The sequence below is a fragment of the Pelobates fuscus genome, chromosome 1, assembly GCF_036172605.1.
Source record: "Pelobates fuscus isolate aPelFus1 chromosome 1, aPelFus1.pri, whole genome shotgun sequence".
Taxonomy (NCBI): Eukaryota; Metazoa; Chordata; class Amphibia; order Anura; family Pelobatidae; genus Pelobates; species Pelobates fuscus.
Genome location: NC_086317.1, coordinates 85,165,908 through 85,269,070, shown reverse-complemented (window position 1 = coordinate 85,269,070; position 103,163 = coordinate 85,165,908). Strand labels below are relative to the sequence as shown.

Below are 103,163 nucleotides of genomic sequence, written 5' to 3'. Positions count from 1 at the left end.
GATTAACCTTTGCCCCTCCCTGGGCAAAGGTAAGAAGGGAGGGGGGATACTATTTATATAAGCAATTCCAAATAAGTGTTGTTTTTTTAAAAATTAATAAAACATGCTTTATATGCCCCCCTCCCTTCTTACCTTTGCCTAGGGAGGGGAGGATATAAAGCATATTTTTTTTAAATCTTTTAATGAAACCCACTTATTCGGAATTGCTTATATAAATTGTATCTCCCCTCCCTTCTTACCTTTGCCCAGGGATGGGCAAAGGTTAATCCATTGTGAAGCCCTGGTGGTCCTCGTAGTGAATCCCTGGCGGTTCTGGTGGGGAGTGAACTCTAGCCTGCAGCTCCTGGGCTAGAGTACACTCTCGCGAGAAGACAGCGCTGTCATGGTAACCGCGGCAATGCTCCGTGCTCGCGAGAGGAGTCCCGGCAGAGCTGCAAACTAGAGCTCCCGGAAACTATGTACCTACCCGCACAACAAAAATAAAGAATTAAAAAAAAAAACACATGTGACAGAAAGCACAGCAAATGGACAGCTACTAAAATAGCTTGTCATTCATTGACTTTCAAATTCAGGTTTTAGATCAAGGTTAAATCACTTGTGCCATTACTGAATGACCCTATAGGAACCTATAGCATTTGCATTTCAGACTGATCCCATGCACAAGGGTATTTTTCTTTTAGCAATTTAGACCATTTTCAGAGCATGACACATTTTATAAATAACCTCCTCGCTAGAATACTGAGAGTGGGTAGCAATTCACATTTCCTGCTCAGATAAAATATTAAACCCTTTGCACAGGACACTTGTTTTTAATGTGGAATGCCCCGTTGAGCATTAGTGGTTTGGAGTTTTGGACCCCCTTACAAACCTGAAAAGGAAAGATAAACTTACCTGAAATTTAGTGCCGGCGAAGCTCACCTTGCTGGATTTCACACCTCCACTGTTGGCACAGCCTCCCTCACGCGGTCCTGTCAAATGCATTGATTGGACCGTTCTCCCAGCTCAGAGCACATGTGCATGCACTGAGCCAGATAGGGGAGGAAGTGAGGGCTTGGAGAGGAGATATAAAGAAAATAAATGGAGCACTTTAGGGAGGCAGGCATGGCAGGGGACTCAATTGAAAGTTGGGTTGGAGGTAAGATCAAGGCCTCCCCTTACATTCAAGCTCCCAGTGCTGCCTGCAAAGGAGATGCTGACACTGATGATAGATATATATATTTTTTCCAAGAATTTACATCAGGCAGCACAAAACAGAGTTCCAGGCTGACTAAGTCACATGTGCCAGGGGCGCAACTAGTCCCCGGCACAAAAGATAATATATCTGTAGGTGCAGAGTTTCAAGCAGAAACACTGCACATTCGCAGGTTTATTCATTAAAGTCTGAATGGCCCCCTACAGAAAGGGGCAAAACCATTTGCTGCTGTACAGAATTATTGTACTGAATCATCCAGGACTTCTGCTGGACCAAATGCCGCTGGACAGCTGAAATCTTGACTGAATGAATTTCCTCCAGGTCCGAAAGCTTCAACTTTGGTTTTAGAATAACAAAAAAAAAAATGTATTTGCCCACTGGCAGCTCTAGGAGCCAGAGGGCAAATAGTTGAAAACCACTCATTGGCGTGAGGATTAATTATGTGGTGGCTGGACAACACATGCCAACCAGCAACCGCAATAAAAAAAAATTACAAAAAATGACAAATGATGAAATAATAATCCTTTGGGAATTATAATTACCTCCCTATGCCCTATTTAGTAGACATGCTCTGATCTGCCATGGGGGGGACATGTCTACTAAATATTTAAAACTTAAAAAGACTTGGCTGTCAGAGCGCTCTCATTGGTTGGCTTACTAGTGCTGCCAGTGTGGAAATAGTACTTCAAATTATCATTCTCTTGCAAAAATCAAGTGAATGATAATTTGCGAATGTGCATCCTGCCAGATGCATTCGGTTTAACTTTAGACACCATGTATTTGTTGATGAATCTCTGATTTCTGTGCTTCATATTGTTTTGGATGTGGATATTTGTGATTTTCCAAATTCTTATGACTGACTATTACAGAATCATTCGTACAAACAAAATCATGGCCGCATTTGTCTTTAGAAAATCTGCGAATTGCCTATGGGTCAGAAATTAGTAATTTTTTCACCAGATTTGGTCCACTCGGCAAAATCCAGTGTTTAGTGAATAACCCTCATAGACTCCTACAGCCATGAAAAGCAGAAGTGACAATGGTGGTTGGAGTAACCCTGCAAACCATCACTGTACCTTCATCCATGTTCCTATTCACTTCGATGTTACGTGTTTTCAATGATCATCAGCAGCATGGGCTTCGCGTTCGCTCTCAGGAGCCCACTCAATAATGCTATGTTAAATATTTATGAATAAAGTACAAATGTGTTTGATTTTCAAGGTCACTGAGATGCATCAAGTTATAATCTTTTTCATGACAACATGGCAGTAGAGTATTGCAGAGGTCAGTATTTAATGAACACTCTGTGCATGTGACTAATATTAAGCTTTAGCTAATACAAAATATCACTCACATCCTCCTGCAAAATTATATGGAGATAGATACGGTGTGAATTCTACCGGGACAAGTGTAATTTTTATCAAAGGCTTATATCACTTTAAAATTAAAGGGGATATAAATGTATTTCTCTGATGTATTTGTTGTGAAACTAGCTAGCCATTGATCTCAGAACATAGACAAAGTGCTGATTTTTTAGTACAGAGACTTGAAAAGCTTTCTACGTAGGATTCCTATGATCTGGCCTATTTTAAAACCTTTTTCATATGATTCTGAAAATCAGCCTTTTTACATGACATTGTGCTCATAGTATGCAATAGCAAACAACTGTATCTTGTCTAAAGAAATCATCCTAACTACTAACGATTATAACACAGAAATCTGTATTTACACGTGTGAGCATTTTATTTCCAAGCCAGGCATTTAGTTCTCTCACGGAGACATGTGGAGTACTTGGTAATATAATTGGTACATAACTCCTTATAGTTGATCTGTCGCTTATGGGGGTAGTTGCATATTCTGTTAGAAATATCTGTAGGGTCCAGTGCCTGTGAGTTGCAGTCAAAGGTAGGTTTACCTACAAGAAGCTGCATATCAAGCTTGTGCAAATTCATCTTAGGGACCCCTCTGCATATTGCACTTCGTCAGCCAGGAGCCGCATCAATGATGTAGTCTCGCGCATGCACAGGAGTACACCATCGAGGTTTATGGAGGGACACCCAAGACCGTGGGGAGACTCCATAGATGACATGTTGCGATGAGTGAGACAATGCCTTCATTTGCGACAGCGGAACTCTGCCTTTTGTCAGCCTCAGGCTTGCCTGTAAGATAATGTAGTCCCTACTTTGTCGAATAGAATCTTTGGGTCCCATTGGAATTTCAATGAAATTCCAAAACAGTCAGGATTAGTATTTCATGAAGATTATTATACTGAGAAGTGACTGAATCACTTTAAATCCATAACATCCATTTAGGATTTTGTTTATCTTCTATTTCAATTATTATATTTTGTCTTTGTTCAAAACAAAATAAAATGAGAGTACACTTTTTTTGGTTGGGCCTTGGTAACAATTACATTGAATCTAGCCTTAATGAAATGATTGAATCTTTACAACAGCAGGTCTTGTCTTGGACTCGAACAGGATTTCCTGGAGTCAGCTGTAGTGTAGATGTAAACAGGTTGACATTCTGGTTTATTTAAAAACTAAATTTGTTAAAAAAAACTATATGATCGGTCCCCACCATCCCATAATCACACCCAACCTACTCGATATAACACATCCCTCACACAAACCTTACCTTATCCCAACTCTTTAGTACATAAAACTACAATGCCACCCAACGTGTCCCGACGGCAACTGGACACACTGTGGGAAAAGATATTTCACACCTAACTGTCCCCTCAGACCTGAGAGGATACCAAATGCTACAGAGCAGACTCCACCGTAGGGACACGTAAACTCCCACAACTGCACACTACCGGCCCTTAACCAGAATACTTGGGACACACGACAAACCACGGCAGCCCTGCAGGCTGACAGTCATGCTCACACATCGACACTTGTACTACTGTCTTACTCGCCAATGCCAAGGCAATCCTACCAACACAACCTAACATCTCTATGGTACAATACTATGGGTACACCACAAAGAATGCACACTTCCTTTTTACCTGATTGTAGATTACGTATATATTTTGCTGAAGAAGATGTCAACACGATGCTACTACTGAACCCGGTTGATCTTTCACACACATAATTGACGCACTTCACTGAAAGTTGAGCACTCCCTCCTTCAAGCTAACTATTGAAAATAAAAGTCTTTATATTACAAGTAAAAAAAAAAAATAAAAAAATATACTGGCAAAATGTACCAGAGGGATGGACCCAATTGCGACCAAAGATGTTGAAATTACAATTATGGAGTGTTGTTTCCCACACCCCCTTTCTCTTTTCTGTATCCTATGTCTCTTATAAAATATCAATAAAAATCTTTGTACTTAAAAAAAAAAAAAAACTATATGATGTCAACATTGTCTTTTGAAAAAGAAAAAACACAAGGCATGTTTGGCTATTATATGCTAGGTTGTCATTAAATCACTTACAGTTTATCCAACACTATTCTTTTTTTTCTGCTCATCCACTTCAGGGAATAAAGTAGACATTATACACATTTTTGGTTGAGTGCAACTCAAGGCCACCCCTGTCAGTGTAGGGTCTTCGGTAAGGTAGTATTTGGGGCTTCTTTAGTTTGCAACATCTCAGATCCCCTCCTTTCTACTTTTGCTGGTAGAGGACATATACCATAATGACACTGACACAGCATCATTGTTTGACATGTAATGGGGGTATTGGGGGTATTGCATACGTGGGGGCTGTTGCTGAATACAATTTGGCGGAGGAGAGGGGAGTGTTGAAGTAGTTATATGTCAGCATTAAAGGAACCCTTCAAATTAATCTTTTTTTTTTTTTTTTTTACATTTTACATTGTACATATACCCCCAAAGAAAAAATGGCTTCCATTTAATTATGCACATATTTCATTGGGGGTATATAGAAAAATTGATTGCAAATTCTGCAGTACTGTTGACGGCAGCCTTTGAAAGCCTTTAACTTCTAACCCCTCCCAGACTTTCTGTGACTGTCCAATCACAGGCTTCCCAATGCACCTCAATGAGAAGTTTTTGCAAGGCATTTGCTGCTTCTTGCATTTAGCTCCACTGAGCTAACAAAACCAGGAAGTAACCTTATTTATATACAGGAGGCTCTTGAAAGGTCTAGAAGGCTATTAACAGAGCAGGAGATAATACATTCTAAATTAAACAGAAATTTCAATACAGGAAGTGTGAACATTAGATTACTATACAGGAAGTGTGTAGGAAGGCTGTGTAAGTCACATGCAGGGAGGTGTGACTAGGGCTGTATAAACAAAGTGATTTAACTCCTAAATGGCAGAGATTTGAGCAGTGAGACTGCAGGGGCATGAGCTGTACTCCAAAACTGTTTCAAGAAGCTAACGTTGTTTTGGTGACTATAGTGTCCCTAAAATAATAAAACAGCAGCATGAAAAGACCCCATGTGAAACTGCAATGGTTGTCTACTTTTGCAAATTTTATGCATAATAATGTTCTTCTATTTTGCCCCAAATGTGGTATGTGTCCAATTAGTAAAAAAAAAAGTGCAATTCTGAATTCTGAAATAGGCATGTCTTAACTTTCATCATGTAAATTCCAAAACTAAATTAAGCATCTGCAAAATTTGTATAGAAAGTTATGGTTGTGTCCCTTTTCCTTGCCCATAACATACATGGAGCATGAAATTCAGCACAGGAAGAATGACGCACAATTTAGAAGTATAAAGGGAAGCAATATAGTATACCTTTAGCGAGTGTCAGAACTGAAGCAAGGATTATGCATGTACTGAGGAGACCATTGCACATGGCCACATAACCTTACACAGAGAATGTTAGCTGGAGAAGGAACATAAAGATTATAGCTATTGCTGAACAGCACTTCAAGGTCTAGGGCCCAGGAGTTAGACAGGGGCCCAAACAGCATGAAAAGTTTTGACTCCACTTGGTCACATTCAGCATCCCTATGCTAAATGAAGGGGGTATACTGGTAGATAACCTAGAGCATTGTGGGATCCAAATAATCATACCGTTTTAAAGTATGATAAAGCTTTAATCACCCCATAGAATATCTAAGATTGGGGAGGGGAAAAAAATAAATCAAGAAAACGTAATTGTTTTGAAATATCTAAGAAAATAAAAACAAAAACAAATTGCAACCAATTTCTTTTGTCATTATTTACTTGTATTTAACATTGATTCATACAATTTTACCTTCCCCGACACATTTATATTTATTACAATGTAATACGGTTAGTTAATTAATATAATTTAAATGAATTTGAGGTACAATATAAATATTCCTGACTTTGGGCCCCATGAATGACTAGAGTGTAAGAGAGGAGAGTTACCAGCAATGTATCCAATGCAGAATATTTTTATATCCTATTATACCCTGCCTGTAAATATCAGGCCTTTGCCAAAGAACCTAAATGAGAAACTATCATCTCTTTACTGTCACAATGTCCCCATTGTTCAAAACCTCGGCTTTCAGCCAATCAGGAACCAGTCTTGTATGACAAGACTTTATAAATAAGACAGCTTCTCCCTCAACCTCTTTTCAATTTGTGTAGTAACACACACCCCCATGGTATTTCTCCCAGTTACTATGTTATTATCAGCACTGCCCATTTACACAAAACAGAGGCGGGCGGGCGCAGCACGTTTTTATTCCACGTTACCAGCAGCCGGAGCGATTCAAGGTCCTGGCGCTGGTGGGCGCCAGAGCGGAGCGCCCTCGGATTTCCTTGTGTTTGCTGTACGTTCTACGGATTAATACCGAGTCGGGCGGGCTGGTCCATCAGTCCCACCTCCTCTTCTTCTTCTTCTTCACTTGTGCGCTCTGTGCGTCTCTATCTGTCTCCCGTTTCCTTCCTCCAGGCGGTCTCTCGGTTCCCTCGCCGGAATATGAGCGATTCCTCCCTGGGCACTGACACTCTCCCCGGCAGCAGGACGCAGGAGGGCAGCATGAAGGTGAAGCAGAGCGGGGGGCAGGTGGTGGCAGGGGGCAGCACGGAGGAGCAGCTGCTCAGACAGCCTCACATCACCCCGGAGGATGTTCTGGGGCTGCAGAAGATCACAGGCGGTGAGTGGTCCAGGGAGGGATGCTCTAATATTATTATTGTTGTTTTTAATGAGCAGCCAGCATGGCCCACACTGCCTGCTCCCCTCTCTATTTATCCCTGTAATACCTGCTGCTGGACACCCACACAGGGTTATTACCTGTTGAAAGGATGGGATTATCAGTACTGGTGTGGATCACTGATCCTGGGATCTGGGGCCCCTGGGCATCATTCTAATATAAGAAACATTTGTGTGTCAGCATGCCAATCAGCTGTGCCATGGACTTTCTTAATTTATAGCCCTCTGTATCCATAATTCATTCTCTCTCTCTCTCTCTCTCTCTCTCTCTCTCTCTCTCTCTCTCTCTCTCTCTCTCTCTCTCCTTTCTCAAAAAGTTTGTAATTTGCATACTGCACATTACACAATGCCAGTGCTTTACATATACATTGTTTCAACCTCAGTGACAAGCTGGTGTTAAGTTAAGCTTAGAAGGCCCTGCTTCAGGTACATAAGAAAATAGGGGCGAAGGGGGTAGTTATTAGTGGACCCAGATTCTCGGCACCCTCTATGTGTTTGGACCCTTCTTTGCCCTGGTCTAGTGGAATATGGAGTCCCTGAAAGAAAAGCTTTCTTCTGAGCTCCCTTATATTAAGTGCTCTAGTGTACGTACGGCGTAGAGGCATGCATGTGACGTTATGTGTGGAAGATCATAATTTAGTTGATTTGGTTGTGCTTGTGAATTATTGATTGGGAGTAAAAAGGCATAAGGTGTTTGCAATATGGCTGAGATTGGATGCTGTTATCACGTGATACTCATTCTACACTCTCCTCACTGGTTGATTGTAAATACATTGCAACCTTGGCTCTGGACATGAGAAAAGGTCTCCAGAACTATGGTCCTAGGTACGTGTAGGCTTAAATTTTAAATACCTTGTGTGCTAGGGATCTTGACAATGGAGCTCTTCCTTTTGTCAACCTCAGGCTCGTACAGGACTCAAAGTAGTCCCTACTTTGTCTTATATCTTTGGATTGTGTTGGAATTTCAATGTGAACGTTTGCCGTGTCATAACACTGTAATCAAATTGGTACATTTAAACAAAACTTTCTCTGTGTTAATGCCATTTTCTATGGTATCACTCTCTCTGCCCCTGTCAGCTCTCATGTGAAATAAAGTTTTTATATAAAGTTTTTACGTACACACACAGAATTATGTTTAACTGTATTTTTCCACATTTTCATTAAAAAAAATCAGATTGTCACCTGTCAACTTAACGTTTTAATTTTAGTATCCTAGTCTAGTCTCTTGGGTTTCCTATGTCGGTTGGGTAGGCCATATGCAGATTAGAAGAGGTGTTAGACTTTCTCTGTGACCTTTTTTATGGTTCTATTAGAACTACTTATACTTTAACGTTTTCATTGTTTAGTTCTCAAATGCTATATCCTTAAAAGAGCACTATAGTGCCAGGAAAACAAACTCGTTTTTCTGGAACTATAGGGTCATTAGGATCCCCCCACCCTCAGGGCCCCCCTCCTGCTGGGCTGAATGGGTTAAATTCCCTTCAGCCACTTTCTCAACTTACCTTTCTCCAGCGCCTGACTCCCTCTGTGCTAAGGAACTATCCACCCCCTGCCGACGTCAGATCCGAATGCGCATGCGCGGCAAGAGCCACACGCGCATTCAAACAGCCCATATGAAAGCATTACTCAATGCTTTCCTATGGACGTCCAGTGTCTACTCACTGTGATTTTCACATTGACAATCGTGGAAGTGCCTCTAGCGGCTTTCAGTGAGACAGGCGCTAGAGGCTAGATTAACCCTCAGTGAAACATAGCAGTTTCTCACTTAAATCTTGTGGGCAAATGGAAATTACTTGCAGAATTTGAGGTTCTTATCCTTCCTCTTTCTAAGGAAGTTATCTGTGATTATAGAACTATTATTCTTAAGCTCTTTGCCAGTTTACATTTGTGAGGTTATTTTGTATTTAATGTGATTATACACAATTTTAAAATCATTGTAGATAATTTTGAAGGAGGAATGTTCTGATTTTAATTAATAATTTCTGAGCAGTAAAGACAGATTTTAAGCACCTTTGCTATTACAGCTTTTTGTTATGGTTATGTTGTAAGGAGTTTTGGGGTACAAGCCACTCTGGCATTTATGAAACCATTTTTATGAGATGCACCCCAAATCTCAGCTCCTCTGCTTCGGTCTATAGGGTGCTTTGGGTGCCCTTATAAGAAGCAGTTAATTAAAAGCAACACATCTGTAAATAAAATATCTATCTTTCTAATGAAAAATTAGTGGATGTTTGCTAAAATGGTTTCAATGTAAAGTCTGTTGTAATGTTGTAATGTTAATAATGTGTTTGTGCATTAGCATCAATGCAGCTTGAGCAGTACATACATAGGAAGGCCTGTATTTCTTTTTTCTGCTTTACATTTGCGGAGATGTTGCAATAAATCCACACTCCATGACATTGTATTTATCTGCAGCATCTTTTATACAGCTCAACTGTAATTATTTGTGGCCTGGTTTTCCCTGTGCTTTTTATTTCTGTTACAAAGCAAAAGACATGACAAAACACGTTACTGCTATTTTCTTGGATTTCATTGAAAAGTAATTCAAATTTAACTATAGTTTACAGTTAGACACTTTTTTTTTTTTTTTTTAGAAATTATACAATTATACAATTACAAATATGTTCTATGGGTTATTAATTAAACACTGAATTTAAGCAAATTAAATCTGTATGGCAAAATGTGTGTTAAAGTAGCCAAGCAGTAAGTATGCCTGAGTTGGAAAATTAAATCTACTTTTACCTAAGTTTTGCCATTCAGGTATGAGGGGAGATTTATGCAAGGCATAATAGGTGCTATTTGTGATGCAAAGTGCTAAATTTTGAAACATTGTTTTTAGTTTCTGTGGTGATTACTTCCAGAGAATGCGTCAGGCGGGCCCTAGGCAGGTTAAAGAACGATGGGGGATGTACCTGAGCGTGTTTCGATGCGTGAAGGTGTCCACAATGAAGAGGAACTGAGGGCTGGCTCTGCGGCTCAAGGAGTGGAGAAAAGGCTGATCTCCGCTCCCAAACCTAGCTGCTGACAGGTGCCACCCCCCCCCCCCCTTCCTATGGACTGGTGAGGGTGATCCCGGTCTACTCCTTGGAGGCTACCTTGCAACGCTGAAGTCACATGGCATTACCGTTGTAAGCACACATGCACTTCGATGGAGTGCTTGCCAGAGACCTGATGTACTAAGCAAACCAGTTGTTTACCAGGAGGTAAGCTGTCCAGAGTGTCCTCCTGCGATCAGGCTTGAACAGTGTGAAAGACGAGACAGGGGGCCTCAAAGCTCTGTAGCACAGGGAGACTTGGGATACATAGAGGGAATGCCACCGAACCCAACGCTTCTTGCCTGAAGACTGCATGACTACCTTGCGCACGCATAAAATAATACCGGACCTGACACTGGAGCTTTTATAGCGGGACACTATTAGGCCCATACGGGGCATTGGCTGATATTAATGCTGGGTTGATATTGGTGCAGGGCATGGGACTCTTTCTCACTAACATAGTGCCTCACCATAGCATTACATTTAATCACCGTCCGAGCAATAGTCTGTATATTTAAGGGGCCTCCTGGGGGTTTCATACCTTGTTAAGCTGTAAAGTTGTTCTATATTCTTTTACTATACTGTCAGCCTAAACAGTTAGAATTTTCTGTTATTTTATGCAGTTGAAGTACACTCAACTGTATCTCCTAGGAGTATATCTCTATCAACTGCAATGCTTATATATATATATACTGTAATTCCTACGTATATCTGAAGTCATGTCTTAATCTAATGCCTTAATAAAAGAAAGAATTTAAAAAAATAAATAAAAAGAAAATGGAATTTACTTTAGAAAGTAATTCAACCGCTCCACCTCCTATTAAGTCATTATAAATGATAACTTTAGTCCAATCCTCAGTTTCTCACTGAGAAGTATGGAGAACATAGGGAAAATGCGCAGCACGCTCACATGATTTTCTATTTGAGAAGCATTACAGGAAAACTATCTTTTTACTTTCAGTTGTGATGCCTTCAGAAGTTCAAACCTTTACTTGTGAAGGATTTCATGAGGCCACTGGGGTGAGGGTGTGGTTTTGGAAAAATTCCATAGTCTATGAAACAGTGTCTTACATTGCCCCCCCCAAAAAGCACAGCATATATGCAACAAAATCCCCTTATTGTGATGAAGTGGGTTTGGTGCTCAATGTCTTTTTTTGCTGTTCCTTAAACTGTTTAGGCACCATAATTATTACAATGTATTTTACAGTGGTTTAACTATAGATTGCACCTTCAGCCCAACCCCCAATCACTAGACTTGATAACGCAGAAGCTCCACTCCTGAATTAGCTATATCAATTTTATCAGCATATATAAATCATTCTGCCCCACTCAAACCCATATATTTAACATTAGCTGACCCTCACAGCCAATGAATAGTGTTAAAATATGGGTGAAATTAATATTGCTATGGCAGAATAGTATTATCAAGAGTAGGAAAGCAGGAGGCTGAGCTTTCGGTTCTGTCTTTGGTCAAGCCAATCGTAAAGGATTTGACCGAAAACTAGGGGATGGCATCTGCAGTTTAATGGTTCCATAACCATTACTTCAGCGTGTAGTGGTTATGGTGCCTAAAGTGATCTTTTAAAGATTGTAAGTACCCATTTTGTATTACTTGCTGGATGTTATTGTTTATAAAATAATGCCAACTGTATTCATTGCACCCGTATGTAGAACTTTTTAATATATATATATATATATATATATATATTATTTTTTTATTTATGTAATCATAACTGTTGTTGATTATTCATAAAACACTTGACTGGCGTTTTAAGATTGTATGTGGAACACAATATCTGGCTTTTTATGGATTAAGGGATTACCTGTTGTAATCTGGTTGAGGGTTCCCATGCTATTTTAGTCTCTATAGGAGTTAAAGGATTTTTCTTTTCTATGCTGGCCTATAGCATGGATTGTTGGGGGTGTACTACTAATCAGCGGAAAACGATTCATATACAAACTTAATACATTGGTGTTTTATTATACTAGAGACACTCAATTTAGGCAACAAAAGAGACAGATTCAGATGGGGATGAAAGCCAATCTATGATGCGTGGAGGTTTGAATTGATGCAATCTGTATAGATTACTGGATGTTAATACTTTTTCCAAAGTTACATAACGTTTTAGTTAATTATTGTCTAAGGTGCATTTATTACTTGGTTATTATAGATATGAATATTATATAACTAGACCAAAAAAGAGAATACATACAGGATTATTCACTAAGGGTAATTATGTGGTGGTTGGTCAACGCTTGGTAATCAGACGCCACAATAAAATGAAAACTCTGTTTTTGGTTGGAGTAACACGTCAATAAAATAGAGCCTTTATTGTTTTAAGATTAAATGCTTACTTTACTCCAGTAAATGTTATGTCAGCATTTACTAGGTGAAAGATGCAGAGGAGGTAAGTTTAAAAAAATAAAAATAAAATAATTAAGTCTCCTGGACTTCCATGTTGTGATGACGCCATACTCAGGCACCTATTGCAGAAATACTGTACGTTAACATGTGCAGTTGGCATTTTCTCAAGCTTTGCTGTACACATACCATGCATATGACCACTAAAGGCACCCAAAGCACTTCATCTCAATGGCATGGTCTAGGCCAGTGATGGCTAACCTTGACACCATAAATAGTGTCTGGACTACATTTCCCATGATGCTCAGCTAGCTTTTAGAGTCTAAAGCTAGCTGAGCATCATGGGAAATGTAGTCCAGAAACAATTTATGGTGTCAAGGTTAGCCATCACTGGTCTAGGCACAGTGGCCATGAATTGAATTCAATCATTCCCTATGAAAAGCATTTGCTTGGATGCTTGAGGTGCTTAAAGGATCACTATAGGGTCAGGAACACAAACATGTATTCCTTACCCTATAGTGTTAACACCACCATCTAGCCCCCCTGGGCCCCTCATGCCTCCATAAATATAGTAAAAATCTTACTGTATTCAAACCTGAAGCTGTAAATCTGCATGCTGTTAGACTCAGAAAAACAAGCAGTCTGCTGACATGTGGTAGCCTGATCCAATCACAGTGCTTCCCCATAGGATTGGCTGAGACTGACAAAGAGGCAGATCAGGGGCAGAGCCAGCATGATTCAAACACAGCTCTGGCCAATCAGCATCTCCTCATAGAGATGAATTGAATCAATGAATCTCTATGAGGAAAGTTCAGTGTCTGCATGCAGAGGGAGGAGATACTGAATCACAGGATGCTGTGCACAGTACTGTACTGTGCTCTGCTGACAGCAGATCTGAGTGGATGGAGGCATCTTATGCCTCCATCAACTCCGAACTCCCTCTGGTTCACTCTGAGTGACTGCAACTGGAGGTGTTCCTAGCTTTCAATGTAAACACTTTATTTTCTCAGAAAATACAGTGTTTACATGAGAACGGCTGTGGGGAGCTATAGTTCTCACCGGAATAACCCCATTAAGCTGAAGTTGTTCAGGTGACTATAGTGTCCCTTTTACAATAAAGAGTTTTCAAAACAATTAAACAAAATTTACCTCATTGTTAACTAAAAGTTAGCTGTTTGTTGAGCTAAGCTAAAATGGAGGAAGTGACAGTTCCTCTTTAACTGTGTATGTCCTACTTAATTTAAATCAGAAGATATTTATAACCTTACACCTGCCTAATGGCAGTTGTGGCCTAGGGTGCAAATGGGTCCCTGCTATTTTCAAATAGATCTCATTGCTTCACCGAAAAAGCACTTTTGAATTTCCCACCACTAATGTAAGGATAGTGATTGGGGAGAGTAATTTAGGGACCAGTTATCATAGAGTTAAGAGTTTAGAGCAGCTCTGCCCAAAAGGTAGATCCCTAGGTGTTTTAAAACTACAGCTTCCATGATGCTTTGTCATTCTAAAAGCATTCTAAATATATGCAAAGCATCATGGGAGTTGTAGTTTTACAACATCAGTGGGGCTATCTTTTGGGCAGCCCTCGTTTAGAGTAAGGTCTAGGAGGCTCAAATATATGAGTGTAGTTCCTTGGCCTGTATCAAGGGAATTAGAGCAACAAAATTAAAGGAATTTGGTTGCTGTTTGTGAATAGCTGTTCAGCAAAGTTATATGGAGATTTGACTATTTTTTATCAGACAGCTAAACTGCAGCTGAATGGAATTTAGTGAATAGGTCCAACATGGTTCTACATGAATGGCAGTCTGCCTTAAAAATAACAATAGACAAGTTTTAAAAATAAATAAATATTGTACATAAATAATATACATGATGGAGTTAAATAAATTTTTATGTTAGATCTGGTTTTCATCTTGCAGCGTTAAGGCTGTCATTGTCTATCAGTGAGAGACCCTCGATTTACTTGTTATTGATAGCGGGGATATCAGGGCTCGAGTAAAGCAGGAACGCGTGGGAACAGCGTTACTGCAGTTTTTTTACAGCATGAACGCCGTTCCTGTTGTTCCTGCAGGCACTCAGGTGGCGGCAAAAAATTCCGCCCCAAATGCCACCCCGTGTTCCCCCTGTCTTGGGGGGTCAAAGAGGTGGCCTAATGGCCACCTGATGGACCCCCCTGGCGGGGACCTGTCTCCCGGTCAGATGCGGCGAGGGAGCTGTATTCTCTCTGCTTCCTCTCGCCGCGCGCCATTTGCTGATGCCGGTAGCCGGAATATGACATCAGACAGCCCGCGCGGCGAGAGGGAACAGAGAGGACACAGCTCCCTCGCCGTGTCTGATATTTAGACAGGCGCCTGCCCCACTGGACCCTAGGGACAGGTCCACGCCATCTCTCCAGGTAGGGAGGCTGGGTGGACATTTTTTTTATTTAAAAAAAAATAATAATTTGTGAGTATGTGTGAGTGTGTCTGAGTATGTGTGTGTGCACCTGTCAGTGTGTGTGTGCACGCGTGTGTGTGTATGTATATATATATATTTATATATTTACTGTATATAATTTGGGCGGGGAGGGGTAATCTTGGGTGAGTTCCCACACTTTATCCCCCAGGACTTGACCCCTGGGGGATATTGCTAGGTATCCGCTAATGTTTGCAACAGCAGTGAGAGACTCTCAGCAGTTGACTGACGCCATGCGGACAACGGCTGCTGATTGCCTGTGGAAGTTAAGAATAGTGTCAGCGTTTACCTTCAGCTTGATCACCGGTGAGACAGCAGTCTTGTAAAATAAAACACATCAGCAAGGATCAATGGCACTTTCTTTCAGTGATGCTTTTATTGAAGAAACAAAAGTAAATAAAATCTAGTATTGCTCTAAAGCAGTGGTAGTCAACCTTTTTTTACCTACCGCCCACTAATGCAACTTTTTGGTTGAAAAAATTTCCTTACCGCCCACCAGTTTTCGCGCAAATGCGGAATATTTTTTAGAAAGGAGGGTGTTTTACAAAAAATAAATGTACGTACATTTATCTTTTTATTTCTACTTAATGCAGGTTTTTAAGGTTTTTAACTTTATAAAGTTTAATGAGAAAACAATAAAGTAAATTGAAATTACCTTTACTAGTGATTAATGAGATCCTTGAGGTTGATGCTGCGAGACTAAATATTTGATATCTGGTTCGATTTTCGTAAGGAACAAACGAAGGTCTCTTTCAGTGATATTCAGACGACTTCTCTGTTTGCGCATAATATGATTTCTCATATTATCTCTCTATGATTTTTCTTGTGCGTCAGCTCATCTCCTCTCCCTCCTCAATTCCCCTCCCCACCTTTTTTTCCCCCTTTTTTCTATTTTTTAACCTTCCTTGTAGCAATGCCCAGTAGGAAGGCTGAGCTAGGTAGCCCACTTACTATATAGTCCACTATAACAGACAGACACACGTACAAGACACACGTACAAGACACACGTACAAGACACACGTACAGACACACATACATACACACACACGACACACACACGACACACATACATACACACACACGACACATACATACACACACGACACATACACACACACACACGACAAATACACACACGACACATACACACACACACGACACATACACACACACACGACACATACATACACACACACGACACATACATACACACACACGACACATACATACACACGACATACATACACACACACAACACATACACACACGACATACATACACACACACAACACACATACATAACACACATACAGACACACATACAGACACAAATACAGACACATAGATACACAAATACAGACACATAGATACACACACACGACACATACATACACACACACACACACACGACACATACATACACGACACATACAGACACATGACACATACAGACACACACAACACATACAGACACACACGACACACATACATACATACACACACACACACACACAACACACATACAGACACAAATACAGACACAGATACACACACACACACACGACACATGCAGACACACACGACACATACATACATACACACACACACATACACATACACAAGACACACACGACACATACAGGAACACAGACAGACACACATACACACAAGACACATACATACAGACACACACAAGACACACATACCAACAGACAGTCACACATACATACACACACACAAGACACACATATATACAGACACACACACACACACACACACACACAAGACATACATACAAAGACACACACACACACACACACATTATATTTAAGTCACCCTCCTGTTTCCTACCTTTTAGATTCAGGAGGGTGACTTTCCCTGGGGTCCAGTGGTGGCTCAGGTGGATGGGAGTCAGAGTTCCCACTCTGACTCCCTGGTCTTCCTCCCGCGCGGCTCTCAGGGTTAGCTGGGAGGAGTGATGTGCAGTCACTTCCTCCCAGCTCTGCGATGTCATCACAGGGGGCCCGGTCGCGCTGTTAAAGCGCCCAGCGCTGACCGGGCCCCCTCACAATCCACATCCATCGGGTGGCCCTGACAGCATGGGCCACCCGATGGACCCCTCCATATGCAGCCCCGGCGGTTTGCCGCGCGGGCCGGAGCCGCAATTTGTCACGGCGGTACCCAGTCGCAGGGGTACCGCCGGCTCGCACCCGCCCGCCCGTCCGCCCGGTCGTCAGGTCGTCAAAACCTGGAAATCCCTACCGCCCACCTGAAATCCTAAAACGCCCACTAGTGGGCGGTAGGGACCAGGTTGACGACCCATGCTCTAAAGCAAGCTTTTGTATTGCACAGCCATGCTACAGTGCTGTTTCCTATTAAGCATTGATAAGTGTGTAGGGATTTAGAAAAATATCCCTCTCTTTATTAGAGATTTTGCCTTTTAGCTGAAAGCAGCCAGGTGAATTGTTAGTGTAGGACTCACCAAAGAGGTTTGCCTTGACGTGGCAGGTGAGCTTACACTTTAATGGTCATTGGAGCGATACTAAAAAATCTCCAGATATTTAAATGTGCGTAGGGATTTTGGATACTGCGCAATTAACTTTATCTTTTGTTTTTTTAATTTTATGTATTGGGGCTGATGTGTACTATAGTCATTGCTGCTGCCCTGGTGTAGTGGGAGTTTAAGCGCAGGGCTTAATTTTGTATGTTTGTACCTGCCTATTTTTATTTATTGTTAAAACATTTTCTAATTGATCTTTCTTTGCCATTAACGTGCGCTGTCCTTATCCACCCCATCTGTGACATAATCCACATGGATTTTAATCCAATTAGCCTGGTCTGAGACATGTGCGTGAATGATCTCGTACAAAATCTGTAACTTACTACTGTGCTAGCCTTGTTAGTATGGTATTAAATGCATCACTTATCCCTGATGCTCACTTAAAGGAGCACTATAGTGCCAGGAAAACAAGCTAGGTTTCCTGGCACTATAGGGTCATTAGGTCCCCCCACCCGCTGGGCTGAAGGGGATAAAACCCCTCAGCCACTTACTTTTCTCCAGGGCCTGGCTCGCTCGGCGCTGGGGAACTCTCTGCCTCCAACCGACGTCAGATCCGAATGCCGCACGCGCATTCAAACAGCCCATATGAAAGCATTACTCAATGCTTAAATAAATAACCATGGGGTAGGTCAAGATGTCTTCTGCTAGCCAGAGACAGAGGCTAGGGGAGACCTCTGACCATATCCCCTAGTTAAAAAAGAGGTCACCTTGTTGTACTAGTTAAGCAGGGAATAACCCTAATTATTAGAAATAGAAAAAGAACAGGAACAATATCCAAGGCATCCACTCCAAATGGAAGTAGATGTCTAGGAATAGGTACAACCTAAATTAGATTAGTAGCATAAAATCCAAAAAATTGTAAAACCTTTATTAATCCTTAAGTCATAGAACTACCATTTCCAATTATGGGTTCTAAATAGGAACAATGGTCTACACACCAGGTATAGGGGCCTCGGGGAACCCTGCTATTAGGGAAAGGGGGGAGGGGGGGAATAATCTGAATCTCTTCTAAAAAGGAGAAAAATCTCCTAGACATCAGCCAATTGGAGGTAAACACTTACATATCAGAGACAAAACAGAAACTTCCCAAACGGTTATTATAATCACTGCTCCATAACCACCATACCCCATCTGTCCCTAATACTTTGGCACCGCACGAAGCTAGTGCCTACCTGAACCAAAGATCCTATATAAGTAACTCAAAAGAAAAGTAAAATGCTACCTAACAAGTGCAAGACTTATTTATTTTTAATTATGCACTCTTGCACTTGTTAGGTAGCGGAAGCGCCTCTAGCATCTGTCAATGAGACAGCCACTAGAGGCTGGATTAACCCTCAGTTCAGCTGCAGGGTTAAAACTAGAGGAAACTGGCACCCAGACCACTTCATTGAGCTGAAGTGGTCTGGGTGCCTATAGTGGTCCTTTAACTGATATATGTATATTGCTTGGGAAGGTTTATGATTTACAATTTTTTTTTTTTTTATTTGCCTGTGTCCGACCAATATTCCCATTTCATTTCCCGCCCCCTTAATTTGTATTATTATTATTGGTATTTATATAGTGCCAACTTATTCTGCAGTATGTTACAATTTTATGAAAGGGGGAAATTTAACAATTAATGAGACCATTAGAAAATTATACAGGAACAATAGGTAGATGAGGACTCTGCTCAAACGAGCTTACAGTCTAGACTAAAGTCTATTTATTATTGATATCTATGTATTTATTTAAAGGAACACAAATGTGTATCCCTAGTGCTATAGTATCCTAGTCACAGTTTAAGTGACCAGGCACTTCCTGTAAGGAGTTAAAAAAACAAAATAAAAGTCGTTTACTCGCCTTTTTTCCCTTCTGTTGCCGTGGTGCTCTATGCACTGCTGTCCCCAACTGCTTGGCTGAGATCATCAGTCTTGATGATCACAGTCAGTCCAATGCTTTCCCATAGGCTAGCACACATGTGCAGCAGAACGTCATGCTCCACCAATCAGACAATCTCTATGAGACCATCTGATTGAAATAGATGTTTTATACTGCAAGGCTAAAACGGCAAAGACATGGCGCCCAGACCACTTAATTGAGAAATAGTCTAGGTGCCTATAGTGTCCCTTTAATTTTTTATATTTCAGCTTGCCCATATAAATATGTGCAGAATGGTGGCTTTTAGTCCTGGTGTTACATAAAGGCATGGTGACCAGGAGGAATTCTAATAGAATGAGGCTAAAAAGAAGGTTTTAATTTGAATTATACAGAAGTGGACACCCAATGTAAGACTTGGCAATAGGTTGAGGCTCGGAAAGACTGCTTTCTCTCTGTCTCGTCTTTGTTTTTTGTTTTTTTTCCAGCAGGGTTCGATAAACTGAGATCTTCTGGAGTTGCTTTGATGTTGCCATCATATCTTGTCAAGTAGAACAATATCTCCTCCTCTACAATGTGGTGCTTAACTGGTGGTGACTCCTCTTGCTAATAAAGGATGGGAACAGATTACTTATTCAGTGCTCCAAAATGCCGATATTATATAAATGTACTTATAACTGACACAGAATTACGGATGCAGAATTAACAAACTATACACACATCAATATGTAAAAAGTAGTTATTCATATTTAAGGTATGATTTTAGAACTGATGTTGTTTTGAAGAGCATTTGGTTTTGTGGGAAGACTGCCAAGTTTGATTGTTAGTAAATTATCTGATAATGGGAATTGGTCCCAGGTGCCAAGAAGCAATTTGTAGATGGTCTTAATTGGTTTGCATCATGGCTAACAAAGTAAAATTTGCTGCCTGTGCATTGTCGTTGTTTGGTGCTCAATAATGAAGCTTGACTATATAGCTGTGCTAGCTTTTATTTATTATTTTCAACCTTATAATTTAAATAATATTTGGCGTAACCTTAGATAAACTTGCTTTGTTTCTGCTAGTTCAACAATCTTCTTATTCCAAGCAATGTTAGTGTTACATCTAGGACCACTTATGCACATGATATTATAGATATTCTAGAATATAGAACTGCTAGCAAGTATGAGGAACATAGGGATCATGGCCTGTAACCATTGTGAAGCTGTATCATAGCATTTTATTTAAATTTTTCTGCTTCACTACCAAGAAGAATTATGTCAAACCGGATGGGAAAGGTCTATAGGTCCAGCTAGACTCAGGATCTGGGTAACCACGAATATAGGCACTCACTCTAGTGTCCTGAGTAGATGATCACTTGAACAGGCACTCACCCTCTCTGGCTTCTGCTTGGTCGTACAGGTTTCTACTTTGTAACACAAGGCTGCAGTGATTTAGCTATGCTAACGGAGTCCATAGAAACCACTAAAAGTTATCAATAAACAGGTGCAAGAACACTGTTATGGGAGGAGGGATGGTATCAGTGCTACCATTAGCTTGAGATTCCAAAAGTGATAGAGGAAATGTAATATATTATATATGGGCTATCAGAGAAGGGCGAGCACTAGCACTTCTCGGTTTCCTTCCCTGCCCCTGGCAGAGTCGTCACAGTGTCTACCTTTGACCAGGGAATCAAAAGAATTGGGCATGAGTGGAGCAGACATACTCTGTATGTTTAAGACTCCCTAATGCTTTTGATCTTCTTAAACGTAATCCACTTCTAAATAGAAAGGGTTTTACATTATATGAATGACACAAGATTTGTAATACAGTGGGTTTAACGGATCAGCCACTAAATGCAGGCCCGATACAATGTACCCCAAGCATTGGTCCCCTGTGCCTGGAGAACAGGAAGCCCTGGCAAAAGTAAATATGTACACTTTGAACAACAAATCACTGCATACAAGACTATTTGGGAGAGCTCGCTCCCCTGTACCACCACAGGGGGAAACTGAAGGGTAGCATACTGTGCCATTACATTTTTTCTATTGGACTAACTTGGAAAATGATTTGAGCTCACACTCGTGTTATCTCTGCATGTAACATCTACAACATTTAAAAGTTGAAGTAACATGACATCTCTGAACAGATATTGCTCATTTTTATTCTTACCTTATTTGTCTTATTCCTCTTGCAAACATATATCCTCACCTGAGATAATTTGTGTCTATTACTTGCTGTTTTTAACAAATACAGTTATATTCCTCATAACTGATTCCAATATCGCCAATCTGATTTTATTTATTTATTTATTTTCTCCTGCCTGTAACATCCAGATAATTTTCCGGTGTATATGTGTGTGGATGTGTGTGTGTATAATATATATACCGTATATACTCGAGTATAAGCCGAGTTTTTCAGCCCATTTTTTGGGCTGAAAAACCCCAACTCGGCTTATACTCGAGTCAGAGTCTGTATTATGGCAATTTGCATTGCCATAATACAGACTGGGGGGAGAGGGGGGCTGGCAGAGCTGTACTTACCTTTCCTGCAGCTCCTGTCAGCTCTCTCCTCCTCCGCCGGTCCGTTCAGCACCTCGGTCAGCTCCCAGTGTAAATCTCGCGAGAGCCGCGGCTCTCGCGAGATTTACACTGGGAGCTGACAGAAGAGCAGAACGGACGGCGCAGAGGAGGAGAGAGCTGACAGGAGCTGCAGGAAAGGTAAGTACAGCTCTGCCAGCCCCCCTCTCCCCCCCACTGAACTGCCACTGGACCACCAGGGAAGGAGAGCCCCCCTCCCTGCCATATATCAAGCAGGGAGGGGGGACGAAAAAAAAAATAAGAAATAAAATAATAATAAAAAAAAATTAAGGACCACTGAGGGAGGAGGAGGGGAAGTCAGGACATATGGGGGGAGGGGGCGGCAAAAAATGTTTTGCCTACGGCGGCAAATATCCTTGCACCGGCCCTGCACACACTGCATTCACACACTGCATTCATGCACACACACACTGCATTCATGCACACACACACTGCATTCATGCACACACACACTGCACTCATACACACACTGCACTCATACACACACGCTGCACTCACACACATACGCACACACTGCATTCATTATACACACACTGTAAATAAATATTCAATTAATATATTTTTTTAGGATCTAATTTTATTTAGAAATTTACCAGTAGCTGCTGCATTTCCCACCCTAGTCTTATACTCGAGTCAATAAGTTTTCCCAGTTTTTTGGGATAAAATTAGGGGCCTCGGCTTATATTCGGGTCGGCTTATACTCGAGTATATACGGTACACTTTATATACATATACTTTAAACAGACCATTCCTTCCTCCTTACACCCCTAAACCTCTAATACATGTAAATCTTAACTTCACAGTTCAGCAACATATTGTTGTATTGAAAAATTTGCATACTAAATCTTCCATTGCCGGTTATCCCCTGTGTTGATGATATGCATGTTTCTCACTAAAAACAGAGTGTAAAAATAACTATTTTATGCTAAACCCGTGGCAGCACTAATTACTGGGTTAGCCAGTGCTCACGTTTTCTATGAAGACCCAGCAAATCGCAATGGTATAAGCTTGAATACCTGGTGTGCTACTTTTAGTAAACCAGGGCCCAATATAAACTCTCTCCTTGTGGTAATAACAAATGACATATGTGGTGCACAAGGAGGCCTCAAGTTTAGGGTTATTCCAAACACCATGACCACTTCAGTGATTTTAAGTTGCCATGGTGATAAGAGTGTGGATGTGCAGAATTTCTGCTTGAAACATTGCACATCCAGAGATACATTATTATTAATAATAATATTTGGGGTTATAGAAGTTGGTAAACTTTTCAGTTGTATACACCATATGTCTGTTCTACCCACCCCCTCTCTGCCTCCTTCCTTTGCCCCTCCTAGCTGTAAATACCTTCATATAACTAATCTCCGTCTCTGATCCTTGTTCCTCAGTCCACAAACCCAGAAACATGCAATACTGACTCTCTTCATTTGCTCTATGCACTCTGTGCATATTTTTACATCTGTTGTCTGTGCACACAGCGAGTGGGCAACAGACGTAATAATCTTCTCTCTTTTAGGCAGTGTCTGAAAGGGGAAGGTCACTTCCCCTCCTGCTTCCCTACTATACTTGAATCGCATTTAAAAAAAAATAATTCCCTCCCTATGGTCTCCCACCACCTCACGCATGTACTCTGAGCCAGCAAAACAGTCCAATCACAGGCTTCTATAGGAGAGTCTTGGCATTGGACCGCGCGGGGCTGCTGCTGACTCCAGACTGAGGAGGGAGATCGGAGTTTGGCGCCGGGTTTTTACTTTGATGATCTTATTGATCATCTCCGCCATAGAGGCGGGACCAGCCACAGCGAGACCAGCGAAGCAGAAAATGGGAAGTAAAACCACCTTTCCTATGCAATCTAAGGGGGCCCGGGGACTTAAATGGTTAAACAATATAGTGTTAGGAATACATGTTTGTATTCCTGACACTATAGTGTTCCTTTAAAGAGACAAAATAGGCACCCAAATCACTTCATCTAATTGAAGTGTTCTGGGTGCAGTGTCCCTGTCCCCCTTAGTCCTGCAATTTTAGAGAAACTGCATTGTTTACATTGCATTACCAAGACTGCCTCTACTGGCTGTCTACCAGAGAGCCACTAGAGAGTCTTCCTGGAGTTTCGACACTGGAGGTCCTCGCGCTCTGCATGAGGGCGTCCAGCGTTAGAGAAAACCTCATAGAAAAGCATTGAAGCAATGTTTTCCTATGGGGAAGGCATAATTCTGCATGCTCGTTAACTCCTTCCAATCGGATGACGTCGGAGGAGGTGGAGCGGGACCCAGTGCCAAGGGACCTCCGTGCTGGAATTGGGTAAGTGAATAAAGTCAGGGGCTGAGCAATACCTGTGGGTTAGGAATACATCTTGGATTCCGAAAACTAAAGTGTTCATTTAAGATAAAACTGACTTTGCTCACTGTGCAAATGCTCTTACTGCTTTAGTTTCTCTATAGTGTGAGATGTCCGCTTGATTCACTACATCCACCCTTTTCTCTGCCACAGACTACAAACCAGGAGCTTCTGCCTGCAAGTAAGAAGGGAAAGAGAGGAGTGGGCAATTGAGTTCTGGTACACATCAGGGAACTGTACCCAGAAAGCATACAGCAAGTGCACCATTAGATGCATTCACACCAAGCTCAGGGTGCTGAAACAATGCTGTCTGCATAGTTTGTACTTAGTTGGCTGGCATGCGTGATGGGCAGGCAGCCTGGCATACACTCATGCCAGGCTGACCTTCCAATTCTATGGTTATGTTTACCCCTTTGGACTATACCAGTGACAGGATTTGTGTAACTGGCCCACCTCCTTTTATTCTGCCTACTGACGTCCTACTTCATAGGACACCGATGTTGGGGGATATGAGTTTGGTTATTATTATTATGTTATTATTTATATAGTGCCAACAAATTTCATAGCACTTTACAGTGGGTAGGTGGACAAACAGACATGTAGTTGTAATCAGACAAGTTGGACACACAGGAACAGAGGGTTTGAGGGCCCTGCTCAATGGGCTTACATGCTAGAGGGAGTGGGGTAAAGTGACACAAAAGGCAAGGATAGTATTAGACTAATGACAGTTACAAGAGAGGAATCAGTCAGGAGCTATTAACAGTTTAATTGATACGCTTGAAGTGGGTTTTTAATGATTTTTTGAAGGAGTAAGGACTGGGTGAGCATCTAATGGAGGAGGGAAGAGAGTTCCACAGGAATGGTGCAGCCCTCGAGAAGTCTAGGACAGGAGGTAGGAGTACGGACAGAAGATAGACGTTAGTCTTCAGCAGATCGTAAGGGCCTAGACGGGACATACTTGTGTATTAGGGAGGATAGATAGGTGGGAGCAGCATTATGTAGAGATTTGAAAGCAAGAACCAGAATTTTAAATTGAGCCCTTTGATTGAGAGATGAAACAGAGCGATTAGCACAGGATATGTGTATTCTTATGTATGCATCCTGTGAGTTTCCTCCAGCACCACCTCCACCAGATACACGACACCTGGGTGGTATGGCTGTTTTAATATTTTCTATCGATTCTGTAATTAGCACCATCCTAATGGTCAGCACCAGGCCCAATGGGCTTGTAATCCACCTCTAGATACAGATATAACCTTTGTCTATAAACTGGTGTTAAGATACAGCCTTAGTATATGTGTCCATCATAAGCTCTGTATATGCGCTCTATAAGCTGTATATTAAGACACAGCATAAGTAAATGTGACTGGTATAATCTCTATGTAGAAATTAGTGTGACTGCACAAGCTCCGGTATACGTGACCAGTAAAATATCTGTGTGAGCTGGACGGTAGATACAGCCCAGTTCCAACACAACAAATGCACTTTTGCACAGCGCAAGTACTTTTCATCTTTCTAAAAACCATTGTAGGACACAAAATGCTGTAATTTTGCCTTTACATTGGAATTCTCCACTCACACGTTTCAGGGTTAATTTGGGATAAGTAGCTTACAACTTTAGATGGGCTTTAGGTGTTCCTGGGCCTGTCCATTGCTTCTCCCATTGATGGAATGCTAAATTTCTAAACAAAGGACATGCTACTCTTAAAGAAGAACGGTCACGGCTTCAATTCTATCATAACATACTAGTATTTGTCATGATATTTTTCCTCCAATGCTTTATATTTTATTTTGCAAAGATATGCAAATTAGTTAATATTTGCAGTGCCTTACACGTGAGGTATTTGGCACTGCTGAAGAAAATTGGGAGCACACACATGGTATTTCTGTTAATGCCCAAGTATGAATAGGCACAACAGAGGCATCATGAGGTGTCAGAGTTCTACAATACGCAAGTACAGCAGAGGTAAATACGTTTTTTGTTTTTTTTTGTTTGTTTTTTGTTACTTACCTCCTCCACTGCAGTATTCACCACAGCAAACACTGATATAGCATTTACTAAACTGAAGGAACAAGAAACTAACTCATGTGTAGTGACACTTCTTTCTTTAATAGCATACTACATACCCTTGTGATGTCCAAACACCAACAAATGAGTTGGCCTGACAATGCATAACAGGAAAAAATAAAAATCTTAAGAAATAGGCGTATCAAAAACTATAAAGTATATAACAAGACACACAAGGGAAGGGGTATAAATAAGCTCAAATTCTTCCATGAGAGGCATGGATAAAACATACAGTTATTTTCACAATACTGAGCTGACTGTGCAGCTGTGATCATTTCAAGGAACGCTCCAGGCACCAAAACAACTTCATATAAATGATGTTATGGTGTCCTGAGGCCCCAAGACGCACTGTAACCTTTAGGGGTTAAACATTTTTCGAATGGTTTAATCCCAAAGTTGCCTCAACAGCCATTCTCAGCTCCCCCTCAGCTGACTGCTCTTAGCCTATAAACGGCGGCCCTGCCCAGTGGAACTCCTCGCTTCCTTTAAGTGAAAGGTTAAAGGAACTTAACATGTATACATAAAGGGAATAAACATAGTAAAGGAGGAGACTATATTTAAAAGAAGAAAACTACCACAACAAGAGGACATAGTCTTAAATTAGAGGGGCAAAGGTTTAAAAATAATATCAGGGAGGGGGCCGGGGCTTACCAATCGTCCTGACCAGATGCCATTTCTGAAGCTCCCAAAACTGAAAATCGAATCCATACGATATCTGCTAAACCGATACCAATCCGGCTTCCACACAATCACAGCCGAGATCGGAGGAACATATAGCATCGATAGATGCCTTTTTTCCAACCACCAAAGTTAGCCCGACGGAAAACCAAAACCGGGGCCTACGACACGCTGCATGGCCTGGGGAGCTTCCTGGGAGGAATAGCAGCGCCAAGAGCAGAGCAACCCTACACCCACACGGTACAGGCTTCACCCCAGAGCATGCCAAGCATGGGTAGGCGCTCCCAGAAGACGCACACCTCGGCGGAAAGTAGGGACATAGGAACTATGTTCCAGAAGCCACCGCCACTTAGGCCTCTCGCCGAACTGGGCCCGAGGGCTCACCGCACTCTCCATCACAGCAAGATGGGCCTCTAGACCCACCCGATGACTCAGCTCCTACCACGAAAAAGGACCTAAAACTCCTCCTAGCCGAAATACATAAGCTATTTGCGACCGACTCGGCCATTCTCAAAACGGAGGTCCGAGCAGTGTCGGAGAGGGTTGGAACCAACGAAAAGGCCATAACAGAGGCACAATCTCACCTTTCCGAAGTACAGGGATCCATACAAACACTGTACACGCAACAGCACTTTCTGTCGCTCAAGCTCACCACACTAGAAGATCGCCAGAGGTGAACCCATGTTAAAATCAGGGGCATCCCCGCAGAGGTTACGGCCGAAGAGCTACCCCACTACATCAGGAGACTGCTGGCTGCAATTCTGCCACACGCAAAGGCAAAGAGGGTAGCAATTGACAGCGTTTATCGCCTCCCAAGCCCATCTCACTTAAAGTCCACAGCGATACGAGATGTCATCCTCCGCTGCACCTCACTACCTGACAAGCTGCAGATCATGGCAGCTATGAAGGGCAAAACTCCCTTCACTTTTGAAACCGCAAGCCTCACTTTTTTCCAGGACTTAACAAGGGCCACACTCCTACACCGTAAATCATACAGCACGGTGACAGCACAACTGCGAGCTGCGGGGCTGCAATACAGATGGGGACTGAATGGGTCCCTGACTACGACCCAAAGCGGGACAACACACACTCTGACATCCATGGCGGATGCACCGATCTTCCTGGAGACTTTGGGACTATCGCACGCTGATGTGCCCTCCACCTCGGCATCACAGGCGGCAATGTGGGACCCTGCGTCCATACCACCGTTCGTCCCACGATCAATGAACACGCAGGGCGCAGACAGCCCTGAATGAACACTTGTCTACACATGTGTTAATACGCTACTTAAGTTCACTTTTACTTTTACTTTCATAGTTAATATCTATATGTTCTGTTATACGTCTCTAGATGCTGCCCTATTGCTGCCCACTAATAGGACAACTAACAGAAGAACTAGCCGGCTTAATCGGCTGACGTAGAGACCACATCACATGGCGGACCAAACACCCCCCCCCCCCCCATCCGCAATCCGCTTGGTCAGGGGCTCACAATCCGCACACGCACGACAGCGAACGCATAATTCACATCTCGGGCCTCCCGGCTCAGACCTCACACAGCGTGACACTAATCTGACAGGTCACCATTACGAACCCATTGCATCTCCCAGACACACTGACCCCATATAAGATTGTAATGTTGTACCTTGACGGAGCTTGATATATGTTCCATACCGTAAACCTTCATGAAAGCCTACTTGTGAGACTCGGGCCTATGGGTCACAGGCTTGTAGAGCTATAGGCCACTAATTATACAAAGCATCAACCATTGTCACATATACACTGCATATTATCTCAATACGTTGTTAAATGATTGTACCCAATACCTGCAATGTTGTGCTATACTTATTACAAAAAGAAAAAAGGAGGCTACTTTTTACAGGAGCTCGTCCTCCCTGACTGCGTTCAGGGCCGAGCGACCTCCCATTGTCATTCTTTGTACTGTTTCGCTTAATTGCCTCACTAAAATAAAGAATAAAAAAAAAAATAATAATATCAGGAAGTATTACTTTACTGAGAGGGTAGTGGATGCATTGAATAGCCTTATAGCTGAAGTGGTACAGGATAACACAGTGAAGGAGTTTAACCCCTTAAGGACCAAACTTCTGGAATAAAAGGGAATCATGACATGTCACCCATGTCATGTGTCCTTAAGCATGCGTGGGATAAGCATAAGGCTATCCTAACTATAAGATAAGGCCAGGGACTAGTGAAAGTATTTAGATTGGGCAGACTAGATGGGCCAAATGGTTCCTATCTGCCGTCACATTCTATGTTTCTAAATTACAGAAGCCTGAAACCGACAGGGGGAGCGGAGACCGGCACTGGAGGCAATTAAACTGTTTAAAAAAAACAACAACCCAAAAAACGGTTTGACCCTTGAGGGTACAAGTGCATCCAGGGGCTTTAGGGCACCATCACAACTTCATTTAGTTGGTGCTTTCATGTGATTGACATCAAAAGTATTCCTTACTTAAAGGGACAATTTAGTCTCTTCTCTTGATTCTTTATCTGTGTCAGCTACCAATGTAGCCTACTAATGTAATGTAGGGGGAATAAATGTGGAAATAAACTAAAGCCTGACAGTAGGAAATATATTAGATGACTAATCTAATGTGGTTTCAGGAGTGGTGTATACCTTTAAATGTTAAAAATGACATGCAGCAATGTTAGAATAGCATAGTCTGTCTTAAATAGCCAAAATAAATACAGTATCAATGTGCTAAATAACAATGAGTCCAATAGTATAAGAAGTGTCTCTAAATAGATACAATTGCATCTCTGGAATTAAAAGTTTTCCACAGTCCGTGAATATTGTAAGCTATACCAGCCTCTACCAGCTATAGATGAAACTGGATAGTATCTGGCCGATTTAGCTAAATAAAAATAAAGCCTGACAGTGTTTATGATTTAGCAAAATACTTAGAGGTATGTAATCCTCATTGTCCGTAGTAGAATGATGGAACAGCCTGTGGTAAAGGATGTCCACCTCTTTACCCAGAATTTAACAGTAAAGTAATCTGTACCTAGATATTGTAGAGACATATTATGGATTGTGCAAATAATGTACTGTATAGTATTAAGAAATTATAAGGTTTCAATGTCTGGTTATGGAGAAACAACTGGAAAAATACCAGCAAAAACAAATGTCTCACCTACAATATTGTGTAACCAATATTACAAATACGTTTCTAAACTCTGTGTGTTTCAGATAAGGTCCTGTATGCAAGAAAATACTTCTGAGTGTTTATATTGATAAATGAGCAAACTGGATACATCAGTGCATATAAAATGTCTCGCCGGAACTAAATACACCCCTAACCTCAGAAAATAGCCGCCAAGAAGCCGTGTTGCGGGAGGTGTCTGTCATCTTTTCTAATTTTTTACCTTAAAGAACCTAAATAGTTTTTGGTTGATTTTTATTTTTCCATCATTGCCCAATCGTCCTTTCCTTGATAATCCTGTATATGAGGAATGACGTGGTTCTAGTAAAGACACAATGGACGCCTTGATTATATGTTTTTTTTTATTTTTGTAAAAAAATTTTATTGTATTCAACTAAGCTTAGTTAAATGTGTTAATCAAATTAAATCGTGTCGATGACAGATTAAAAATCTCAAGCCGTCGGTATTTACTATTATCATGCTGATGCAACTTTCATAAAACTATTTCCTATCATGGGCTTAAGCCCAGTTTGTGCCATTTCATCAATTGATCTTGTGTTAATGCTGCTCTGTAGATCCCGATATTGTCTCTCTTGTCAGGTGCCTAAAAATATATATTTGTGTGGTTATAAATGCTTTGTAAAGGACACAATAACATGCTTTGCTAAGGGTTAATGTATTTATAAACTATCAAGCTGTGTCATTGGTAGGAGGATTGGACAAGTGCCCCAATGTTCCACTTCTAAAGGTTCCTTGATGTTGGGTTGCACTGAAACCTACATTGTTGCCACAGTGTCGCAAACATCTACTCTAACTCTGCCCACGGATTCTAGAGAATCTGACTCCCAGGGTGAAATTCAAACCTTTACCCTCCGGACATACCATGTCTCTCTGTCATTTAGTTTTAAAGGGTTACTCCAACCCTTTTTCGTTAAATAATTTTTTTAATATAGTGAGGGGGAAAAGTATTTGATCCCCTGCTGATTTTGAACGTTTGCCCACTGACAAAGAAATGATCAGTCTAAAATTTTAATGGTAGGTGTATTTAGGTGTATTTTAACAACAACAACAACAACAACAACAAAAAATCCAGAAAAATGCATGTCAATGAGTGAATTAAGTATTTGATCCCCTATCAATCAGCAAGATTTCAGGCTCCCAGGTGTCTTTTATACAGGTAACGAGCTGAGATTAGAAGCACTCTCTTAAAGGGAGTGCTCCTAATCTCAGCCTGTTACCTTTATAAGAGGCACCTGTCCACAGAAGCAATCAATTAGATTCCAAACTCTCCACCATGGTCAAGACCAAAGAGCTGTCCAAGGATGTCAGGGACAAAATTGTAGACCTACACAAGGCTGGAATGGGCTACAAGACCCAAGGAGCTTGGTGAGAAGGTGACAACAGTTGGTGCGATTATTCACAAATGGAAGAAACACAAAATAACTGTTAGTCTCCCTCGGTCTGGTGCTCCATGCAAGATCTCACCTTGTGGAGTTTCAATGATCATGTGAACGGTGAGGAATCAGCACACAACTACACGGGAGGATCTTGTTAATGATCTCAAGGCAGTTGGGACTAGTCACCAAGAAAACAACTGGTAACACACTACGCCGTGAAGGACTGAAATCCTGCAGCGCCAGCAAGGTCCCCCTGCTCAAGAAAGCACATGTGCAGGCCAACAAAGGAGTGGCTCAAGAAGAAACACATTAAGGTCCTGGAGTGGCCTAGCCAGTCTCCAGGCTTTAATCCCATAGAAAATCTGTGGAGGGAGCTGAAGGTTCAAGTTGCCAAACATCAGCCTTGAAACCTTAATGACTTGGAGAGGATCTGCAAAGAGGAGAGGGACAAAATCCCTCCTGAGATGTGTGCAAACTTGGTGGCCAACTACAAGAAATGTCTGACCTCTGTGATTGCCAACAAGGGTTTTGCCACCAAGTACTAAGTTGAAGGGGTCAAATACTTATTTCACTCATTGACATGCAAATCAATTTACAACAATTTTTACATAAGTTTTTCTGGATTTTTTATTTTTCTTGGTTATTCTATCTCTCACTATTAAACTACATCTACCATTAAAATTATAGACTGCTCATTTCTTTGTCAGTGGGCAAACGTTCAAAGTCAGCAGGGGATCAAATACTTTTTTCCCTCACTGTATATAATGCCATATTGTGCATCAGTAACTAGATCCTCCCCCTTCGATGTCACAACCCTCTGCAAGGTCCAATTAAATGCTTCTTGATGGAAAGCATTTTTTACGGGCGGGAGTGAGCCAGTTGGGGGAGGGAGTGAGCCAGGTGAGAGAGAGAGTCGGGAACGGACCATGTAGGAAGGGAGGGAATATTGAAAAACACACACACAAAAAGCATTAGATATGACAGGGCGTCGGGAGGATTGAAATAAAGAACGGAAGGAACATTCAAGCTTCCCCTTGAATGCGCTGCCCGTAAGAGTTAAGCTTATGGCATCTGTCGCTAGGGTGTAGTGCGCACTGATGACAAACATATTTGTTGCACAGTATTGACATTAGGCACTCCAGAACACAGATGCAGTCATAGTGGTTGGAGCAACTCTCTCATTGTATTCTGAGTCAATCAATGCTGTCCAAAGTAGACCGAGCTGGAATTATCAATGTGACCGCAGACTGAGCGGTCTTCTGGTACCAGGATGAGACTGTCAGGTTCCCTGCCCCCGCGCCGCTCGCAGCGACCTTGCTTACCTCATCACAGCGAGCGGCATCATCTGGTCCCTGTCTCCAGAGCAGCTTCCTTAAATGTGTGCTGCACCCGTTCATGTGACCCGGAACACGGTGATGACCTCAGAGACCACAAGGGAGGGAAGAAACTCTTCCCACGTGTTGTGGTTAACACTAATTGGAGATTAGCCAATCAGACACACCCTGTGTGTATATAAGCTAACCTCTCCCTTGCCTCAGTGCCCTGTTGTGGTTTTTGGTTTTCCATTGAGTGTTGCACTTGTTATTTGGATTTCCTGGTTACTGATATTTGGCTTTGTCTCTCGTTATTCCGTCTCTCTCTGTTTCCCTTGACCTTGGCTCCTGTTTTGACTATGCCCTTTTTACATAACCGCACCATTCTAAGGATCAGTATTGCAATTCTCTCTACTCTGTCCTGTCTGCGTGTTAGGGTTCCCTAGTGAACGTTACAGAGACCCAGTCTACATCTATGTAAAAGGTTTACTATTGAGTACATTTATGAGGTTAATGTCAAAACCGTGCACGGACCTTCGTTCCACCAAGACCAAAGTAGTAGTCACAAAAATGTGCAGTGTGAAAGATCACTGAATTTGAAGGTTTGAGCTAGACATTTTTTATTTAATTTTAATTTATATATATCTCAAACATAAAACCATAAATATCAAAATATTGCATAATAATTTTTGTTCAAAATAATATTTTTTTGATAAACTCTACTCGCAAGTATTATATCAAGGTATAAATCGGAGGTCAATGCGGGACACGCTAGGCAACATAAACATTATAGCATGCTGTAGTTATGTTGTTCAGAGGGACCCTTAATTTGCCTGCTGCTGCGATTTGCTCTGTGTGAACCTGCAGCAGGAGGCAATTTAGGTTGCGTAGCAGTTGGTGCGATAACAGTACAATCTGACCCAACATGACTGCTCAGCCAGATAAAGTAATATTATTTATTTATTTTTAAATCGATCTTTATCATTTAAAAAATCAGTTAGTTTAATCAAATGTAATATACTTAGAAAAAAAGAGTTTGATGACTGTTATCCTTTAAATATCACCCAAGTCCATAACTGCTGCACAGATTGGTTTACTGGGCCTCATTTGGTGCAGAATTGCACCCCCAAATGCAAATTACCCCTGTCATGAAATACCGTCTGCAAAAGAGGACTACTTTATGCATGTGCTATCATGAGTCTTCTCAGCTATAATATTTTTTTTCACTGCATTTAAAAAAAACCAAAAAAAAAACAAATGTATTTCACATACAAAGAACACAAAATATCAAAAATAGAAATGATGTAACCCGATACAAATTAATGAATTACATCTTATGGGGTAAAATTGCTTTGGTTAGATAATATCACTTTGTCTACACCACTGTTAATGGCATTTTCTTTAAAAAAATATTTGAGTGCATAAAGATGTGACATATTTAATTTATTTGGTCATAAATGTCCTTCCTATCTGAGATGGCTTGCTTACTGTGATTAGTTCAGTTCCTTGTTTTGGCAGCCTGGTTTACACATGTGATACAGACAGTTGAACCGGAGCTAGGCCCTGATTAGCAGGATTCTGTACAAAGAACTACCTCCCCCTCGTGAACACCTCCTTGTGAGTTATACAACTGGATTAAATTGGGGATTACTTTGAGCAATTTGTAGTTCATTTTATCTTAATTAATTGCTTTGGCATTACAGTGCTGTGGCTTCTACGTTGGGGGATGCACACATCAATTCACTTATATGCCAAGCTAAATATTAATCTGTTTCTTTTTTTAACACATTCATTGCCAGAGCATTGTGTAGAGTGCTGCTCACCCTCGGACCAAGGCGCTAACATTGTTCTGCCTACTTCATTTAAACATACTTGCTCACAAGAATATTACAATATGCAAACAAAACATGACAACAATGTTGTGTCAAATCTTTTTAAAACTCCACGGTGAAAGAAAAAAATCAGGTAGATTTTACCCCGCAGTTCTAGCTGCATAATGCATTTTTATCTAGCTAATGCTATATTTATCTTGTAGAGCCCACGGGTGTATTGTATATTCATTATCCATGTCCAATACATGTATTATAGGAAACAGATGCATGAGTACATTTTCTGACTTTTAATTATTTGTTTCCTGTTGGAAGTTCAAAGTACTGCTGTTATGAACAACAACCTATAGTCTGGGGAATAACTGAAGCATATCCTTGCTACATACACCAAAGGATTCCTCTGTTTTGCTACAACTTAAAAACAAATTAGCTTGCTTGTTTAGCTTTCAAGTCATTTTATACAGTAGCAGTTCATATCTGTTAATGCGATTTTGAAGAGGAGCCATAGGGCTTGAAATTTAGATTTATTTTTGATTTTCATTTTTGCAGGAACTATACCACCACTCATTTTTTTGCGGGATCTCTCGGACTTTGCAGGTAAATGAACTCTGGGTAGGATTTTGAGATCTAGTGTGTTCATTGTCCACGGCCCAAGCAAAACAGTTTAACGACTGCAGTGGACAAATCAGCACGTGATCTAATAATGACCATACTGATAATAAGAAGCAGAAACATAGTTGTATATAGATGAGAATATAAACTCTGTTATCTACTGATAGTGTAATAATAGTTGTTTGAAATGCTTGGTGGAAGAGGGACATTTTTAAAGGAACAAACAATTGGCAAAAAATATATATATTTTTTTAGATTTCAACCCCAATGAAAACATACAATCATTTCTACATTTTTTTATTTTTTTAAATAGGTATATGTAAAACATCTTGCAACAGCTACAGATCTCTTATGTAGGCTTTGTGGTGCTAACAGAAGAGGTAGAAAACATCCCTGACAGTCCGGGGGGTGCTTCTATCCGTTTTCTATTGAAAGGGCATTATTACAATCTGTCACAAATGTGATGGCACCAGTGCTGTGTGTGTGTGGTGTGTCCCTTTAAGACTAGCTCATTATGATCAAAAGTTTAATTTGGGGTTGTTGAGTGACAAGCAAAGCCAGCTTGACAGATGGCATAATGGCCTGGTAGAGAAGTGTGGCAAATGCTAAGTGCGGTTTAAATAAGTACTGGCCAGGATGGCTCCCTTTGGTTTGTAGGGTTGCTGGGTACTTGTGACATCAGATCTGGGAGTCTGTGTCTTTAAACCACAAGACTGGAAGAAGCAGTATGTGTGGTGGCACAGTGCCATGTGCTGCTTTAAACTTTAACTGGATTCCAGGGTTGGGGCAATGGCAATAATAGACAAATTGGTGGAAGTAAATAAATCTAAAACAAACTGGGGAGTGACGAGCCATATGTGGCTATGCAAAATTGTAGACATTTAAAATAACAAAAAAATATTTTGACTTATTTTAACGAAAAAAAATGATTTTACTGCTCAGATGAATAGATTTTTCTATGATATTTATTGGTTCTAATGATTTACAGTTCCTTTAAAGGAACACTATAGGGTCAGGAATACATGTTTAAAAACACCATCTAGCCTCTCACTTTACCCTCTAATATAGCAAACTCTTTACTCCAGTGTACTGCAGGTAGCTCTAACCATAATCTGTCTCCTTGGCTGACATAATCAGAAGTAGTTCTCTCAGCCAATCACTTTGACTGCTTTCCCATTGGATTGGCCGAGACTGCCAAGGAGGCATAGCCAGCACAATCCAAACACATCCCTGGCAAATCCGCATCTCCTCATAGAGATGAATTAGATCAGTGAACCTCTATAAGGAAGGTTCAGTGTCTCCATGTAGAGGGTGCAGTGTTGTATGTCAGTGCTGCAACTGCCCCTAGAATCACCTCTAGCAGTCATTTAAGGAGTGGCCAGTAAAGGTTTCCCTTAGATGTAATGTAAACATTGCATTTTCTCTAAAAAGACTAAAAAGTGTTTACAGTAAAAAGCCTGAAGGGAATGATTCTACACACCAGAACAAAAATAATAAGGTGAAGTTGTTCTACTGACAATAGTGTCCCTTTAAGAAAAATGTTCTGCTCTTGGGAGTTTGTTGATTGAACCAAATTGAGTCACTTTTTAAATTAGTTTTTTTTTTTTTTTAAACTAATTTTACTGTGGTGTAAGGTTTGTACATTCTATGGTTTTCCGTTCTAGATTTGCATTAAAGCTATATCAATGTTTACTGTGTTATTTAATATTTTTCTACCTCCTTCACCTAGCCTTTTTTCTTTAGAATATTAGTTGTGTTTTTGTTTTGTTTATCTTTAGACACCTCTTATCTAGTATTCTTTCAAAGTCCCCTCTGCAAATGAGATCTGATGTGTGAAGTTGGCAAATACGGAAGGGTACATTCAGCAGAAACCCTAAATTTACAATTGGTACTGTGTAATCTCAAACTGCTATATAGTGACAAGTTCTGCTTGGACTGCTGTCTAGCTACCTGTGCTATGTATACAAGGTTAGTATCGCCAAATTAAGAGTGCATCTTGCATACAGACAGTTAAGTTGAACATACCTGTCCCTTTAAATATATTATTTCTGATTATAAGAAGATGTATCCTGTAGAATTGCATGATTATCCTTTTGTAGACCTTCCCGACTACAATCTGAGATGTCAAAATAAGGTTGTGTGCTACATTGGGCCACAAATTTGAGTCCTTAATTTATTGGGTCCTAATAGGTTCAAATAAGTATTTTGCGTAAGCCATCATGCAACGTTCTAAAATAACAAGTTTTCTATTGTACCTCTCTTTAATGCTGTGAGAACTCGTGTGTCCCATTGAGAATGGTTTGTATTGATTACTATACATCTATTGCATATAAGAATGGGTCACTCTGCCAATGCCATGTACATTGTTTGTGCCTCTGTCAAAAACGATTAAGACCCTCTGGACTACGTATCATATGATAAACCGTATTGTATTAGGCACATTATTTTCTTCAAACAGTAAACACACTAATTAGAGCATTTCAGTAGTCAGGGCTAATGGTTACTACCCGCGCACGTGGCTACCATCAACATCTGTGAAGACAGCTGAGAAACATTTCCACTATTTTACACACGTGACCGTGTTGCTTAGCATATATTCTGTGTATTTTCCATTTATATAATCACCCTTCTGCCCTGTGTGGTTATTAGCGCTGTCAGCCCACTTAAAACTCGTTAACGCCATGTATTTAGCAAGCCCTACATTGCGTCATGCCTTTTTTTCCTTTCTGGGCTGGTAAATGAGTGTATATTAAAGCTATCCCTTGTGCTATCTGCTCTTGGGGATATCTGTAAATAGCATTCAGTATTTTCTTTCCAGCTTGCTTGCGTTCTATACCATCCTGTGTGTTATTCACACCCTCAAAAGATAATTAGACTTGAACTCCAAAGCATTGAAAAGCTGACGGCATTCCCTGAAACCGGAACAAGCATATTTGCAATTCTAGGCATATACCTACATATCAGAAATCTATTTATAGTTGAAATTCATTTTTTTTTTTTAATTCTTTATTTTTGAAGCGCAATGTCAGATACAGTGTGCAGTTATGACATTTAACAGGTTACATGAGTTGATGCAGTGACATAGTGGTAAAGAGGATTTGTTGCGCCTTTTTTTTTTTTAAAGAAATACAGGTTTATCAGTGGCCAACATGCCATCTAGACAAGGTTTAGTCAATGTAAGGTAGCGTCCCTATAATATGGTTAACTAGGGTTGCGTACAATTAGTTTAAAGACAAATGAAGTTAAGGAACACAATCCAGATTGGATAACACGTTATGGCATTGGATAAACTGGCTGTGAGCCTAAAATGAAACAGATTATGCATGTTTTAACTAGACTACTTGCAGGTAGCATCTATTAATCATAGCTTTTTAGGGACTATGAGTAGATAGTGGGTCGATTAGTAGGTTATGAGAAGGTAGTTTAAGTCTTCCAGCTTATATTGTTACAAGTGGGCATTATACGCTTTTTACAATTAGCTGGGTGCGTGCTTTAGATATGAGAGACAAAACGTCACCCCTTAGATCCCTATAGCTACACATGCATAAGATTAGTGTGGTTGATGCATTATGAAAGATGAAGTTTACGGCATTGCCATCTATAAAAAGCGGATTGAAATTAGTGGGGCCATTATCAAAGAGTCCCGGTGTGTCTCTGTCTAGCCTATGCCCTCTGTGGGCTTAGCTTGTCCTCGCTGCAGTCCGGCTGCCTGCGGGTGTTGCGACTCCTGTGGGGTTGGCTGTATGTGCTGTACGGCATTCCGGGCATGGTGTGTGGCATCCAGCATGGCAGACCTGGACCCCGGTGCGTCTGGAGAGTAGAGTGGCGTGGGTTGAAGACTGATGGTCCTTGCCGTTCGGCATGCGCTGACCTGCTGTTCCTCTCTCTCTGCCGCTTGCTGCGGGCCTGGCTCTGAGATGGCGTCGTGGTCTCGTGGTGAGTCTCAGGAGTTGAGTGACTCATTAGGCTGCTAGAAGGCGTGCGTGTAGTTGGTCGCTGTAGGTGTCGGATCTGTTGGTGTGTGTGATCCGCGCTGGTTGCAGCAGGTACGAGGGGGTGGCTTTCAGGCACTCTGATCTCGGTGCTGTTGCACACAGCCTCCGCCATCTTAGGTGTAACCCCTGGGTTGCGGGTCAGGATGGCAATGCCGCTAAGCTTTAGCTGTGGTGCCGTGGTCGGGGCCCCAGGGTGTTGACCAGGATCACCCCCACCGGTCCAAAGGGGGGGGGAAACAGGACCGGTTCCTCGTGGGTCTGGGCCCCTGGCTGAGCACTGTTAGGCAGGATAGCGGGCGGCGGCCGTCCACTCCACTCACCGCCGGAGTAGGCCTCAACTTTAGTAGTGAAGATTTCTCCTCCAAGGGACTAATACTCATAGAGCCAGCCTCACCCTGGACCCAGTGCTCTCTGCACGCTGAGGGCCGCTGTTGCTGGTCAGTATAAGGATCAGAAATCGTATTTTTGTGGCTTAAAGGTTTAGATATTACAGAAGCTGCTCTGTCTTGCAACCATCCAGCTTGGTGGTCCGGCCCCCGAAATTTTTTGAGTAAAATACACCGATTTTAGTCTGATAAATGTTGATTGGGAAATGTTGATTAGAAATTCAGGTTTGTTGGCTTTCTGTAACTTCCTGTAAGTCCGGATCTATTTTTTTTTTATTTAAAAATATGTTTACTATGGAATCACCTTCCAGAAATGAAAAGTGGAGATAAGATATATAAACATAGATAGGGGGCGGAGCCTGACCGCTTAACTGAGCAGACGTGGGAGACTCGAGCTCCTGCCAAACGTGCAGAAATCAGGGCACAATCGAGGACAAAATAGCCTGAGAACTTAACAGGGAGCATCACCCACGTCGGGGGTGCTCTCCTGAATCCAGCGATTCCTCTTTAACGCCAGTCGGGGCCAGAAAAGCGGGTCACTAAGCGCTGCCTATCCGACACTGGACCCCCTAGGTGACACATCTGGTCTCCAATCCCCCCCCTTTGGACCGGTGGGGGTTATCCCGGTCCCCACGGGACATGCAGACCGAAACTGCTGATGGGATGGGTTCCCTGGCCGCATCGCCTGCAGAGTCACCGACAACCCGAAGCAAACCTAAGATGGCCGCTCAGCAAGGGCCGGAGGCAATGGGCACAAGCCCTCAACCATACACTCACCCCCTGGAAACTTTTGATTCACTATGCATTAACCTCTGGTCCATACTCCGCCACCGTGGAATGTCTCACAGCCGAGCAGCTAAAACGATCACCTTGTGGATCCGCCCTACGACCCGCCGGCGCCATTACAGGTACCCACTCCAGGCCTCCACTGTGACCACGCGGCCTGGCCGGCGCCAAAAAACGCCACAGAGGGAAGCGACATACTATCCAAGCGCACACGCTCACCCCAATACACGCTGGAGATGGGCCAACGAGCACCCCCCACAGCCACACCACTCACTTAGACGCAGAATTCCGGACCAGAGAGGCACAGGTCTACGCCCCGAAGGCAGGGCAGACCGCTGCAATGCTAAACAGAGGGGAGCTTGCCGCACAAATACAAGAGCTGGATCCCAGCCCAGAGGCTCCACCGGCAAGATTTATATCAAGGGAAACGAGACATTCCTGTAAGAGGCATAGGCTAAGGCACCCACCACATTGCTTCCCAGCCGTCAGGCCCTGCTCTGACCTGTAGGAACGGGACTCTAGCTGCTGATATGCAGGCCCAATAAACCAGGGCACCATACTCATGAATACCCTACGGAGCTGCTGTTTTCTATATTGCATAACCTGGACTAACAGTGGACACTGCTACGGCTTAGAATTTAGTTGCCATCATTTGTATGTACTTCACACACACTATGCTTCAGTGCAGGACACCAGTACACCTCACATAAAGGGCCCACACGACGCAAAGGCTAACAGGCAGCTCACATGGTTACCTAGGTAGCTGATTTTTGGGCTCAGCAGCAGTTCATATATTATATTTTATTTGTTTTTCGACATATTTGACTCTTTAAATTCACATGTTTAAGCTCAGTGTTGATATCACATGTTCCCTGTGGTTTCACGCCTAGTTAAAACTAGAGGCAGCACAATTATTTTAATGTCTAGCTGGTACAGCAAGAATAGGCGAAGTAAAACAAGGCCTAGACATGACCAAATAGCGAGTAAACAGCATAGGTCACAGAAATAACCAACTATTACACGCTAAGATCCACAGGCTGTATATGCAACCTTGTCTTTCCAAATAACTACAAAATGTACATTGTTCTTCATGCCACATAACTACTATGCAATGTTTAATGATGCGAAGGTACCTGCTGTTGTGGCAGTACATTCCCGCTTGTCCAAGCTATGTACGAATAAAATAAATAAATAAATAAATAAAAAAAACATAGATAAGAAACTTTAAACATAATGAGTAATTAAAATCCAGAATATATGAAATGCACTTTGATTTAACAGTAAAGTTAAAGTAAGATTAGGAAATAAGGAAGTAAAGGGGATAAACAAAAAGGGATGAATTGAAGTTGGAAAATGTTAGGGAAAGGAAATCAGAGATTCAGAAGTTAATGGGTTCTAAAATATGGCTACTGTGAAAAGTTAAATTAGCTAAGCCAGGGTGGTCTACTAATATGTTGTTGCCCATAAGAAGTCGTTTCAGGAGTTTATCAAATATAGGTTTCATGTCGGTGTCAAGGGGTATACATGGTATACATGGTGTCCACAGTATTCTGGTCAATTAAGTTTGCCAAAGTGCCCAACCACTACAAAGGGAAAAGAACATTTTGTCTAAAAATAAGTGCAAAGTAAATTTTGAACTGCAACCAGAGCAGGTGTCAGAGGGCCTCAGTTCCATTGGGAGAAAGGATTTTTAAGGACATTTCTTGGTAGGAAGATTATTCGGAGGAAATATGTGTTATAGAAATGTATGACTTTTTTTTAAAGTTTCTTTAATGTCAGGTCAGCACTGGGACATGTTGTTTGTGGCTGATGTCATATCTGATTAATAATATGCCAGGAGAGGAGTTGGGGAGACAGAATAACAGTGTCTTTTTCCCCATTTCTAATATCTTTATTGGGAGAGAGGCCGATAACATAAAGCAACATGTGAACGTTCTTTATTTTCATTTTAGATTTATTTTATCTAATTTTAAAATGTGTGTTTAGAAGTGATGGAAGTGGAGTCTTGCATAAAACACTTTAAAGGAATATTATAAATACATGCATACAGACAGACAGACACACACACACACACACACACATACACACATATATATGCAGGTATGTGGAATTCACATCACCCGACGTCTGGGACATGTATATACCTTTTTAGCCCTGCTGTGGGCAAGCAGTTGGACTACCAGGGGAGGACAGGTCTTTGAGAGTGTGATGTCTGCAGCTCCTTCACATTTCTGGTGTGCTCTAGGCAGTCAGAACACCGCTGCTGCCATTCCCAGCATGCACTCTGACTCGCTCAGTGCCGGACTGTGGTAGGGCGATTGATCAAGATGTACACCTGGCAGGGGTCCAAATATCACGCTTCCAGAGTTGACCACCAGGACCCCCACTAAACCCCATAAAGTGGAGTCTACAGCTGCATCACTGTATGTGTGTAGATATGTGTATATGTCAGGTCATGATACATTTGCTTTGAATCTAGGAGAGGGCTAAAAAAAATTAGAAACCAGGTCTTTTTATTTATTTAAACTAACAAAGCTTTACATTCAACATTGAAAATAACAAATCTTAAAGGGGTACTATTTAGTTACCAGAACCACTTCAGCTTAATGTAATAGTTCTGGTGTCTATAGCCTGTCTCTGCAGGCTTTTCAATGTAAAACTGTTTTTTTCAGAGAAATATTCCTGCCCTGTAACACCTCTACTGGCAGTCACTCAGACAGCCACTAGAGGTGCTTCCGAGTTCTGTGCTGCACCTACATTCAGCATCTCCACTCTGTGCATGGAGGCCCTGAATTTTCCACATAGAGATGCTTTGATTCTTTGATCACTTGGCTTTTTGTGGGCATGAACATTCCTTGTATTTTTTTTTTAGAATTAAAGACACACACACACACACCCACCACCACCACCTCCCTCTCCCAGGTCCCAGGATGAAATTTCCGTTCACCATGGTGAACTTGCTGCTTGGGCTTTGAAGGGTGTGTATGTGTATACACAATTCAGGTGTTTCAATCAGACCCATTGCAGTCAGCATATAGAAACATTTGTGGAAAAAATGGGTTGTTTTGAAGAGCTCACTGAATTCAAGTGTGGAACTGTGATAGGATGCCACCTTTGCAATAAGTTAGTTCTGGAAATGTCATCCCTGCTAAATATTCCACAGTAAACTGTAAGTGGAATTATTGAAAAGTGGAAGCATTTAGCAACTCGGCCACAAAGCTGAAGACCATGTACAGTCACAGAGGGTCACCGAATGCTGATGCGCATGGTGCGTAAGTCACCAACACTCTAATTCCATAGCTGAAGAGTTCCAAACTCTCACTGGCAATAATATCAGTAAAAAAATTGTGCAGCGGGAACTGCATGCAAGCACAATGCCAAGCAGATTGAGTGTTGTAAAGCACGCTGCCACTGGACTATGGACCAGTGGAAAGTTGTTCTATGGAGTGACAAATCACACTTTTCTGTTTGGCAATCTGATGGGCGAGTCTGGGTTTGGCGGATGCCAGGAGCCCGTTACCTGCCTGACTGCATTGTACCAACTGTAGAGTTTATTAAAAAAATTGGGCAGACTAGATGGGCCGAAAGGTTCTTATCTGCCGTCACATTCTATGTTTCTATGTTTCGAGGAGAGATAATGGTATGGGGTTATTTTTCAGGAGTTTGTTAGGCCCGTTACATCTATCGATCTATCTATCTAAATAGCAAAGCTAACGCCAAAGAGAGGTGACGTAGAAACATCATAATACACTATGAGATAAATGCTCTCGCTACCCTAACTGAAAGAGATGTGTACCTTAAATTAACCCAAAAAAACAAAACCTTAACATTTTGCATGGTAATGTACATTGTTTTGCATCACCAAAGCAAAACAAAATATATAGATTTGACTATCGACATATCTGAAATGTTCATGTGTTTTGGTAACATACTGGCTGTGTGATATCACAGATGCCTTGGCTGGTGTCCAACATTACACAATGTTGCTGTTTTGTCTCATATGGGAACTATATATGGGTGTGTGCTTATTTATGTGTACGTCTGTGTGCACATGTGACGAAAGAAGCACTTCTGTCAAAACTGACAAAAATAACAAAGCGGAAAACAAACATAAGAGGATAGGGTGCTCTCCCAGAGGGGAAAACCCTGCATGTCTAGGCTGTGTACTAAGGAAGAGTATGAGAGCTTTCCATTCTGTGATCCACCAACACTGTTTCTATGACAACAGATACTGCCAGAGTAAGTAACTGATCTGTTGCTATGGTGCCAGGAGAGGATGATTCTGTTGGAAAACATTCTGTAATTAACCTGGGCACAAACAAATGCAAATGCCTCACTTTGAAGAGTGATTTTTCCTTCTGATGTGAGTAAATGCTCACCTATTGGGATTTGCCAGCGCACCCAGTATTTATACAATGGTTCTCATCGGCCTGATGTTGCTATAGACTAAACTGAGAGGCCTTTAGGCTTGGCACAAGAGATGTAAGTTCACCACCGACCTTTTCTACTTGTGGTCTCAAAGCTCTATCCTCCTTTGCTCCTTTGTGCCTCGAAATCGGATTATGACACTTCCTGACAGCTTGGCAGATGAAAAGAAATCTTCTTATTTCTTTCCCTTTGTTTTTCATTTTCTTTTGCACATAAACCTGGGAGAACCATACTCAAATTAGCAATCTGTTCCCAATTAAACGTATTCCAAACAAAATAAAGACATGAATTAAATGATGCTCTTGTGTGATTAGAAAATGCATTGCCAGAAATTAAAAAAAGGCAAGCTGCCAAGGAGACTGCAAAATTTCATTATAAATGTGTATCAAATATGTATTTCACGGAATTGCGACATGCATATATTAATACAATGGTCCTTTTGTTCAGATTTATCGTTTAAAATGGTTAGCAGTAGGATCAGTTCCAGTAGGTGCTTAACCAATATATAGGCAACTTGAAGACTTAAAGTGGAGTAAATGGATCCACAGTTGAGTTTTTTGTTTTGTTTTTTAGACAAAAAAATACAAGCAAATATTCCTACTTAAAAGACTTATACATGTGCGTTTACACATGTACACATTCTACATTTTTAGACCTTATTGTAGATCATTGTTATGATTTCATCAAAAGCAAGACTGTTCAACCAGATACACTAATGTCTCCCCCAGTGTATTTTAATTAGCCTTTCGTCGCTCATCATAAATCAAATCAGACTGCAAAGCAAATCCGTCAGAATAATAGTGTAAATTATAGAGACACTATGTGTAACTCCTTCACTACCAACCATGTTTATTTACCTATATAGTTATCTTTAATTTGCATTGCACTGTAAAATAATGTTTCACTAAATCCTACTTACTACTAAAGCTTTAGCTAGTTCCTCTGTTCCTCACCCACATTTTCTTTCCATAATTGAATGTGGGTTCTAGGAAATCTTTGGGGTTTTTGTGCAAAATAGGCATTGTTGTTGGAGTTTTATGTGCTGAATCCCCAGATATTTGGCTGTAAAGCACCAAGAGTTAGAATTCTTGCAAATTATATATTGGCCTCAGATTTTTCGTGGGCTTGGACTAGAGCTTCAAGCTGGAGAGTAGAGACCACCCATAAGAGTTATAGTTGGGGAGTGCAAGATTAGTCCTCATGAGGAGGCCCCTGTCTGCAACCTGATGTACCCTGATTCCAGATGCCATTGTTGAGCAAGAAAGCCCTGTCTTTTTCACCTTGTAAGTGTCTCTGCCTGTTTGAAATAGTAAAGTTCTGGGGCACTGCTCAAGCACTGTGTGCCCTAGAGAAGTATCTCTAGTCCACACACTCCCCTCACAAACTGGAACTACCCAACTGTACTACAGAACCCTCAGTAGGAAATGACCCTCTTACACATTTTTGTTTTGGTTTCATAAATGATCCAAAGCACTTCTCCTGGGGTACAGTGTTCTATCCTGGCAAGGACTCTGAATCATTCAAACAAGGAGCAGATAGAGTCAAAAGAACAAAAGGAGGAACTGCAGCTGAACGAGACCAGAGAGCCCATATTGAGTCTAGATAGTAATAAAGGGAGTAAAGTCTACCGCAGGACTAGGGCCAAGTCAGAGGAGTGACCAGAGACTGGTTGAGGTGTATCAAGTTTTGCCCCAGTTATATATCCCTGATCTGCTGAAATAGAAGTCTTAAATAATTTTTTTGAAGTACAGATGCCTCATTTGTTTAACAAACGTTACAATAAATGTATAAAACAAGTCTGTAAAGGTTTTTTGTATTTCTTTTGTTGCAGTAGAAACATGGAATCTGACGGCAGATAAGAACTATTCGGCCCATCTAGTCTGCCTAATTTTCTAAATACCTTTGTCTCCTATGTCTCTCAGTAAAGAAATACATCTTGATATTGTTTTTAAACCTTTGCCCCTCTAATTTAAGACTGTCCTCTTGTGGTTTTCCTTCTTTTAAATATACTCTCCTTCTTTACTTTGTTGATTCCCTTTATGTATTATATGTTTCTATCATATCTCTCCTGTCTCATCCTTTCTCCAAGCTATACATGTTAATATCCTTTAACCTTTCCTGGTACAATTTATCCTGCAATCTATGAACCAGTTTAGTAGCCTTTCTCTGAACTTTCTCCAAAGTATCAATATCCTTCTGGAGATATAGTCTCCAGTACAGCGTATAACATTCCAAGTAAGGTCTCACCAGTGCTCTCTACAGTAGCATGGACACTTCCCTCTTTCTACTGCTAATACCTCTCCCTATACAACCAAGCATTCTGTTAGCATTTCCTGGTGCTTGATTACATTGTCTGTCTACCTTTAAGTCATTTAATTCAATAATTACTCCTAAACCCCTTTCTTTGGATGTTGAGGTTAGGGCTGTATCAAATATTCTATACTCTGCCCTTGGGTTTTTACGCCTAAGATGCATTATCTTGCACGTATCCACATTAAATGTCAGTTGCCACACCTCTGACAATCTTTCCAGTTTATCTAAATCATTTGTCTTATCCCTCCTGGAACATTAACCCTGTTACAAATGTTTGTATCATCTGCAAAAAGACGTATGTTACCATCAAGACCTTCTGCAATATCACTAATAAAAATATTGAAAAAATGGGTCTAAGTACAAATCCCTGAAGTACCCCACTGGTAACTAGACCTTGCTTTGAATATACTCCATTGACTACAACCCTCTGGTGCCTGCCCCACTGCCTAACCCATTTAACAATATTGGAATTCAAACTTAAAGATTGCAATTTATTGATGAGCCTTCTACGTGCAACCATGTCAAAAGCCTTACTGAAATCTAGGTAAGCAATGTTTACCGCACCACCCTGATCTATTATTTTAGTTACCCAATCAAAAAACTCAATAAGAATAATCTCCCTGAAGTAAATCCATGTTTTCTCTGATCTTGAAATCCATGTGATTTTTAGATGGTCAACAATCCTATCCTTTAACATGGTTTCTATTACTTTCCCTAGTAATAAAGCAAGGCTTAGTGGCCTATAGTTGCCTTACTTTTCCTTACTACCTTTCTTGTGAATTGGAACAACATTCGCTAATTTTCGATCTTCTGGGACTACTCCCGTTAACAATGATTGGTCAAATAAATCAGAAAACCATTTTGTTAGTACACCACTAAGTTCTTTTAAGAACTGTGGATGTATACCATTAGGCTCCATAGATTTATTTGTTTTTACTTTAGACAGCTGAAATAGAACCTCTTCCTCTGTAAACTCACATGTAACAAGTGACTCAGTCTCAGTCCTAATTGAGGTCCATTTCCTTTATTTTTATCTGTAAATACTGAACAAAAATATTAATCGAGGTAATCAGCTAGACCTTTATCCTCTTCTATATACCTTTCTTATTTTGCTTTTAGTCTAACTAATCCTTGTTTTACTTTTCCTTTCTCATGTATGTATCTAAAAAAGTTTTGCCCCCTTTTTTGTACTGACTGGGCTATTTTCTCTTCTGTGTGTGATTTGAATGCTCTTATGACTTGCTTAGCATGTTTCTGCCTAATCTTATAGATCTGACTATCTTCCTCACTCTGTTTTTAAAAAATAATAATTTCTAAATGCTAACTTTGAGTTTTTTTTCTATTTTTGCCACTTCTGCGGTGTATCACAGTGGTTTCTTTTGCTCTTACTTACTAGCCTAATGCAACCACCCCAGTATTCAGTAATACTCTACCTTGTACCTCTCCCAGCATTCTAACAGTGGTTCTTTCTCTGGCTTGCCTCTTCTCCCCTAATCCTTTCTGTTAGTGTTCCCCGAAGGCTCTGTGCTTGGTCTGTGCTTGGTCCCCTGGTCTTGATCTATACTGCCTCCCTTGGTAAACTCATTTTGGCTTTCAATATCATTTCTATATGTCACACAAATCTGTCCTTTCCTGATCTCTCACTGTCCCTCTTAATTCGTGTCTTTGATTGCCTCTCTGTTATTTCTATCTGGATGGCTGCTCCCTCCCTTAACTCAACCTGTCGAAAACAGATCTTCTGGTCTTTCCTCCCCCAAGTGTCTGCCTCCCTCCAAGTCAATGGCGCTACCATCAGCTCTACCTCACAGGCTCGCTGCCTAAGTGTTCTCGTAGTCAATCACCAAATCCTGCAGCTTCCATCTCAAAAACATAGCGCACGATCTTGGCGAAAATACAAGCAGATAGACTGAATCCGTTACTGACCTTCCTGGTACACGCCGACCAAGTCGAGAACACACGGAGAAATATCGACCTGATCTGGCAGCAAGTGACCTCGAAAATACCAACGCTGGTGGTCGCTATCGACGCAGAAAAGGCTTTTGATAGGGTGCGATGGCAATTTCTGTTTACGGTGCTGAAACACCTGGGATTCCCGGACGAATTCATAATAACCACGAGGGCCATGTACTACAGCGCTCAGGCACAAGTGCGGATCGCAGGAGCCCCTATGACGCCATTTCGACTGTTTAATGGAACAAGACAGGGTTGCCCACTCTCCCCCCTCCTGTTTGTGCTGGCACTGGAACCACTGCTCCAAGCTATAAGGCAACATCCGGACATACAGGGAGTGCGGGTGGGAGATAGCGCATTCACCGTTTCGGCGTACGCCGACGATATCCTCCTTACCGTTACCAACCCTCTGGATTCAATGGCCACTCTACAAGATGTCATCAGTGAGTACAGCGCGACGTCGGGTTACAAGGCCAACATGGGCAAGATGTCAGGGTACCTGTAGTCTCTACCTCAGAGGAGGTGAGAGACTTAGACGTTTATCCTCCCAGAGGGGTTGTTTCTTCCGTTCCTCGCGGTTCTCTCGGCCATTTACAAGCCGACCGCGAGGGATCCACTTCCTTATATGACGCGACGCTCAGTAGTCGACGTCATGACGCCAACCCGGGTCGACCTGTCAGTCAAGTCCCGAGCACTAATCAGGACTCGTCGGGGGCGTGATTACCCTCTAGAATCAAGGTATAAAGTAAGGCTTTCGGCATCTGCTCATTGCCCTGTCGTGGTTCTAGCCTGTCTAGTCACTCAGTGCTCTTGTATTCTAGTTGTCTCTTTGGTTCTGACCCGGCTTGTTTGTACTACCCTGTTTATCTCTGTTACCCTTTGACTCGGCTTGTCTCTCGCTTACCTGTCCTCTCGTTCCCTCGACCTCGGCTTGTTCCTAGACCATTCTCTACTTACTCCTTACGTTAAGTCCGGCCATTCTAAGGTCCGGTATACGTACCTACCACCTGTTTGTACTCTGCGTGTTGGATCCCTGTCCCGATCCTGACATTACGACAGGGCCAATGGATCCTGCAGGTACAAACACTCAGGTTGGTCCTTCTGACTCTAGGATCGACGCCATGGATCACAGAATGGACCAGATGGCTCTAGCACTACAGGCGTTACTATCTCGTTCTAGTAATCAACCAGAGGAGATGCGTAATACTTCTATCTCTCCTGTGAGTTCAGGTCTAGAGGTAGCCACTATAGGTGCTTCTTCCCGTATCACTCCACCTGTACGTTATGGTGGTTCTCCAGAGAAGTGTCGTGGTTTCTTAAACCAAATAGGTATCCATTTCGAATTACAACCCCGCTCCTATCCTACAGATAGGGCGAAGGTTGGATTTATTATCACATTACTCGTTGAGAAAGCTTTGAGATGGGCCAATCCATTGTGGGAAAATGATAATCCGTTAGTATATAATTATAATGCCTTTGTAGCTGCTTTCAGAAGAACTTTTGACCCTCCAGGTAGAAAGGTAAATGCAGCTAGATTACTGTTGCGCCTTAGACAAGAAAACCGAACACTTGTGGATTATGCACTAGAGTTCAGGTCCTTGGCGGCAGAGGTTAAGTGGAATGAACAGGCTTATATAGATGTATTTTTTTTTTTTTTTTATTCTTTATTTTTGGTATGCAGGGATGTACAACAGTGCCTGTGCCGCCACAACAGCTTTAACAGGCTCAAGTTACATAAACATATGGTAGCAGTATTGTGGCACGATAAGTATGCATACATTTTTAGTAATATAGGTTAAACAATAATGATATACTAAGTCATGGTAAAGTAAACAGCACGTTTGAGTTTTTAGGTATATCAAGTTAAGTACATGGTAATAAAACTCTATAACATTTTCAGTGTAAAAACTTTGCACATTTTTTTAGATTGTTAACGCTGGACACAGAGTTGTATTCAAACTGATTACTAGCAAAAGTAAGGAACAGGCTTAGCTTAAGACAGGCTATAATAAAAGTAATAAAAGTAGATAAGTTTGCAGGCTAGTTATTCAGGCTTATGCCACTGTGTGATAGAATAGCTAACATACTAGAATTATCTGGCTAGGTATACAAAACATATGAATAGAAGCTTGCCGGTATCCGAGTTTCACATGTTAGGAAGTCCTGCAGAGGTTTGGATGGGCTAGGTAGGTAAAATACGTCTGTCAGCTGTGGAAAAGTGTGTTGGTAAGTTCTTAAAGCGGGAACCATTATATGCCACTGCGAGAGGCTGCGCTTCCCATGCTTATATAGATGTATTTTTAAACGGGTTATCAGACATAATCCTTGACGAGGTTGCTACTAGAGAGCTTCCTGAAAATTTGGAGGATTTAATTTCTTTTATTTCTCGCATTGACGAACGTTTAAGAGAGAGGCAGAACACTCGAGAGAGAAACCGTAAACCTTCCTTTAAACTAGCTCCTTCATTTCAAAGTTCTGAATCCACAACCTCACTTTTTCCAGAACCTATGCAGATAGGCAATACTCGCCTCTCAGAAGAGGAGAGACAGTACAGGAGAAGGGAGGGGTTGTGTATGTACTGTGGAGTCAGAGGTCATTTACGCCTAAATTGTCCTAATCGCTCGGGAAACGCTCGCACCTAAGTTTCTCGAGAGGACAGGCCTTGGGTGTTTCTATTTTGTCCTCTAATCTTAATTATAAAGATCACAGGCTTCTGCTACCCGTTTCTTTAACTTGGGAGAAGGGAGTACTAGAAACTATGGCATTGATAGATTCCGGAGCTGCTGAGAGCTTTATCGACCAAGTTTTTGTTACCAAACACGCTATTCCATCCCAGTTAAGGGAGACACCCTTGGCCGTTGAGGCCATAGATGGTAGACCTTTAGTTGAGCCTGTTATTTTCCGTGAAACCATACCCGTTAACCCCTTAAGGACCAAACTTCTGGAATAAAAGGGAATCATGACATGTCACACATGTCATGTGTCCTTAAGGGGTTAAATTAACTGTTGGTATCTTACACGAGGAAGACATATCTTTATTGCTTATTTCTTCTCCTTCTGTTCCCATAGTCCTGGGGTACCCTTGGTTAAAAAAACATAACCCTATTATTGATTGGGAATTAGGGAGATAATCTCATGGGGTCAGGGTTGTCAGGACAGGTGCTTACGGACAGTGTCACCGCTTTGCGCAGTTAACACACCGATTAATTCTACCTACTCTACAGAGGTACAAATACCGCCCCTGTACCTGGATTTAAAGGCAGTATTTGACAAAAAGAATGCTGATACTTTACCTCCACACAGGTCTTTTGATTGTAAGATTAATCTACTACCTGGTACTATGCCCCCCAGGGGTAATGTATATCCTTTGTCCACTAAAGAGAACTTAGTCTTAGAGGAGTATATTCGTGAGAACCTTGAAAAAGGATTCATTAGGAGATCCTCCTCTCCTGCCGGGGCTGGGTTTTTTTTTGTTAAAAAGAAGGATGGTACACTAAGACCTTGCATTGATTATCGAGGTTTGAACAAAATAACCATTAGAAATGCCTACCCAATTCCTTTGATTACCGAGCTCTTTGATCGTCTAAAAGGCTCCAAGATTTTCACCAAGTTAGATCTCAGAGGGGCGTATAACTTGGTGAGAATTCAGCAGGGACACGAGTGGATGACGGCGTTCAATACCCGTTATGGGCACTATGAATACACGGTAATGCCTTTTGGCCTCTGTAATGCACCGGCACTATTTCAGGACCTGATCAATGAAGTTCTTAGGGAATTTCAACATGACTGCGTTATTGTATATCTGGATGATATACTTATACACTCTAGAGAGATTGAGACTCACCACAGACAAGTCAGAAGGGTATTGCGCAAGCTTCTTCAACATGGCCTGTACTGCAAATTGGAGAAATGCAGCTTTGACCAATCCCAGATAAACTTTCTTGGTTATGTGATTTCTGGGGAAGGGTTTAAGATGGACCCGGATAAGCTCCAGTCCATTTTGGATTGGCCTTTACCCAGGGGCCTCAAGGCCATTCAGAGGTTTATTGGATTCTCCAACTATTATAGGCGCTTCATTAAGGGTTACTCTTCAATTATAGCTCCTATTACCAATATGACCAGACAGGGGGCTGACACTAAGAACTGGTCTACTGAAGCCCTTCTTGCCTTCAAAACACTCAAGGAACTGTTTGCTTCTGCACCAATTTTAGTTCACCCTGATACGACTCTGCCTTTCCTACTCGAGGTAGACGCCTCAGAGACAGGTATAGGTGCTATCCTGTCCCAAAGGTTAGGTGTGGATAAGCCCTTACATCCATGTGGTTTTTTTTCCAAGAAACTATCAGGCCCTGAGAGCAGATATGACATTGGTGACAGGGAACTACTAGCAGTTATCATGGCTTTAAAGGAGTGGAGACATTTATTGGAGGGCACCTTACATCCTGTTACTATTTTGACAGACCACAAGAACCTGTCCTATATTGGGGAGGCCAAGCGCTTGTCCTCCAGGCAAGCTCGTTGGTCTTTATTCCTCATGCATTTCAATTACGTGCTCACTTATAGACCTGGTTCTAAGAATTCTAAAGCCGATGCTTTGTCTCGACAATATGAACCTTCTGCGATATCTGAGCCGGTTTTGTCTTCTATAGTACCCAGGTGCAATATTATCGCCAACACGAGTCTTAAGATTCACTCTCCGTTGCTTGGTCAGATCATGAAGTTGCAGCATCTGGCGCCTAGACAGACTCCTAGGGCAAGGCATTTCGTTCCTCCTGAACTCCAACTGGAACTCTTACAGTGTTTTCACAACAGTAAGGCGGCTGGGCATCCGGGTATTCGCAAGACATGTTCCTTGATCTCTAAAGATTTCTGGTGGCCTTCTTTACGGAAGGATATTAGGGATTTCATCGGAGCATGTGAGGTCTGTATGAAGACTAAGCAACCTCATACGCTTCCATGTGGGTTGTTACATCCCTTGAACATTCCAGAGAGACCATGGTCCTGTTTGGCTATGGACTTCATTGTAGATTTGCCTGTTTCTAAAAAACAGACTGTGATCCTCACGGTGGTTGATAGGTTTACTAAGATGGCTCATTTCGTGCCCTTAACTAAACTCCCGACTTCTCCTGAATTGGCGGAGATATTCGCGAGAGAGATTTTTCGCTTACATGGGATACCTTCCGAAATTGTTTCCGATAGAGGTTCCCAATTTGTTTCACGTTTTTGGAGATCCTTCTGTTCTCAACTAGGCATCAAATTGAATTTTTCTTCTGCCTATCACCCTCAGTCTAACGGAGCTGCTGAACGTACCAATCAAAAGATTGAACAATATTTGCGTTGTTTTGTTTCTGAACACCAGGACGATTGGGTCGGTTTGATTCCTTGGGCGGAGTTTGCACACAATAATCTCGTTTGTGATTCTACTCGTTCCAGTCCCTTCTTCATGAATTATGGCTTTCATCCTTCCATTCTTCCCTCGGTTTCTCCTTCCCAAGGGGTACCGTCGGTTGATGTTCATGTTGCCAATTTGAGGAAGTTGTGGGATCAGACTCGACAAATTCTCCTACATAATTCCATGTTGTTCAAGAAACACGCTGATAAGCACAGAAGGGCGGCTCCGGTTTTTGTTCCAGGTGATAGGGTATGGTTGAGTACTAGAAACATTCGTTTGAAGGTTCCTTCTATGAAATTCGCTCCTCGTTACATTGGCCCTTACAGGGTTCTGACTCGAATTAACCCAGTTGCGTATCGCCTAGCTCTCCCAGCTGCCTTACGCATTCCTAACTCCTTTCATGTTTCTTTACTGAAACCGCTAGTCTGTAACAGATTTTCCTCCACTATATCCTCGCCTCGCCCTGTTCAGGTTGAGGGTCAGGAGGAGTATGAAATCAACTCCATCATCGATTCTCGAATCTCCCGGGGGAAGTTACAATATCTTATTGACTGGAAGGGATATGGTCCTGAGGAGAGGACTTGGGTACCTCAGGAGGATGTACACGCTCCTCGCCTCCGCAGGGCTTTTCACTCCCGTTTTCCATCTCGTCCCGGTTCCTTCCGCCCGGTGGGCGTTTCTGAGAGGGGGGGTACTGTCAGGGTACCTGTAGTCTCTACCTCAGAGGAGGTGAGAGACTTAGACGTTTATCCTCCCAGAGGGGTTGTTTCTTCCGTTCCTCGCGGTTCTCTCGCCATTTACAAGCCGACCGCGAGGGATCCACTTCCTTATATGACGCGACGCTCAGTAGTCGACGTCATGACGCCAACCCGGGTCGACCTGTCAGTCAAGTCCCGAGCACTAATCAGGACTCGTCGGGGGCGTGATTACCCTCTAGAATCAAGGTATAAAGTAAGGCTTTCGGCATCTGCTCATTGCCCTGTCGTGGTTCTAGCCTGTCTAGTCACTCAGTGCTCTTGTATTCTAGTTGTCTCTTTGGTTCTGACCCGGCTTGTTTGTACTACCCTGTTTATCTCTGTTACCCTTTGACTCGGCTTGTCTCTCGCTTACCTGTCCTCTCGTTCCCTCGACCTCGGCTTGTTCCTAGACCATTCTCTACTTACTCCTTACGTTAAGTCCGGCCATTCTAAGGTCCGGTATACGTACCTACCACCTGTTTGTACTCTGCGTGTTGGATCCCCCATATAAAGGGAGCTGCGCAAACAGGGATGACTTTCTACGAGAAGCTGTGCCGAGAAGGATCCGTCCCTAAGGGTATGATAACACTCTTGTATGCCCACCTTAGCACGGAGAACAAAGAATGGGGCCGTCTGGCCTACGCCGACCAGTGGGAGGCAGACCTGGGAGAGGCTCTGGAGGGAGTGGAATGGCAGGACATATGGGAGGCTAATAAGAACTCCTCCGTCTGCGTCACTCTCCAAGAACAAACATGGAAGACTATGTTCCGTTGGTATACCACCCCTGTCAAACTATATAAGATGCACAAAATGGATACCGATGATTGCTGGAGGGGATGTGGTAACCGAGGTACATATCTCCACATGTGGTGGGATTGTCCGAAACTACGTAGCTTCTGGAAGGCAGTAGAAGACCTATTGACACAGACCTTTAACAAACCCTTACTACTGGATCCATGGGTATACTTACTGAACAGACCCCTTGACGGATGGACCAAATGGGAGCTGACATTGGTACATAAACTAACCCTCGGGGCTAGACGTACTATTGCTACAGCTTGGCTCTCTCTGGAAGGCCCGGAGTTCTCAGGCGTGATATCACGGATCCGAGACTGCCGATTGATGGACGACCTGACGGCACGGGTGAAGGGTACGACAGAAAAGTTCCTAAAACTTTGGGAGCCCTGGGATAATAGCGTAGCAGGATTGGTGTAAATGGAACATGTCCACCAGGAAAATGGGGTATCAAGGGCCCGTGGGCTTTTCTTTTGCCGGTCCCGCGATGTCCCGGGTTGATCGCCACGCTCTCGTTGCGTCCTGGTTCCAGCGCCTCACCTCTTCTTCTCTTCTCTTTCTCTGCACTTTTTACTCCTTTCTCTTCCACAATTACCCCTGATTTCTCGGCAACGGGTTTCGGGGGTAGGTTTTTTCTATTTATCGAAGGTATTATTCTCCTTGGTTCCTCACTTTGCCTGTCTAACCGACATCTCTCCAGGTACGATCGGTGCGATAAGGGAAGGCGGAGATATTGTATTCTCCGGATACCTTTTTCCTGACAGGACCCTTATGGGACAAAGGGTAATTGCCCGAGTCTTATACACCACCTCAAACTAGAGTTAGTTGACCGTGTCGACCTGTATGGGGAAGCTCGGGGTGGTTTAGCTATTGCTATTAGGCGACCTCTTTTATCACCACTGTTGGTCACTGCTAACCGGACACGTTACCTTGTGTTCCTGGTCCTCTAATCGAATAGAAATCGGAAGACAATAGCCAAAACGTATAGCATAATACCAAATCCCCGAGGGGGATCAGGCGCCACCGAAATTAGGGACAAGTGTGTCTGGGGGACAGTTGTCGATTAGGATTGTTTTCCTCAGATCGACCTCTTCCACTGAGGCTTCTAAGCAGGACACACAATAGTACCGTTCCTGTTATGACACCCTCGGGCAAAAGTGAGGAATTTTAATACTGTTGCTGTATAAACAATATAAAACCCGCGATGGGGGGCAAGTTACCAAGGTGGCTTGTACTATATGCTGTTGTTACATTGTTGCATTTACAAAACTGTTCGTGTGTATTTCGGCTTCTGCGCAAGCCTTCAAGTTATATGATTCTTGCCTTAACCATCGTGTGCAAAAATAAAGAATTAAAAAAAAAAAAAAAAAAAACATAGCGCACATCCTCCCCTATTTAACTCTGGATGCAGCTAAGGTGCTGGTCCATGCCACTATTCACTCTCATCTTGACTTCTGCAATCTGCTTCTTAGTAGTCTAACGTGCTCCCAACTTCCCCCGTTACAGTCTATAATATGAAATGCGATCGTGAGGCTCATCATCCTGTCTGCCCATATCACTAATGCCTCCCCAGTCTGTCAGTCCCAACATTGGCTTTCCATAAGATACAGTGCTTGCTTACAAATCTCTACATAACACTGCTCCTGCCTACTTTTCCTCCCTAATACACCAATATGTCCCGTCTAGGCCCCTACACTCCCACAGGGTGGGGGGGGGGGGGGGGGGGGGGGAGCAGAGATCTAAACCTTTGTATTCCTTATACTATAGTGTTCCTTTAGTTAATATCTAAAATTGATCAATCCTATTGAGTAATATCCACTAAACCCAAGCTGTTGTTTGTTTTTTTAATTACCACTTTAAGGATGGGCAGATAGTGTAAATATAGCCCATTGGCATTGATTTTAATAAAACCGGTTATACATTTTCCATAACTGTCTCTCATGATAGATAAAGGGCTAATTTATATGCATGTTGTAGTCACTGTTAAGTTAAAATGTCTAAAATGTCTGCTCGTAAAGTTGTCAAGTGCCGACTGTCTCCATGCTACAGAACTTAACTTTTAACGACTGGCAATTAGTGGCTGCAATAAGGTTTAACATCTACCACATAGATTAATAGGAAACTCTAGTGCTGTATAACAACTGGTTCTCATGTTGGATTGTAAAAAGTAGCACCAGATTGGAAGAAATTGGTAGTTCTCTCTAGTTTATACCTATTTTAGCTGGGTGTAAAGTGCATGTTAGCAACTGGAAACCCCCAGTACATCTTATAAGAAAATAAACATTTATTCACATAAAGCTGTTCTTTAAGCATGGTGCGTGTTTGTCATGAATTCAGTGTAAATTCAAAGTGAATTCTAGTTTAGCATTTCAGCTTTTTTTTTTATAACCGTAAAATTTTAAATTCACTTGTAATTTTTCTTTGTGTGTGTAATCCTGTATAGTAATTTGTACTTGAAATTGAAATTCAAAAGCTAAAATAGCCAAACTGTACCTGTAGCAAAGTTGTTTAATTTTCAGCTTAAAGGACCACTATAGGCACCCAGACCACTTCAGCTTAATGAAGTGGTCTGGGTGCCAGGTCTAGCAAGGTTTAACCCTTTTTGCTGTAAACATAGCAGTTTCAGAGAAACTGCTATGTTTACCTATGGGTTAATCCAGCCTCTAGTAGCTGTCTCCTTGACAGCCGCTAGAGGCGCTTCCACGCTTCTCACTGTGATTTTCACAGTGAGAAGACGCCAGCGTCCATAGGAAAGCATTGAGAATGCTTTCCTATGGACTGGCTGAATGCGCGAGCGGCTCTTGCCACTCATGCGCATTCAGCCAGGGACGTCAGAAGAAGGAGGACAGTCCCAGCGCCGAGGGTGCCCGGTGCTGGAAAAAAGGTAAGATTTTAACCCCTTCCTCCCCCTTCAGCGCCACGGTACTGGGACTCTGAGGGTGGGGGCACCCTCAGGGCACTATAGTGCCAGGAAAACGAGTTTGTTTTCCTGGCACTATAGTGGTCCTTTAACAATTTTCAACAAATTCCATACAATTCTCTGTTTAGTCAATAAACTTTTAAAGGTAACTGGCTCAGAGGATCGCAGGTGATGTAAATACACTTTATGAACTTTTTGACAGTTGAGTTCCTATGGCAAGTAATTGGAAAAGTTGCCATTTTGTCCACATTCCAAAATAGTATACGCTAAAGTGGATGCAAGTGAGCGCTGATGTTAAAGGGTTCCTGTCGTGCTGCTTTGTCTCTAATTCATCTTCGTTCCTCAGACTAGCTATACATTGTGCTAAGACAATTTATGAGTTTTGTCCGTTTGAGAGAGAGCATGTCTACAGCAGCATCGATATGGGGGGCTGTGCTATTAATTGTGTAGTGGAATGAGACTTTGCAAAGAGGGGCTAAGCTGGAGAGGAAATCGCAGCCCACAAAGACATTCAGTGTATCTCTATGAGGAGGTGCTGCTTGGCCAGGGCTGTGCTTGGCTTGTGCTGACTTTGCCCCTGATCTGCCTCCTGGACATTCTCTGCCAATCACTTCTGATGATGTCAGCCAAGCAGGCAGATCAGGGGAAGAGCCAGCAGCAACAGACTGGAAAAAAGGTAAGATTTTGCTATATTTAGGTGGGCCAGGGGGATCCCCCTTCTGTTGCAAATGGTATGCCATCATGCGGGTAATTTACATAACTTTGTGCAGTCAGGTTAAATACATGTATTACAAAACATATTACATACCTATTTAAAAAAAACTGTAAAGGGTGGGCTATATCTACTTATTTCTTATATAAAATAGGTTATTGTCTGTTTGGCAGACTTGAGAGGACAAAAACACTCATGCCAAGTTTTTCCTGTGTGACTCATGTTGTTTATAATTACAGAGGTATGAACTTATAATAATTGGTGTACTGTACATTGACTAGTATTTTAGGTCTGATTCATTACAATAACGCAAAAGACAATGGGATTTTGTAGAAGGCTTTAAGTAACAGGTTATTTTCAAACAATGTTTTCAAAGTGGCAATAACACAAACACAGTACCATACAAACAAACAAACTTCCAAAGTCACGCTTATTCATAGGTTATATGCAGCTTTTAGAGTTTGTTTCCAGTGCTTTACATAGGATCAGTTTGGGCAGCGCCCCACTTATTTTTATGTGGTGGAAAAATGTATTTTCAGTAGTTTAGAAGCACCAAGATTCTGTTTCTAGAGGTGAGAGTGCTAAGCCAATAAGAAAATGTTGTGTCTTTAACCCCTTAAGGACAGACAATGAAAATATTCCGTCATGATTCCCTTTTATTCCAGAAGTTGTGTCATTAAGGGGTTAATTCTGTATGAGGTTTTAGTTCTGCAGGGCCCATCCATCTTCATTGGTAGCGGTTTGAGAAGCTTACTTGAGAACATCTAGGTGTGTCAAAAATAGGGATGGTTTGAAATCTGCCCTGTTTCAGCAGGTTTTGCACTTGCCTAGTGTCCTTTAAGTGGGAATTTCAGAAGTTTCCACTGAGTTGCCCATGAGGGGAGGCATGCTATTGGCCTCTCTTTTGAGGGGCCATCATTGGCTCATAACACCAGGGGGTGGGTTTACAGTGCCCACAGAAGAGAGAAGCAAGAAGCCATCTTGGAAGTAACAGAGAGAGCATAGCAGCAGGACCTCCTGGCCCCTGCCAAATGTAAGTGTATGATATTTTTTATCTACCAAAAAGCCCTTGTGACTGCCTGAGGGCTAATTTTTTGAAACACATAGAACACCCTGAGCCAATTGTGATCAAAACAAAACATAAACAAAACCTTGAATTTGCGCTATGTCTGTTCAGGCGTAATTCACCTTTTTCATATTATGTGCACCCACACTTAACATATATAATTTGTTCAGGAGAAACAGGGCTTTCATGTCACATCAAATATTTGTATATTAAACATAATTTAATATCAATAAAATATTTTTAAAAATAAGAAATGTAACTGTGAATGTCACAATACTGTTAGCTGTTACTGCAATAAAATACACATATTTGTCTTCAGCGATGTCTCACATGTAAAACAGTACCCCCAATGTACAGGTTTTATAGTGTTTTGTAAAGTTACAGGGTCAAATATAGCATGTTACATTTTTCAGTTTGTACACGTTGAAATTCGCCAGATTGGTTACGTTGCCTTTAAGACCAAATGGTAGCCTACAAATGAAAATTAACACCATGATGGCATACCATTTGCAAAAGTAGACTACTAGTGATTTCGCGAACATAAAATTTTCGGTTCGTGAACGGCGAACGCGAACTTCCGCAAATGTTCGCGAACCGGGCGAAACGCCATAGACTTCAATAGGCAGGCGAATTTTAAAACACACAGGGACTCTTTCTGGCCATAATAGTGATGGAAAAGTTGTTTCAAGAGGACTAACACCTGGACTGTGGCATGCCGGAGGGGGATCCATGGCAAAACTCCCATGGAAAATTACATAGTTGATGCAGAGTCTGGTTTTAATCCATAAAGGCCATAAATCACCTAACATTCCTAAATTGTTTGGAATAACGTGCTTTAAAACATCAGGTATGATGTTGTATCGATCAGGTAGTGTAAGGGTTAAGCCCGCTTCACAGTGACAGACCAAACTCCCCGTTTAACGAACCGCAAACAACCGCAAGCAGTCCATTTGCACAACCGCAAACTCCCCATTTGCACAAGGTTGGATACCAAGCTAGCCATGTCCCGTTCCTTGTCCTCACTGATGTAATTGAAGGTCTCTCTTCCTCCACCCAGCCACGTACAACACCAAGGGTCCCCGAAAGGTGACAACAAGCCCCCTGGGACGCCAGCTGTGTTTGGTCTTCCACCTCCTCAAAGCCACCTTCCTCCTCTGACTCCTCTTCTTCAGACTCCTCTCTCTGCGTTGCCTCTCTCTGCATTATTATAAGGTGTGTTAAGTAGTACTATTCCTATCAGTTTAATCCCTGTTACGTCCCCTGTCAGGGGACGTGTATATAAGGCATCGATTTTAGGAACCGGGAGATGGAAAAAGATGCTTGGTCGGTCCTCCTACTTCAAATTTGGGGCACTGCGCGTGCAATCTAATGTGCCACCAGATAGGAGTGGTGTGTTAAGTAGTACTATTCTTATCAGTTTAATCCCTGTTACGTCCCCTGTCAGGGGACGTGTATATAAGGCATCGATTTTAGGAACCGGGAGATGGAAAAAGATGCTTGGTCGGTCCTCCTACTTCAAAATTGGGGCACTGCGCATGCAATCTAATGTGCCACCAGATAGGAGTGGTGTGTTAAGTAGTACTATTCTTATCAGTTTAATCCTAATGTCACGACTACTAGTGTGGTCCAGCACGCAGAAACTATGTAAACATATACATAGGCAAGAAAAGGAAAATAAAAGGACAGAGCGTAAACCGGACCTTAGAATGGCCGGACTAATACGCTATAGACAGAGAATGGTCAAAGGGAAAGCCGAGGTCAAGGAAGCCAGAAAATACACAATACCGTTTACACAAGCCAAGTCAGGGAAACCAGAATTCAGAATAACCAGGGAAAAGCCAAGATCAGAATACCAGGAAATCAGATTCACAATGATAAAGCACTCTCAGGAAAAAAGGAACAGGAAACAGGAAACCACAACAGGGTACTGGGGTGAGCTAGGGATTTAAATATCACGCGGCGGGCCAGCAGCCGCGACACCCTATTACATCCCCCTCATCAGGCCTTTTTTAGTCGAATGTATCGCCCACTGTAAGTCCCTTCGGGATCCATCCCTCATTCATCTTAATAAAGGTGAGGTAATCTAGACTTTTTTGACCTAGGCGACTTCTCTTCTCAGTGACAATACCTCCTGCTGCACTGTAGAAGTTGAAGCGGGGCAGGCCAGAAGTTCTATCGCAAATTGGGATAGCTCAGGCCACAGGTCAAGCCTGCACACCCAGTAGTCAAGGGGTTCATCGCTCCTCAGAGTGTCGATATCTGCAGTTAAGGCGAGGTAGTCTACTACCTGTTGTTCGAGTCATTCCCTGAGGGTGGACCCCGAAGGGCTGTGGCGATCCATAGGACTTAAAAAGCTCTGCATGTCCTCCATCAACAACACGTCTGTGAAGCATCCTGTCCTTGCCGGCGTGGTCGTGGGAGGAGGAGGATTACTTTCACCTCTTCCCCTGTTAGATTCCCGTTGTGCTGTCACCCTTATACGCTGTGTAAAGCATACTTTTTAATTGATTTTGGAACTGCTGTATCCTTTCCGACCTGCCGTAATTCGGTAACATTTCAGGCACTTTCTGCTTATACCGGGGGTCTAGTAGCGACTGTCCGGTGTGCTGGTCCGGTGTGACTCTCTGCTTTCAGGCAAGTCAACCCCAAGACGGCATGACACTGCCGTATCCGGGATGGGGAACAGTACCTGGGGAGCTGGGGGGGTGCCGTTGATGTGGAGCAAGATGCAGCAGCAGAAGAGGACTCAGCCGAGGAGGTTATGGAAGAGGATGGAGTAGGAGGAGTAGAGGAGGTGGCAGCAGGCCTGCCTGCAAGTCGTGGCGGTGTCACCAACTCCTCTGAAGAGCCACACATTCCATGCTTGGCAGCCGTCAGCAGGTTTACCCAATGCGCAGTGTAGGTGATATACCTGCCCTGACAATGCTTTGCAGACCAGGTATCAGTGGTCAGATGGACCCTTGCCCCAACACTGTGTGCCATTACTTCCTTTTGCACAATCGAGTTTGGGGATTGCCCTTTGTACAAAGAAATTTCGGCCAGGTACCTTCCACTGCGGTGTCCCAATAGCAACAAATTTTTTGAACGCCTCAGACTCCACCAGCTTGTATGGTAAAAGCTGGCGGGCTAAGAGTTCAGTCAAGCCAGCTGTCAGATGCCGGGCAAGGGGGTGACTTTGTGACATTGGCTTCTTACGCTCAAACATGTCCTTGACAGACACCTGACTGTGGGCAGATGAGCAGGAACTGCTCAAGGCGAGAGATGGAGCGCCGGATGGTTGAGAGGGGGCAAGGAGGACAGCAGTGGTTAACGTGGCTGAAGATGCTGGACCAGGAGGAGGATGGCGGCTTTGAGTTTGTGTGCTGCTTGTACTCATGTGTTGATCCCATAGGCGTTTGTGATGTGCGATCATGTGTCTTCGCAAAGCAGTTGTACCTAGGTGGGTGTTGGAGTTCCCACGACTCAGTTTCTTTTGGCACAGGTTGCAAATGGCATCGCTGTTGTCAGAGGCAGACACACAAAAAAAATGCCACACTGCTGAGCTCTGCAATGACGGCATTCTGGTGGTGGCAGCAGCATGCGTTAATTGGCGTGCTGTCTGGCTGACCCCGGGTGCTGATGCATGCTGTCTGACTGTGCCACTAGCTCCTTGCGATGACCTCCCCCTGCTTCCAACTCGTCTCCTCCTCCTCCTCTCTGTCTCCCCATCTGAACTTTCCCCCTATTCTTCTTCTCTTCTAGCGGGCACCCACGTGACATCCACGGACGCATCGTCATCATCAACCGCTTTACTTGTATCTGACAACTCAGCAAAGGAAGCAGCAGCGGGTACAACATCATCATCATCATCATCACACCGTACGTGTGTAATGCTGCCTCACTGAGACATATCCCTGTTATCTATATCCTCTGGCAATAGTGGTTGCGCATCACTCATTTCTTCCAACTGATGTGTAAATAACTCCTCTGACAGATCAAGTGAAGCGGCTGTGGTGCTAGTGTTGGTGGTGGCAGCAGGCGGGTGAGTGGTATCTTGAGAGGTGCCCGAAGCTAAGCTGGAGGAGGATGGTGCGTCAAGGTTCCGAGCGGAAGCTGTAGAAGATTGGGTGTCCTGTGTTAGCCAGTCAACTATGTCCTCAGAACTTTTCAAGTTCAGGGTACGTGGCCTCTGAACACTGGGCATTATTCTAGGGCCAAAGGGAATCACAGCACCACGACCACGACGGCCCCTGCGGGGTGGCCTGCCTCTGCCTGTCATTTTTATTTTGATTAGTGGTACTATGCGTGCAAGCTACTGTGACAACAGATATGAGTGGCACTGTGCAGTGGCTAACTGCTATTCAATCTATTACAGTCAAAATTGTATTTTTTTTTAAATATACACTACTGTTAAGCCAGATATGAGTTGCACTGGTGTGACACTGTGCCCTGGCAGGCCATGAAAGGCACACGCGTGAAGGAAACTGACTGCTATTATATTACAGTCCAAAAAGGTGTTTTTTTGTTAAATGCAAGCTATTGTGACACCAGATATGAGTGGTGGCACTGGGCAAGTGGGCACAGTATACGCTGTGAACCTGACACACACGCTGGCAGACAACTAACTGCTATTCAATCTATTACAGTCAAAAATTTTATTTTATTTTTTTAAATGTACACTACTGTTACACCAGAAATGAGTTGCACTGGTGTGACACTGTGCCCTGGCAGGCCCTGAAACGCACACTCGTGAAGGAAACTGACTGCTATTATATTACAGTCCAAAAAGTTTTTTTTTTGTTAAATGCAAGCTATTGTGACACCAGATATGAGTGGTGGCACAGGGCAAGTGGGAACAGTATACGCTGTGAGCCTGACACACACGCTGGCAGACAACTAACTGCTATTCAATCTATTACAGTCAAAATTTTAATTTTTTTTAAAATGTACACTACTGTTACACCAGAAATTAGTTGCACTGGTGTGACACTGTGCCCTGGCAGGCCCTGAAACGCACACTCGTGAAGGAAACTGACTGCTATTATATTACAGTCCAAAAAGTTTTTTTTTTGTTAAATGCAAGCTATTGTGACACCAGATATGAGTGGTGGCACAGGGCAAGTGGGAACAGTATACGCTGTGAGCCTGACACACACGCTGGCAGACAACTAACTGCTATTCAATCTATTACAGTCAAAATTTTAATTTTTTTTAAAATGTACACTACTGTTACACCAGAAATTAGTTGCACTGGTGTGACACTGTGCCCTGGCAGGCCCTGAAACGCACACTCGTGAAGGAAACTGACTGCTATTATATTACAGTCCAAAAAGTTTTGTTTTTTTTAAATGCAAGCTATTGGGACACCAGTGAGTGAGTGGTGGCACTGGGCAGGCCCTGAAACGCACACGCGTGAAGGAAACTGACTGCTATTATATTACAGTCAAAAAAGTTTTGTTTTTTTTAAATGCAAGCTATTGTGACACCAGTGAGTGAGTGGTGGCACTGGGCAAGTGGGCACAGTATATGCTGTGAGCCTGACACACAGGCTGGCAGGCAGGCAACTGCAATTACATTACACAGAAAAAATAAAAAAGCAGACTGATGTTCTAGCCCCAAAAAGGGCTTTTTGGGGTGCTGTACTTACAGCAGAGATAAGATGAGTCCTTAAGGACTGTAGTTGACACTGAATACACTAGCCTAGCTATCAATTTCCCTATCAAATCAGCAGCAGCTACACTGTCCCTCCTCTCACTAAGAATGCAGCTTCACAATGAATGTAAAATGGATGCTGTCCAGGAGGTGGGAGGGTCTGGGAGGGAGGGTCTGCTGCTGATTGACTGGAATGTGTCTGCTGACTGTGAGGTACAGGGTCAAAGTTTACTCAATGATGACGAATAGGGGGCGGACCGAACAGCGCATATGTTCGCCGTCCGTGGCAAACGCGAACAAGCAATGTTCGCCAGGAACTATTCGCCAGCAAACAGTTCGGGACATCACTATAGACTACCCAAGGTGTTACAAATAGGGTATGTCCAGTCTTTTTTAGTAGCCACTTAGTCACAAACACGGGCCAAGTTAGTCATATTTGTGTGTGAAAAATGCAAAAAAACTAAATTGAATGCTAATTTTGGCCAGTGTTTGTGACTAAGTGGCTACTAAAAAGTACAGGACATACCCCATTTGCAATACCTTGGGTTGTCTACTTTTGCAAATGGTATGCCATCATGGGGGTAATTCTTATTCCTGTGCTACCATACGGTCTCAAAGGCAACATAACCAAACTGGCAAATTTCGATGTGAAAAAAAGTAAATTCAAGCCTTATATTTGACTCAGTAACTTTTGAAAACACCCTAAAACCTGTACATGGGGGTACTGTTATACTCGATTGACTTTGCTGAACACAAATATTAGTGTTTTAAAATAGTAAAACGTATCACAACAATTATATCGTCAGTGAACATACAGTTTTTGTGTGAAAATGCAAAAAACTGCATTTTTACTGATTATATCATCGTGATATGTTTTACTGTTTTTAAAGGGACACTATAGTCACCTGAACAATTTTAGCTTAATTAAGCAGTTTTGGTGTATAGAACATGCCCCTGCAGCCTCACTGCTCAATCCTCTGCCATTTAGGAGTTAAATCCCTTTGTTTATGAAGCCTAGTCACACCTCCCTGCATGTGACTTGCACAGCCTTCCATAAACACTTCCTGTAAAGAGAGCCCTATTTAGGCTTTCTTTATTGCAAGTTCTGTTTAATTAAGATTTTCTTATCCCCTGCTTTGTTAATAGCTTACTAGACCCTGCAAGAGCCTCCTGTATGTGTTTAAAGTTCAATTTAGAGATTGAGATACAATTATTTAAGGTACATTACATCTGTTTGAAAGTTAAACTAGTTTTTTTTTTTTCATGCAGGCTCTGTTAATCATAGCCAGGGGAGGTGTGACTAGGGCTGCATAAACAGAAACAAAGTGATTTAACTCCTAAATGACAGTGAATTGAGCAGTGAAATTGCAGGGGAATGATCTATACACTAAAACTGCTTTATTTAGCTAAAGTAATTTAGGGGACTATAGTGTTCCTTTAAACAGTAATATTTGTGTTCAGCGAAGTCTCCCAAGTAAAACAGCACCCTCCATGTGCAGGTTTTATGGTAATAATATGGACAGGGGTTAATCTGTCCAAATTGAGTGGAGAGTTTGGGGAATGAACGTGGAGTACTCTTGAAAATTATATTAAAGGGAGCTTCTAACTCACATAAATCTCTACTGGTATAAAAAGGCCCCCATCAAGGCTTTAAAAATTATGTATAGAAGAATACTAGATCCTAAACTTACCAGGAAATATAAAGTGAGAAAAAAGCCACAAGAAACATGTAAAAATTGGTAAACATGTCAAATATATATACAGGAGGAGCGCTGCCCAAATTGGGGAAAGGTAGGGCACTGTTCACTAAACAGTGAACTGAGAAAATACAGATTATACAGTAAGGATAAAATGCAATTCCAATAATTGTAAATAAACAGATAATGAATCATATATATATGTATTATACATCTAAAAACAGTTAAATGCTGAAAGTTTGTAACCAAATGAATAGTACTTTCTTATAGCAAAATTGTATCAGCTCTCAAAGTAGCAGACTCCTGTTACTAATAATAATTTGAGGCTCGTATTTTTCTAACCTATATAGTACAATATGAAAATAGGTACAAAAGTCTTCTTCTTCTTCAATCCCGGTCCTCACCCTAAAGGCCTGATCGAGTTACAGTGGATGACCACAGCTGACCGTAAGGACCGAGCAGGGTGCCAAGCAGAGTACCCCAGCATGAAGTTGGACATCTCACTCACCTTTTGTCCAGCCTCCCACCAAACGACCCACGATCCGGCGACACTAAGCCTCCCACCACGGCTGACCACGGCCCTCGGAGGACCAAGCACACCACAAAGCAGTTGCAGTCCCGGAGACACCAGCGTGCAACCCATAGAACAGCAGCGCTGGATAGTGTTCAGATGCCTGCTCTGGAGGACACTTACTCCCGCTACACAGAACGAGCAGAGCAGGTGTCAGTCAGCAGTGGGACTCCCCCTCCGAGAGCTGTCTCAGGACCACCATGATGGCGGCTCCCCGCTGGGGCAGTACGGACAGCCCAGATTGGCCTGGGTGATAACAGCGACGACAATATTAAAGTGACTGACGATAATATTAGTGCGAATGCTGATAGTACTAAAGCGACTGATGTTAGTATTAAAGCGACTGGTGAGAGTATTCAAGCGACAACTGCTAATTTTTTAAAGTGACTAACAGAAACTTAGCCTGAACACCATTTACAATTCATATGTACTAACATGTCTATACAGCTACCATAGTATGCATGCATAACTTGCAACATCTATAGAACTAGTATAGACACTGACCAAGCCTCATTACTGTAGTAACCTACTGCGTAAAGCCGAATTTAAGCTGAATATAACAAAAAATTGTGCCTGTTAATCTCTGGTCCCGCATGTTTAGCGAGCAAAATGCCTGAGGATTGCCTTCGGGGGCACCTCTTGCCTACTTGTAATATCTATGTGCACTACAAAAATAAAATAAAATTAAAAAAAACACTTACAGGCTCTCGGGAATGATAGGCATATCTGTGTACATGCAGGGATCCCAACTCCAAAGAATACAGGATTGAAATTTCTTAAATTGAGAAAACTTTGAGAAAACTATCGCTGGGTAGAAAGTGGGGAATCAGTCCTTACAATGTAGATGAAGATTGGCGATCACTGCGTTTGTTTCACCGGAGAACCGGGAAACAGCTCCTGCGTTCCAGTGCTAGTCTTCTCCACGAGAGTCTCTGTTCTGTGTAAACTGCCTTACGCGTTTCATGACTAAAAATGTCACTTCTTCAGAGGTGATGATGTGAAAGGTTTCAATGGGATTTTAATATAGTCCATAATAGCGTAACAATTATTGGAACGCTATGTTAATCAACTTATTCAAGACATCAGTATAATTGACATAAAAACCTTCTAAGAGTGCTTAAAACAGGAATAGTACATTAAAACTGAGCGATACAAAATGTAAAATAAAAGTAAGAATAAACAGTGACGTAAAAACAGAATAGGTATTGCAAGTGATGTACTGGATATGTATATACATATATCATTCTGTTAGTGGATAGCAAGAGAATTGATGCTGACTTGCATATGGGAGCGAGATCACAATTGTGAACATATCGCCAGTATGCAACAGTACCAATAATATAAAACAAATATTGTAATATAAACGGAGACCTGGATATATATACAGATAAAGCTATGTAAACAACTTAGAATGACATCAAATCTGATTCAATGTAAAACTATTTTGGGCATATCACTGATACACGAATACTCGACATATTGGAACAAACATGGTGTTTGGTATTAAGCCAATACTTAATCATATATATATATATATAGATAAGATCCTTAAGTTAGAAATAAAAATTGAAATAAAGTTCTCTTTTCACTTCTGCAGAAATAGCCAAGTGAAACGTTGCTATTTCAATAAAACGATCTCAGAGGCCATCAGATTGGCACAGTGTTGTTTCTATAGGAAAGCATTGGATTGGGTAAGATTATCAAGTTTGATGATCTCAGCCAAGGAGGAGGTGGAGTTAGCTGTGGAGAGCATGGGTTGAAAGGGAAATAAAATATCTCTTTAACCCTTTGGGAAGTGAGGGGCCCTCTTGTGTGTCTCTTTCTCTCCTCGAGGGGACCATAGAGGATCTTCTATTTCCTCTACACGGCCGGTCTGACTTGAAGCTGCTCGAGCACACAGGGGCACACCTAGAGCATTTCACACCAGTAGCTGGTCCAGTATTTTTTAACGTTTTCAAGAATATTTACTGCATAAATTTGTAAACTAAATGTTAGAAAGAGTCCCCTCAATGCCCCATTAGAGACTACAATGAAATCTAATGGGTCCTGGAAAGGGGTCTCTCTGGTCCCCATTCACTCTATTCTGGCACTTGTCACCTTAATTACTGTGGACGCCCATGCTTATGGCTATGATTGACAGGAAACCAAGATAAAGGCACACAATTGCAGGGTACGGGGTGTGAATTTCTCCTTTTAATTTTATTTTTCACACCTCACAGATTTAGATTTGTTGAATATAAGGGATATGTAGATCTAATATTTAAAAAAAAAACAAAAAAAAAAACACATTGGAAGTTACAGTTCCCATTTAAAATGGATTTACATAGAACTTTGACATCTAAGTCTCAAAGCAAAGGTACTGTCAAGAGACTTTTGTGTCCCAAATTGATAGCTTGACATTTTATTCTTCACAATCATTCTCTGCTGCAGATAAAAAGCTGCAAAATGTACAGGTTATTGACCAGAGGTAAGTGCGTTTTTGGTTTTCTTACTCCCACTGTGTTATTCAAACCAGTAAATCAATGTTACTGGGGTGAAGGAACAAGGACCTGTCACTTCCGAGAGGTGAATATTCCGCTTTAAATTGATAATCTGGGAATTTAGCAGTTTTATTTTTCTGTCTATGCATCAAAAAAGTCTATATAATAAATTAATTAATTGAAATTCTACATTGCAACAGCTGATATGTCTTCCTGCAACTTCTGTAGCAATAGCGTTAACTTGGGGGCATTTGAGACGAGTTAATTGAAAATTTTGGAAACGGTACCCGGGGAGGAGCATAGCACACATGCCTTTATGAAGATGTGGCCTCTTGTAAGCCAGTTCTATTTCAGGAATGTAGGTTTACTGAAGCTGCAAAGCTGCTTACCATCCGCATGCTACCAGTCAGTCTGCATTTACAAATAACCTGATGGGGGAGAAAAAAGCCTTTAGATACGTTAGGATCCTGGCTAACCAGCTGTAGCTAGCACACATCTCCTGGTGCTTGATCATTTCCCCAATGCTAGTAACCTAGAATGTGCTGCTTGTGTAAAAAAAACAAAAAACCTCAATATCACCATTGAGTTAGACTCGTTCATGTGTTGAAACTGCTAATGTGTCTTGTCTAGGAAATAGTCTTTGCACAACATAGAAAATCTATTAACTTGTGCATAAACAGCCTTTTCAGTTATCTGTTTTTAGTATTTGAGCAGAAGCGAGTTTTGATTATTCCTTTTATTGTCTGCAGTAGTTGTAAAACGAAACACAATCTCTGCTGACAAGTATCTTGGTGTTTGTATGTAGAGCTAATAACAATTCATAAGCAATTCAAGACTGGGTGGCTTATCTCTTGCTAAGCCGGTTTAGGTTCTCTATTTTGCCTAATTAAAAAGTAAAATTCTCTTATTTATTGCTCTTGGCTGTTGTTGTGTTTTAGAGCCTGCTGACCCAGTTTATTCATTACATTTCAATAAAATTTCTATATTCTCCCCAAGTTTTAGTGTGTGTGTGTGTGTGTGTGTATGTGTGTTTAATGAATATTAAATTGAATATATTATATTCAATTTAATATTGTGTCCGTGTGTGTGTCTGTGTGCGTATGTATGTATATACCCATCCAACGATGTGGCAGCACTCACGGTCTTTAAAGTCCAATTTTTTAGTATGAAGAAATATATTTTATTCAATTTTTAATTTTGTGTGTGTGTATATATATATATATATATATATATATATATATGTGTGTGTGTGTGTGTGTCTGCATATTAACGTGTATGTGTATATATATATGTGTGTGTGTGTGTATATACACACAATATATCTATTAACTTCTGCATATTAACGTGTGTGTGTGTGTGTGTGTATTTATAATATACATTCAAAAAACTATTTCAAAGCTCACAGAATGTAATAGTTTTTTTGTTATTATATATTATTTGACTATAATAAGATCAGGCTGAAGGAGAAACAATGTCTGCCATGGAGGCTAAGACTGGAAGTGTGTTTTTCCACATATTTTTGTCATTAATAGCATGTAATTCAAACAAAAATATAATAAATGAGTAAGCATCATAAATGCACAGTTGAGTAAAGAACAGTATTTTTTTTACATGAATAAAACAAAACAAAACCCAAAATGGTACAGTCGATAACAATAGCTTTTATCTGCATAAAGGAAAAAAAAAAAAAAAGGAACAAAGTGTATGTGCAACAGCTATAATGTCAGGGTACCTGTGGTCTCTACCTCCGAAAGAGGTAGAGACTTAGCTGTTCCTCCATCCAGACGGTCTGATGGCTCCCTTCCCCGCGGTCTATCCGGTCATGCTAGGCCGGCCGCGAGGGAGTGACTGCCTTTTACAGCATCTAGGCAGGAAGTAGTCATCAGGACACTCCCCCGGAACGACCTGTCAGTCAATTGCTGCAGGACCAATCAAGACGCCTCGGAGGCGTGGTTACTGCTCTGAACAGGGTATTTAACAGAGCTTCTTTCATTAGCTCATTGCCCTGTCGTGGTTCTAGCTTGTTCTAGTCACTCAGTGCTTGTGTATTCTATTATTCCCTTTTGGTTTTGACCCGGCTTGTTTACCTTACTCTGCTTATCTCTGTTACCCTTGATTCGGCTTGTCTCTCGCTTACCTGTCTTCTGTTACCCTCGACCTCGGCTTGTCTTTGACCATTCTATACTGTGCTACTTACGTTAGTCCGGCCATTCTAAGGTCCGGTATACGCATCTGGCTACTGTTTGTACTCTGCGTGTTGGATCCCTGTCCCGATCCTGACATTACGACAGGGCCAATGGATCCTGCGAGTACAAACAGTCAGCTTGCCTCTCCTGATCCTAGGTTTGAAGCCATGGATCACAGAATGGATCAGATGGCGCTTGCGCTACAGGCTCTATTATCTCGTGCCAATAACCCACCAGAGGAGATACGTAATACCCCTGTTTCTCCTGCCGGTTCAGGTCTAGAGGTAGCCACAGTGGGTGCTTCTTCTCGCATTACCCCCCCAGTACGCTATGGTGGGGCTCCTGAGAAGTGTCGTGGTTTCTTAAACCAAATTAGTATCCATTTTGAATTGCAACCTCGCTCTTATCCTACAGATAGGGCAAAGGTAGGATTTATTATCACCCTACTTATTGAGAAAGCTCTGAGATGGGCCAACCCATTATGGGAGAACGATAACCCATTAGCTTATAACTATAACGCCTTTGTAGCTGCTTTCAGAAGAACATTTGACCCTCCAGGTAGAAAGGTTAATGCAGCCAGACTACTGTTGCGTCTGAGACAGGAGAACCGAACACTGGTGGATTATGCACTAGAGTTCAGGTCTCTGGCGTCAGAGGTCAAGTGGAATGAGCAGGCGTATATGGATGTATTTTTGAATGGCTTATCTGAAGTAATCCTTGATGAGGTTGCTACCAGAGAACTCCCTGAGAATTTAGAGGATTTAATTTTGTTCATCTCTCGTATAGATGAACGTTTAAGAGAGAGACAGAACACTCGAGAGAAGAACCGGAGACCTTCTTTTAGGTTAGCCCCCGCTTTTCCAAGTCCTGACTCCACGGTATCTTTGCTTCCTGAACCTATGCAGATAGGGTATACCCGCCTCTCTGAGGAGGAAAGACAGTACAGGAGAAGAGAGGGTTTGTGTATGTATTGTGGAGCTAAGGGTCATTTACTCTCAAACTGTTCTAACCGCCCGGGAAACGCTTGCACCTAAGTCTCTCTAGAGGACAGGCCTTGGGTGTTTCTATTTTGTCCTCTACTCCTAAGTATAAAGATCACAGGCTTCTGCTACCAGTTTCCTTAACTTGCGGGAGGGAAGTAGTAAGGGCTATGGCTTTGATAGATTCCGGTGCTGCTGAGAATTTTATCGACCAAGCCTTTGCCAGTAAAAACAATTTCCCATCCCAGCTAAGGGAGACACCCTTGGCCGTTGAGGCCATAGATGGTAGACCACTACTAGACCCTGTTATCTTTCGTGAAACCATACCCATTGAGTTAAATGTTGGCATCCTACACGTGGAGATTTTATCTCTTCTGCTCATTTCGTCTCCTTCCGTTCCCATAGTTCTGGGGTACTCATGGTTGAAAGAACATAACCCTATTATTGATTGGGAGTTAGGGGAGATACTCTCGTGGGGCCAGGGCTGCCAGGATCGGTGTTTGTGCAAGGTTTCTCCATTAGCTAATATTAACATACAGGAGAATCCTACTCAGTCCACAGAAAGACAAATACCAGACCGTTACCTAGACTTAAGGGCAGTGTTTGACAAGAAGAATGCCGATTCTTTGCCGCCACACAGGTCATTTGACTGTAAAATTAAGCTTCTACCCGGGACTATGCCTCCGAGGGGCCATGTATATCCTTTGTCTGTTCAGGAGAACTCGGTTCTAGAGGAGTATATTCAGGAGAATTTAGAAAAGGGATTCATCAGGAGGTCTTCTTCTCCGGCCGGGGCGGGGTTCTTTTTCATTAAAAAGAAAGATGGCACGCTGAGACCTTGTATCGATTACCGAGGCTTAAATAAAATAACTGTCAGAAATGCCTATCCCATCCCACTGATTACCGAGTTATTTGATCGTCTTAAGGGCTCCAAAATCTTCACCAAGTTAGATCTCAGAGGGGCTTACAATTTGGTGAGAATCCAGCAAGGTCACGAGTGGATGACGGCATTCAATACCCGGTATGGCCATTACGAGTACACTGTTATGCCATTTGGTCTATGCAATGCTCCTGCAGTATTTCAAGAGTTGATTAATGAGGTACTTAGGGAGTTTCAGCATTATTGTTTACCTGGACGACATACTAATACACTCTAAGGAGATTGAGACTCACCATAGACAGGTCAGAAAGGTGTTACACAAACTTCTGCAACATGGTCTATACTGCAAATTGGAGAAGTGCAGTTTTGATCAGTCTCAGGTAGACTTTCTTGGGTACGTGATTTCTGGGGAAGGTTTTAAAATGGATCCTGGTAAACTCCAATCTATTTTAGACTGGCCTTTGCCCAAAGGACTCAAGGCTATCCAAAGGTTTATTGTTTTTTCCAACTACTATAGACGCTTCATTAAGGGTTACTCCTCTATCATTGCGCCTATTACCAATATGACGAAACAAGGGGCTGATACTAAGTTCTGGTCTGAGGAAGCTCTTGGTGCTTTTAAGACTCTCAAGGAACTTTTTGCCTCAGCTCCCATTCTAGTTCATCCTGATACGACTCTGCCTTTCCTGCTAGAGGTCGATGCTTCTGAGACAGGAGTTGGGGCTGTTCTGTCTCAAAGGTTAGGGGTGGATAAACCGTTACACCCTTGTGGTTTCTTCTCTAAAAGATTTTCTGGGCCTGAGAGCAGATATGACATCGGGGAGAGGGAACTGTTAGCGGTCATTAAGGCTTTAAAGGAGTGGAGACATTTACTGGAAGGGACACTACACCCTGTTACTATCCTAACGGATCATAAGAACTTGTCTTATATTGGGGAGGCTAAGCGCTTGTCCGCCAGGCAGGCTCACTGGGCTTTGTTCCTCACTCACTTTAATTATGTAGTTACGTATAGACCTGGTTCTAAGAACTCTAAAGCCGATGCTTTGTCTCGTCAATATGAACCATCCACTATAACTGAACCACTTCTGTCCTCCATAGTTCCTAAGGGGAATATCATCGCGAACACAAATCTCAGGATTCACTCTCCATTGCTTTCTGAGATCATGAAGTTTCAGCATTTGGCACCCAAACAGACTCCTGGGGATCGACACTTCGTTCCTGCCGCTCTCCAACTGGAGGTGCTACGCTGTCTCCATAACAGCAAGGTGGCTGGGCATCCTGGTATCCGCAAGACTTATGCGCTGGTCTCTAAAGATTTTTGGTGGCCTGACTTACGCAAGGATATTAAAGAATTCATCGGGGCATGTGAAGTTTGTACCAAGACCAAGCTACCTCATTCGCTTCCATGCGGATTTCTGCACCCTTTAGAGGTTCCTGAAAAGCCTTGGTCCTGTCTGGCAATGGACTTCATAGTTGATTTGCCTATCTCTAAAAAGCAGACTGTCATCCTCACTGTGGTAGACAGATTTACTAAAATGGCTCACTTCATTCCCTTACCTAAACTCCCATCTTCGCCCGAATTAGCGGAGATATTCGCCAGGGAGATTTTCCGGTTGCATGGGATACCTTCCCAAATTGTCTCTGACAGAGGCTCCCAATTTGTTTCCCGTTTTTGGAGATCATTCTGCTCCCAACTAGGCATCAAATTGAATTTCTCCTCTGCCTATCATCCTCAGTCCAATGGAGCTGCTGAACGCACTAACCAAAAAGTTGAACAATATCTACGTTGTTTCGTTTCAGAACACCAGGACGATTGGGTCGGTTTGATTCCTTGGGCGGAGTTTGCACACAACAATCTCGTTTGCGATTCTACTCATTCAAGCCCCTTCTTCATGAATTATGGTTTTCATCCGTCTATTCTTCCTTCGGATTCTCCTTCCCAGGGGGTGCCGTCGGTTGATGTTCATGTTGCCAATTTGAGGAAGTTGTGGGATCAAACTCGACAAATCCTTGTGCACAACTCTATGTTGGTTAAGAAACACGCTGATAAACGTAGAAGGGCGGCTCCGGTCTTTGTTCCAGGTGATAGGGTATGGCTGAGCACGAGGAACATCCGTTTAAAAGTGCCATCCATGAAGTTCGCTCCTCGTTATATTGGACCCTACAGGGTGCTGACCCGTATCAATCCAGTTGCGTATCGTTTAGCTCTTCCTAATAACTTACGCATCCCGAACTCGTTTCACGTTTCATTGCTGAAACCACTCATATGTAACAGATTTTCCTCCACAATAGCTCCTCCTCGCTCCGTTCAGGTGGAGGGTCAGGAGGAGTATGAGGTTAACTCTATTATTGATTCTCGAATGTCCCGGGGGAGAGTACAATATCTGGTTGATTGGAAGGGATATGGTCCTGAGGAGAGGAGTTGGGTACCTCAGGAGGATGTTCATGCTCCCCGTCTCCGCAGGGCGTATCACTCTCGCTTCCCATCTCGTCCCGGTTCATTCCGCCCGGTGGGCGTATCTGAGAGGGGGGGTACTGTCAGGGTACCTGTGGTCTCTACCTCCGAAGTAGTCATCAGGACACTCCCCCGGAACGACCTGTCAGTCAATTGCTGCAGGACCAATCAAGACGCCTCGGAGGCGTGGTTACTGCTCTGAACAGGGTATTTAACAGAGCTTCTTTCATTAGCTCATTGCCCTGTCGTGGTTCTAGCTTGTTCTAGTCACTCAGTGCTTGTGTATTCTATTATTCCCTTTTGGTTTTGACCCGGCTTGTTTACCTTACTCTGCTTATCTCTGTTACCCTTGATTCGGCTTGTCTCTCGCTTACCTGTCTTCTGTTACCCTCGACCTCGGCTTGTCTTTGACCATTCTATACTGTGCTACTTACGTTAGTCCGGCCATTCTAAGGTCCGGTATACGTATCTGGCTACTGTTTGTACTCTGCGTGTTGGATCCCTGTCCCGATCCTGACATATAATAACAAATGTTACAATATATATTATAATAGAGATCACATTGTGTACACATGGTATATACAGGGCATACACTGCTAGCCAGGACTCAGCAGGTGAATTGCTACTTGCCAGGGATAAATTGTCAGTCTACAAAAGCCAATGGTAAACTAAATTTATCTGTAAAATCGATCTTGCTTTAAATGCAGTGTTTTGTTTAAAATGTTCCTAAATCAAAGAAAACGAAGAATGTACTCTAAAACTAAATGTGTCACGATCACAAGGCTCACTGGAAATCAACCAGTTGATAAATATTTTTTTCTGTAACTTTAATGACAATTATTTACTTGTGCTTCACTGGGTCATACCAACATTTTGATGTGAAAAGACAAAGATATCTATTTACTTTCCTCAAGTCAAATGCTGATATTGCCAACTATGGAATCCTGTTTTATCAAGGATTTCCCCCACTCCACAGAGTAGGAGAGGAGGACTGTTGTCTTGTTCTCAGTGAAAGGTTTGTGATGACATTATACTCAGTATTCAAGGTTATCAACCCAGGTGTGATACCTCTGTGTTTGTTGGCTGTTGTATGGACTGGGATTCACTACACCTCTATAATATTCATGGACTGTTTAACCCCTTAAGGACACATGACGTGTGTGACATGTCATGATTCCCTTTTATTCCAGAAGTTTGTGCCTTAAGGGGTTAAACATGTCGGGAGTTTGCTCATTTTCTTGGTCTGAGGAGAACCTTCCAACTCCACAAAGCTGAGCCCTTTAAATCAAGCAGACTAGCCTTTTTGAGGTGTTAAAGGACCTTTCTCTGTAGTTATCATATTTCATGGCAATATCAGTATTACCAGTTTGTTTTTGTGTTTCATTAAATAAATCCTAATAATGACTCGGGTTCTTATTTCTCTCTATAAACTACAAATAAAAGTTTAATGCTGTTGGTGAACTGAAATTGGTTTCAAAGTAAATCTGTTCATTACTTGGACCATTAGTTTTTCCAACTAAAAAATTAGATTTTCCCTATTTATTATTGATTTATAACACCACTTTTCAATTTTAGTTCAGAGTATTTTTGGTTGTCTGATTTTTAGTCTTATTTTCATTAAGTGTGAATGACTAGACACGCTAAAATGCCAAAAATATATTGAGTTTTTGTGGAATGTAGGCATGGCATTAATTTAGACTGGGTATGATATAGGAGTAGTTAAATTGTTGGCCAAGTTATTACAGAACGGTAAAGCTTCTGAATTGCTCTTCAGTGGTCTACACTGGGCTCTTTACTACCACCCAGGGGCGTACCTAGAGCATTTGGCACCCGGGGCGGGTCCTATTTTTGGCACCCCCCCTCAAATTTAAATATAAAAACAACCAATTTTTTTTTTTTTTATGTATTTAGCATGTATTTAGCACTTTTTATGTATTTAGCACGTATTTAGCACTACATACTATGTATGTATTTAGCACTAAGCAGTGTTTGTGTGTTTGAATGTATGCATGTTTTTGTATGGAGTATATGTGAGTGAATGTAGCGGTGTGTTTGTATGTAGTGTTGGCGTTTGAATGCAAGCATGCATTTGTGTGTTGTGTGGTATTTGAATGCAGTGGTATGGTTATATATAATGGTGGGGTGTGTATGTAGTGTTGACGTTGAAATGCATGAGTGTATTTGTGTGTAGTGTTGGCGAGATTTTTAGATGTCTGCACATATACACATACACGGACATACACACATGCAGATACATATACACACAAACACAGTCACACACAGATACACATTGACACACATGCAGACATCGTGGCGACTCTAGGAACAATATATATGGGGGGGGGGGGCACATAAGATACCACAGTCAAAACAGGAGGGGGAGCAGTAAAACTTCTCACTAGGGGATGGGGTAATATGCTGCCATTGGCTGTCTGATGCCAGCATGCTGTGTTCTGCATGCTGGCATCTGACTACACATTTGCATATTATTCACATTAGCCACCCAGATTTCTTGTTGTGGGCTGGCTGACACCTCTTAATTTCAATCTTTGCTTAGCAGATAACTCCTATTTGCTATCCTTTGTGGGATTGCCATATTTAAGGACACCAAATAAGGTGCTATCTGCTAAACAGCACCCTCATTTAGTATCTTTAAATATGGAAATCTCACATACGGACACTAATTCAGGGAATGATCTACTAAACAGCTAAAGGATAAAAAAAAATGCCCTTTTCTTATTTTCAGTTGTTTAGCAGATAAATCCCTTATTTGTTATCCTTATGTGGGATTGCAATATTTAAGGACAGGAAATAAGGGAGCTATCTACTAAACACATACGCAGAGATACACACAATCACACATAATCACAGATTTACACAAACACAATCACTGACCCACAATCACATACACACACACAAATATTACATACATACACACATTTAATCATTAAGAGGTCCACCCTGCCTCCCTACCTTGCTCTAGAAGGGCTGGAGTGGATCCTCAGTCCCTGGTGGTCAGTGGTTGCTGCTGGGATCTCTGTGCTCTTTCTGCACAGTTCCATCGCACGCCCTGTAATGATGCCGAGGCAGCGATGGCATCATATCCTGGCTGCCGGCTCACTGCAGGGCGAAGACCGTCAGACACAGTCACTCACACACAGTTACAGGCAGACAGTCAAACACGCAGGCAATCACACAGGCAGACAGTCACACATACACACACAGATTCACAGACAGTCACACCCACAATCACAGGCAGACAGTCACACATACACACAACACAGTCACAGGCAGTCACTCACACACATACACACACAGTCACAGACAGTCACTCACACACACACGCACACACACACACAGTCACAGACAGTCACTCACACACACGCACACAATCACAGGCAGACAGTCAGTCACACAGACAATCACAGTCAGACAGTCACACACACAGTGGCACACACACACACACACAGTCACAGACAGTCACACACACAATCAGAGGCAGACAATCACACAGGCAGACAGTCACACATACACACAACATAATCACAGACAGTCACACACACACAATCAAAGACGGTCACAATTAGGGATTGATTTTTTAGAGCCGATACCGATACCGATAAGCTGTGAACTTTCATGCCGATAGCCGATAACTTGCCGATATTCTGTACATTTACCATTTTGAAAAAATAAACTCTTTCTAACGGTAAATGCACAAAATATACATGCCACATGTAGTGGATGAAGTGTATTTAGACAGGGGAGCTGTGTGTGTAGTGGATGCAGTGTGTATTTGTGTAGTGTGTATATATAGTGTATGCAGAGTGTATAGTGAATGCAGTGAGTGTTTGTGTAGTGTGTGTGTATATATGTATATATATATATATATATATAGTGAATGCAGAGTGTGTATAGTGAATGCAGAGTGTGTGTTTGTGTAGTGTGTATGTATGTAATGCAGTGTGTGTGTGTTTGTGTAGTGTGTATGTATGTCATGCAGTGAGTGTGTGTGTGTGTGTGTGTGTGTTTGTGTAGTGATGTAATTTGTGTAAAATGGAGGGGGGGATTTTTTATGTTTATTATAATTTTTTTAAATATTTAAATTGCATTGTTTTTGTTTCTTTTAGTTCCCCCCCACCTGCTTCTTACCAGGGAGGGGGGATATAGTATTCCCTGGTGGTCTGGTGGCTTGTTAAGTACTGTGGGGCGGCTGGCAGCAAGCGCTGACTTACCCTCCCAGCAGCTCCTCCAGCTCCCCAGTGTAAATCTCGCGTCCCTTAGTGCCGCGCGGAGCGTTGCCATGGTAACCCGTGGCAACGCTCTGCAGCCGCGGGTCTCGCGAGATTTAGACATGGAGCTGCAGGAGCTGCTGGGAGGGTAAGTCAGCGCTTGCTGCCGGCCCCCCCAGGATCGCCGGGCTTGTAATGAGCCTGGCGGTCCTAGGAGGTATTATCGGCAATATCGGTAGCTTTATTGGCCGATACCGATATTGCCGAAAATAACGAATATCGCCCGATTATATCGGTAAAACCGATAATCGGTCGATCCCTAGTCACAATCATAGTTACACACTCACACACAGTCAAAGACAGTCACAATCACACTTACACACTCACACACAGTAAAAGACAGTCACAATCACAATGACACACTCACACACAGTCAAAGACAGTCACAATCACAGTTACACACTCACACACAGTCAAAGACAGTCACAATCACAGTTACACACAGCACACACAGTCAAAGACAGTCACAATCACAGTTACACACAGCACACACAGTCAAAGACAGTCACAATCACAGTTACACACAGCACACACAGTCAAAGACAGTCACAATCACAGTTACACACTCACACACAGTCAAAGACAGTCACAATCACAGTTACACACAGCACACACAGTCAAAGACAGTCACAATCACAGTTACACACAGCACACACAGTCAAAGACAGTCACAATCACAGTTACACACTCACACACAGTCAGACAGTCACAATCACAGTTACACACAGCACACACAGTCAGACAGTCACAATCACAGTTACACACAGCACACACAGTCAAAGACAGTCACAATCACAGTTACACACAGCACACACTCTCTCACTTACAGTAAGATTGGGCTGGAGGAGGAGTGGATTCAGTCCCTCCTGTGCTGTAGTTGGGGAAGCAGGGACTCCTTCCTGCTTCCCCTCTCTCTGTGTGCAGCAGTATGAGGCTGCATTTAGCTCCGCCCCCGCATCCGGCTTGGCTCCGCCCCCACGGCCGTTTTAGCTCCGCCCCCAAATCTCCGTGCAGGTTTCCTGCTTCCAGCCCCTGCGTGTGAGCTGTGTCGGCTGCCCGGCGCCCCTGCTGCTATGGCACCCGGTGCAGCCACACAGCTCACAGAATAGCAAGCCTGGTCAGCCCTGGTGGCACCCCCCTGCCTGATGGCACCCGGGGCGGACCGCCCCCCCCTTAGTACGCCACTGCTACCACCTTACTGGAAGGTTTTAATGGCACAGACATGTATGGATACAGATTGACTGCCGGCTAACTGTTTGGGGTTGAGTCTTGGAGGAAAGCCTCAGAATTAGTGTACCTTTATGAGCTTCAGCTATCATTATTCCTGAAAACCTCTGCAAATGTGCCCTGATGGATAGTAATCAAATTATCATACCATATTTTCTTCTGGCATGGATAATAAGTGTTTGAATGATGGGTCTCACAAAGACAATATTTATACCAAGACAAGTGCTAGGCCTAGATTGATTTTCTCAACCCTCTGGGTGGTATCTTGTGTAGTCCTCATTTTCTGATTGTCTAACATAGGCCTGGAAGTCTGAGGGTTCTGCATAGTATCTTAGCTATTCCTAGAACTGCACTCTTCTGGACAGAAAGCCACTCTCCCAACTTGGGGGTTACGGCCCTGAGTGCTCAATTTATAACTGTGACTTCTACTGCCTTTCCTTTCCACATCCTTTCTAGCTCCTTTTTCAGTTCCTTACTATTGATGTTATGGTCATTGCGTATTGCCACATTCTCCACCCCCATACTCTACCATAACTTGTATACCTCAACAATGTCTGACTGGTTGACCAGTACTTGCTTGTCTGTCTGTCTGTCTGGAATTGTAAATCCCACCGGATCTTAGCTCTGTCCTTCTCAACACCCTTTGTGGTATCTCCCATCTTGAATAGGCAGGTCCAGCCCATATTATGTGCAGATATTTCCAGCAACTTGGTTGTGCCTCTCAGTGTGTGCTGGCCCTTCTAACAGGTAGCACCTGGCAACTATGTGTTGTATTGTCTCTGGAATATATGTGTATTCTTTAAATACCTGTTATCTATTGTTCACTGAAGATGTTCAGGTGTTGTATTCATGTTTTTAACCTTGTGGGTAAAGATTTGGACTAAGCACTATTAACTGTTCACGCTATCAATATTTATTGTGCAGATGAAAGTCGCCTGTATGCCTGCACAGTGTGCTCAAGTGCTTATGGTGCTTGGAATGTTTTTTGAATGAAATTAACTTTGTAAACTGCATTTATATGTAGTTATGTTTTAACATGTAAATGAATAATTGTAAATATTTTTTTTACTCTTTCTTTAATTTTGTATTTTGCAGACTACCTATGCACACCTGAAGAAAATATCTACAAGATAGATTTTACCAGGTTTAAAATCCGCGACATGGAATCCGGAACTGTGCTGTTTGAAATCACAAAACCTCCCGCATCTGGTGAGTAGAATTATCGACAACTGACTGAATCATAACGTAACTTTGAAGAAAGTCCTATAAATAGGACGATAACAAGAAAACTTACAGAAACAATAGGTTGAAGAGGACCCTGCTCAAGCGAGCTTACAGTCTATAGGAGGTGGGGTATAAGACACGTTAGGACAGGAAATATCAATCAAATAGGGTGGGAGTGAAGCAGAGCTGGAGGAGAGAGTAAAGCATTGCCCTATAGGAGAGAGCAAGAGACAGGTATGTAAGGTAGAGGTTACTCTGGGAGGCCTTAAGCTTTCCTGAAGAGATGGGTTTTAAGGCCCTTCAGAAATGATTGAAGACTAGGAGAGAGTCTGATGACGGTAGGCAGGCTATTCCATAGGAGAGGAGCCGCCCGCGAGAGGTCCTGCAAGCACGAGTTGGCCGTACGGGTGCGAGCAGCGGTCAGGAGGTGGTCATGGGCAGAGCGGAGGGAACGAGGAGGGGCATACCTATGGATCAGTGAAGAGATATAAGAGGGGCTGGAATTGTTCATTGCTTTAAATGTATGGGTTAGCACTTTGAATTGACTCCTATAGGATACAGGGAGAAAATGTAAGGACTGGCAGAGGGGTGAGGTGTGAGAGGGCCGACTAGAGAGGAAAATCAGTCTAGCTGCAGCATTCATTACAGACAGTAGCGGGGCAATGCCGCTTTTGGGGAGACCAATCTGGAGAGGGTTACAGTAATCCATGTGGGAAATTACTAGAGCATGGACAAGCTCCTTGGTAGCATCTTGCGTAAGAAAGGGGCGGATGCGGGCTCTGTTTTTACGTTGGAATCTACAGGATTTGGCAACTAACTGGATGTGAGGCTCAAAGGTGAGGCCAGAGTCAAGTATGACGTCAAGACAGCATGCTTGCAAGGATGGATTTATGTGCATATCACTGACTTGAAGGGAGAGCGAGAGAGGAGGATCAGTATTAGGGGGAGGAAAGACAAGGAGTTCAGTTTTAGAGAGATTAAGGTTCAGAAAGCGTGAGGACATCCAGTCAGAGATGGAAAAAAGGCAAGCAATGACACGTTGCAGGACGGCAGGGGAGAGGTCCAGGAAGGAGAGGTATATCTGAGTGTCATCAGCGTACAGGTGGTAGTGGAATCCAAAAGAGGCAATAAGTTTGCCAAGAGAGGCAGTATAAAGAGAAAATAGAAGGGGACCAAGGACAGAGCCTTGGGGAACTCCAACCGAGACAGGACGAGGGGAGGTATCCTTGGAAAAGGATACACTGAATGAGCGTTGGGAGAGATAGGAGGAAAACCAAGAGAGGACAGAGTCACAGAGACCGAGCGATTGAAGAGTTTGAAGGAGGAGAGCATGATCAACAGTGTCAAAGGCAGTAGAGAGGTCAAGGAGAATTAATATGGAGTAGTGACCTTTGGATTTAGCTGCGATATAGTCATTAGTAACTTTGATAAGAGCAGTCTCAGTAGAGTGGAGAGGGCGGAAGCCAGACTGAAGAGGGTCAAGGAGAGAGTTGGAATTGAGGTAGTGAGACACACGGGTAAAGACAAGTCTTTCCAAAAGCTTTGATGAGAGAGGGAGCAGGGATATGGGACGATAGTTAGAGGGGGAGGATGGGTCAAGAGATATTTTTTTTTTAAGATGGGTACTACAGTGGCATGTTTAAGGTCAGCAGGAACAGTGCCAGAAGAGAGAGCAGTTAAAGATATGTGTTAAGGTAGGCACAAGACAAGAGGAGAGAGATCTGTTGCGGTGAGATGGGACAGGATCGAGCGGGCAAGTGGTGGGGTGAGAGGAAGCGCAGCCACCTCTTGTTCAGTAGCCGGGGAGAAAGTCTGTAGGGTAGGGAAGGCATGATTTACGTGTGCTTGAGAAAGAGAACAGCAAGGAGGGGAGAATTGTTTCCTTAGCTGTTCAATCTTGTCCGTAAAGTAGCATGCAAAGCTATCGGCTGTAATGTCAGTTTGGGTGGTGTGGCCACAGCAGGGCGGAGAAGAGAGTTAAAGGTATCAAAGAGACGTCTCGGATTGCGGGAGCATGAACTAATGAGAGAGGAAAAGTATGACTGTTTGGCGAGGGCAAGGGCTGCGCTGTATGAATGCAATATGAATCTATAATGGAGGAAGTCTGTGTTCGTGATCATTGTAAATACCTTTTTGGGTTATTTCTGGCCAGAGCGGGAATAACATGATATTTACCCTCCTTTGCTCCTCAGCCACCAAACCGTTTTGAAAGGTTTGGTGCCTTCCTGCATAGGGATGTTACAAGGGGGGGATATCACCTGAATATCACCATGTTACAAGGGGGAATTTCCTCTTCTAACCAATCCACATACAAGCTTGACAAAGACCACAGTCGTGTTTACGTTGCTTTTGATTTCACTGAAGACACATTAATAAAAGGACATTTGTTTTTTATTGTTTGCAAATACATTACGTTTTGTAGATTCTATATTGATGAATGATTTTATATTTTTTTTTTTCATTGGTATCTTCTTTAAAACGGTTTGTACCATAACCCCAAACTACTTCTATGTTAATGTAATTGTCATATTGTGTATCATATTCCCTTAAACTGTCAACTCAGAACAGATGTGTACCAATTGGTGACATGCACATGCGGTAGACTGAAAATATGTCCTTTAAACTACTATTAAATAACGTTACCGATGGAAGCTTTCATTGTATGTTCCTGTAGCGCCACCTACTGGGGCACAATAGAAGTGCACAGAAAATACAATCTCATACATTTTATTTTTTTAAATAATAGCACTGGCTGGGAACTGATGAAAGGCATTTATGTGAAAATGTTATATTTTACGGGGCTTTTTTTTTTTAATTCTTTATTTTTCTGTGCATTTAGGTTGCACATACATGCTTGTGGTACCCCAAGGGCAGTCCACTCGCTTATACCAGTAACATTTGTGACAATGGGGTATTTAGAGGCTTTTGCACGTTTTTATATTTAAAGTGAAAACAAGTTAAAACATAGGTAGTATTGAATCTTAAGTAAGACAAGTACATTAAGCATAACAATGCTGCAACTGCTAAAATATATGTTTATCGTTTTGATCAGGCTTGTCTATGCAGTGAATAATGTGTTATCAGGGTAGATATGCACATATGAGTATAATGTTGGGTTGCAAGCTATTGCCGAGCTGTGAACAAGTGTAGTGGGTGTTAAAGGCGCTATGCCTCTCGTTAGTGTCGGCTGTCGCCTAGTGTATAGATGTGGCCTCAGGCATTAGGCTGCGAGGTATAAGGTGTAAGGTGGTAGCACGTCTAAATAAACAAATTATACTGGAGTGTCCGCCAATGCCCCTTACGGTAATACCAGTTCCAGTCCTGGATCAGCCGACCCCACACATGGGCCACTTGGGATAGACAGTCTCTGCGACTGGGGAGGGCAAGGGTCCCTCTCTGGCTTGATCGTTTTCGGCATTAAGCTGTGCCGTGGCTTGGTAGGTTGCTGTAGACCATGATTGCAGAGTATAGGCTTGCTGGTCTAAGGTGCTGTATTCAGGTGTTTTGCTGGGGCTTTGTGGCTGCCTGGCTGTCCCGTTCTCATTTGTATGTGCGTTGTTGCATGCACCCAGTTTGCTCCGGACCTTCACCCGCCGCCGTTGTTGACGGTACTTTTTGGGCCGCTTGTCCACCCCGAAGGCCCGCAGTGGAACTCCGTAGTGGCATCGGCGGGTCTCCGGACGGATCCATGAGGACACCATCTGAGCCGCTCGAAGGTAAAACACTCCCCTGTCACATAGTATCGCGTAGAGACTTGAGCAAAGTCGGTCCAGGGCTTCCAGGTGTTGCGAGTGTGGGTAGCTGTCTGCGTGCTCCTTCTTTGGCCCGCGCTGGGTGGACATTTTAGGCATGCTCTGACACACTCGTGTCTCAGTAGGCTGTTTAGCTGCGTTTCTCTGCCTCAAACTTTGTCCGCTTATCTGGCAGGGACCGGGATGACCCCCACCGGTCCAGGGGGGGGGGGGGAGGGGTAGGAGATCTTGGTTGATTTTGGGGGTTCCGGCGTCGAGGAGAGCGTCCGCCTCTCCCCGGCACTTACTCCCACAGGCCGCAAGTCGTGTGTCGGGCCTTAGGCACCGACAGGCTCCAGAAAGGGTTCCTCCGATTCTGTGGTGCACCCCCGTCTCGGGTGGCGCACCCTGATGAGTTTTGGAGCCGTGTGGCCGCCTGTAATGGCTTTATTTCTGTCCGCCCGGCGGGAGCTCTTTCCCCACACGTCTGTGCTGCTTGGCAGTCAGACTCCGCCCCATTTTACGGGGCTTTTACACAAAAAAATACATTGATCCCATGCAGTAATGTAGGAGGCTAATTTACCTCATCCCAATGCACCGGGAGGTGAGATTGATGCTGTAAGTGCTTCTTTTCATTTCACTGCATTGAATTCTCAAAATGTTAGATAGAAATATTTTTCTGCTGAATTACTGTGTTGAAAGTCTGTTTTTGATATGGCAAATGGTATTTTAGAAAATATATAGTCTGTGAAACATACCGTATATACTCGAGTATAAGACGAGTTTTTCAGCACATTTTTTGTGCTGAAAAACCCCCACTCGTCTTATACTAGAGTCAATTGTCTGTATTATGGCAATTTACATTGCCATAATACAGATAAGGACCGGGGGCTGGCAGGAAGCTGTAACTTACCTTTCCTGCAGCTCCTGTCAGCTCCCTTCTCTCTCCTCCGGTCCGTGCAGCTCCCAGGTCAGCTCCCTCTGCAAGTCTCGCGAGAGCCGCGGGGTCAGAGCGTTGCTCCGCGCGGCCACGAGACTTGCAGAGGGAGCTGCACGGACCGGAGGAGAGAGAAGGGAGCTGACAGGAGCTGCTGTGAAGGTAAGTAAGAGCTCTCTGCCAGCCCCCCTCCTACAGCCCATCCACTGGACCACCAGGGAGTGAGAGCCCCCCTCTCTGGCCAGCTAACAAGCAGGGAGGGGGGACGAAATTTTTTTTTATTAATAATAAAATAATAATAATAATAAAAAAAATTAATAATATTAAAATAATAATAATTAAATAATAATAAAAAAATGCCCACCCCCACCAATGCTCTCCATCACACACACACACACTGCACTAATATACACACACTGCACTCATACACACACACTGCACTCATACACACACTGCACTCATACACACACTGCATTCATACACACTGCACTCATGCACACACACTGCACTCATATACACACACTGCACTCATGCACACACTGCATACACACTGCACTCATACACACACTGCATACACACACACACTGCATACACACACACTGCACTGCATTCATTATATACACACTGCATTCATACACACACACTGCATTTATACACACACACTGCACTCATATACACACTGCATTCATACACACACTGCATTTACACACACACTCCACCCATACACACACTGCATTCATATACACACTGCACTCATACACACACTGCACTCATACACACACTGCACTCATACACATACACTGCACTGCATTCATTATATACACACTGCATTTATGCACACACACTGCACTCATACACACACTGCATTCATATACACACTGCACTCATACACACACACTGTATTCATTATATACACACACTGTAAATAAATATTCAATTAATATAATTTTTTTAGGATCTAATTTTATTTAGAAATTTACCAATAGCTGCTGCATTTCCCACCCTAGTCTTATACTCGAGTCAATAAGTTTTCCCAGTTTTTTTGGGTAAAATTAGGGGCCTCGGCTTATATTCGGGTCGGCTTATACTCGAGTATATACGGTATTTACTAAATAACTTAAAAGTATTCAAGGGATAGAATCCATTTATCTTGTTCTGTAGTGGGAACAGTTTGATTCTAGAAGCATTATCATGTCTGGAGAGAGGGAAGTAAATGTATGATCCAGGCTTTTGGCTCACATTCCACATCACAGATATCACATCTTTATGTATTTAAATATGTATATTTATTCAAATATCTAAAACAAATGTGTGGTATTTGTTTTTGCATAATTTTTTGCAAAAACATATCTAGTACGCAAAGTATCATCCCAAAAAGGCAACAGTCAATGAATAGTAACAACGTAAGTTGGTATTTGCAAACAGTGTGACAACGTTTTTGAACAAGGTAAATATCCATTTTACTTTAAAACTGGATGAGTTTTGTTCGTGTGAGGAAGGAAGAACATAATCTCCTAACAAGGTAAGGAACCTCTGTCAACTGACTTAGCCATAGATGCACACATTTTTAATCTATATCTTGTGCTCAATGGTATCGATTCTAGAATCCACGCTCTTATGGAAACACTGCAGAAGCAAAACTTGAGAACATTGGTCCTCCAAATACTTCTGTGCACCTAGTTGACCTGGGGCACTAGTGAGTTCCTCTTTAATAAGAGAAATGTCTAAGACTATAATTTTGCAAATTACTTCCAAAAGTGTTTGTAAGTCACCTTTTATGGTTGGGAGCCCCTGGATGTAATTTGGATTTGAATCTGGTCAGTATGCAAGGACTCCAGTGATTCTAGGAGATGTTTAATCGAGGAGCTGGAGATATCAAATCGTTGATATTTAAGTTACCAAAGAGTTCCCCACTCATAATCTCTTCCCTCATATGCCTATCATTTGCATAATTCCAATGGACAGTTCTTCTATATTATCCATTTGGGTTACTTATTACAGAGGAAGCAGAGTGCTATCTCTCCCTACTACTGTTGGTTCCCTTTTAAAGCTTAGTTGGTAACATGTATCCTTGTAAGAAATGGACTAGTTAGGTAGTGGTATAGATGTTCCACTTGGCTGCTGTATCTTTTGTGCATCCCCTTAGTTGCCATGAATTATGCTGCTTTCTGCTGCAGTTGGGCTTAGCGTTTACGAGAGTAAAAAAATAAATTGGTTTCTTCTGTTCTAGAACGTGAGCAGGGAGATAAAAAGGACGTGGACCCGAACGCTGGCCGATTTGTTAGATACCAATTTACACCAGCTTTTCTTCGACTACGCCAAGTTGGAGCCACGTAAGTTAATTTAACCACTGTGTAAACCTGAGGCAAATGTTTAAAAGGCCGGGGAGAGAGCCAGTGAGGCATGGCTCCTAAAATGTTACTACTAGAAGCCTATGTTTTTTTTTTTTTAAAGAATTGAAGAATTGGCACAAGTTTTAGCCTCCTAAATCTTAGTAGTTTATCAGGTCTGATAAAACATCTCTGATTAGGGATAAGTATCTGATTTATGCCTCTGGTGTTCTGATGTTAAGGAATACAACAAAATAATGCTGTACTGGCCTTTGAACATATTCTAATCTACATTGCATAATTTGCAGTACATTTGCACCAGTACTCCAGTGCTCTTGTAGTGACCTGTTTTGATAACGTTCCTATCTACATGCATAAAGCCCCTTTGCCGTCCACATTCTTGAATCCATGCTACCGTGCCCCTATATATCCCATTTCCAGATTACCAAAAGTATTACTACATTTTAGTTTCATATTTTGGGTTTTTATTGTTCTTAACAACGAAATGTAGGTTTTATTTTTGTTTTTGACGCTGTAATAGATGTTTTCGTTTTTTTCCAGGGTTGAATTTACAGTTGGTGATAAGCCTATTAATAACTTCCGAATGATCGAGAGGCATTATTTTCGTGATCAGCTCTTGAAAAGCTTTGATTTCGAGTTTGGGTTCTGTATCCCGAGCAGTAAAAACACATGTGAACATATCTATGAATTCCCACAGCTCTCCGAGGATCTTAGTGAGTACCTCGACATTGGCAAAATGAAAAGCAACTTTGCCAACAGCCCTTGGCCTCCTTGGCTGAGATCAAGATTTTCTTCCCTATGGGCAGGCATTGGGAAGATAGTGCACATGTCCGAGGAGCAACATTTGATTGAGAACTGAGTCTGATTCGGTTCTCACAGGGAAAGCGCCTTTAATGGCTGTCTGGAAGACAGTCACTAGAGGCGTAATTAACGTTGCAATGGCAACATTGATCTTTCTACATTGCTGGGTTGAAACTAAAGGGCCATTGCAGCCAGACAACTTAATAGAGATTTAATGGTGGGAGTGTTTTTAGTGCTCCTTTAATGAGGTCAAAATCCATCAAACACATTAAAGTTGCATTTTGTGCAGTGTCCCTTTAAGTCCCTTTAAGTTACTGTTCACTACAAAAATGTACATTGCCGTACTCTATGGTCCTTTTCATATTATTAGCTTACACTCTGAAGTCAAAAGAGAAAAGGAATAGCTAAGAGCCCTTTGTTGTGATAGTGGGACATTTTTTTTCACATTTTTTAAAAATCACTTTTTTTCAGAAAATCCAATATATGATTCATAAAGTTATAATTTTAAATAAAATAATCATATTTCCCCCGGGAAATATCAATCATCCTTGACGTGTGTGAATTACGCTCTTTTTAAAAAATATATATTTTAGTGGCTTTAAAAAAAAACACCTTGAATTGTGCATAACTGACACATAAAATTACACTCTTTACACTACAAAATTTATGCCAAGGTGTAACATTTCTTCACCAAAGAGTTCATATTTTAGTATGCTTTGTCAGGACAAGGTTTTTTGTATTTATATATTTTAACACCTGCTTCAGCGAAGTTTTTATTTATTTACTAATTTTATTTTTAATTTTGCAGTTCGTGAAATGATCATACACCCCTATGAGACACAATCGGACAGTTTCTACTTTGTGGACAACAAGCTTGTGATGCACAATAAGGCAGATTATTCATATAGCGGAGGCCCCTGAGCCTACCATCGAAAGATAAAAACACATGAAGCAACAACATTTCCTTTCCCCATAGAGATTATGCATCTTAGTAGGCGTTTTGTGATTGAGCCTAAATCTGTTATCCCAGCCTTTATTTAGCCCGTGCAAGAACAACATACGCAATGGAGTGGATACCTTCAGAAGAAGAATTGTTACAAAACGAATGTAACATTTGACTGTTTTACGAACTTTCTCTGCAGTTTTAATAAACAGCTGACTTCATGCTTGCATAATGGGCCAAGGACTAATTGAAGTCCTTTTTTTTTCTTTTCTTCTTTTTCAACCAACTTGTCATATGACTGGGGCACACCCATGTTTGCAGCTCTTACGTTTTACTTTTCTTCTATTGTGTAAAACGTTTTGCACATACAGAGTCCATTTTATGGAATTTAAGCTTGGACCAAATATGAAAATCCAAGCCAAAGATCTAATAGGTTCTTCCTCTTTGGGCTTCCCCTCTTTAATATCCAATAATGTACACACCACTCAATTGTTGACTAATTTTCCACCGGTAATTATACCAAACATATTTTTTGGTCAACCAAGTTTTGTGTCGCCCTAGGTATCTCTGTTAAAAGCCTGTAGGTAAAACAACTGTGCACGGGATCGATAGATTATTTTTGGGCTGCACTAATTGAATGGAAAAGTAAGTAAATCCTGTTTATTAATGTGCAACACAAAGTGGGCAATAAAAGGTAGAAGTAACTGGAAAACTTTATTTGTCTGAAATAGAATTTTAGATTAAATTAGATTTAGAACAAATTAGATTTAACAAGTTGTATTTTTTTTTTTTTTTTTTTATTATAAATATTTTGATGTGTATATACTACGGTTTATTATAGTTTAAGAGATTCCTTTCACAGCCAGGATCTGTAAAATAAATGTATATATATATATATATATATATATATATATATACAATACATAAATTGATCAATATACAACAAAGCAAGCAATAGATTGTCCAAAGCTGTAAAAACACAAGTCTTAGATGAAAAGGCGATATAGTCCTATTTTATGCTCTAACTAGCTTACTCTGCCGTTATGTCAAAAAATCCCACTTTTGACTGGTTCTCAACGAATTTATTTACTGCAGACTAGTATACAATGCAAATTACAGAGTGAATTCGGCAGATTATTAAGGAGATTAAATTACAGCAAAATCTCATAAATGCATTTTATAGTCTTATTTGATTATTATAAATGAGGCGACTGTAGTATTTAAAATATGCTAAACCCATATGTTTGGTCAAGAACTACGTGTATCTCACATCACATCCCATCTCACAGAAAAAAAAAACATTATAGATGGGCAGTGTTACTTTTGTAACTAATCCTTATATAAAACACATCAAGAGATCATAGTATAACTCAAAATATAAATAATTGTATTTTATGGTCGTCATTTGCATTATATAAAAAAAATTATATATAGACCAGGTATATCTGCTTCCTTTTTAAGGGAATCCGAAGAATGTGCATGAATATTTTTATATTTTTCTAAAATACAGAATATAACTTTTCAATGTTCTCCGGACACTTTGTTTCCATAGATGCGGTTTGAGTAAAGGTTTGAATGTTTAAATTGCTATGAATTCTGCTCATCCATCAATGGTGCAAAAGTGTGTTTAACAAGAAGCAGTTTTCATTGTTTACCTTACTGCTCCGTATACAAAACTCTCACAGCTTATTTTAAAAAAGAATTCAAAGTAAAAGTCAAATTTTAAGCAAAAATAGCTAATCTTGAACACCAAGCTGACTTGGTGAATCTGTTATTTTAGCCTGAATTTTGCATTTCAGTTTGCAATTCAAAGCTTCTTGCTATCTAAGGAATAACCCTCACTGTAGTGTCCATTTGATATAAATAAGTACATTTTACAAAGAGAAAATATCAGACATGTGCAATATACGTTCTTTAGATACACCTACAATAACATGCTGGGGCTACTGAATAATTAACATGGTATATACAATTATTGTGGACAAAATTACTCAAACATATTGAGTTTCTATGGATAAGGATGGATATTTAATCATGGGTAACCTTTTTAGCTAGTTGAGGTTCTGAATCATGTGGGGATTACAGGCTAGTGATCCCCAATCTATTAAATTACTAACTTCTCTGATATAATGCACATCTGAATACTTGGAGTATTTAAATAAGGTAATTTAACTATGTATATAACATCATGTATTTTTTTTTTCTTGAAAGAGTAACTTATTGACGTCAGACAATATTTAACACATATACTTGATGTACACACCTTGTGTATTGAGATTTTGCCACTGCAGGTTGTAGATATTTACATCCATAAATATATATGGTTATCTATAATTGATGTGTATATGTCTAATTTTGGTATAAGTGGACCCTTGAATGCAAACTTCAGTAGATGTTTGTATTAATGTGTTCCACCATTGGTAGTGGAATGTCTACGACCTTGTTCGTATTGGATAAATTATTGTAAAACAGTTTGTATAATAAGGCTGTGCTCTAATATTGTTAATTTACATCATACTGAATCTGACGCTCTCAATCAATCACTGCCTGGTCTCTACCAGTGATTGGTTGAGAACATTGAAGCTCTTGATCTATCACTGCCTGCTCTCTACCAGTGATTGCTTGAGAACATTGAAGCTCTTGATCTATCACTGCCTGCTCTCTACCAGTGATTGGTTGAGAACATTGAAGCTCTTGATCTATCACTGCCTGCTCTCTACCAGTGATTGCTTGAGAACATTGAAGCTCTTGATCTATCACTGCCTGCTCTCTACCAGTGATTGGTTGAGAACATTGAAGCTCTTGATCTATCACTGCCTGCTCTCTACCAGTGATTGGTTGAGAACATTGAAGCTCTTGATCTATCACTGCCTGCTCTCTACCAGTGATTGGTTGAGAACATTGAAGCTCTCAATCAATCACTGCCTGCTCTCTACCAGTGATTGCTTGAGAACATTGAAGCTCTTGATCTATCACTGCCTGGTCTCTACCAGTGATTGGTTGAGAACATTGAAGCTCTTGATCTATCACTGCCTGCTCTCTACCAGTGATTGGTTGAGAACATTGAAGCTCTTGATCTATCACTGCCTGCTCTCTACCAGTGATTGGTTGAGAACATTGAAGCTCTTTATCTATCACTGCCTGGTACGGCTCAAGGAAGAGCTACTCTCCTTCTTCGCCTTACGGTCATTATGGCTGGGCTGTCCGCACCAAGGATCCATGCATCCCTATGAGATGGTAAGATAAGGGTTTGATAGGGTAGTGTGAGATGATGCCCACCTACTCCATGCACTGTAACCACTTTAATGAGTTGGCGTGGTTATGGTGCCTACGATGTCCCCTTAAGATTTACAACATGAATCCAATTTATATTTTGAGGCAAAATGTTTTCCTTTAACCACATTTTTAGTTTGAAACATAAATAAATAAAAATTGAAGAGAATGGAGGGAAGATATCGAAACAGGAAAGTCCTTTTTAAGTGTCTGTGTAAAGTACATTTTATAACATCCACACGTGTCCTTTAAGGAATACATTATATGATTTCATGTTCTGTATAGATCCATAAAATTCACAGTTATAATAGCAAGAGCTTTCATGTATATTTTTATAAAAATATTTAATCCATATTAAACTGTTTTGTGGAAGTCCATGAAATTGTCTGTAAAACACTGTCTGCTGTTCCACAGTCCAGAAATTATTTTCATACAAATTGTAATAATAGACTTAACATGTATCTCTCAAATTACATCCTGAGGATTCCATAATGGCTTAAGAGCTGACAAATATTGTTTATCAAAAAAATGAAACGGTTGCACTTGTCAGTGCAACGTCTTTTGCTTGCAAATGAGGCGCCATAGATAAAAGTGGATTCAACTGAAAATGCCCATCACTTACTGAAAACTGCCTGTGCTTTTTATTGATTATAGTTACATCTGTTTGGCGACTTTACCTTAAATTTTGCGACGCAGATTTCAAATTGACATATTTTGGAGTTTAGTGAATGACCTGCTGGTGTACCGCAAAGGGATAATCTCTTGAGTGTTGCATAGTATCCTGGTTGTTAATACATGGTAAACAAATTTATTTGGACTAATTGTGTGTTAAGTATTGAATATGACCATTGAAACATTGATTGTCGCCTAAGTATACAAGATGTTGTCTGCTGCAGATGGAAAATCAAACATCTAAGAAGTCTTACATGTTTAGGCAAATAAACCATATTTTTTTCAAAAAACATTTGTAATAATATAATATGTTCTTTATGTTTACATTATCAAAATTTGAAAACTCTTGTACTTGCGGATATATTGTGTCTCGTATATAAAAAATATTAGCCATTTTCTTTAGAATACATTCAAAATGGCTTATAAGGTCATGCACTAAAGTGAGAATTTAAAGTGAATTTAAAATTTAAGGCCAAAATATCAAACTGGAAACATGGCTGACTTAGAGAATGTTTTTTTGGTTCGGCTATTTTTACCTTGCTATTCGCGATGAAGCCTCACTTTCGTGAATAACCTTGATAGTGTGATGTTTAACAGATGTCTACTTTGAGTCATGCCGTATAATTTAACAAAACTTCGAGTTTTTGAGAAAAAAAAGTTTTTTAGGCCAGCTATGGTTATTCTAGAGTACGCTATTGTGATTTTCACATTAAAATATTATATTTAAACAAAAATCAAATGAAAAACTATTCTTAGTTTGACTTTTGGAAACATTGGCGATTGTGATATGAAATTGCTCATGATTCATACCTTTTTAAAGGAACACTCCAGACATCATAAACCACTACAGCTCGCTATATGGTGTCATCCGGAGTAATCTAGTGCTCCCCCACCCCATGGGAAGGATTTAGCCATTTTTGAATGGCTCCCCACCTCCACTACCATTGTCTGAGAAATTGACGTTCTTAATCAGGAACTTCCATTAGCTCTTTTGAGTTAAACCCTGTAATGCATTGTCTAAGATTGATTAATAGTTGAGGTAAAGGATGGGCCCTAGCAGACCCCAGGTAAAAAGTCAAACCATTCAAACCAGTTTGCTGTAGCGGGTATGGTGCCTGGGGCACCCTTTTTAAGTACCATTGACAGATATTATCTCTGTTATTCCGCTAAGGTTAAGTAGATTTCAGTATAATATGTATCCCATTATCAAGCTAGATTTGAACAAATTGTAGGTTAAAATAATAGTTTAGCTCAACATATATGTATGTATGTATCTATAATGTTGTTGTATTGTTTTTGTTTAGTTAAGAGGACCTTATTAAAATTGGAAACCCATCGTTCACTTTATTTACTAGTGTTCTGCTTGTTGTTTAATGTTCTGTCTTTAATTTCGATTGTTTATTAGATCTTTCTGTCCTGATATATGGACACCATGTTACCAATTGCACAGGTTCTGCTGCATCTTCCATCCTCTTGTCTTTTTGATTTTAACTGTATAGAATGTATAATTGCAAATATTAAAGTAGACTCATGCGTAGCAAACGGGCATCTGAGAATCAGTTTGAAAGAATGTGTCTTAATGTTAAAATATAACCAATCACCCCATAAATCTACTACCAACGGGCAGTACAGCCCAAGGGATGGATATTACGTATTCAGCCCATGCAAAGAGTTTACTCTTGGAATATGACCTCATAGTTTGTTTGTTTTTGAATCTTTGTCTGCTCTGCTGTTAAGACATGAAGTGGAGAACCCTAGCCATTAGTGTGCCCAATGGCACTGGAGTGGTTTAGGCCAGAAAATGGTCTTTGTCTCCACTTGTCTGATTATCACTCCACGTTTAGTTCAAAAACAGAAGTACACACAATACACAGAAGCATATGGCTCTGTATATTTTCAGTGTGTACCTTAGTAAATAAATACATGATATTGTTTTTTCAACTGAGAGATTAAAGTGTTTGTATATTTTTTATTAGATAATGAGTGTATGAACTTTTGTTGAAAATTAATTTCAACTACTGTAAAAATAAAAAAATAAAAAAAAATTGATGAGAAGTAAGCAATTTTTTGTCTATTGGTTTATTTTGATGTCTACGTGGTCTGGGGATTCTCTTAATTCAATTAAACATCTACGAATGTTTAATACCCACTGGATACTTGCTCTTGTACACTCCGCTGAGGGGCTGCCCATGTGACAATCAGGCTTCTTGCTGGGGGAGTGATCACGCTGTACATTAGGGTCATTGGAGAAGTAATGTGCTTTCCTGTCAAAGTTTTCTCGTTGAAGTTCTGGCAAGCTGCAATAGTGCTCGGAGTGTAGAGATGAAAATAACATGACCTATAGTTCCTCTGAGCCAGGGCACAGGGTGATACGTTGTCTCTGCAACATTCCTGCTTTGCTGTGATACAAGAATATGGGTATGTTTGGGTACATTAAAACACACCGGTGGTTGGGGAAATGGAGAATAATATTTTAATTTGTTTTTTAACACTGAAAGGTGTGACAGATTTCCTCTCTACACTTTTCGTGGATTTATCATAGATATGACGTGTATTGCTCATAAAAAAATGTAATCCACAGAATGTTCCCGGTAGCAAAAAGGATGCAAAGGTTGAGTAAAGCCCAACACATTAGCTTTTAGCTCAGGATCACTTGGAAAAGGTCCCATTTCTTATAGAACATGGCCATACAGGGCTGTCTTTAATAGTGATTGGGCCCCCTGGACCCAGCACCCCTCACTCCCTGGCATTAAATCACCCCCTTTTCCCCTGATACCCCTCCATCCCCCCACAAAAAAACACATTCAGTACACAGAATAAAACTCATACAGATACAAAACGGTGACACACTCAGATACACAGGGGCACACAATAACACACATGCAGATACACACATACAGACAAATAGATCCATATAAACAGATACAGACACATGCAAAAACACTGAAACACAAATAGATAAACTGAGACACCTACAGACGCAAAGATATACACATACAGATACATACAAACACACAGATTTATGTGTAAACATACACACATTCACATACAGACACACATACAAAAACAGATACACATACAGACATACAATCAGACAAACGTGCAAAAACGTATTTTTTTTTTCAGAGCCACCCTACCTTTTAGGTGCTGGAGGGTGGCTTTCCTGGGATCCGAAGGCTGGCTGATGATATTGGGAGTCAGCAGCTCTCCCTCTGCTCCTTTCCTCTACACCTCCATCCCGCAAAGCACCTGGTGTTAGGTGGGAGGAAGTGATTGTCTGTTACTTTCTCCCTGCGCGGACATCATCACCTGGTGCCGCAACACTGACTGGGCCTTTGAGGATACAATGCCATCAAGTGGCGCTTAGTGCATTGGCCACGCTGTGGCCCCCCAGAGCATGGGGACCCGCAATAATATCTTTTTTGGATCAGCAACCATAAAATAAATTGTTGCGAGTAGAGGGCAAATGGGGCAGCTGCGTTTGGCCCCCAGGAGTAACTGGTCCCGAGACAACTTCCCCATTTGCCCCGCGTTAAAGACGACCTCAAAGCCATGTCTAACAATTTATACCCACATGTTAATTCTTGCTTCCATGCACCAAGGAGCCTTGGTCTTTTTTTGCTAGAGAACCCAATATGTTCTGCAAGTGTGCATAAAGTCATATATTCTTTATCAGAGGATTCGGCTCAAAGGTAGTCTTTATGACCCCTCTTAAAACCAACCGTATATACAATGCCCCAAGTCAATCCTTAAACCCTAATGTGTTCTTTAAATCACATTATGGTACCAAATCTTTGATTTAATTCAGAGCATTAACTAAACCTATATTTAATATTATCCCTAAGCCAATATTAATCCTTCTTCCCATAGCACTACTACCATACTGTGCTGTATAATTAATTCCAAGTATAGTGAGTAAAGTGTCACTGTCACAAATCATTTTTGGAGGTGTTGTTTCTCTCTCATATTACAGTGAATGACATGAAGCCAAAATTAACACATAAAAGTGATGGTGCGCAGAGTTAAAAACCACCCTCTGTGGGCATATAATATCTCATACAAAAATATGTTAAAAACCTCACAAGGTGACTCTCACAAATAACAATTGCATGTCTCAAACCTAGGTGGTGTAGTGATACACACAACCAACAGTGTAAACTGCAAATATACTTGCAAACATGAAAAACCACAAAACGGGTATCTTAAAGCTTCAGTAGTTTGGTTGCGATGATGGGCTATCTAGGCACACAGGAACTGAATTCTCCTGTGTCTCTCTATACATCAGTGTATCCGAGTAGTAGCAAGAAGTCCCTGAAAGCAGGAGTATGAAAACTGTGAGGACTTTGGTTGATTCAAGGCTCCTCACCACTCCTGCATTCCGGGACCAGGACTGCTTTCAGGAAAACTGTCTGTGTCTCATGTGCACACACAATTCTGCGTGAATGTTCTGTCATAAGTCAAACCAACGGAGGTTGCAGGGATCTATGATATCATACCTCGCAACTTCAGAACTATTCCTCCAACGCTGGTGTCATCAGTCACTATTATCAGAGACTAATAAGAATCTGGATTACGGCAACCTAGAGCCAGGATGCCAGGTTTGGGCTCCCTCCTAGAGCTCTGAGCTTGTTTCTGTGAGAGATGTGTGTAGAGGGTGATACCTGTATGAAGGGGGAGGCTGACTGTGCCTGTGAGTTGTATGTGTGGTAGCTGTATTGTGTGTGTGGGTGTGTATGTTCCCTCCCCCTTCTCTCCCAACTTACATTCCATTGTGGTTCAGTATGGACTTGATGGACTAAAGTCTCTTTTCAGCTATGTAACTATGACTATGTACTGGATCCTTGATGGTGCGATGGTGAGCTTCGTAATCTGCACCAAAATCTGGTACATACCATTTTAAGAGTGCTCTGTGTCATCTAGAAGCACCGGGAAACCACGATGGTGCCCTTAAAGTGGACTGTACCTGATATTTGTACAGGCCAGAATGCTTGCTCTTTGAAGTAAGGGAGCGCAGGATCATGCAGGAAGATCTTTTGAAATCGAGCAGGGACAGCTCAGAGCCAGAGCTCCAGGTCCAAACAATGGGCCCCTGTATAAGTCCTGACTCTAGGGAGCTGCCTTCATCGCTTAATAGGAACTCCGGCTCTGATAAGAATATAGAGATAGAACCACTTCTAACTTCCACAATACCACTATGAGTAAATGCTTAAGGTTCTGTCTCCACTGTGTCCACTTTACTTACAGTTCTACATATCTTGTGTCAAAAACACTTATCCGATTACTCAGATGGAAATAAGAATTTGTTCGCCAACAATTTTTTTTTTCAAGTTTCAAGTATTTGCACCTGATGGGTTATTAAATGCCAGGTTATGACAAATTATCATTTTTTTCAAATGTTATCTCTAAACATGCTCTTTCAAGCCAACCAATATTTTTCATATTTCCTTGCTGAAAAGCACGTTTTTATAGTTGTATATCATGCGTGCCAGTGGTTACACCCCAAGGCAAGTTCTACACTAAATATTAAATCTTTATCTTGTCAACGTTTAATACTTTGGAAACACTTATGTTCTGTCATTTGAGCGTACAAACCTACAAAAGACTATACTAGGTTAATGGTTTTCACCTGAGCGATTCCAAGTTTTTAACCTTAGTGGTGTGTATGGTCTTTAGAAAAATCTGGATCAATCGCTCACTATGCATTATTATGTGTTCAGATTACATCCATTAAACATTGATTAAAATGATGGCTGGTGTTCTAAATTAATTACCCATTAATGTCAAGACTTAAGGGTTTATTCACTTAACACCAAATTG

General features: G+C 41.8%; 1 protein-coding gene across 1 annotated transcript; it reads left to right on the top strand.

Moving 5' to 3' along the window:
- The first annotated feature begins 6,905 nt into the window (after positions 1–6,905).
- On the top strand, positions 6,906–96,007 carry UNC119 (unc-119 lipid binding chaperone). The gene is made up of 5 exons (XM_063449960.1): positions 6,906–7,244; positions 84,510–84,623; positions 91,537–91,639; positions 92,198–92,370; positions 93,267–96,007. Exons 1-5 carry the CDS (start codon positions 7,067–7,069, stop codon positions 93,377–93,379), a joined length of 681 nt encoding a protein of 226 aa, XP_063306030.1. The 5' UTR covers positions 6,906–7,066; the 3' UTR covers positions 93,380–96,007.
- The last annotated feature ends 7,156 nt before the right edge of the window (positions 96,008–103,163 follow it).

Bases quoted from the DNA above. Each gene is read 5' to 3' on its own strand.
- UNC119 (XM_063449960.1), top strand. From the start codon at position 7,067: ATGAGCGATTCCTCCCTGGGCACTGACACTCTCCCCGGCAGCAGGACG. The intron at 7,245-84,509 runs GTGAGTGGTCCA...TGTATTTTGCAG, and splicing joins GCTGCAGAAGATCACAGGCG to ACTACCTATGCACACCTGAA. The intron at 91,640-92,197 runs GTAAGTTAATTT...GTTTTTTTCCAG, and splicing joins CTACGCCAAGTTGGAGCCAC to GGTTGAATTTACAGTTGGTG.